Source organism: Furipterus horrens, unplaced genomic scaffold, assembly GCF_987537825.1.
Source record: "Furipterus horrens unplaced genomic scaffold, mFurHor1.1.pri manual_scaffold_11, whole genome shotgun sequence".
Lineage (NCBI taxonomy): Eukaryota > Metazoa > Chordata > Mammalia > Chiroptera > Furipteridae > Furipterus > Furipterus horrens.
The window spans coordinates 81,630,486-81,770,358 of record NW_028327181.1 but is presented as its reverse complement, the minus strand read 5'-3'; the positions used below and the strand labels follow the sequence as shown (position 1 = coordinate 81,770,358).

The 139,873-nt window shown below is 45.6% G+C and overlaps 9 protein-coding genes across 12 annotated transcripts in view; 5 read left to right on the top strand and 4 right to left on the bottom strand.

Annotated features, from left to right (window-relative positions):
• Positions 1-97, top strand: part of C1QL1 (complement C1q like 1) — a 7,116-nt gene extending 7,019 nt beyond the window's left edge. The window contains exon 2 of the mRNA XM_090292287.1: positions 1-97. This exon is cut by the window's left edge and continues 552 nt beyond it. The gene's annotated coding sequence lies outside the window, so the exon portion shown is untranslated.
• A 17,197-nt stretch (positions 98-17,294) lies between these two features.
• Positions 17,295-27,642, top strand: KIF18B (kinesin family member 18B). Its single transcript, XM_090291709.1, has 15 exons — positions 17,295-17,616; positions 18,280-18,437; positions 18,768-18,872; positions 19,061-19,171; positions 19,252-19,449; positions 19,607-19,783; positions 20,457-20,531; positions 20,715-20,815; positions 21,194-21,380; positions 21,740-21,867; positions 24,626-24,831; positions 25,081-25,585; positions 26,548-26,637; positions 27,108-27,190; positions 27,414-27,642. Exons 1-15 carry the CDS (start codon positions 17,298-17,300, stop codon positions 27,518-27,520), a joined length of 2,550 nt encoding a protein of 849 aa, XP_090147835.1. The 5' UTR covers positions 17,295-17,297; the 3' UTR covers positions 27,521-27,642.
• An 8,311-nt stretch (positions 27,643-35,953) lies between these two features.
• GFAP (glial fibrillary acidic protein) lies at positions 35,954-44,462 on the top strand. 3 transcript variants are annotated; one of them, XM_090292058.1, is made up of 10 exons: positions 35,954-36,432; positions 37,313-37,373; positions 37,566-37,661; positions 38,393-38,554; positions 39,266-39,391; positions 39,604-39,824; positions 40,342-40,385; positions 40,741-40,860; positions 42,146-42,231; positions 42,879-44,462. In XM_090292058.1, exons 1-10 carry the CDS (start codon positions 35,975-35,977, stop codon positions 42,918-42,920), a joined length of 1,416 nt encoding a protein of 471 aa, XP_090148184.1. In that variant the 5' UTR covers positions 35,954-35,974; the 3' UTR covers positions 42,921-44,462. The 3 variants fall into 3 exon arrangements, with proteins under 3 accessions (XP_090148184.1, XP_090148185.1, XP_090148186.1); XM_090292059.1 differs by lacking the exon at positions 40,741-40,860; XM_090292060.1 differs by lacking the exons at positions 42,146-42,231; positions 42,879-44,462 and having other exon boundaries at positions 40,741-40,865.
• A 596-nt stretch (positions 44,463-45,058) lies between these two features.
• Positions 45,059-46,525, bottom strand: FAM187A (family with sequence similarity 187 member A). Its single transcript, XM_090292075.1, has one exon. It carries the CDS (start codon positions 46,523-46,525, stop codon positions 45,281-45,283), a length of 1,245 nt encoding a protein of 414 aa, XP_090148201.1. The 3' UTR covers positions 45,059-45,280.
• A 101-nt stretch (positions 46,526-46,626) lies between these two features.
• On the bottom strand, positions 46,627-49,298 carry DNAAF19 (dynein axonemal assembly factor 19). Its single transcript, XM_090291658.1, has 3 exons — positions 49,153-49,298; positions 48,635-48,767; positions 46,627-48,000 (listed from the first exon to the last, which is right to left on the bottom strand). The coding sequence occupies exons 1-3, from the start codon at positions 49,293-49,295 to the stop codon at positions 47,548-47,550; spliced, it is 729 nt and encodes a 242-aa protein (XP_090147784.1). The 5' UTR covers positions 49,296-49,298; the 3' UTR covers positions 46,627-47,547.
• A 1,272-nt stretch (positions 49,299-50,570) lies between these two features.
• On the top strand, positions 50,571-84,429 carry EFTUD2 (elongation factor Tu GTP binding domain containing 2). The gene is made up of 28 exons (XM_090290721.1): positions 50,571-50,682; positions 53,108-53,216; positions 58,296-58,461; positions 59,009-59,087; positions 60,668-60,743; positions 61,221-61,286; positions 62,050-62,085; positions 63,398-63,488; positions 64,273-64,355; positions 66,909-67,075; positions 68,738-68,862; positions 72,583-72,646; positions 73,027-73,117; positions 74,188-74,323; positions 75,474-75,601; positions 76,366-76,559; positions 77,492-77,603; positions 78,017-78,157; positions 79,181-79,282; positions 80,251-80,333; positions 81,052-81,138; positions 81,357-81,483; positions 81,691-81,778; positions 82,411-82,529; positions 82,617-82,711; positions 83,189-83,342; positions 83,523-83,630; positions 83,992-84,429. The coding sequence occupies exons 2-28, from the start codon at positions 53,112-53,114 to the stop codon at positions 84,085-84,087; spliced, it is 2,919 nt and encodes a 972-aa protein (XP_090146847.1). The 5' UTR covers positions 50,571-50,682; positions 53,108-53,111; the 3' UTR covers positions 84,088-84,429.
• Positions 84,430-84,905: 476 nt separating this feature from the next.
• Positions 84,906-86,850, bottom strand: HIGD1B (HIG1 hypoxia inducible domain family member 1B). Its single transcript, XM_090291501.1, has 4 exons — positions 86,669-86,850; positions 86,427-86,577; positions 85,676-85,810; positions 84,906-85,034 (listed from the first exon to the last, which is right to left on the bottom strand). The coding sequence occupies exons 2-4, from the start codon at positions 86,524-86,526 to the stop codon at positions 84,970-84,972; spliced, it is 300 nt and encodes a 99-aa protein (XP_090147627.1). The 5' UTR covers positions 86,527-86,577; positions 86,669-86,850; the 3' UTR covers positions 84,906-84,969.
• An 8,809-nt stretch (positions 86,851-95,659) lies between these two features.
• GJC1 (gap junction protein gamma 1) lies at positions 95,660-123,924 on the top strand. Of its 2 annotated transcripts, none has more exons than XM_090292139.1 (3): positions 95,660-95,837; positions 120,239-120,314; positions 122,152-123,924. In XM_090292139.1, exon 3 carries the CDS (start codon positions 122,172-122,174, stop codon positions 123,360-123,362), a length of 1,191 nt encoding a protein of 396 aa, XP_090148265.1. In that variant the 5' UTR covers positions 95,660-95,837; positions 120,239-120,314; positions 122,152-122,171; the 3' UTR covers positions 123,363-123,924. The 2 variants fall into 2 exon arrangements, with proteins under 2 accessions (XP_090148265.1, XP_090148263.1); XM_090292137.1 differs by lacking the exon at positions 95,660-95,837 and adding an exon at positions 96,191-96,392.
• A 15,699-nt stretch (positions 123,925-139,623) lies between these two features.
• ADAM11 (ADAM metallopeptidase domain 11) overlaps positions 139,624-139,873 on the bottom strand; it is an 18,228-nt gene continuing 17,978 nt past the window's right edge. Inside the window, exon 26 of the mRNA XM_090257678.1 lies at positions 139,624-139,873. This exon is cut by the window's right edge and continues 754 nt beyond it. The gene's annotated coding sequence lies outside the window, so the exon portion shown is untranslated.

Below are 139,873 nucleotides of genomic sequence, written 5' to 3'. Positions count from 1 at the left end.
TGAGATGGGGGTCTGGATAGCTCCCCAGCACCCCATAAAACCGGCCCCCAGTCGCGTCCTGTCTGACCAAAGCTATAATAAAAACACTTCCATCCTGCTGGATTTTGGTTTGTGCCCTGGGAAGGAGTTGCTGAAGGAGAACATGACCCTGCCCTCCTCCAGACTGTGGGAAAGGGGACTGCTGGAAGCTACCTATGGATCTGGGGGAAGCCAGGTGCCAGAGTCAGAGCTGCTCCAGGAGGATGTGGGTCAAGGGTCCCAGTGCCCACCAACAGCCCAAACGGGCCTGGGGTGCTGGAATGGGAAGCCACCCAGTTACATCATCATCCTCTCCATGGATCGATAAGTTCCATTTTCTCATCCTTGAAAGTGGCATCAGCACTCCAAAGGCACAACAAAGTTTAAACTGAGAGATCCAGGTTCTCATCCAGTGCTGCCATATGTGATTCTGGGCAAGTCACTCCTCTCTGACTCAGTTCTGGGTTAGTGACAACCTTTCACTAAAAGTTGGTTGACCTTGGCCCAAGCACTTCAGCTCTGGGCCTCAGTTTTCTCATCTATAAAATGTAGGTGACCCACCTCACTTGACAGAGGAATAAAGAGATAACAATGTATGTGCTCAATAAACATAACATTATTTATACATCACTTTAAAGTTTGAAAAAATGCTTTCAGGTATGTCATCTCAAGTCTCCCAAGAGCCCTGGGAGGCTGAATAAGTAGATTTAATTCTTCCAATGCAGTTCCATAGCTTGCTTATTGTGACAGTCACTGAGTCCTATGACTGCACTTGAATCCAAGAAGCCCTGCTCCTTGGAGACAACACACTAAGTCTCTTCACCCTTCCACTTTCTGTAACTGGGGCCATGACAGTCACACAGGGCATTTCTAAATACTAATAGCTAATATTTAGAGAGCACCCACTCTGTATCAGACACCATACAGGAACTGTATAAAAGTCTCATGGATATGTGGGGTGACAGGGTGGAGGGATGGTCAGGAAATGCTCTCATGCCCTTTAATGGATACTGTTATTTTACCTGAAATGATGAGGAAACTAAGGCTCAGAGAGGTTAAATACTTAGCCAAGGTTGCAAAGCTAGGAAGAGGCAAATGCCAGCACTTGAACCAAAGACCATGCTCTTACCTGGTACACTGTATTTCATAAAGATTTGGGATCTCCCAAGTAAAACTGAGGAAGGATGGCATTGAGGCAGCTCAGGCTCCCTCCCCATTACATTAGCCCTTCCACTCCCACACCTGCCCTGTAGAGGCTTGGTGTATTTACAAGCATTTGCCCTGGGCGGCAGCCATGGGGTAAGTCTTTTGGAGAATCCCAAGGCTCTACATTAAGGGAATGGTCCCATCTGGCCTCCCCCACCCCTCATCCCACAGGCTCAGCTGGAGAAACAGGAAGGAGGGGTGACCTCCTTTCCAGTCCAGTCCCATGTATGGACCCTTGTCATGGCTGGTAGACTTGAATGACTTTCTTTATCCTCCCTTCTCTCCCCTGTTTCCCCCTACTGCCAGCTGTGGCCATTTAATAAAGTTAGCTTAATACTTGTTCCTTCCCTGTGGGGTCTGGAGATTGAAATCTGCAGGTCCCCACAAACCCAATAAAACCCCTGGCAGATCTGGCTGGAATGAGAGTTTCCTTAGGAAGGGTGATTCGATTAGACAGCACTCTCCCCACTCCCAGCTCCCCAGTGCTGCCCACACCCCCCTGTGACTTTTTAATGGCCACATTAGCCCAGAATTACCCAGCCACCACACCTGGGGGCCCCCCAACCCTCCTCAGAGACCACAGAGGTCTAGGACCTCTGCTACAATAAAAGCCTGTTAACCATTTCTGTAGGGAGTACCTACCTGGCTGGCTGGCTGGCTCTCTTTTCTTTCTGGTGACTGGACAATCCTCATGTCATTTTGAGAGATGGGCCTGAAGTTTCCATTTTGCAGATGAGGAAATCATAGTCTGAAGAAAAGTCATGACTTGCCCATGGTCGTGCAGCAAGTTTGTGGCACAGCTGGGACTGGACTGAAGCCAAGGACTGTTCTTTGCAAGGCACCAGGAGTGTCTGGCAGTGCCAGTTGTCAGCTGTTTGTCACTTGGGCAACATCCCAGCTGCAAGGGAACCTGTTGGGGAAATGTCTTCTCCCTCAGACGGGGGCTCCGCAAGGGCAAAGTCTGTATTCTCCCCACCAGACTTGGGATACAGAATGTCAAGGACTATTTCCACCATCAGAATGGAAAGCTTCTGGAAGGCAAGATCTGTGTCTCCTCCATCAGACCAGGGGTCCTCAAAGACAGTGTTTTGGGTAAGTTGAGGGCAATGTGAGTATCCCCACTGAGAATGGGGATGAGAGGGTTTCCTGGGTGCAGACATTGTAGCTTTTCTCTCAGCAACTCTGAGGGTAGACACTGTACTGTTTCTACTAAACTAGGGCTTTCTGCGACCAGACCCTGGGACTGGGGGTTCCCCAAAGGACAGACTCTGTCTCCTAATCCAACTAGGGGCTCTCTGAGCACAGGAGCTGTCTTCTTCTCAGACTGGAAGTTTCCTGAAAGCAGGAAATGTGTCCCCCCTCCTCCTCAGGGACTTTTCTGGCACAGGAACATTCCAGAGCACAGGGCTGGCTGGGTAGTAGAAAGGAGTTTGGACAGGCAGAATGGTGGTCCCACTCTGGAGGAAGAAAAGAAGAAGTCTCCCCAGGCTGCCTCGGGTTTAGGAAGGTGTGTGATTAATTAATGAATAATGTTCCTGTCAGTGGGGAGTGAGGATGGAGGTACCCCTGGAGCTTATCCTGTGCCCAGGTAGTTGCCAGCCTAGGCGCTAATGCTGCCCTGGTTTCTGGAGTCATGGGGACCAGGGGGGTGTAAGAGCCCACCGCTGGGGACTGCCCTAATTGGATGACTTTGCAGGAAAGCCAGGCAGGTGCGCTCGGCTCTCCCTGCTTCAGCTTGCTACAAACATATATACCATGGTGAGGTCTAGGGGTTAATTGCCTCCTGCCTCACTCCTGGTAACCAATATTTCATTTACTGCTCGGAGGGGGAGCTGCCCAGAGAATCAATCCTGGACAAGCATCCAGGAGACAGGGGAGCTACAGAGGCACCGGAGCCGTTTCCAGGTGGATCTCTGAGCACCAGAGGAGGAGGCAGGAGGCGAGCACCTAGAGAAGGCAGCCAATTGCTCAAGGCTACTCTGGGCCTCGCTCATGTTCTACTGACCCTGACAACAGTTTCAGGATCGCCAAGGGCTGGGAGAAAATCACAGGGGTCCAGAGGCTGCATTATCCCAGCTAGCAGTGCTGTTTCTGCTGCTCTGGTTCCTTCTGCACTTATTTATCTAGGTACCCCATAAGCTGTAGCAGGTTAGATGCTGTTAATAAGGTTATTTGCACAAGCAATGAAGGTATATTTGAAAATCAGAACTGGAAGTGTGAGCGCCTCACTCCCTTCCAGGTTAACATACTACAAATGAGGTGATAAATAAGGTGAACGTGAAAAGTCTACACATGTTTAGAACTGGGAGGGGTGGTGGCGGGATTACAGAGAGGTGGCAGCTGGGACCTGGGCGAAAAAGGGCCAGAAGGCTACCTGCCCCTACCCCATACTTTCCACATGCTACCCATTTGCCCCATCCACCAAAACTGAGAACTAAAGCCACAGAATGGGAACTCCCATCACACAGCTGGATAAACCAAAACCCAGGGAAGTTTCAGGGCAGCTAGAACCAGAGTCAGCAGGACCCAACAGGCATGCAACAAGCAGAGACAGAGCGCTGGACTTAGGCTCAGTCATGCTCAGTGGTTCTGAAAAAGACACCTCTCTGAGCCCCATTTTCTCTGTTTATAAAATAGAGCTAGATAATAAAAATGTATTTATTTGGAGGCTCTTGTGAGGCAGTGGGTGAAGACCTGTTTGTAAATTATAAAGCAAAATGCAAATGCATTTTTATTATTACAACCCAAGTCTCTTGAGCCCCATGAATTTAAAATTCTTTTGGCTGCACTTCAATGCCTGGAATGGTGATAATGATCATCACAGAAGATGAAGATACCGGTTGTTCTCCCAAAGTGAATGTAGGGCACTAGGGGAGGGGTTGGTTTGGGGTATACGGGATGTGGAGCTAAGTGTTAAGAATGGAGTACCCTGAGCCCAGTCTCCAGTGTGGATTCCCCCACCATTCTGCCCTGAGGCCTCCAGTTTGGAGTGAGCACAGGGATCCCCCGAGGCCCTGGCCCACCTATCTGTTCCTGTTCCTACTTGCTCTGCTTCACTTCAATGTTACTAAACTCCTCCAACACACCACCAGCCTCTAGCTTGGCATGGAGGATCCAGATGGATAAGAAACCACCCAGAGCTTCAAGATACCCACAGGGATCTTAGAGATACAGCCAGGACCTGGTACTATTAGAGGGGCAGGGAAGGCTTCCCAAAGTGTGAAGAGGGGTTATTTCTGAGGGAGCCTGGACTAAGTGGAGGCTTACATTTTTTTACTTCTAGAATGCTTAGAAAGATTTTACAACAAACATATATCCCACCAAAACCTGAGACCCCCCCCCCCCCCGGTTGTTGCTGAAATTGTCCCTTTGGGGATATGGTGGGTGGTAAAACCCTGGCAGCTGAGGGTTTTCTCTTCTCTTGCCCAAGGGTTTGGGGAATGCTGGAGCTGGAGGAACAACATGCACTCTGATCTCTGTGTCAACAGCTAAGTTATAATATCATAGTAGCTTATGTACCATGTACTATTCCTTTTAAACCTCACAATGATCCCACAAGGTAGTTGCTGTTATCACAATGAGATACAGAGAGGTGAATTAACTTACCCAAGATCGCATGGCTTACTCTTACTGGGAACAGCTCTTCTGACCGGCCCTTCCCTAGAGTAGGGGAAGTTGTCAAGTCTCACTCCCTCCCACCCCTGAATCACCAGACACACCCCTTCCTACAAGGTCTGCTGCCTGGGCAGGTGGTGCAAGGATGGGACTCATGTCTTTTGCCAGATGGTGAAGAGTAAATTCAAGGGTTCCTTCCCAGGCTCCCAGTGCACAGGCTCTTTTGTTTTCTGAGTGAGGAGCCCCAGCCTGGACTAGGACAACTGCCTAGGCTGGGAGAGTTGCAGACCTCTCCCTGCCTGCCCAGAGCCAGGGATGGGTCTGCTAGGCCCTAGGCTACTTCAGCTGCCTGCAGAGCATCTGCTCACTATTCAAAGCTCACATCCCTTGCCTGCTCTTCCTTGAAGCCTTCCTGGACTCCCCTAGCAGTCCTCTACTTGCCTGTCTCCAAGGCCAAACTGAGAGCTTCCTCCAAGTAGGACAATGGCTTACTCAATACCTAATGTGCCTGTCACACAATAATCATTCCACTAGCATAATAGCAGCCATTTCAAACTTCTCTCACTCTCCATAAACTTCCACCTCCTGTGATGGATGCTGTGATGCACTGCCCAGGTCTCGTCCAGGAGCGAGGATCTATTCTCCCAGCTGCTGGGAGTGCTGCCAGCAGATGGCTCTCGGCTACCGGCCCCCTCCAGGGATTGCCTCGGCTGATGTGAGCTGCGTGCCCAACATCCTGCCCTTTTCTCAGGCAGCCTGTTCCCAATGACTGATCAACATAGGGTTTAATTCAGGACAACTCTGAAAAATCTTCCCAGCTTCAGAGCTCCCAGGTATGCCCAATCCTGCTTCCTTTCCCTCTCTTCCACAGGTGTTAATTCTAAGAGCATTCTCCAATAAACTTCCTGCACACTTATCTCCATCTCAGAGTCTGCACCTAAGAATACCCCAAACCTGCAACATCTATCCCTAGTCCCATTCATTTATTGATTCCTTCAGCCAATTTTATTGAGTACCTATTATGTCTTGACCCAGCAGCAAAGGCAGCAGATGGAGTGTGAAGCTAACTGTTCAATAGGTGATCATATCTCCTACCTGCTAGAGAAGTTAGAAACTACAAAAAGAAGACTCCATCAACTTCCCTGCTTTCGTGCCCCTCCTCTCCTCTTCCATTTTGCCTCCTTGGAGGAGCTGGTCCCCCTTCCAGAGAGGGAGAAGGCAAGTGAGAGGACAGAGAGGGAGAAGGCAAGTGAGAAGAATATCGGTGTGAGAGAGAAACATCAATTGGTTGCCTCTCATCTGTACCCCAACCCCGATCAGGGACTTAGTACACAACCTAGGCAGGTGCTCTAACTGGGAATAAAACCAGTGACCTTTCACTTTGTGGGACGATGCCCAACTAACTGAGCCACACTGGTCAGGGCAAATCTCTACTATTCTTAAATATCCTCCCTGACTCCACATCCCCTTCCAACTACACCTCCTTTTTCTTCTCCCTTTGACAGGCAGATGACTTAAAAGAGTTACTATTTGCTCACCTCCTACTCTGATCGGGCTGCTGCCACTCCCTGAAATTGCTCCTGCCAAGGCCACCTGTGACCTCCTTGTTGGCAAACTAAGTGAAAACTTTTCCATCTTCATAGTGCTTAGCTTCTGTGCTAGGCCAGATCTTGAAGTCTGGCTCACATTTAATGATGACAAGAATGATGTCTTGAATTTGGTTCAAGGACCTTTTAAAATTAGTCTATATCTGAAGTAGCTAATGCCATACCTAGGTGCAAAGTATGTATAGTGATAAGGGTGCTGGTGAAAGGATGTGCCTCCCCTCTGTCTCCTTTAAGTACCTAGGGTTGGTGGTCTTGTCTGTTACAAATAGTGAGATATCCACACAGCTCACAAGCACATAGAACCTGTTGGCTTTCACACCCCAACTCCTGTTAGCCCAGAAATATCTTTTGCCACCATACAAGGCAAAATTCTGCACCTGGCCCTCATGTCTGGGTTTTAAACCTTGAAATTTTTGTTGGGCCAGTGCTAGATCAATCTCCTCATCAGCATCTGAAGTGTAGAGCTCAGAGGTTTTCCATTTGTGTCTACTAAAGTGGGCCCAGCCAGGCCCTCCCGAGGCCTCTTAGCATCATGGGCTCAGTGGACTCACCTGCAAAATTCTTTTACCTTGGCTTCTGAGAGCCAAGGAACAGCTCCCTTTGCCAAACTATCTCCACTCCCCCTTCAGACCTCAACTTGCATGTCACTTCCCCCTGAGAGCAGAGTCAGCCTCTGGTCGTCACCGCACCTGACTCACCTTACCTTCTCCAGCTAATTTAACCAAGACTGGACCAAAGCAAGACCTGGCTTACAGGAGGACACAAGAAGCACCTGTTCCTCTGTAGGTTCCTGGGGACCCCAAGCCCTCCCCCACACTCCCAAACCTCTGGAAGCTCTTCTTTAACAGTTTCATTTCCCTTGAGTAATGGAGATGGCAAAAACACCTTGGTTTTCTTGTAGCTTTATAATAATAGGCCTTTGCATAGTTTTCTCATTTTATTGTCACCAAAGTTGCAGTGTTATCTCATTGTACAGAGAGGGCAATTGAGGTCCAGGTAGGTAAATGAAGAGTTTGGGGCAAATCAACCAGGTAGTAAATAGTGACTCTACTATCTTGATGGCAGGTCCTCTGACGGAATTTTGCCTTCTGCTTTCTTGCATGCCTCAGACCTGCTTGTGTGTAGGGATAGATCAATTTATTGAAAGTGGTGAGCAACTAGCTGCTGGCAGCCATCACCTACTTCATCCTAATCGGATTCATAGAAAGCTACCCCCTTACATATGCAGGGGGTTTGGAGGAATTTCTCATCCATGCTCTTCTAGGTGAGTAGGAAGGGCAGGATATTAGCCCCATTTTATAGATGAGTAAACTGAACACTCAGAGCAGAAGTGACACCCACACAATCTTGGCACTAATTAGTGACTCCACCACTAGTGATTGGAATCCGGCCTCAGAATTCCAGTGCAAGACTCTCTTTGATCCCCACAACCTAGGTGTTGGAAATCAGCATGAGGTTGGCCCACCAGAATCCAAGCGAGGAGCGGCTACCAGCACCCTCCAGGGATTGCCTCTGCTGATGCTGAGGATGGAGACAGGACTGCCCAGCGATGCCCTAAGGGGCCAACCCTCAGGTTCAACAGTCCGTCCCTGATACTCCGGACACTGTCAAAGCCAAGCGGGTGGAATCGTCATTCTCTGCCTCTGCTGGCTTTTCCACAAGGCTGCTCTCGAAATTCATTTTTGGGATGGTCCCATGACGAGATGAGACCCTGGACGGGATGCCCACGGAAAAAGGAGGTTTGAAAACGGGTTTGACGTCTGCTGCAACTGGTGATGAATCCAGTCCCAGGGACGACAGAGACGGGCCGTGGCACCCCCGGACTCCAATCCTGTACTGGTTTCTGTCGATCAGTGTGGTCCGCCCAGCCTCGGAGGCTGCTTCAAAACTGCCACACAGCAGTTAAAGGAAGTGCGCAAGTGCACTGTTGCCAGCGCTGAGGCCGTACTTTGTTACTTAAGAAACAGCCAATAAGCGATCCAGGCGGTGGCCAATGGGAAACGCGGATGAGTCGACCTGGCTGATTTGAAAGCGCTGCGCGGGCGGAGGCTGGCGTGGTTGAAGGGAGGGTGTTGGGCACACTCTCCCGAGTCCCGGGGCTCCTGTCTGCGGCGGAGGGACCCGGCAGCGAGCGGCGACACCAGCGGCTGGGAACCGACGAAGGGTAAGTGCTTCCCGCGGGCTCCTGCGCTCAGATCTGGGACGCCCAGCCCCAGCTGCTCAAGGTGGCAGCTCCAGCCCGAACTCTTTAGTGCGAGACACTAAGGTACAGACGTGGAGACCATCCAGGTTCTGCGTGGTCTTCTTGGAACAGAACAGGGGCAGCGCGGGGATCAGGGCGCTTCCTAACACATCTGAGCTGGAGATCGTGACCCCTCTGCTCATTTGTACCAGACCTAGAGTAAGTACGCACATCTGCACTGGACCCGGCCCTCTGCACGTTTGTTCTGTGAAAGATCCTCCTGCTTGTGTGTAAGGAAGAATTGGGTCTTCCTGGGCCCTAGAGCTGGAGACCTGTGACCCCATGTGCATCTGTGTAGAGTAGCTAAGACCCTCTCCACATTCTATGCAGAAGAACTGATTGCAGAGCTATCCCGGTGGCCGTAACTTAGTGGCTGGGCACTCAGTTAATAGTTGATTGAATAAATGAAGGAATGAAAGAATACCTGTATGGCAGAAAACCATGCTTTCTGCTACTGCTCCTAGGATGCCTCCTCTTAGCTTTGACCATTTAAAGTAGTGAGTAACTTGGAAAAGATAATGCCTGGTCTCTGACACAGGAGACATAGGGGATGTTACTGAAGACATTAGTTCTTCTGGCATCATGGGAAAATGTTGTTTGTCATGTTAATCCTAATAATAATGACTAACATTTTTTTTGAGCACCTACCCTGTTTGAATGAACTTTAATCCTCACAGCAACCCTATGGAATAGATACTGTACTAGTATTATTTACATTTTACAGATGGGGAATCACTAGCTAAAAGAAGAAAGTCTACAAAATTTTTCTGGATGAACTTCTCAGCATTACTCTGCTTTCTTCAATCTTGTCCCTATTCTGTTTCCTCTCTCTCAACACATGCCATGCTTCAACTGCCAACACATCCAGTCCTTCTCTGCTTCTTTCGTTATTAAATTACCCCACTCTCAGATATTTTAAAGTGTCTCAATTTGTTGGTCTCTATATTATCCAACCCACCTCCACTTATACATTTTTAAAAAGATTTTTTTAATTTATTTATTTTAGAGAGAGGGGGAAAGAGGGAGAGAAACATTGATGTGTGAGAGAAACATATATTGGTTGCCTCTCACATGCCCCCAACCAGGTACCCGGCCCGCAACCTAGGCATGTGTCCTGACCAGGAATTGAACAGGTGACCTTTCAGTTTGCAGGATGACACCTAACCCACTGAACCACACCAGCCAAGGCTACCTTTTTTTTTGGTAGGTACACAAGTAGCCCTAGCCAGGCGGCTTAGTTTGTTGGAGCATCAGCCGATACACCGAAAGGTGATGGGTTTGACTCCCAGTCCATGTTTCTCTCACATGGATGTTTCTCTCTCCTCCACTCTCTCTAAAATCAGTAAACATATCCTTGGTTGAAGTTTTTTTGTTTGTTTGTTTGTTTTTTTAATATACAAGTAGCATATTTTTGGAGGTATTTATAAAATTTTTCTCTATCAGACCACAAAGCAGATGTAAACAATTATCAGAGCTCAAACTATATTCTCTTTCCACAAGCAATTAAGGGAAAAATACAAAAGAAAAAAATTAGAACAGACCCATATTTTATATCTTTTTTTAAAAATGGAATCTATTGGGGTGACATTGGCTTACAAAATCATACAGGTTTCCAGTGTACAACTCAACAAAACATGATCTGCACATGGCATCATGTGCCTATCACCCCAAGCAAAGTCTCCTTCTGTTCCCATTTTCCCCCACTTTGTCCAGCTCTACCTGCCCCCATCTCCCTTTCCCTCTAGCTATCACCATACTGTTGTGTATGTCTATGCGTTATATATATTTACACACATATATATTTTTTGCTTAATATCTTTTCTTTCTTTCTTCCAGCCATCTGAACCCCCTCCCTTCTGACAGCATCAGTCTATTCCATGTATCCACGCCTCTGTTTCTATTTTGTTCATCAGTTTATTTTATTCATTAGATTCCATATACAAGTGAGATCATGTGGTATTTGTCTTTCTCTGACCGGCTTAGATCTTTTTAAAACACCCACTTAACTCAGTTAAATAGGATATCATAATTGTAATTAAAAGACAATTAGCTTGGAACAGTGATAATACCACTTATAAAACTTGTAAGTTGCAGTTAAAGTAATATTTTGAGGGAAATTTATAGTCTTAAGTGCTTACACTTTAACTTTTTAAAAAAGCTGAAAGTTAGTAAGGCAAATATACTACTTTAATAAGATAGAACAACAGGATAAATATGTAGGAAATAAAAAAGAGTTAAGAGCAGAAATTAATGAAGTAGAATTTTACTACATAATAGGATTAACTTAGCCAAAATCTATAACTTTAAAAAGACTAATAAAAAAGCTAAATCTCTAGCAATAAAGAAACATAAAAAATGCTCTTAAACATGAAAATGGAGATATAACTTTAGTTACTGAGAAATTAAAAGAGAGAGAGAGAAAGACTTCAGTGGAACACCCTTTTTATCAATGCTTTTGGACAGTTTTCTAGGAAAAAAACAACTTACCAAAACTGATTTAAGAAGTTCTGGAAATTTTTAACAGCCCTAGCTAGGGCCATTGAGGAAATTGAATTAGTTTAAAATGTACTGTCACATCTATCAAAAAGCTCCATTGAACTCCACCAGAAATATATAAGCAATTGAATAAAATTATTCTAATTTTATACAAATTCTCCCTTAAAAAAGAAAAAATGTCCTGTCTATTCTGTGATACCAAAAGTGAGACAAAGAAAATTATAAGTCCATCTCTTTTATAAATGTAGTTGTAAAAGTCTTAAATATAATGTAAATAATCAGAAGCCAGCAATGTATATTTAAAGAATATTATTATGACCAAATTGGGTTTATTCCAGGAATATGAGAATGGTTTAACATTAGAAGAGCTACTAATACAATTAACATAATAACAGATTAAAGGAAAAAGCATATCCCATTAGGCACAGAAATAGATTTCAATAAAATTCAATACCCATTCACGATTTTTTTTTAATTTGGTAAACTAGAAATAAAGGCAAATTTTCTTAAACCAACAAAAAGTGAAGTAATAGGAGGATTCCTTATAAAATAAGTAAAGAGACAAGATTGCTCACTATTGCTGCCTTTATTCAATATTGTACCAGAGATCCTAGCCATAACTATAAGACTAGAGAAATAAATAAAAATAAAATTAGTAATAAGTACAACTGTCATCAGTTATGGCCTTATGATTGTCTATTTAAAAAACAAAAGGACACAACCCTTTTCTCTGCACAACCAACCATAGAAAGAACTGGTGGTCTTTGGACATTGCCCTGTATGTACTAGGGGAGGTAGGAGCCACAAAATCCTAGCTCCAAGGCAGAATGGCCTAATACAAAGAGTAATGCCTCTGCTTACAGTCTGAACAAGGTCAAGTTCTGACCTTGCTACTTACCATCCAAGTGACAAATTTTCCTTCCTGAGCTTCAGTTTTCTTTGTAGAGTTGGGATGTAACTACAGAATGAGGTTGTTGTGAAAGTTAAATGACACCATTTGTAAGGCACTTAGCATAGGGCCTGGTACCTAGAAAACACTCAATAAATGTTAGCTGTAATAGTAATTACTTTTAGACTTTTGGGTTCAGACTCTGCTCTTCTCTGGCCTTTATTCATCCATAGGACAAATGCTATATATAGCCTGTACTGCATGCTGGGTCTGGTGCCTAGGCATCCGGGTGCACAGACTATATCAGAAGAGGGTCCTGCTCTCTTGGAGCTTAAGGACGAGAAACACAAGTGTGTGAGACAAGAAACACAAATGTGAGGGAGCTGTGAAGGAGCAATGAAGGGGACTACAACAATCCCTATAAAAATAGAACATCCAAAGTCTAGGTACCGCCTGCCTTCCCAGCTCCCAGTGTCTGTAGGTGGATCCCTTCAAGTTCTCAGAAACTCTTCTCCAGGGGTTTCTGAAGAGCTTGGTCTTGTTCCACCTGTCCCTTGGAGGATGGGCAGGGGAAGCAATCCTGAAAACAACTGAATCTTGTCTTCCCAACCCCAGCTCAGCAGTGAACTAGCCTCTGGGTTTTAATGAGCTGCCCTGGGTTAGAAACAGGACGTGACTGTGGCTGGCTCAGAACCCTGAAGATCTTATTAAAGAATCATCTCCCTTGTACTTTGGGCTAAAATGCTCTTTCCAACTGAGGATCAAAGCAAACTTGACAAATGTTCTCTCATTAATCTCCCCATCCCCCTGAGGCAGGAGCAGATCTGTAGCTGTTCACTCTGGCTCTCAAAGCAGGGAGGCTGGTGCATTGATGTGATGTGACTGGTGGAAAGACCTCCTACCAGTGAGATGCAGAGCAGAGACCAGGACCCAGGCATTCTAGCTGCAGCCATGCCAAGTGTCACCCCTACCCTACCCCACACCCCAAGTGCTGTTTCAGGAAGAAGGAAAACATCTCATTAGGCAAACGGTTTGCCTCACTGGCCCTCAGGAAGCGGGGAGGAGAGAACCGTAAAGGTTATACACACTCTGCTGCCAGTGCCCTTTTTAATTTCCTGCTTCGAATGTTAGGCTGCTCTGTTGCTCCTCCTCAGCTGAAACCTTCCCTGTGGGGAGCTGGGACTGCCATTAAGTCAGCCAATGTAGACCCAGACTGTGGGGCCAAGCACCCTCTGCCTTCACCCAGAGGGTGCTTGGCCCCACAAGTCTGGTTCCCTGGGGACGGGAATGCGAGAATGGGAGTCAGGAACTCTCTCTTGAGTGTTGAAAATTAGGTACCGTCCACATATCTGAAAGTGTTTGCAGAATACATTATGCTAGTTACATAAAAGAGATTATAATTATTAAAAAACATAAGGGACTGTTACAACAGTGTGGTCATGAAAGCATAATATATAATATAATTCATTACACGGCAGTACATGAGCTCTGCAGTCAGACTGCCTGGGTTGTAACCAGACTTCATCACTAGCATTGGGATCTTGGGCAAGTTGCTTAACCCTCTCTGTCTCAATTTTCTCATTGAAAAATGAGTGTAATTATAGTATCTGTCTTGTAGGATTGTGATGGAAATAAAAGGAGATCATACTCGTAAGGTGCTTAGAACAGTCTCTCATATAGTAGGTAGGTAAGCAGTTGCCATCCAATTGCTGGAACAAAAAAATATTATACACATGTAAAAAGATTATTATTGGATGATATCTTGTTATGTGTAGGGAGAAATTGAATTTGGAAGTGGGGGATAAGAGTTTCAAATCAGCTCAATTCTACTTCATCCCCAAAAGAAAACATGAGTTGTTTGCTGGAGTATTAGGTAGAAATTCCTTTTTTTTTTCTTTTTTCTATTTTCTGCTGAATGACCTTGGTCCTGTCTGTGGGACTTGTCTTTCCTAGGAAAGCAGTCATCTATTCATACACCCCTGGAGCAGCCCCAGTTCCTTACCCCTGTTAATGTATCCCTAGAGTTGGGCCCTGGCTGGTGTGGCTCAGTGGACTGAGTGTCAGCCTGCAAACCAAAGGGTCACCAGTTCAGTTCCCATCAGGACACATGCCTGGGTTGTGGGCCAGGCCCCCCATTGCGGGGGGAACTTTCTCCCCACCTCTTTCTCTCCCCCCTTTCCTTTCTCTCTAAAAATAAATAAATAAAGCCATATATATATGAGTTGGGTTGAACTTTTCCAGGGTATCTGTGACTCCTGCTTTCCAAAAGTTCCACCTGTACCCTTGGTAGGCTAGCTTGAAGGAGAAATGAAAAACAAGGAGAGAGGTCTGAGGGGACTACAAGTGGGAATAAGCAAATAAATGTCTGGAATTATTGCCAGGTCAACATTAGGAAGTCTGTCCACTTCACCCTCTATATTAACAAATTAAAGGAGGAACAATGTGTGATTATTTCAGCCAGTGCCCAAAAAAAGCATCTGATAAAATTTAACACCCACTCCTAATGGATAGTGAAATGTGAGGAACTAAATATAGGAGAGCTAAATATAGAAAGGAACTGTCATTATTTGCAAACTATACCATCATTTAATTCAAAAACCTAAGAGAATCAATGACAGTCTATTGGAACTAATAAGGGAGTTCAGTAATGTGGCCAGATACAAGATCTGCATACAGAAATCAGTAGCTTTCCTATATTCTGGCAAAAATGAATTAGAAAATGCAATTTAAAAAACAGCCTATTTGCCCTGGCTGGTGTGGCTCTCGATTGAGTGCTGGCCTGTTAACCAAAAGGTCGCCGGTTCAATTCCCAGTTGAAGCATATGCCTGGATTGTGGGCCAGGTCCCCAGTTGTGGGTGTAAGAGAGGCAACTGATTGATGCTCTTGTACATTGATGTTTCTCTCTCTCTCTCTTTCTCCCTCCCTCTCGCTAAAAGTAGATAAATAAATAAAAGTAGTCTATTTACAATATAATAAAGACTAAAGTAGTCTATTTACAATGTAATAAAGACTATACAATAACTAGTAATAAGCCCATCAAGAAATATACAAAACTCAAGTGGAGAAAACTATAAAATTTTACTGAAGATTATAAAGTTGTGAATAATAAAAAGAGATGCTATGTTCTTAGATGGGAAGTCTTGATATTATAAAGATACCAATTCTCCCCATATTAATCTATAAATTCAAAGTACTCCCAATTAAAATCTTTACAGGGTTTTTCATAGAATTTTGTAAACTGATTCTAAAATCATATGTCAGACAAGATGCCCAAGAACAGCCAAGAAAAAGAACAATGAGCCCTGGCTGGTGTGTCTCAGTGGATTGAGCACGGCCTGTGGAATGAAAAGCTGCCAGTTCGATTCCCAGTCAGGGCACATGCCAGTGTTGCAGGCCAGGTCCCCAGTTGCAGACATGGGAGAGGCAGCCCATTGATCGATGTTTCTCTTGCACATCGATGTTTTTCTCTTCTTTCTCCCTGCCCCCTCTCTCTAAAAATAAATAAAATATTTAAAAAGAACTATGAGGTGAGATATTATAGAATCACAGTAATTACAATAGTAGTTGATACATCAGCAGAACAGAATGGAGAATCTAAAAAAATTCATGTTTATAGGAGAATTTAATTATGTTAAATGTGGCATTTGAAATTGTTGGAGAAAGAATACACTATGTAATAAGTTATCTTGAGATGATTGCTTACTATTTGGAAAGAAATTGAAAAACCTCACACCATGAACAATAAAATATATTCTATCTGTATAAAGACCTAAATTTTAAAAAGAGAGGGTATGAGACAAAAATATAATAAAAGTGTTTACTACCTTGGGAAAGGAATGTCTTCTTAAATATGACATAAAAACCATAAAAGAAAATTTGACACATTTGACCATTTAAAAATTAAAAACTTCAGTATGGTCAGGGTAGGATTTTTTCTAAGAATGCATGGTTGGTTTAATACCAGAAATAATACCAAATAATTAACCACATCAACAAAATAAAGGAGAAAAAACAGATGTCAGGAGATGCAAAAAGAGCATTAGGTAAAATTTTAGACCTTCCTAATAAAAATTCTAAGTAAAATAAGAATAGAAGAAATTAATAGTGTGATAATGACTATATATCCAAGACTAATTTCTAAATAGTGAAACACTAGACCATTTCCTTTAAAATCAGGAACAAGACAGGGATGCCCATTGTCATCATTATTATTCAAACTCATTGCGGAAGTTCTAGGGATTGCAATAGACAAGAAATTAAATATTTTATATAAATATAGAGAAAAAAGGTAAAAATTTTTATCTTTCTATTCTGATATAAATGCATACTCAGAAAACCCAATAAGCCCTAATTTAAAAAATAATTGAAATTAATAAGAGTTTGAGGGCAGTAGTCATAAGGCACATATATAAAAATCAATCGTGTTTCTCCACTAGCAGTTACCACATGGAAATGGAGATGGGGGAAGTTGTTGCATTCATAAGAGTGATTAAGTCTATAAAGTACTTGGGAATTATATTAAAAGGGCAATTATAGAACCTATTTGAAGAGAAAAACTATAAAATCTTATTGAGGGACATAAAAAAATCTGAAGAAAAAAGAAAGGCAATAGCCATGTTTTTGCATGAAAAGCTTTAATATAAAATAAATATGTAAATGTAATATAATTCCAACTATAATTCCAGTAAGGTTTTTGTGGGGGATGGAGGATGTTCTGGATTGGAGATGAAATTGATAAAAAATTTTCTTAAAGTCAAATAGAACAATAAATGTCTGAGCATAACCAAGAAAATCATAAAAAAGAAAGACTAGTGTGTGAGTGTGTGTGTGTGTGTGTGTGTGTGTGTGTGTGTGTGTGTGTGATGGGGGGGGTCTTTCCTTACTAGATAAAAAGCATACTGTAAAGAAATGGAATGGAAACAGTGTGGTGTTAGCACAGGAGTAGACAGATTAGTGGAACATGACAGAAAGCCCAGTAATAGGCCTCTGAAAAAAACATATAGTCATTTGGACATGACAAATGTGGTATTTCAAGCGAGAAAGAGATATTTATTAATAATTGGTGCTGACATCAATATTCTTATTCTCTTGAGGTTTAAAACAGAGATCAGCTGTTGGGGTGGGGGTGGGAGTAGGCCTTGAATGCTAGGCTGAGGGGCCACCTGGGCAGTCTTGGGATCAGATTGGTCCTCATTTCCATTGCGTCTCTGCCCAGGTGTTGCCATGGTGATGGCGGTGGAGGACAGCAAGGTGCAGGTTGTGGTTCGGGTGCGTCCCCCTACCCCAAGGGAGCTGGAGAGCCAGCGGCGGCCTGTGATTCAGGTGGTGGATGAGCGAGTGCTGGTGTTTGACCCTGAGGAGCCCGATGGGGGCTTCCTTGGCCTGAAATGGGGCAACATTCATGACGGCCCCAAGAAGAAAGGCAAAGACCTGACGTTTGTCTTTGACCGGGTCTTTGGTGAGGCGGCCACCCAACAGGACGTGTTTCAGCACACCACTCACAGTGTCCTGGACAGCTTCCTCCAGGGCTACAATTGCTCAGGTGAGAATCTGGGTACTGGGGAGGAAGAGCCCTTACTGGTAGCCACCTTGCCTCCCTGCTTCCTTCTCACGGTTTTATGCGTCTTCTGACAGGTGGCCACCTTCCCCCGAGGTGGGCACTTGTTGAGGAGGGCTCTGGCCCTTGCATTCTCTGTGGGTCCCCCATTCATTCTTCTTCTGAGTGGGAGGCACTCTCCTGGGCCCTGGGATACAGTAGCAGATCAGAAAGACATGGTTTCTGTCCTTTTGATACTTACAGTCTAGAGGGGGGAAGAAGACATTAGTTGAAATCACACCCACAAGTGTGTACTTATAAACTAAGGTAAGTGACATGAGGGGAAGAGCCACAGGCCTTCAACAGACCGAGCTACCTAGACTGGAAGTGGCATCCCTGAGGAAGGGAGATGCCAAACCCACCATGGAGAGCCCTTTGCCCTCCAATTCGCAGACTATAGGAAAGCCAAGACATAGACATGGAGATCTCCAGCTACAGTGCCGATGTGGGGGGTGTGAGTGGGTTGCAGCAGTGGGACTGTGCAGATGAAAGACAGAGGAAGGGGCTTGGGGAGAGAAGGGCGAGCCGGGTGGAAATGCACAGGAGGAGCCACTAGAGAAGGTGGGTCTGGTCCTGCCACCACCCTACTCCCCACTCTGTCCTCTGCAGTGTTCGCCTATGGGGCCACTGGGGCAGGAAAGACACACACCATGCTGGGGAGAGAGGGGGACCCTGGCATCATGTACCTGACCACTATGGAACTGTACAGGCGGCTGGAGGCCTGCCAGGAGGAAAAGCGGTTTGAGGTGCTCATCAGCTACCAGGAGGTAGAGCTGTCCCCTCCCTGGGACTGGGCAGCCCCATCCCTCATTCTCACCACCACCTCAATAGGGAGCGGAGTGGAATGAGCAGTGGGGGAGAGGGTGGTAGCAGGTGGGCAGATGGGGGCCCAGTAAGAGCCCAGAGGACAGAAACAGCTCAGAGAGAGACTGCATGTGAACTAACCTGCTCTTGTCACTTACCATCATCCTGCAAAGTGCCATTTGTGTCTGGTCTTGTTTTCCGTGCCCGGCCTCTCAGCCCTCCCAGTTCCTAGGGGAGAGGTTTCCTGCTGGGCTCTGTCCCTCAGATCTCTCCCTTGCTTCCTGTCTCCTCAGGTGTACAATGAGCAGATCCATGACCTCCTGGAGCCCAAGGGACCCCTGGCCATCCGTGAGGACCCTGACAAGGGGGTGGTAGTACAAGGACTTTCCTTCCACCAGGTGTGAGGTTGGGCTTGGCTGGCACAAGCAGTCTCACTGGTCCTCCAGGGTTCCCTCACCTGGCAGTTTGGGATGCCCCGTCTCCCGTGGCAGTGCTGGTGACATGGGTTCTGAAGGATAGCGCTATGGTTGGGGGAAAGTCCTGGTCGGGGGAACCACAGCTCTCTTCCCGATCATCTCCTCTGTAGCCAACCTCAGCTGAACAGCTGCTGGAGATGCTGACCAGGGGGAACCGTAACCGCACGCAGCACCCCACTGACGCCAACGCTACTTCTTCCCGCTCCCACGCCATCTTCCAGGTGAGAGGGGTCATGGGTTGGAGCCTGAAGATGGGGCTTCTGATGCCCAGTGCTGGCTCACCCGTGCGCTCTGCCCCCAGATCTTCGTGAAGCAGCAGGACCGGGTTCCAGGTCTGACCCAGGCCCTTCGGGTGGCCAAGATGAGCCTGATTGACCTGGCTGGCTCAGAGCGGGCCACCAGCACCCATGCGAAGGGGGAGCGGCTGCGGGAGGGTGCCAACATCAACCGCTCTCTGCTGGCCCTCATTAATGTCCTCAATGCCCTGGCTGACGCAAAGGTAAAGCTGCACAGACTCAGGGTCCCCCACAGGACAGTCACTGAGTGCCTGAAGCGAAGGGTCCCTCCTTTCAGCCCTGGACCAGAGGCTGCCAGGTTCCAGCCTGGGTATGTCTAGTCCGGCCACCTCACCCTAGGCCGGCTTGCTGCCTCCGCAGGGTCGCAAATCTCACGTGCCTTACCGGGACAGCAAACTGACGCGTCTGCTCAAGGACTCCATCGGGGGCAACTGCCGCACGGTGATGATTGCTGCCGTCAGCCCCTCCGGCCTGACATATGAGGACACTTACAACACCCTCAAGTATGCCGACCGGGCCAAGGAGATCAAACTTTCGGTGTGTGCCAGCCTGGTGTCGGGAGCCCCAGGCTGGGAGGAGGAAGGGACAGGACCCACAGACTTTCTCCAGTGCCTGGAGCAAGTATTCCCACAAGGCAGAGGGAAGACATTCCCTAGCCTGTGTCTTCAGGGAAACTGTGGTACAAGTGACACAGTACCTGTCCTGGGGAAGACTCCAGATGGGGTAGAGACAGGATGGTCTCCAAGACTTGGAAAGAGAGTAAAGTACGGCATTGGGTCACTGAGGCAGAATTGTCTCAAGAGGGGGGCCACAGGAAGGGGTGGCCAAGTATTGACCAGTGATCTTTTTCAGACTTGTTTTTAGCAGCAAAACAACATAAACACCAGCATATAACACAAATAAGAGCAGAGCTGCTCTGGTTTCCCCCCCTGCCTCCTGCAGGGAGCCCTGGCCCCCCTGGAGCGGCTACCGAAAAGCACCTGGCCTGGTGAGAGTGTGTTAGTCAGGCAGTCAGGGGTCTTGGATTCAAAGGCACTGTCTGCCTCTGCTGTGGTCTCAGGCAACTCACTGACCTTCCCAGGTCTGTTTCCCCAGTTGTGAGTGTGAGTCACAAGAATATGAGTGAGGCGCCTGGCGCAATGCCTGGCCTTTTGAAGTGGTTGCTTAAAGCTACTTTGAATGAAAAAACATCTCTCCCCTGTGTCCCCAGCTGAAGAGCAATGTGGTCAGCCTGGGCTGTCACATCAGCCAGTATGCCACCATCTGCCAACAGCTCCAGGCTGAGGTGAGGAGCTCACCTGGGGAGCATGGCTGGGAGGCAGGGCACCCTGGCTTGGTGGCGTGGGGAGGCAGGAGAGCAAGGGACAGAAGCACTAGGGTGTGGCCAGGGTTCTGGGCCTGGGGATGGGGCGGCCGCCTCCTCCTGTGCTCACCTGGGGCTCTAAAGGACCAGCTGATTCGGTTTCAGGTGAGCAGCCTGAGGGAGAAGCTTCGTGTATATGAGACAGGAGCCCAGGCCCCACAACAGGACCTCCCACAGCCCCCCAAGTTGGGCTCTCCACAACAACTGTGAGTTCTGTGGCCTATACCTACCCCACCCTTCAGCTCGGCAGGGGAAGTTCCCCCTCTCCAGCTTCTGGAGGGCTGGGACTCCTTGCTTCTGTTCTGACACCTGGGTTAAGGGTTCCCACCCAGTTCCCAACACACTGATTGGCACTTAGAATACTCTGTCAAATGAGCGAATGACACCCCAGCCCATATAAGCAGTATCTGTTATTCAAAAGAAGGTACGACTCCTTCTCCCACCCCCCACCCCTAACTACTGCCCACTTGTTTCCCAAGCATCCATCCTTATGGGCTCTGTACCACCTGCCCCCTCCCTGCTTTCCCCACCTGCCCCTACTTCCCGCCCCTAAAACTCCCTCACTCCCCCCCCCCCGCCCTTAGCCTTTCCAGCTCCTTCCCACCATCCCTCCTTCCCAGCCAGCCCTGTACCCCAGAGCTCCACCCAGGGCCTGCAGTCCTTCAGGAGGAGAGCCTCGGGACAGAGGTGCAGGTGGAGAGGGTCATGGAAGGGACCTCTGTGGACCAGGAGCAGCCCTCAAAGGACAAGGACAAAGGCCCGGCCAAGGAGGTAGGACTTAGAGCTGGTGACATATTAGAAGAAATACCCTTCCCAACTCACAAAGTCCCTTCAGTCCCAGGTTCTCCACCTGGAGGTCACATCTTAATCATTAGGAGGCTTTCAGATCCTGTGCAGGAAGAAGAGCTGTTCTGTCAGCACCCGAGTGTCTGGGAGGAAGCAGTGTGTGTTACCAGCAGGGGAGCAGGGAGGGAGGAGGGCGACTGGAGGAAGAAAACCCCTACCCTACAAGGACCTGGCCATTCCAGGAGCTGTCATCCCCACTCTTGGAGGAGGGAGATTTTAGAAGCTGCTTACAAAGGGAGGGAGGTCATCCTGGGCCCTTGACCTGTAACTTCCTTCCTCATTAGGTTCCAATCCAGGTGCCAGAACAGAGCCTTCAGGAGTCACTGCCGGAGTCTCCTGGCCTGATCCTGGAGCCCAAGCGAGTTGTTGGCTGCCTCTCACCACAGAACCTGGAAAGTGACCATTCTAAGCAGTAGGTCCAAGGAGGGAGGTGATGGGTTCCAACTTCCTGGGGTGGGAAATGATGCTACACCATAAAAGTTCTAGTTCCGCTCTAGTTAAGAGTTAAGTCTTTTTTACCATTGTCCATTGTCTGCTTTTTTAAAAAAATCCTCACCTGAGGATTTTTTTTTTTTTCAATTTGAGACAGAGAGGAAGGAAGAGAGAGAAAGAGAGAGAAATATCAATGTGAGAGAGAAACATTGATGGGTTGCATTCCGTACATGCCCTGACTGGGGATCAAACCTGTAACCTTTTGGTGTACGGGACAATGCCCCAACCAACTGAGCCACACAGCCAGGGCCATTATCTGCTTTTAATAACTTGATATTATCACCTACTCTATTTATTTATCATCTCTATTTATTCCTTCACATAGCTGGCAGCCCAACAGAAGGGAAGCAAAACACTAAATTCCATGGAGATAGCTGGCAAGCACCTGGTTAGGGTAGGGCTACCTGGGCTAGTGCTTTGCTTTCCAGTCTGAGGGCCAAGCTGCTCATCCTCAGCAAGGAGGGAGCAGCCAAGAGAAGTCAGGTGGCAGGCTGAGGAAGGGACAGACCTCCTGAGTCAGGTGTTTACCATGTGTCTTCATCAACAGATTGATTGTAGCTGTTTCTTCTCAGAAGTAAATACAAACCACCACTGACAGCCAGAGAGAAATGGATTTTGGACCATTTTTTCTGTGCTTTATGGAGAGGTGCTGCTAATATTTTTTTCCTGTGGCCCCCAGAACATAAATCCCCTGCCACTTAGCTCCGCTGCTGCTGACCCCACTTCTCCCTCCCCAGCATGCTTCACGCCAGGCAGTGTATTTAAAGCTTCTGGACAGAAGGGCCTGTTTAAATTTATTTTTTGTTGGGGAGTGTCTGGTCCCAACTCAGCAAAAACGCTGCAGCCTGAATAATGAGCAGCTTATTATCTGTCTCCTGCTGCCGACTCCCTGGGGCCCAGCTGTGGCAGGGATGCACTGGTGGGATGTCCCCTTGGAGCCCAAGGAAAACAACCACAGGCTCCCACTTATGACTCAGGGTCTCTCTGCCAGGTGTCCCCTGTTGCAAGGAGAGAGAACACCAGGGTTCTCATTTCTGCTATGCTACTCATTTTGTGGCCTCTGACGAGTGTTCCGTCTTGGCTATGATCTGGGGATCACAGCCCTAATTATTCTTCCTACTTCTTTGAGCTGAAGCACTAATAAAATGTGACAGAAAACCCAAGTATTAGGGGTTGAAGAACATTCTAGATCATCTGTGTACTTGGAAACACCCTAACAACCAGATAATTGAAAATACTTTCCCTTTGGCTTTAGAATCTGAGACCACCAGGGTACTGAGTCAATCTTAGATTTTCCAATTCAGTGGTTTTCAGATTTTTTTTTTTTTTTTGGCTGCAAAGTCCTTTCTTCAAATGAACTTATGCTGAAGTCTAATATGGACAACAGATAAGGCAGAGCTGCTCTATTTAAAACATCCTCGAATGGGTTTCTTCAAACCTAATTTAAAAATCCCTGATATGGACCAAGTCTCCACTTGCCAGATGGGTACCAAGGCACTTTCCCAGGGCCACACAACTGCAGAGATGGGCCCAGACCCCGTCATCTGATGTTCGGGCCAGTACATTTATCCTAAACACCCACTCTCCCCAGTAGTCTAACCTCTACGTGTGTGGCTCAGGCAGATATAGAAGGAGTTTCTGCTGTGTCCTTTTTTATTTATATCCTGTATTCTTCCAAAAAGGCCTGGAGGCTGCTTTAGAAAATGAGCTTGAGTTCCCTGAGCACACAATGAGGGCAGCAGAGGGGGCTCAGAGGTGTCTGGGCAGGTGCAGATTATGCTACCTGAGGACAAATTATTGGCCATGAATAATCCCCACTGAGATAATTGTGCTTTTTCTTTTATCATAAGTGTGCCTGACAGAAAGGAAATTTGCTTTATTAGAATCTAAATTTACAACATCAATAATCGCATTACCCTCATAATTTCCCTTAAATAGCCCTTCAGTGCCTGTGAAGTATGCACTGATTCACACAGACTCTTTCGGGATCCCAACCATTAAATAGAAAGCACAGACTGAAGACATTTTTGAGGGTGCTCTCAGAACCAAGGTCACACAGCCTATCTTATTTAATCTCTTCTTATTCTAACAAGGTGGCTGGCATTAGTTCTATTTACAGAAAACAATAGTTAGCTAACCTTATAGTGCTCACTGTGTGCCAGGTCCCCTTTAAACACTCTGTATAAAATAACTCCTTTCATCTTCCCAACAACCCGATGAGGCAGGTGCACTTGTTTTCCCCATTTGAAGGATGTGGAGACTGAGGCAGTGATTCCAGCTGAACAGTTGGGAAGTGTCGGAACAGGCCTTTGAGCCGGCAGGCTGGCAGGCTGCCTTGAGCCTGGCTCCTCATTGCTGCCTTTCATTGCCGAGATCACAGCTTAAATAGGTGGCAGAGCTGAGAGGAAGCTCAGGCCTTCTGCATCCAAGGCCACTGTCTTTGTTGGGAGGCATGTTTACTGGGTGAAGCCTCCACCATGACCTTGGACATGACCATCTCTGCCAACCTTGGTATTCAGCAAGGGTCTGGCAGAGCAGGAGCCATGTTTGGGACGGTGGGGAGGCCAGCCCACGTGTGCTCCTTACCACACATGGAGTAATGGGGCCCAGTGCCTGGCAGAGAGGCCCGTGGCCAGCCGGGTCTGAGTAGGACAGGGAACCCCTTACCTCTGTTCCAGGTTGGCGCTGAAGGTGCTGTGCCTGGCCCAGCGGCAGTACTCTCTGCTCCAAGCAGCCAATCTCCTGACCCCTGACATGGTCGCAGAATTTGAGACCCTGCAGCAGCTGGTGCAAGAGGGAAAAACTAGGTCTGGAACACAGGCCCCAGGGACTCCTGGCCCAGCCATGGGGGGACCTCTGGCTCAGAAGCTGTGTTCAGAGTCAAGTGAGTCTCACCCCTGCCCTGCCTCTGCCTGTCGGTGCAAAGCCCGGTTGGTGCCAAGGGTTAGCTGGGGCCTCAGATGCTGGAACAGGACCGCTGGGATTATGCGGCACACAGAGGGGCCCCAGGAGTTATGATAGAACTGAGGAGTTAAGGACTCCTGCATGTCTCCCGTGTCTCCCTAAATTCTAGAAACTTTCCTTTCTTCTGCTCAGTCCCTGATCTCTCAATACCCTCCTTCTCAATTCCCAGAGTCTCCGGTGTACTCGGGCCCCGTGACCCGGACTGTAGCCAGGCAACGTGGCAGCCTCACGCACAGCCTGGGGGTCTCGCCTGGGCCTGCATCCCTGAAGCCTAAGGAGAAGAAGAGGAGGAGGAGGCCAAACCCCTCAGAGCAAGACAGTCTCCCAGACCCAAAGCCGGGACCCAAACGCCAGCGCCAGTCCTTCCTGCCCTGCTTGAGAAGGGGGTCCCTGCCCGAGGCACAGCCTTCATTCGGACCCACCCCTCCCAAAGGGGGAAGGGTCTCTTCTCCCTGCCACTCCCCTCGCTTCTGCCCAGCCACAGTCGTGAAAAGCCGGGTGCCTCTGGGCTCTTCTGCTCTGCAGAACTGCTCCACCCCTCTAGCCCTGCCTGCTCGGGACCTCAACACCACCTTTGATCTCTCCGAGGAGCCCCTCTCAAAGCTGGGTTTGCATGAATGCACTGGCTGGGAAAATGTCCCCCAGAACAGGCTGGATCAGCCCTTCATCCCCAGGTGAGTCCCCCTTCCTGCCTTCCTCCCAGGCATCCCAGCAGGGAGTCCAGGCAGGGACAGTGGTGCTGCCTAGAGGAGTGGGGCACAGCCCAGCTCTTGGAGTCTAGATGTTAGCTCTCTCTTCCCTTTGGTCTGGTCAGGTCGCTTCCCAGGCCCAGGAGGGCAGAACAGGCAGTTCCACGGAGGCTTTGCTGCTCTCAGGGGCCCTGCCTTGTCATTCTACTTCAAAGCCACCAGCTCTGTGCTGGTTTGTGGCATGCCCATGAGTAGCTACAAATGGGACCCCTACTTGGGGAAGCTCAGCAGGGAGCAGTTCAAGAGGATTATTCATCCCTCCCTGTTCCTCTGCATCGCTTGGGTCCTTTGCCCAGATTCAGGTTCTGTGTCCCACTGAGAATTACTTCTGTCTGCCACTGCCGCCCCCAGATTTTACCCTCTATCCTAGCATCTGGAACAGGGAAGGGGATCCTCAGAAAACTTTATTCAGCATTTTTCAGTGAGAAGATGAAGCTCTTACCTCCCACCTTCCACCCACATTCAGGGTAGGGCAACAGCAACCATCTCGGGACAGTCCAAGGGCAAGAACAAGTGGCAGACTGACCTGGACTTGTGAGGCCAAGGGTGGCAGGCTGCCCACTGCACCCCCACTTCTCCCGTAGCCAGAGCCACCTCTCAGGAACGAGCTCCAAGCAGGCAGGTGGAAGGGTGAAATTGTTTGAACTCCAGTTCCCCGGACGCACCAGAAACTGACACCTGGATGTTCTCCCAGAACAGGCCTGTCACTCAGCTGTCAGCTCAGGCCAAGTGAGGCAGGGAGCGGAATCTATCTTAGTAGGAAGAAACCTCAGAGGTCATCTTGTCTAACCTCCCACCCCTCAAGCCGGAGCTGGAGGGAGAAGGCGCTGGCACCCTTTTCTGGTTCCCTCTTGATCTGCCTCCCTTCATCTCTCTTCCTCCCCCAGCGGACCTGTGCCCCTGTTCACCATGAAGGGCCCCAAGCCGGCATCTTCCCTCCCTGAGACCTCAGCCCGCAAGAAGAGGCGCATTGTGAGGTGAGGTCAGGGAGGGGGTGGGGAGAGAAGCTCACCAGGGAAGTGGACACCTGGGACAACTGCAGACCCCTGTATATCTCTGGACCCCTTGGAGCCAGTAGCAGGAGTCCTGTGAGAAAGGCCAGTGATCTGATGGTCTGACTGAGGTTCCCTTGGTCCTTGCTATTATAGGATTGTACTAGAGGTGATGTGTATCTCCCTTCTTTGGCTAAAGGCCAAAGGCCCCCTCTTCATGAGGGAGACATTCAGTGTTCACTGGTTAGTCCAGGGAATGGGCTACCCACCCCCTCACCTCTACTTCCCTCCCAAGCGCCACGAAGCTCTCTGCCCCCACCTCTCTCACCCTCAGATCTGGCCTTGGAAGTACTTGCTGGTACTCAAGACCTGGTGTCAGGTCCACCCACCCACTCCCACCTGTAGTCCAGGGGTGCAGCTGTGACCTTTCTACCTTCCCACCTTCCTCTCCGCAGTTCCTCAGTCCCCCGCCGCAGCCGCATCGCCCGCCTCCCCACCAGCACCTTGAAGAGGCCAGCCGAATCCCTTGCAACCCCAGGTGACGCATTGGAAACAGGGATGGTCTGGGCCACTGTGACAGATGAAAACAGGAAGTAGGAAGGGACAGGGTGGGCTGAGAACCAAGGGCCTGGAGGTACTGCCAAGCATCTCAGGAACCCTGAGAGAGATGGGAGATGGGATGGAGAACAGTGGGACAGGCCTTACTTTTCTCCTTCCCTGCCTCCCCACTGACCCCCCACCCCCATCCAACTGGCCTGCAGAGCTCCCCTTCAGTACCCACTACCCTGGCAACCTGAGGAGCCAGAGGGACCTGATGAGGGAACGCGGAGTGCTGTCAGCTGGGAGCTGCCTCGCCAAGGTGTCCTGACCGCTGTGCCCTCTTGGATCCCGAAGCAGCCTGCCTCAGCAGCCCTGACCTGCCTTCCTCAGCTTGGAGCAATTAATGCCAACACCCTCTTCCTTTATTAACACTTCTCTCCCAGACGTTCATTCCGCTACTTGCCCTCTTTATTAATCTCCTGTTACACTCAGCTTCTCAGCATGTATATATACATTTGAGAGTGTTAATGTGTTGCTATTTTAAAGGGTGCTGCCATCATTCCCCCCTAGTTTATAATACTTACCCTGAGGCAGGTGGCTGGGAGGCTTTGTTCCCTGCCCCCAGTCTAACAAAGGGCTCTGTGCCGTGATGGTAGTGGAGGAGGGATGAGGATGAGGAGACAGCCTGGTGTGGAGCCCCAGCTTGGCTCATCCTGGTTTTTGAGATAGGGACATCTTCAGCCCCATCCTCGCAGCCTGGAACAAAAGCCACAGTCTTGGTGATGATGCAGATGATGGTGGTGCCTTGATTTCCAAATGACGATAGCTTCGTTGTTTTTGCCCTACTGTAAACAGGCTACACACTCAGGGTAAAAAGAAGTGTAAAGAAGAAAGGGAAATTCAGCCTTAATACTACCACCTAGATATAAAAGCTGTGAATACTTGGGTTTATATCCTCTGATCCTTTATTTCTGCATGCATATATATGCATGTAGATATAGGTATATATTTTTATTACAATAATTGATAAACCATCTCTATCCTTGGTGTGTGTTTCTCTCTGTACACCCAGGTAGAATAGCAATACACCTTCCCTTTCTCACCTTCACACTCTTAAGACCTCAAGAAACTTCCAAGTATAGAAAACATTTCCTTCTGCCTCCTACTGCAGCCTCAGGTCTGTGAAGGAGCAATTACACCTGGAGGCCTGGTCTGTCCTACAGTGTGGGCGTGGGTTGCTAGGAGTACTGCCATCAGTTGGGGAGGGGGTCTTAGTGGTCCTCAGGTCTTAGGTGAGGTTCCAGGCTAAGCCCCAAAAGGCTTGGTCCCAGGACAACCTTCCTCCCACTTGCCCCCAAAGCCCCACTTCCCACCTTCGTTGGTGGCTTTCCTTTTGACTCATTTGGATTGTGACAGTTCAATACAAGTTTACCTCTGTCCAGGAAGATGTGGCTGTCTGAATGAATTAACAGTGTGAACAAAACTACGGAAGTCTGTGTTTAACTCGCTGCTGAAAACAAACACGCTCAAGGTCTTTTAACACATTGTGAGTGGTGTGTAAATAATGCTGCCAGCTTCAAATGAGTCCTCGCTGTTCTGGAGGAGCAGCCTCTGCTTCTACCTGGTGCGCCTCTCCCCGCTCAGTTTTGACTCCTCTCTGGAGGAGTGGAGAGGACACAAAGCAGAGCCCTCAGTTCCTACCAGCTGCAGGCATCTTCACAAAACTTCACGATCTTCTGAGGTCTAATGAGGAAACAGACTCAAAAAGTCTAACAGAACATGCCCAGAGTTAGACAGCAAGTGGCAATGTCAGAATTCCAACTGCGGTCTGGTCCTCTGCGTGACACCAACCTGCTTCCCTTTAGAAGTGAACAGACACCATTTCTTTCTGCATGCCTGGGGTTTCCTCCTCTCCAATTAGTCTTAATGAGGTTTTTTCCCCTGTGTACCATGATTCCCACAGAAGCAGTCACAGCTTCACATCTGTAGCCCCCAGCTGTCTGGTGTGATGCCGTGACCTTAGGAGGCCTTTGCTGAGTGCTGGTTGCATTCAAATGGAATAAGTTCCCATTTCCTGGGGCCCTCACATATATTATCTCATTTGATCATCACCATCACCCCTGCAAGTGCAGAGGCAGCAGGCACAGGGCAAGGCAGCTGGCAACTAGGGCCAGGAGGGCAAGCTTCAACAAGAGAGCCCATTGCACGAGGCAGAATGCACAGGCTGAGGGCACCTCACGCGAGTGGAAGGGGTCACTCTAGACAAGGATGTTCTGCAGATGGTCATTCGCTCAGCAAACATTTGTGGCTCCGTGGTGCAAAATGTGCTCTCGGGTGACCCATTAAGTGTACAAAGACTCTGCTGATGAAGTTAAGCACGTGTGGCTTCTGCCCTCAATCACAGGAGGTCGGGCTGAGAGTGCCTGCTGGCCAAAAGGCAGCCTGACTGGTCCCAGTTCACGGGGAGGTGGCCAGTGAGCTGACAGCTCTCAGCCAACCTCTGTGGGCAGGCACTAGAGTCTAAGCCTGGATTGTTCTTACATAAAGAGGGCCATGTGCAAGGCATAGCAACCAATGTTTCCCCTATCCACTGCCGGCCCAGCCTGCTCCAAGTTCCCTCTCCTTGCTTCAATTCACCCTGCCTTTTGCACCTGGGTGAGCTGTGCAGAGCCCCTAACTCCATTCCTGGGACTTTGGAAGTACTCTCTTCCCAGGTCCTTCACACCCACCTCAGGGCCCACAGCCCAGGTCTAGACCCCACTCCTGCCCAGTTCAGAGAACAGGCTCAGTGCCAGGAGTTTTGGACAGAGAACAGGACATGGTCCCATCCTGCAGGATGTCAGACTAGCACCTATCTCTGTCACCTTAGTGTAAGTCAACCCCCCTTCAGTGTTGGGACCTGTCAAGGGGAGAGAACTAGGCTCTCTCCTCTGGGCCTCCCCACCCCCAATCATCAGCTTGGCCCCCACAGGGGACCTCGTCACCACAGAGGAGCCTCCTTAGCAGCTGCTAACTCAGGAGTCCTGCCTCCCAGGCCTCTGCTTCTCTGTCCCCAGGAATGTCCTTTTGGCTCTTGGCTAAGTTTGGGGGCTCCTGGTTCCCAGACAATCTAACTCATGGGTGCCTTCCCCTCCTCCATGGTTCTTTTGTGGGGAAGGACCCAGGAGGGTTTGGGATGGAACTTTTGAGGATAGAAGGACCAAAGTTACCCAAGGGACCTGGAGACTGGCTGTGTTTTCCAGCTCACCCACAGTCCTCCCACCACTGTTCCCTGGGTCATCCTGTCCATTTGGAGGACCACTGAATTGGAAATAATAGGCTGCCTGCCAGCCCTGTCCTCCCGCCAGGGACACATCTGGTCCCCGCCTCCCACCCTCCCAGAGGGATGCAGTCAGGCAGGGAGATGGAGGAGAGCGGGGAGCAGAGCAAATCGGGGAAAGCAATTAAAAAGCAGGTCTCAGGGTTACATGCTGAGAGGTGGGGGGTGAAGGGGGGCTGGAGCAGGGCCCTGACTGGGGGGGGGGGAGGAAAGAAAGAGCCTGAGCTTATTAACCCCAACAAAGCAGCCTGGCACTGGGGTCTGTGAAGGTGACTATGTGCTGAGACGGGACAGGGAAGAGGAAGGGGAAGGAAACTAGGGGTTTAGCCAGGAGCCCTTTCGCAACCACAGGAGCTTGGCACTTCTACCCAGCAGAGGCTGGCTGGCTGGGCACAGGCTGTGGCTGGCGGAAGGAGCCTACCCTGGCCTGGGGCAGCTGTCCTCCAACTGGAAGGAGACAAGCCCTGCCCTCAAGGAACATCCAGCTGACAGTGAACCATGGGTTCTCATATCAGGGAGTTTCCACCCAAGGGGGAAGGGGGGGGTCCTGTCCTGTAGATGCCTTAATTTGAAGGCGCCAACAGACCTTATCCTCAGTCTGATGAAACACAGGTCCTAGCACTGGGAAGCCCCCATCCATGGGAGAAGACGTGGCCCCTCTCCTTAGGAAACCTCAGGCTGAGGTATAGGGGAGACGCACACCTGAGGGAGAGGGTATACCAAGAGCTTCTCAAACCAGATGGAGTTGGGGCTTCTAGTCTAGGGATAGGGAAGGGCAAGGAGGGAGGAATCAGAGAGGTGAGGAAGCAGGCTGGAAACAGCCTCCACTCTGACTTCCTCCTGGGCAGTTGGAGAGAACTTACACGGGTCCCCTAGCAAGCCCAAAGCCATAAACAGCTAGAGGTCTAGGGGCAAACGGTGCTGACTTCCACCTTCTCCTCACTGGCTGCTGCCCCCTGCATCCTGCCCACAATGCCAACTAACTGCCTACAGAACACGGCAGCCCTCCCCGCCCCCCCACGCCCCCCCCCCCGCCCCCGTGGACCCAGCTCCCACTCTGGGCCCACCCCTTCACAAACGTGCTAACACAGAGAGAGGTAAAAGCACCAGTAGGTGTTATGAAATGGGAGCTACGATTTGTCAAGCACTTGCTGCATCCGGCTTCACTGGCTTTTATCCTCACCTTGTCAGTAAGTATGGCTAGTCCCCATTTTACAGATGTGGAAATGGAGACTCAAGAGAAGGTTCCTAAAGTTGGCTAAGATCATATAGCTATTGAGCGGCCACAGCCTTACTCTTTCCCCTAGAGGGCATTGCTGTAGCCCTCGGATGCAACCCTAGAAAATAAAGGGGGCGATGCCTCTTCTGGGTGATACCAATTTGGGTTTCTAAAATCGGGCTTTCTCCCCGCCTCTAAAAGGCTGTCCCCGCCCCAGCCCCTCCCCCCCGCTCCGCACGGACGGAGCCTGGGCAGTTGAGCACCGCCATCTAGTGGCCATAATGGCCCGGCTCCCTTGCTCAGGGATGGGTCAGGGGATGCACAGAATGGTTGGGTGCACGAGGAGACAGCTGCCATGTTCTCTTCATCCCACCCACACTTGCTGCCCACTATGCTGTGCCAGGCATGGGGAAAGGAGCAAGGGCTCAAGCGGAGCCAGCGGGCAGCAGCCTAATGGCTGAATTAGAGGCTGGAAAATCTAGAAAACACTAGGCACCTCATGTACGGGTTGAGGCCAGGGGTGGTGGTGGTCTGTCCTAAGAGGCATTTGGGCCTGCAGACAGATGGGCATCCTGGCAGATTCTGATGTGGGGAAGGAGGTACAGGGGGTAGGAGTTCATCTTATCTCTACCGTGGGACACAGCTTGGCTGTAGGCCCTGTGGAGGGGCATCCAGGCAACCTCTCCCTTGGCCCACAGCTTTCTGCTGTCTAGTGAAGAAGTTGGCTTAGGGATTGGCCTGAGGCTCCAGATGTTGAGGCCCACCGTTTCGGGTAGCAGGAGAGGAAGCACCATGTAGAAGTGTCCAGAGCCAGGTCTGGAGGATGCAGATAGCATGGAGGCTGAGAGCTATGTCAGCCCAGGGCAGATGTGCATCATAGTGTGATCTAAGACAGAGAGAGCACACGCATAACTTAACAATAGGGCTTGGTTAAATCAATGCATATAGAGAAAAGTCATGTAGCTGTTAAAATGATGATGTCGTCGGCAGCCGTCCGTCTCGAGAGACGATGGTGTAGCTTCTTAAGAGTCTATCTGCACTGCCGAGAATGGCTGTGCAGTCCGACTCGGGAGTGACACGGTATCTGTCTCCTCCCGTGTTAAATCGACATCTTGCGATGACGCTGGAGTGTCCTCTCCAGTGAAGCTGAAGCTACAGAGCCTGGGCAGGGTGATATGGAGGGTCTGCTGTTGCCCATGCAGCAGACCCCCCCCTCTCTTTGCAGCTGAAGGGTCCAAGGGAAAGACGGAGTCAATACAGCTTGGCTTCAGGTGCGCCGCAGGAGTTGCCGGTGTTGACTACAACGTCAAACCGCCTTAGGGACTCCGGCTCCGGATTTTCTGTCGGGGTTTACTCCCTTAGCCTTTCCCCTGAAGAGGTATGCCGCAAGGCAGCGGAGGTTTTTTGGAGTCAGAGTTTTCCTTCTCTGATGTGCCCTGACTGGAAGATCGAACCAGCAACACTTAGCTCGCAGGCCGACACTCAATCCACTGAGCCAAACCAGCCAGGGGCAAAATGATGATGTAGATAAATATTTATTGATGTGGAAAAGATGTTCACAACATATTGCAGAGTAAAAAAAGCAAATTACAAAATAATTTGTACAGCATGAGTCCACTTGTGAAAACATGAATTTACATGTGTGGGGAAAATCTCCAGGTGGCAAAATTATGACTAATTCAAATTTTTTTGTTTTGTGTATCTTTGTTTTCTGCTTTTTCAATAATGAATATATAATAAAAATAATATAGTTGGGCAGACAACCATGACAAAGTCTGTCTCCCTTGCTGGTTCTCTGTGTGGACATCTTTAGAGAAGTAAGGCCTCAGTGCAGGGATGGTTCTGAGGATCACATGGGGGATGAAGATGGAGCAGGAAGTCTGGGTCTATGACAGGGGCCCAGGGAGATGACTGAAGTAGGTGAAGGTGGAGCAGTAGGTGCTGCTGCTAGAACACTCCTGTGTCTCACACACACAGGTACAATTCACTGAGCACCACTGACAAGCACTTCTTGCTGTTGTTAGGTCTTCTCCCTCCAGGACTGCTTAGTTCTCATTGCAACTAGATTTCACTTGAACAAGAATTGGAGATCGTACACTGTGACTTGCCTAGAAGTTGGAAAAGCAGCCTCTCCTGGCTGTAGAGAAGAGAGTTGGGACAAGGTTTTGTCCTCTGTCTTGCTCTTCTTTAAATGAGCTTTGTCCTTCCCCAGCTACCCCAGCCACAACAGGATAAAAAAAATCGCTGAGTACCCCCTCTTCATGATTCCCTCCCCATGAAACTGCTCAGGCTCTGGGGTCAGAAGTGGCTAAGACTTAGAGACTCTTACCTCCCCTCTCTGTGCTGGGACTTACAGGGGGAAACCCCAACAGGCAGCCCATACATGCCCAAATGAAAAGCGTCTTCTCCAGCACGGGGAAAGGGCATTGCCTGGACTGAAGCTTAGGGGCCTGAGCTGCCTCTGAAAACTCGGGAGGGGGAGAGCAGCTAGGCCTTGTCTGCAGAGCTGGAGACCTGGCAGTGCTGGGCTGGTCACCCCCCAGGGCCTTCCCCTCATGCCCACTGAATGACTCACCTTGGCACAGATACAATGGTTGGGGGTGGACACAGAGCCTGCTCCCCACTACACTTCAGCCCCCATCAGATGCTTTCTGAGAAGCTCTTTGAGCAGGGGGCTTGGACTATACCCCGATCAACAGTCTGACATCCCGGAATAAAAACAGCACAGCCCCCTGGGGGATGCCCCCACTGTGTGGCGCCCTCACCGGCGGTGGAGAACAAGGCTCCATTCAGCAAGTGCCCAGGAAAAGGGATCAGAGGCTGAGGCATGGGCAGTGGGCAGAGTAGGGGGGAGAGAGGAAGGGTGCCCACTTCCCAGAAGTCCAAGGACACAGATGGGTGGAGGTCCTGGTTGGGGCACTGACCCTTCGGGGCCAGAGTAAAAAGGGTAGATGGCTTTGAAGTTCAAGGGGCAACAGGGCCCAGGCCCCAGGTTCCCAGTTTAGAAGCAATGGCTCAGGGGTTCCCAAACCCACCCATCCCCCGAGGCCTTTCCCGACTTCTTAACCTAATGTGTGGGAACTCAAAGGAGATAAATCTCCAGTGTGAGAATGAGGTGAGGGGTGTCCAGAGCAACAGGGTATTGCAGGAACAAAGATGGGAGTAGGGACAGCCAGCTCATTCATAACTGCTTTGTGGAGTTGTCAAGCCCCGGGCTCTGGGAGTGGGTGCAGGAAGGCTGGGCACGGAAGGGTGAGCCCAGTGAGACTGAAGCAGGGGCTTAAGAGTGGCCCGGGGAAAGGGCCAAAGAGTGTGGCGCCTGCCCACTCTTGCCCTACCAAGTTCCTTTAGTCATCTCCCCAGTGCTAGATAGAGGCCTCAATTTATCCTCCAGACAAAGGGCTGGCGTCCATTCTAGCCCATAGCCCCAGAACTCTAGAGAATGAGGAGAAAGCAGTACTGCGGGATGCCTGTATTCAGGGGTAAGGACTCCAGCCATCTGTTGGGAATTGGGCTTGGCAGGAAACTACAATCTAGGCTGTTCCTTAAGGGTATGGAGCAGGTTTGGTTTTTGTCAAATTCCCAGCACCTAGCAGGACAAGTGCTGAGTGAGGGAATGCCTGGGTTATGGCATCTAAGAGTTAGAAGGCAGGTCAGAGGTTACCTGGTCCAGCCTTTTCTTTCTTTCTTTTTAAAAATATTTATTTATATGTTTTTAGAGAGAGGGGAAGGGAGAGGAGGGAGGGAGAAAGAAAGCGAAACGTCAATGTGATAGAGAAACATGGATCAGCTGCCTCTCACATGTGCCATGACCAGGGACTGAATCTGCAACCTAGGCATATGCCCTGACCAAGGGTCAAACCAGTGACCTTTCACTTTGCCTGATGACACCCAACCAACTGAGCCACACCAGTCAGTGTTCCAGGCCTTTCTGGATCCACCTTCCTAGAAAGAGGGTCTCCTCACCCAGTAATCAGGCCTCAGACCCAGCATCTGGCCCCAGGCACTGCCCACCAGTACCTCTGTCTGTGGCCAGACTGGAGCTGGCATGCCAAGGAGGCCCTGCCTCCGGGCACAATGACCTCAGTGGGGTGAGAGGAGCTCTCATCATGGCTGGGCTGCAGCCCGGTCCCACCCCCTCAGGCTGTGCCAGGGGGTGTTTCCAGGGACAATCTGGGCAGTGCCAGGCCAGCCACTCCTCCATAAAGCCCTCACATCCCAGGAGTGAGCAGAGCCAGGCCAGGATGGAGAGGAAAAGGGTCACCTCAGCTGCCCACCGCTCCTATGTTTCCTCCTCTGAGATGGTGGGGGGCCTGACTCCCAGCCGCCGCCTGGGTCCTGGCATTCGCCTCTCCCTGGCTCGAATGCCACCTCCACTCCCAGCCAGGGTGGACTTCTCCCTAGCTGGGGCACTCAATGCTGGCTTCAAGGAGACGCGGGCCAGTGAGAGGGCAGAGATGATGGAACTCAATGACCGCTTTGCCAGCTACATTGAGAAGGTGCGCTTCCTGGAACAGCAGAACAAGGCACTGGCTGCGGAGCTGAACCAGCTGCGGGTCAAGGAGCCTACCAAGCTGGCTGACGTCTACCAGGCTGAGCTGCACCAGCTGCGGCTGCGGCTTGACCAAGTCACCACCAACAGTGCCCGGCTCGAGGTGGAGAGGGACAATCTGGCACAGGATCTGGGCACCCTGAGGCAGAAGTAAGGGCCTGGGAGAGGGGCCTCAGGAGCAGGGAGGACTGAGCCCCCAACAGGAAGTGCCCGCAGGCCTACAGGGAATCAGGCCTGGAGACCCTGCCTCCCTGCTCACTGGTTTCCACACCTCTGGGAAGGGAGGGCTGTCACTGCTCCCCAAATGTTGGGAGGGGCTGGGAGAAGGCCCAGAGTCTTGTGATCTGTTTCCCAAAAATCTTCTGCCAAGAAAAAAAGGTACTCTCCACCCCTCCCCACTGGGAAAGTCTGTGCTAGAGCAGTCAGGGGCCGCAGCAGACAGGGTCTGTGTGTTTCACTCACTGCGGGGCCCTATGACTGTGGGTGGAGAGTTCACCTATTCTGAGCCCAGGTCTGTATAAAGGAGGAATTGGAAGGGAAGTTTGGTGTACACTCGGAGGGCTAGGGAGTGGTGGTGATGGTGGGAAATCCTGGTTTCAGAACACAGGTGATGATCCTAGTCAAGGCACTTCAACTTGTACAGCTGTGAAGCTGAAATCTTAATAAAGCACATTTCCAAAGGCCAGAGGAAACCCCAAGGGCATGGTGCTTTGCCGAGGCAGCTGTCATGTGTGTGCCCTCGAGTGCAGGAGGATGTGTGTGTGCGTGCAGCAGTGAATGTACATTGGTGGAAGTGCCTGTGTGAGCAGGAGCAGTTACAGCAACCCTGATAAGGCTCCTTAGCAATGAGTTAAAACGAAGGCCCTCATCACCCTTCTGGCCAACTCTCTCCTCCTGCCACTCCATTAGTCCTGGGGTGGGGTATGGGGAGTAGGAGGAGTCTCTCTGGCAGCCACCTCCACGGAGATGGGGCAGTGCTCCAGGAATCCTAAGAAGAGCATGGACACAGGAATATGTCCTCCTACCCCAGGCTCCAGGATGAAACCAACCTGAGGCTGGAGGCTGAGAGCAACCTAGCCGCCTATCGACAGGTCAGAGGGGTGAAGTGGGGATGCAGGAGGGGGACAAAGGGTTGATGGCAGCTCACCCAAACACAGCCCCCAAGACCAGCCCTCCCAAGCAATGCACTACTCCCCAGTGCCTGGAAGAGGGGCCCAGACAAGGCTAGAGAGTGAGGACGAAGTCCGGTGTTAGAGGGACCCTTTGCCTCCTTCCTACTGCAGGAGGCAGATGAAGCCACTCTGGCCCGTCTGGATCTGGAGAGAAAGATAGAGTCTCTGGAGGAGGAAATTCGGTTCTTGAGGAAGATCCATGAGGAGGTAAAGCCGGGGCAGAGGGGGGAATGGCCAATACAGAGGTTGGAACAGAGAGAGAGAGATTGGAAACAGAGAGAGAAAAAGAGAGATAGAGAGAAACTGAGGGAGACAGAGGTAGAGACAGATAAGAGAGCATCAGTAGCTCTGATAAAATGCACACAGACACACACTTCACTTAGTGAGAATTACAAAACCTTGTTGCCTCATTTTTTTCTTCACTATGTCCTCTGAGATAGTAATCCTTTCAGTATTACAACCTTTCACAGAGGCCACTAAAGCCCAGAGAGGTTAAAGAACTTGCTAAAATCACACAGTTAGTCTCTCTGGCCATTCCCTCTGCCATCTGTCTCCATTTAACTGAGAACCATTCACACACAAAAAAAAGATCCCACTTAGTTCTGACCTCAGATCATGGATTCAGCATACATGACCCCATGGGAGCTGGGAACCCGTGGGCACACCCACACACAGGGACTCAGACACTCTCTCATAAGGACATAGGCACACTTTCAGTACTCCTGCATATCCAAGCCTGGAAGGAAACCATGAGGCCCCCAAACTACCCTCTGCCTTCCCTAGCTTGGGCCATCCACTTCCTCCAACTAGGACTGGCTCTTTTCCCTTAGCGAACATCCGTGTCCAACAGCCAGGCAGAAGAGGGCATGATATTATGGGGAAACCCCAATTGCGACCATGGCTCTGAGCCCTGCTATCCGTTTTCACACCCTGGTCAGGAGGTGCGGGAGCTCCAGGAGCAGCTGGCCCGGCAGCAGGTCCATGTGGAGCTGGATGTGGCCAAGCCAGACCTCACAGCAGCCCTGAGACAGATCCGCACCCAATATGAGGCAGTGGCATCCAGCAACATGCACGAGGCAGAGGAGTGGTACCGGTCCAAGGTAGCCCTGTGGGCCAGCCTGCCTCCTCCAGGCAGCCCTCCTGGCTCCATACAAGAGAATCAGGAAAGGAGGGTGGAGGAAGCTGGGAGAGGATCTTCTTTGGGTGACTGAAATTCACCAGAGAAATGAGGTGACTTGCCCAGGGACACACGGGCAATATTACTTCCAATAAGAACTTATTGCTACTACTACTGTTATTAGACAACACTGTTGTGTGCCAGGCCTTGCACTCTGCATAGATTATCTTACTATGAAGTAGGTACTGTTCTTTGATAGATGAGAGAACTGAAATCCAGAAAGGTTAACTAATTTGGTCAAAGTCACACAGCTTCTAAGGGGTAGAGCTAGATTTCTAACCTTAGCCACCTCACTTGGAAGTGTGCATTCTTGATGCCTCTGCCATGTGTGTCCTGGGTTGTTGAGCATCTACTGCATGCCAGGCACTGCCCAGGCTACTCAGACATGTCTGACCAGGAAGATGTCATGTGCACCCAGATATGGTGTCTGAAGACGCAGCAGTGGCTTCTGCGTCCCCTATCCATGGGTCACAGTCGCTGGGAATAATCCTACCCAGGGCCAGTGACCTGGACCGCAACCCTGGTGTCCTGCCCAGCTCCCTGATTTCCCAGAAACCGCGCCTTCCCACACAGTTCCCCATGTGCGGCTGAAACCCGCCCCTCAGCATAGGACCCTCTCCCCGCTCATTAACAGTTTGCAGACTTGACGGATGCTGCTGCCCGCAACGCGGAGCTGCTCCGCCAGGCCAAGCACGAGGCCAACGACTACCGGCGCCAGCTGCAGGCTTTGACCTGCGACCTGGAGTCCTTGCGCGGCACGGTGAGCGTACGCAGAGCCCGAGGCGGGTGGACGGGGGCGGCGAGCTGAGGCTGGCGAGCGGGAGAAGGGGGACAGGCCACCACAGGGCCTGCTAGAGAAGAACCCGCGGCGGGACCAGGACTGGGGGTGGGGCGGGGCCTCAAAGCCCCGGGAGTAGACCTGGTCCGAGGGCTTAACGTTGCCTCGAGGGACGGACTGGCTCCACCCTACAGAACGAGTCCCTGGAGAGGCAGATGCGGGAGCAGGAGGAGCGCCACGCCCGGGAGGCAGCGAGTTATCAGGAAGCCCTGGCCCGGCTGGAGGAGGAGGGGCAGACCCTCAAGGACGAGATGGCCCGTCACCTGCAGGAGTACCAGGACCTGCTCAACATCAAGCTGGCGCTGGACATCGAGATCGCCACCTATAGGAAGCTGCTGGAGGGCGAAGAGAACCGGTGAGCCCTGACTAGAGCCCTGGGGAATCCTCTCTGGAGTCACACTTTGTTCCCCTAGGAGACTTACTCAGCCTGTGCCCAGCACAGTGCTCGCCTAACACCCAGTAAGGTAATCAATGAATGTTTGATGAATGAATGAATGGATTCAATTCAACCAATGTCGATTAGGTCCCAGGGCAAGGACTTGGGTCACCTTCCCTAAACTGAAAGCCTCATCCCTCACCATCCCAACAAAAATTGGACTTCTTTTTCCCAGACCTCTTCTCTGCCTCTTCAGAACTTGTTTTGCCATTCCTCCCTCCCCTCCGCCATCTTCCAAGCCCAGACTTCCCATCAAATGGAGATGTTCACAGGTAACACCCAAGCCCCTTGCATACTCTTGGAGCTCCAGCATGTTGGCTGCTGAGGAAAGTTAGGAAACGCACTCCTCAAGGCTGCCATGATAACCCCAGACCAGGACCTGGCCTGGGATGTCCTTGGGCAGCCTGGTCACCCCTCTCCCTCTGCTGTCTTTCAGTATCACCATTCCTGTACAGACCTTCTCCAACCTGCAGATTCGAGGTCAGTAGAGCCAGCCATGTGGCTGGGGTTTTGGATTACTGCCCCTGCCCCCAAGTCTGTGGGCTGCTGCTCTGGCCTGGGGCTGAGAACCTGGATCAAAAGGGTCCAGAGCTCCCCTTGAGGGCCTTCATGATTCACGCAGAGCTTCTGGCCAGAATGCACCATCCCCAGGGCATTTCGGGTGGGGCCTACAGCCAGTTCTGTCCTGCTCTACCCTGTGTCCCCGCTTCTATCCCTTCACCCCATTCCACTACAGATTTGGATGAGGGCCTCAACCTGTCCACAGACCCCTGAGCAAGCTCTGCTCATCTGAGTGTTTTATGTTTTTTTTTTTTTTAACTGCTTGTCACTACAGGGGGCAAAGGCACCAAAGAAGGGGAAGGTCCCAAGGTCACAAGACATCTCAAAAGCCTCACAGTACAAGTTATACCAATTCAGGCTCACCAGATTGTAAATGGAGCCCCGCCGGCTCTCGGTTAGCTGCCTCCCTCTCAGATACGGTGCTTTTCTCCACTTGGCAAGGAGGGAACTTCACCAAGTCCATGTTTCCCGTTCTGTTGGGCTCCCTCCTCCCAGGTTTCCCTAACAGGCCAGCCTGTGTCATCTTCCTAGCAACCTCAGTGCCCAGCCCAGGACCTGGCACAGGGGTAAATGTAGGTTAAACTAGCAGAGCTGACTGGTGTTCAGGGTGTAGTGTCCTTGGGTGCTCAGATGAGATGCTCTGGGGCCTCTGAGCAAATGCCAGTCTCTGCCTCACCTCGTCCCCATCACTGAGAGAGCCCCTCGGGTTTCGCTGTGCCCAGTGGCCAGGCTCTCTGCTTGATTTATCTATCCCTGAGGCTCTGCTGCTCAGCTTGATGCTGATTCAGCCCAGAGGATTATTTCCCCCTGGACTGCTGCTCTTGTAGTGAAAAAGTTTTATGTTCCTTGCTCTTAATTTTAAATATTAGTGAGGTTGACATGTTATATTTTTCTCTCTGAGAGGGGGATAAACTAAATTACTTCTTACTTGTATGTGGCCCTCAGATGATTATCAGCTATGGGAAAAAAAGTCTTCTGGCCTAGAAATTCAGGAATCCTAGAAATTCAGGAATACTAGATATGTGTGTCCCAGAGCTTAGTTCAGCATCAGATGGGTTAATCAGGGGGACTAGCCAGAGATAATACTGCCAAGTACCAAACACTAAAGGATCATTAGGGCCCAGAGAAGTGGCAGAGAGAAGTAGGAAAGGAGAAGGACAGGAAAGGGACCCACGTGTATTGAGCTAATGTCTTCACATACATTGTTTCAGTTAACTGACTCCTCACTCCCACCTAAAGAAAAGTAAGTTTCATCATCCCCATTTTGCAGATGAGGAAACTAAGCCTGGGAGAGGACAATTGACTTGCCCACAGTTATGTGACTGGTTAGTGGCTGAGCTGGGACTCTCGAGCTCTGGTCTGCCTGATTTCAAAGCCCGGGTGCTCCTTCCTAGGCATAGTGCTAGGTTGTCAGAAAGCTAGGTACCAGGTAAGGGCTTGCAGAGGGACTGAAATGCAGCCAGGCCAGGAGAGCAACAGGGCAGTGGACAGAGTAGCCAGGACTTGCCCAACAGAGTGGGGACTTGGGGGTTGCCAGCCCCTTTGGAGGAGCCTAGGCCCTCCCTGCTGGGTTGGATAAGCTTTCATACTTAGGATCTGGTGTGATAGGAAGCCAAGGGTGGCAGAGGATGTCTAGTGCCCCCAGAGCCCACAGAAGGCCTCCTGTTCTCACACCACAGAAACTAGCCTGGACACCAAGTCCATGTCAGAAGGCCACCTCAAAAGGAACATCGTGGTGAAGACTGTGGAGATGCGGGATGGAGAGGTAAGGAAAGCAGACCTGAGATTCTGGCCCCATCAGGCTCTGGCTGCCCCCAGGAGTTCTTGAGGCCAGGCTCTGGAATAAAGCCTGAACTGGCACAGAAGGTTCTCGATAGCTCTCAAAGGCTTCCCAAGGAGGCTCTGGAAGAGGGGATGTAAGTCAATCCCCCAGCTTCTTCACTGACAGTTCTAAGCGGAGCCTGATGCCCAGGCCACTGGATGGGGTCCCGACTTGGGCTTTCTCCCTTTCTATCTTGACTTAGGTAACCCCAGTGCCAGGCCTGGGGGAGAGAGAAAATTTAAAGTTAGAAGTTTTCACTTCCGACTTTCCATTTCCAGCTTGGTTAAAGGAACCTGCCAGAGGAATGGGAAAAAGGGATTTGGCGTAACCCATTCCCCATCACACCAGTAACAGTACTAGCTAATTTTACATCATCATCCCCCCATGTGCCAGGCATGGTGCTAGATGATTTACAAGTGATCTCATTTCCCCTCTGAATACTGCATGAGAGAGTTCTGGTTACTTTCATTGAAAAGAAAGACCCAGGAAGGCTGGGGACTTGTCCAAGGTCACATAGCCTGGCAGTGGTGGACCCAGGGTCTGTGTCAGCTCCTAACTGTGGCACTATGCAACTTCTCTGCCCCTTGCAGGTCATTAAGGAGTCCAAGCAGGAGCACAAGGATGTGATGTGAGGCTGGAACCACCTGATGGCCCCACAGTGGGAGGAGCCTGCAGTACCAAACAGGATACTTGCCCCTCCTCAGATAGCTGATTTCCCCAGACCTGAGTCCCCCACCACCACCACAGCTGCTCCCCTCCCTACTAAGGCTCTATGCCAGCTTTTGCCTAGGGTCCATCAACATTAGACCTACCAGAAAGCACCCACCCCACTCCCAGCAACTTCACCTAACAGGGCACTCACCCCAAAGGGGCAGCCTGGAGGGGAAGGGCCAGAGTTTGAGTTAGAATTAGGAGGGAAGAGAGAAGTTGGGGAGGGCCTGGAGACCTAAGAAATCACCCTCCATAGCCTAATCCTTGTTGTCATGGCAACTGTTGCCAGAGCTGGAGGTCTCTGGTCTATCTGGGAAGTGAGTCTTTGAGTTTACTCAGGCTGCAGAGGAAAACAGACTCTGAGACAGGAAGGGGAAGCCCCGCAGGCAAGGTAGCCCTAGCCAGAGGCTCATCTGAATCTAGATGGCCCCTGGCCAGTCTGAGAGTAGGCCGGGCATCCTGCCACCTGGAATCCTCAGCAGACAGAATTCCTGGCCTACCCAGATTCCAGAGGGGCCTCCTGAGCAGTGATTCAAGTGCCTCAGCCCCAGTGCTGTGTGGGCAGGTGGGAGCTTGCTTCTCAGCACTAGAGGATCTTAGTATAAGTGAAGAGGGAAGAGGTGTTGAGAAGGAGTAGAGGGGGCTGCCTCGCCCAGGTCAGTACAGAAAGGGCAAGCCCAGGAGGACTTCCTCCATATGAGAGTGGGGAGGGGAGGTAGAGATGGTGGAGGAGGCAGTGGGATGATGCTAGACATCAGAGTTGGGGTTGACCAGTTACACTTGGCCTCTGGGTCATGGGAATCAAGGAAGTGACTCATCCTCTTGAAGATACTGAAATAGAGAAAGGGGCTGCTGTCCACAGGGGTAGGGCACACTTTGTCCGGGTTCTAAAGGCCACTTCCTTGCTGCATAATCCCTGCCCACCCAAGCCTTCGAGCCCCTGCTGCTGCTGCCTTCCAACCCCAGCAAGTACTTTGGGTCAGGCCAGCCTAATACCTCTGCCTCTCTGCACCCCACAGTGACCTAGTGCTTTTCCCTAAACCAAGGACCCTGTGGTCCCCTCTTACTCAAATACAAAGTGTACCCCAGTATTTTAGGTAGCACTCTACAGTTCTGGAAATTGAGGCATGAGCACAGTGAAGACCCTAGTTTGAGTTCCCACAGCCTGGGGGTTGGGGAGAGCAGACACTTTCACCCAGAGCTTCAGCTCTGATTTCCGCAGGACTGTGCAGGGGGAAGGAGTGTTAATGGGATTATCTGTGCCCAGAAATGGGACTAAGAGGACTCACTCCAGGGTCTCCCTCTTCCCTCTAAGGCCAAAGGGAGGGAGGAGTGGGAATCCCTCCCTCTTTCCAAGAGTTGGTGCCCTTCCCCTGATGCCCTCCTGCCACCCACTGATGCTAACTTTCAGGGCACCACTGTGGCCTGTAGTTGCTGAGGTAAATAAAATCAACTGCTCTGCCTCCCCCAGAGTGGACTCGGATCTGTTCAGGAGAAGCTGGGGCTCGGGCAAGGGGCCAGCAAGTAGCCTTGGACAAGACCCAACCTGCTTCTTGTCACTGATCATCTCGGGAGCTCAACACTCCCACCCCCACCCACAGCAGCAGCCACATGACAAATCCCACCTCCAACCTTGCTCTACCATAGCAGTTTTGGTGCCACCACCACACCCCCACCTTTGCTCCAAGCCACTCTTCTCACCCCCAGTCCCCAGCATGGGTATACTTTCTCAGGAAAGCCCTGAATTTGACCTCCATTTTCCTCCCCATTTCTCCTGTTCTAGTCTACCTTTCTTCCCAAACCTGCCATTTCTACCAGCTGGTCCCAGGACAAGACTGGGAGGAAGACAGAGGGAACATATATGAGGCCTCCCACTTTTTCTTCCTTCTTCTCCCTACCACCCCCAATTCAACCAGCACCTACTTAGCAATCCTTGAAGGCAAGAAAATAAAGCACCTCAAGCACTGTTTAATAACCAAATAGGCCCTTTGATAAATATTAGGTTCCCTTCTTCCTTCTCTCATCTGCTGAAATCAGAAGACGTGCACCTTGGCTACTTCCATCCTAGCCTCAGTCCACCTCTCACCTGACTCAGGCTTCCCCACATCCCAGATCAGGTTCCAGATGTGCCCATGAAAATGGGGAGCAGGTTGTAACTAACAAATTTGACCATATCCCGTTGCCACATGTCCCAGCCCAAGATGCCCGCCTAGAGATACCTGGAATCATTTAACAAACACATTTGAGCACAACTGGTCTTCAGAAATGGGGAAGAGAAAGCCTAGGGAGAGAAGGTGGGAAAGCAGGAAAATAAGTAACAGCAGCAACGGTAAAGGTGAATGATGACAAAGACTGCCGTGATGAGCAGGTACCCCATTAGGGTGAGCTCCACAGCGGAGCGGACCTCAGGGTCTGAGAATGAGACCTTGTAGTACCCTCGAGATTTCATGCCCAGTCGGATCCCAGCGACCAGCACGCCTTGCCGCCAGCAATAATAGATGCCCCTGTCGTCCAGCTGGGCGAAGCGGATGTGGAGGTGGTTGCCATGGTCAATGAACACCCTCATGGACCTATTGACACCCTTCAAGTACTGTGTGCGATACAAGTGCTGGTCGTCCTTGTCCCAGGCCACAGCATGCTCCGGCCGGGCCCCAGGACAGGAGATGATGAGTCCATGACCCAGCCTCTGCTGGTAGTACTGAATGGGCACCAGGGGCACCTCGGGCCGGCTGCCCACTTTGGACACATAGTTGAAAATGGCCATCACACCCTCTTGGGTGGTTGTCGAATTCTGGCAGGGCACCATGCAACTCTGAACCAGCAGCTCAGGTGTGTGGTCCTTGATTTTGGCCTGAAGCTTCCTCGGCACAGCCCGTGAACCACAGGATACCACATCTGGCAGCGTCTTACGGTAGCGTGGGGAGAGGTCTGGGCTCTGCAGATAGCAGAGGCCAATGCGCCACTGCTCCCCACGTACCCCACAGCGGTCACAGGGGGTCCACTCCCAGAAGGTGGTGAAGACATGGAGGCTCCCACGGTACTCATCTGCAAAGGGCTCTTGGCCCAGGTCCTTGAAGGTGGCCACCATTCCCTCACTGCTCTGGATGTCCACATCGTAGGCATAGAAGTAGTCCCCCTTGCGGGTGCCACAGAAGTACAAGCCTGAGTCCTCAGGCTGGGCCCGGAAAACCAACAGGCTGAACATGCGAATGCTAAAGCGGACCAGCAGGTCACTGCCCACCCGCACCTGGGCTGCCTCTGTCAACACCCGCCCATCAAAGTCCGTCAGAACTTTGGTGTGGCTGCTACCAAGGTGCTTCTGATAGTACCAGACCACAGTAGACACCTCCTCGGGCTTACAGTGGCAGGGCAGCTCAAAGCTCATGTCGGCCAGGTAGGCTGCATTGTCAAACATCAGGAAAGCAGGGCAGGGGGTCCTTTGAAAAATGTTCTCCTTCTCCACAATTTCAAAAGCCTGGAGACTCCCCCATGCCCACAGGAGCATAAAAGTATGGACCATGTTCATGCCAGAAGGAGGGAGGGGTCAGAAGGGCCAGAGCCAAACCAAGGCACTAAAGGCCTATGGAACTTCTAGAAATCACTGCCAGAGGAGGCATCTTTATGAGGAAAGGATTAATCAGCCAAGGAAAGGAGTAAAAATCTTCAGGGAAAATGGCCAAAGACAAGCCAATTTATTCCCAGCTGATGTACAAGATGCCCTTCTACTGTGACAGATGTGCTCTCTAGGAAAAAACATTCTAGAACCTGGCCCTCACTCCGCTTTCTAGAACACTGGCACTCACCCAAGAATGGATCAGGAGAAACTGGAATGAGAAGCAAGGGCCTAGGAACTAGACAGGGAAATCTCTGCCCCCCACTCCAGGTCTTGCCCTGCCTGCCTGGTGGATAGGTCTTCCTTTTGGTTAATTCAGGAGTTGAAGAAAACCTACCACCTTCACATCTGGCCATCTGAAGAAGCCTGGGAGGCTGGCCAGACCTAAATTGATGGCTTGGGGCTTTCCCAGGCCGAACCTCCACAGGAACTCAGTCGCTGGGAGAAACTATTGGGCCTGAAATGAGGTAGCATTTGACCATTTGTTGATTAAATATCTGTTCATTGGTTTTACACTATAAATATCCTTGTTAAAAGCCATAAAGATCAGTATTTATTTTCCACAGAAGATTAATGATTTTGCTTTTTCCCTTTTTTGGGTGGAGGCTGTAACTGGTGTAGCCAGCACTTGGTTGGGCACATGCCCATCTCTCGGGGTTGTGAGCCACAGGCTTGGCAGACCCTAAGGGTGGGCAGCAAAGCTCTTTTAATTTCCTGGGCCTTTGACCATGCTGTGGATCTACACAGTTCAGAATATCAAGACACTGAGAGGGTGGAGAAGAGGGGAAAATTCGGTTCCAGCTTTTGCTCTGAAGATTCTAAGTTGAGAAGGGAAGTAGGTGTGGGCTTCTTATTACAGGTGTGGGCAGAGCTCCTGAGACAATCAAAACATGCCTCCAGTGACCAATGGGGGCCTCTAAAGATAACTGTTCCTATCAATCCACTTGGTACAGCTCTAGCAGCTCTTGTAGGAGCCTCTCCTCCTCCTGGAGCCCACTAGGCTGCTCCTCCAGACCCTGTTCCTCCTGGCTGAGACCCTCCTTCATGGGTCTGGGGGTGCCCATGGCCTGCAGCTTCTGAAACAAGCCCCTGCAGCTCTTTCGCTCTGCATGGCTCATCAGGCTCAGGTTCAGGGCAAAGCGCTTGGTGTTGGCCAGGCTGCGCAGGATCCCCAGCACTACCTGCTGGTCAGCTGGCCTCACGTGATCAGCCAGTGCCACCAGCAGCTCCCCTAGAAGTCCAAACCCCACATCCATCTTGAAGAGCTGACCCAGCTTGGGACCTCCAAGCTGCAGCAGGGCCTGGTAGCGCTCTGGCCCGCTCCGCAAGTATCGCCGCCAATCACGGTAGAACTCTGCTGACGTCTCTGACTGCCAGACTGTTTTCTCCTAGACCACAAAAGAAGAAGAGGGAATCCAGAGCTCTGCCAGTTGCTCTGTGACAGTGAGAGTGAGGGGAGCCTATGGGTTTTCATCTTAGCTCAGATGCTGCTGCTCTCTGAGCACTGGGAAGGCTCTGGTCCATGTGGGTCTCATTTTCAGATGAGAGAGGGTCCCAAAGAACCCAGGCCATGATTTGAGATTCTCAGTTGTACCAGGATTTTCCTACTGATGAATGTGAGAGTAAGTCAGGGTTTACTTTAAGCAGGGCAGAAAGGATGACTAAAAACCTCAGGAAGAGAGGAGGAACTCAAAGTGAGTGTTAAGGATCTGACAGGCTGGGTCTCCCTCCCAACACTGCCACAGGAGCATTATACTATATAACATGGAACCCAGAGCAACTCAACTCTGATCTGTGAATGCAAGTCAAAGAACTGACTGAAAGGCACCTGCCTAACACCACTTTCTGATTTGTTCTGTGCAATTTAATTCACCCTCACCATCTGACAGTTGCTTTTCTTTCTGGGATTGGAGGCAGAAACCTGCCTCTGTTGGCTTAACATGAGAAGTAAGGAAATGGTATGTGTTGTAAGAAAACAGAATTGGTGGTTTAGGGCAGAGAATCCTGCTGGGTCTCACCTACCTGGGAGATTTCAGTGGTTTCATCCTGGGAGGTTGTTCCCTGAATAGTGTGACAGTTCCAGGGCACAGTCCTCTTTCCTCCTATCTTGTCTTTCCGCTCCAGTGGCTTCAGATGTGATGCAAGGACAATATCCCTGTGGGCAAAGGACAGAGATTAAGGGATGGACCTAATGCTGTCTGTGGGTGTGAGGTGGCTGGACCTTTTGGCAGGTCATTATCACATAATAAAAATAATAACAGCAGCAACAATAGCTGACAGCTTTTAAGCACTTCCCATGTCCCAGACAATGTGCTCAGAAACCTTACATGTAATAACTTATTTAATCATAGCAATGGTTACTCTCTTTTACAAATGAGGAATAGAGGCTCAGAGAGGTTAAGTTACTTGCACAAAATCACACAGGTAGCAGAGGGAAGGACTAGGACTGAGCCCAGAATTGTCTGACTCCAAAGCACATGCGCTTATCCACTACAGTCCACCATAATAGGAGGGCCTAAGAAAAATGACATTAAGCCAACCTGAACTCCTCATAGGAAGCCACCCTCTGTTCCACTGCCCGTATCTTGGCAGCATTCTCTCGCTGGTACTTCTCATCAGCAGTGAGTGCAGCCTGCAGCTCTTCCTCCAAAGCCTTGAAGTCAATGATATCATTCCTTTCCATGGCCTGTGGCTGGGAAGGTAAAGGGAATGTACAAAAGTGAAAGGTCAATAACGGGAAGGAAAGTGCATCCAGATTCTTTGCTAGCTCACAAAATGATCTAAAACACTCTGGATATCTTGTCACTTATCTTGGGGGAGGGGGGTGTTAAAAAATCTAGTTCTCTACAGAGTTACACAGTGAGGATTTGCTTAAGATTTGTTGTCACTGAAAATAAAATAGACATTCAGTATGGAGCCATGTCTTAATTTTGTTCTCTGCCTCTAAAAATATTTTAATATCAGTGCATTAGATGAGGAAACATTTGGGTCTCAGAATTCCGCCTTGTCACTCTTCCATATAGCTAGTTGTTGTGATAGAGGAGAACCTCACACGAAAGCAGAACTGTTAGCTGCTTCTGAGCCCAGGAATAAAATTTCATTTATAATTAAATGTCTTTAATGAGAAAGGATACTTTTCACCCAAACCAGATGCAATGACTAAGCAGGACATCAAAGAGAAGTGGCAGAGGAAGGGGCTTAATGATCCCTATCCCCAAATCCGTCCAGCTCAGGGCTGGAGGACAGGTCCCTAGGTACTTGGGCGACCTCTTTAGTTATGCCACCGTACGTCTGCAGCCTCTGCATATCTGACACTGACTGGCCTGTTCTACAGGGAGATCATTTATACGGGTTCTAGTCTTGGTTCTGGCTTTTACTCGCTGTGAGACCCCCTTGAACCTCAGGTTTCTGTGCATTGAGCTAGATGTTGTGGCAGACTCATCATCAACAGCCCTGCGGCAGGTCAGCAGAATGTCTGCAACCAAGCCTAGAGCCCCACCACCCCACCCCAAAGGTAAGCTGAACACCAAGAAAGGGGCTGGACTGACCAGGAATTGAACTCAGGTGGTCTGGCTTCTGTCCAGTTCTGAATAAATAGAACTAACCCCCTTGTCCCTCGACCGTCACCCCAGGAGCCCTGCCCTTGAGTCCCTTGCTTTCTTTGGGGAATCCCAGGTAATCGGGAACAGAACCGCTCAGCGTAAACCAAGGCCAGCAGCTTTGGTTGCCTAGCAACTACGCCAACACCCTGCCCACGTGATCGGCTCGAAGGCCCCCTTTCAGTGCGGTCCCGCGGCGCCTGATCAGATTCGATCCTCTTCAGGTCTCACTCTCTTTGGAGCAGCCCACGCCTCAGTTTGGGGGCCCACAACTCCCCATCTACTGTTCTTGTGTCCGCGGTCGCCATTCCTCTGAGCTTTCCTCAGGCAGAGGGCTGTCCTCCGCGGCAGAAACGCGACCGCGGCGTCTCCAGGGTCCTTCCGGACACCGGGCTCAGGCAGTGGTGCTGCGTGGGGCGGAAGCGCGGTCTCCGTTGGCCTACCTGGAGCGTTTGGCTGAGCAGGAGGGAGGTGAGCTGAGCCGACGCGGGTCAACGGCATGGGGACGTTGCTTGGGTGGGATGGGTGGGATGGGAAATGAAATAATGTCAGATCTGGAAGAGACTGTATGCTATCTGCCTCTTTCACTTTACAAATGAGGTGTGGAGCGGGAAAGGGAACGAAAAACACCCCCCCCCCCACTCCACACACACACACCCCACGCACATTCGATTCCGGGATACCCTCCGTAAAATCTCTTCCCTGGGCAGGAGTCATTCTTTCACTGTTCTCTCACTGTTCAGTCCTCTCTCTCCGGTTCCATCTGTGCCATCTACACTGTTCTGCCGAGCTCCCTCTATCCTTATTCTGTATTCCTTTGAGAGTTTGCGTTAGAGCGGGAAGCCGCAGTGAGGTTTGGTACCTGAAGATACTAGTTCTGTGCAACTCTGGGCAAGTCAACTCTCTTTTCTGTGCCTTGTTGGAATCATTCATTCATTCAACAAGTACTTAACTGCGGCCCTGTATTGTGCCAGGCACTGTTCTAAGTGGGGGAAAAAAATAAAGTCCTTGCTTAAACTGTAGTTGGGGAGTTGACAAGTAAATACATGGATAGATATAGTTCAGCTAGTGGTAAATGTTAATGATAACAGTGAACGTGGGGGTTGGAGAGTGTGGGGGGGACTTTTTTAGAGTGAGAAGTGAAGGTTTCTCAGAAAACGTGACATTTCTGTAGAGACCTGAGTGAAATGAAAGCACAAGGTCTGGAAAGCTTGGAAGAGGTGGCATTTGAACTGTACTTTGAGTAGAATTCCAAAAATTGAAGTAGAGAAAACCCACAAAATACTAATTACAAAAATTGAAGTAGAGAAAACCCACAAAATACTAATTACAAAGGGAAAACAACTAACTTTACAACAGAAAAGCCTGACGGACACCACTGTAATTAAGGTAATGTCACCACTAATGGGAGAAGTTAAAATTATGTACCGCCCTGGCCAGTGTGGCTCGTTTGGAGCATCGACCTATAAGCAAAGGGTTGCAGGTTTTATTCCCAGTCAGGGCGCATACCTAGGTTGTGAGTTTGATCCCTGGTCTGGATGCATATGAGCATACAAGAGGCAACCAATCACTGTTTCTCACATTGATGTTTCTTTTTCTCCCTTCCTCTTTCTCTCTCTCTAAATATATATATTTATATATATAACTAAATAAAATCATGTACCGCCTGATAGGAGATGCACTAAAAAGAACAGTGGATTGAGTGCTGGCCCATGAACCGAACGAAAGGGTCTCCAGTTCGGTTCCCAGTCAGGGCACATGCCTGGTTTGCAGGCCAGGTCCCTGGTTGAGGGCATGTGAGAGGCAACCAATCGATCTTTCTCTTCCTTTCTCTCCCTCCCTTCCCCTCTCTCTCTAAAAAAAAAAACAAGTAAACAAACAGACAAAACACAGCATCTGTTCTGTGATATTTCTGCCAGAAATGCATAACATTAATCAGGAAACATCAGACAAACCCACGTTCAGGTACATTCTACAAACTCACTGGCCTGTAATCTTCAAAAGTCTCAAGTCATAAAAGTCAAAGAAAAACTGAGGAACTATTCCAGAGTGAAAGAGACTAAAGACATGACAACTAAATGCAAACGTGCAGTCCTGGATTGGATCATTTGCTGTGCAGGACATTATTAAAAGTTTGTGAAATTTGGAGTCTGTGGATTAGGTGGTAGTAATATGTCTGATTTTCTGATTTTGATGGTTGTATTGTGATTATGTAGGGGAACATTCTTGTTTGTAGGAATAACACACTAAAGCAATTGTTGGCAGATCTTTTCTGTAGTAAATATTTTAGGCTTTCTGGGCCATATGGGCTCAGTTGCAGCTACTCAACTCTGCTGTTACAGTGTGAAAGCAGCCATCGACAATGTAAATGAAGGAGCATAGCTGTGTTCCAATATAGCTGTTTTTATAGACATTACAACTTGAATTTCATATCATGTTAATATATCATGGCATAGTATTCTTTCGATTTTTCAACTATTTAAAAATGTAAAAGACATTCTTACCTTGAGGGCTATGTATAATCAGGCAGCAGGCCAGGTATTTGGCCACAGGCCCACAGTACCAACTCCTGCGCTAAGTGTTATGTGGTGATGAGGCGTTGTGTCAGCAATTTATATCCACATAATTTAGTAAAAAAAGTCATTTGTACTATTTTTGAAATCTTCTGGTATTATTTTAAATTTTTTTAGTATTAAAAAAAGAAGAATATGTAAACAGACAATGCGTAGATGAGAGAGGAGGGGAAAGGACAGGGCTTTGGGGGAGCAGTCAGTAGGCTGGTATAATTGAAGAGGCGATGTGTGAAGGGACATGGTCAACTATAAGCCTGGGCAGGTGGGGCCATATCATGGAGGCCTTGATTACCATACCAGAATCTACTCTTCTTGAATTTTAGCATCATGGATACTGACTTATATGATGAATTTGGGAATTATATTGGACCAGAGCTAGATTCTGATGAAGATGATGATGAATTGGGCAGAGAGACCAAAGATCTTGATGAGGTAAGACTTTTTTTCTTCTCTTTTTTATTTTTTTCTTTTTTAAACAATAAAGTACTGAATTCTCTGTGCTCTCATAAAACCTGTGTGCATCTCTATCATTACCCTGTTTATAATATGACTTATTGCCCTGGCCAGTATGGTTCAGTTGGTTAGAACGTCATCCTGTAGACAGAAAGGTCACTGGCTCGATTCCTGATCAGGGCACATACCCAGGTTGCAGGTTTGATCCCTGGTTGGGGTGCCTATGAGAAAGTAACCAAGTCGATGTTTCTCTCTTACAACAATGTTTCTCTCTCTCTTTCTGTGCCCTCTCACTCCCCACCCCTCACTGCCCTTCCTTTCTCTCTAGAAGGGGCAAAAACATGTCCTCAGGTGAGAATAAAAAATAAATAAAATATAATAGGACTTATTGGGGTCTTATACTGAACCTAACCTAAGAAAACTTAGCTACTGAAGTTCCAAAAAGGAAATATAAGATAGTCACCTTTTCCAAGTGCAGCTGCCCTGGGAACTTTCTCATAAGCTCAGATTTTGAAAGATGAATAAACAATAGAAAGAGAAGGTGGAGATTCCTATGACTCCCCTTCAGGAGAGCTCTGGGGATGAAGTCCAAAATGGTGTGAAGCTTGCAAAAGACACCATAGGTAACTTTTATGTTTTAGCAATATTCAGAACAAGAAGTAAATAAGCCCACTCTCATCGATGGAGGTATAACATTTATAAAACATCAGGGAAGCAGAACAAAAGTCCTGGCTGCCATCTGTCTTCTCCCTCAGGGAAAATGTCCTTCACACTAGAAAAAATAGAATAAACACCGGAAAAAGAAAACGGAAGCCGTATAGGTGAAGTGAAAAGAGAGCATTTGCAGCCTTGGATGCATTCAAATCTCCAGGCCCAGATGCATTAGGTCCTGGGTCGGGTAAAGGGGGAGACCTTGCCCAGGTAAACTGAAAGCCACTGTGGGCATCTTTAAGGAACTGGAGACTGACTGTGGTGCTAGAAAGTAACAAGCGACTCATCCTACTTTTCAAAGGTGGAGATAAGGCACTGCCTTTCAGAAACTACAGGCTAGTGTGATATGTATCTGTGGTAAAAATTAGGGAAGGAATTTTTAAAACATGATGTTGAACACTTAAGCTCGTATGAGGTTTTTAAATTTTTCCTTTTGATACAATTACTAGATTGAGATTAGGTTAGGGGTATACTGTGGATATTATGTGTCTAGATTTAGGCAAGGCATTTGATTATTTTTTTTCTTATAAACCAATTATTTTCTTTTAAAAAATATTATTTTAAAGAGGTAATTTTCATTATACAAGTAATTCATGAACACAGTCTCATTCAGACCAAACAGATAGAAAGTATTCTTTGGTTCTTATTCCATTTCCCTCCCCTCCCCAAGATAACCACTGTAACTCTTGTGGAAACAATATGGACTGGGCCATAACATGAGAAGAGGTGACAGCCATTGAATGATGGCACGGAAAGAGTTTTGATTAATGGGTCACTGCCAGAGCTCTTGTGACATGCCCCATGCATCTGTACTTCGTCCCATCCTTTTCAGCCTTTTTGTCAATGACTTAGGTGAAGATAGAGAAGTTTATAAAATTTGCACATCGCGTAAGCTAATATATTGGATAACAGAACCTAAATTCAAAATGATTCCAACAAACCTGAATTCCAGGCTAAATAAAGCCCAAGAATTTGTTCATTAAATATTTATAGAGCACTTATTATTTGCAAGGAATCATGATGCAGAGAGAGCCAAGGCATTATCCCTGCCCCCCAGGAACCTACTGCTTGCCAGGGAAGATGAAGTACATACAAAAGTGTTTGTAATATGAGACAGGGAAGGATGGGTGCCATTTAAGACATATTAACTTATATCCATGCTAATAGGATACAAAGAGGAATTACCCCTGGCTGGGGTAATCAAGAAAGATACCTGAGGAAGTCACATTCAAAGTGAACCTGAAGAATGAGTAGGCATCTGTAGAGACGGAAAATAGATAACTAGTGATGGTCTAGGTTGAGGCATGGAATTTAGGGAATGATGGCTAATGGGTACAGAGTTTCTTTTGGGGGTGATAAAAATAATTAAAATTGATTGTGATGATGGTTGCACAACTCTGAATATACTAAAAAGCATTGAATTACGCACTTAAAATTGGCAAATTGCGTGGCATGATCTCACTAAAGCTGTTAACAACAACAAAAAGGAATGGTTAGGCTATGTACGAATGCTTTCAGCTCAGTACAGAAGGCTGAGTTAATTGTACTCTAGTTCATGTTCCTCGTTATTGCTTGGGCAAGGCTCTGCTCTTGTTTAATTAACCGATTCCTTTTTATTCTCATTCTAATATGTGTTACCATAGTAACTGATTTAACGTGTATACATTTTTTGTTTGTATGAGCTGCAAAATGTATAGTTGCGTTGTGCGTGTATTAATTTAAGTAAATGGAATCATATTATCTGCATCATTCTGTTTCTTCTGTCCACTCAGCATGTGCCAAATGATGCATTTTAGGGTCCATCTCTGTTGCTGTGTGTATGTCTAATCTGTGGCATCTGATTTCCCTGGTGTGTGTTATTTAGTGATGGGCACCTAGGTATCCGGCCATCAGTCTTCCCTCAACACAAATAACACTGCAGTGAATATTCTCAGTTTTATGCACCATGTGAAAATTTCTTTGGGTCATATACCCAAAAGCAGAGTTGCTGATCATAGGATCATGTATATACACTTAATGTTTATATACTTTGTTAATGTGTCTATAGTAAGTACTGTCAGATTACTCTTCAGCATGGCTGCACTGGTTCATACTCCTGCAAGCAGAGGCAGAGTCCCTATAGCTTGTATTACACTTCGATTCAAAATACATTCAGCAGTATGGGGCGGGAGGAAGCTGGCTTGATGGCTGTTTCGGAGCCGCCACCAGCAGAATATGTATGGCTGCCACAAGAGCGAATGTAATCTTAGGCCACATTAATACAAGCAGAATGGGACGATGGTAGGAGGTAGCCAGCCGACTCACCAGTGGAGGGTTTTGTGTTCTTTTAAAGAAAAGCTGACGTGCTGGAATTTGTGTGGAGGAAAAAAGCCACTGCCACTACACCTACCTGCCTCCCTGCATCTGTGTCATGTGCCTTCCCTGCTGTTCTTGTGGATGATTGGTTCACGTTTCTGGCTCCTAGAAATTATGTAGATCCCAACCCTTCTCACCTCTCTTACTAGATCATCCCCATCAACATACAGACATTCTGTTATTTCATCTGAAAATCCTCTCAACCCCATCTGCCCCTTCACTTACCTCCCATTCCCCTGCTTCCCAGTGCAGCACATCTCAAGAGAGTTGTTGATACTTGCTGTCTCCAAACTCTCCGTCCCATTTTCTCTCCAACCCACTTGTCCTTTTGTCTCTCCTATTCCACAGAGACTGCTTCCATCAAGGTCACCAGTGACCTCTGCCATAGATCCAGTCCTCATCTTACTAGACCTTTCTGTAGCATCTTACTAGCCCAACTGATCACTCCCTCTTCCCTTGGCTTCCAGATAACCCCAGGTTTTTCTTCTCTTCGCTGGCCAGTCCTTCTCAGTCTTCGCCACTGGTCCCCCCTCATCCCCCTGACCTCTGTCAGCAGGCTCCAGGACTCCATTCCTTATATCTCTTCTCTGCCCATAGTCAGTCCCCTGGCGACCTCATCCAGTCTATCAAACAGCTCCCATTCACTGAGGACGCTCACATTTCTATCTCCAACTTGGACCTTTCTCTTGAACCTCTGGTTTGTACTTCCAACTTCCTTCTTGACATTTCTGTTTGATGTCTGATAGGGTGTCTCAGACTTATCAGATCTAAGACCTAAACACTGAGCTTCCCCGCCCCCGACCTGCTCTTACAGTCTCCTCGTTCAGTAGAGACAATGCCATTCTCCAGTTGCTCAGGTCAAACACGCCTTTCCTCCCAGCCCCCTGCCCCCACACACCTACTTTCAAGTCATTAGGATACACTTTTGACTCTACCTTCAGAACATATCCAGAATCCAAGCTCCCCTCACTACCTTCTCAGCTACCACTCTGGTCCAAGCCACCATCACTGCCATCTCTTTCCTGAATTACTTGCGGTAGCTTCCTAATTTCCCTCGCAGTATATTCTCAGTATGGGAACCAGAGTGATTCTTTTTAAAACAAGTCTGATCGTATTACTCCTGCTCAGAACCACTGGAGCCGGATTTCTGAGCCTCGGCACCATTGACATTTGAGGCCCTTGTGTCTGGTTTCTTTCAGTTAATATAATGTTTTCAAGTTTTATCAGTGTTGTAGCATGTATAGGTATTTCTTTTTATTGCTAAATAATACTCCATTGTGTGAATGTACCACATTTTATTTATCTAATCATCAGGTGATTGACATTTGGGTTTGCACTTTTGACTATTGTGAACAATGCCACTATGAGCATTTGTTGATAAGCTTTTGCATGAACATAACTTTTCATTTGTCTTGGGTATGTACCTAGGAGTGGAATTGCTGTGTCGTATGGTAACCCTGTGTTTAACATTTTTGAGGAACTGTCAAATTGTTTTACAAAGTGGCTGCACCATTTTACATTCTCACCAGCAGTATGTGAGGGTTTCAATTTCTCCACATCCTCCCCAACACCTGTTATTTTTGTCAGAAAAGTATTTTTTGAAAACAGTTCTGTAAAGCTAAGTGAAAAATTTAAGGGTATGGACTTCTTCCCAGTTTCTACCTCTGCTTCCTGGTTTCTGCCCTTGGAAGTTATCTTTTCCCTTAAAAAGATGTGCTGTGATAAGCCATTGGTTTTCTCTGATCTCGATTCACTTGTGAGCAGTGGCCCACATTTGGGAAGGGGCTAGTGTGAATGAGAAGAGCAATCTGTAGCCGTAGCTCACGGTGTTCTCTTCATGAAGGGTCACGCAGGAGCAGAGCCTGACCCACTAATTCTAGCACAGAACTCACAATTAGAAGCTATCACACACATGACATGCTCTTAACTCGTGTAATGTCAGTTATTGAGCAGAAGCGCGTGCCTCTTACAGCCTTCTTCCCTCTCTTTTAGATGGATGATGATGATGATGACGACGATGTAGGTGATCATGATGAAGATCACCCTGGGATGGAGGTGGTGTTGCATGAGGACAAGAAGTACTACCCCACGGCTGAAGAGGTGTATGGTCCTGAGGTGGAGACCATAGTTCAGGAGGAAGACACTCAGCCTCTCACAGGTATGTCAGGAGGCACTGGGTTGTGAGAGGTGACGCTGAAACTAGGACACTTCATTTCATAGCCATCAGTGATCTTGAGAGTTCAGTGAATTAATTGATTAGTTTTTCTTAACTATTTTCAGATACTGTTTCTGGTTTGAGATTCATGAACCCTGTTTTAATAGTCAGTAAAACTCATAACTTTTTTCCTAAGGAAGTAAGAGTTATTTCTTTATTTATCTAACATCTGTTTAGGTGCTTGAAGACTGTTTTTAAGTTCTCCCCCTGATCTGATATGTTTTCCATCCAAATAATCCCAACTCCTTTAACCAGTCCTCACAATGTTTATTGTCTTAAGTAGTTGCATTTTATAAATGCAAGAAGTTTTGAACTGACATTGACCTCAACCTATATTCGGTCCCTTTCCCTTTCTGAACATCTGAGTGATCCTTGAGAGTAACAAATTAGTATCACATATCATGCATTCTGAAGCTCAGCCTAATGGAATATAGCTCTATATTTTTATGTTTTCCGCCTACCTGCATATCACTAATTTTTTTCCCCCTAGAACCTATTATTAAGCCGGTGAAGACCAAGAAATTCACTCTGATGGAGCAGACATTACCTGTCACAGTGTATGAAATGGAGTAAGTTATAAGATCTCTCAGCCTTTCTTCACGAATAATGGGATTCTTTTTTTCTTTCTTTCTTTCTTTTTTTTAATGGGGGGTAGAGGAGGTGGCTTGTGGTTGAAGTAGCCAGTGAATTGCATAAGCAAAATCTCTACCTATAATTTGCCAAGATTTCCCTTCTGTTTATATGGTTGCTGGGATATTTAGTCTCAGTCTTAACTTTTCTCTTTGCTCTCATCCAGATCTCAGCTGTTTTCTCTTCTTCCAAATCTTTAGTTTGGTATTAAAAGCCAACCTTTCAGACAGAGAGTACTAAGTATTATAATTGTCAATGCTGAACTACCAGAGCCTGTTTTGACTCAAAATTGCTAAGTGTTTTGGGAACAACAATTCTTTATTGAAAAGGAGGGCACAAGCAGGCAGATATACACGGTATTTATAAGACTAGGTTTACAGTTATGAGTACACGAAACACAGAGTTTATTCTTTTATTATTATTTATTATTGTGTTTTCCATAGAAACAACTGTAAACCTCCTTTTGCCGAACCCTGTATATATAGAATAATTTAGACTCTTCAAACTGTTTTGGAAAATATTTAAACTGACAAATTGCAGTTGTAAGGCCCTCATGAGTTGAAGTGCCTGTGACTTACTAAATGGTGAAGCGTCTCTTAACCATGTTGTTAGCATGCGTGTCCAAAGGAATGGGGTCCCTTATCAAATGTTGAGCTCACCTGCCACCATTTAGACATTTTGGTGTTTTTTTGTTTGTTTTAAATACATTATTTTACTTATTGATTTTAGAGAGAGAAAGGGAGAGAAATGTCGATTTGTTGTTGGACTTATTTATGCATTCATTGGTTGCTTCTTGTATGTGCCCTGACCAGGGATCAAACCCGCAACCTGGGCGTATCAGGATGATGCTCTAACCAGCTGAGCTCCCTAGCCAGGCATTTTTGAAACAACCTTTCAGTTATCATCAGGACTTGCTTTATAGTCCTTTTTGTTCTCAGTGGTGATTTTTAAAAAATCTCCAGTCTTAGAAAGCAGACTTGATATTTTTGAAGAGCCAAAGTCATCTGAAGGCCACTTGCCATAAGTAATGTGACAGTGCTGGTTTTGATCAAGATGGAAGTCCTCTGCTCAGCATTGTTAATGAGACGGCATTTTTTTGTTAACTAGCTCTGAGGACAGTTTCAAAAGAGAAGCTCCCAAAGTTATTTTAAGTCCCCTTAACATCATTGGAATAAATGGATAACATCTAGCTTGAAGATTTTGAAAGGGACAGTACTCATGTATGTGTGTTAGTTCTGGTATTTGTTTTTATTTTTTCTTGCTTGCTTTTTAAATATTATTATTTTACTGTTGAAATCCTTGAGACATTTCACAGATTGTGTCACCGTTGTGGATAAGTCTATTCCATTCCCAAAGCCAGAACTGTATAGATGTAGAAATTGACATCTGCCTCTGAGCAGTCTCTTGTTGGTCTGAAAGTTGTTCCTGAAAAACTAAAAATACCTAAAACACTTTTACACCTCTCTCCATTTGAAAACTTTTGCCAAAGTTCCTCTTCCCTTTTTCTTTCTCCTTTCAGTTTTTTGGCAGATCTGATGGATAACTCAGAGCTCATCAGAAATGTGACCCTCTGTGGCCACCTCCATCATGGCAAGGTGAGAGAACCTTTGGCTCCTTGAAACAGGGTTTCTCTTTGTTCCTGCTCATTTTTCAGACCTCAGAGTCAGGTTGGGGTTTGAGCCTATAAGACTAGACCTTCTGACTCTGGGGGCCTCCATGCTTATTGTGAAACCTTGCTATGAAATTCTAACTTTTCCTAAGCAGTGGGTGGAGCCTGTTAGTCAGCCATTTGCATACCTGAGCCTGTGTCTACAGCTAGACAGATGAGAGAAAATTAAGCCTTACTCTGATTTTATGTTTCCATTTTCCTGGCAATGCTTGTCTAGGAAGATTGCACCTTTCATTTGAAAATAATCCTATGACTTGTGTTCATCTCTTGCTGTTGCATAACCCTCCCCGTTCTCTCCCTCCTTTCCTTATCCCTAAATGATGGGGTGGATTGGGCGCTGGGGGAAGGGTAGAATAGATTTTCCTCTGTGGTTGGCAGGTCTTAACCTTCTGTTTCCTTGCAGACGTGTTTTGTAGATTGTTTAATAGAGCAGACTCACCCGGAAATCAGAAAACGCTACGACCAAGATGTAAGTAGAAATTCTGTTGAGAGTTTAGTTAGGATGAACCATTCATAACATACAGGGGTGTGTTTCTCTTCTTCCCCTTCCTTCAGCCTTCTCAGTCATTATAAATAATGACACCTACAAAGTCCTACTTTATAATTGTAATCTTTATTAATAGCCTTTAAGAATATAATTAAAAGTTTCTCAGGGGTGTAAAGAGTATTAATCTGCAGTATTTTTGTATGATCTGTTCTGCCCTTGGGGTCCTTCCTCTGTTCTGATGTCTTGACTTTTATAGCCTATTCTTTCCTGTCATAGCATTAAAAGCTTCCTCTATAAATACAATGCAATTGACCCTTGTTGTTTCCGTGGTAAATTTAAATGCCTGTGAATGAGGCCAAGTGTGGCTGCAAGTCTCAGTGCAATAATTGTTCAGTCTGCCAGATTGACTACTTTGCCATGTGGGGATTCCGTGAAGGCTGGATATGTCTCCCTTTACCACTCTAAGAATTTGGTGTGTTTGATGTAATTTAGCTCTCCAGCCATACCTGGGTCTTCAGTGACCACCCTCACCCCCTAAAAACGCATACGTCCAGGAGCGTTTTCCATCTGGGACGGCACTGGTCTCATTGTCTGGCATTTCTGTAGGGACGCCCTGCTCTCTTCAATCTCTTCTCCTCCTGAGGCAGAAACCCTTGAATTGGGAGGTGGTGAGGGGAAGCAATTGATGGCTTATGTGGGAGAGAAGTCTGAATTCAGATGGTAACGACAGCTCATTTGTTTTCAGCTGTGCTACACTGACATCCTCTTCACAGAACAAGAGGTAAGTGTGCCTTGGGAAATCCAGCTGTTGCCCACACCAGACCCAGCAGTAGTTCTGTAGGGGGCGTAGGGAGCCTTTATGATAACACTTTGGTCCATACCGCATCCCCCCTCTCACTCCCACCTTTTTATTTCCTGCTTCTACCAGTCATCAAGAACTGTAACTTGAAAGAGAGCTAGGTAGGCAAGCTGCAGGGTAAAGAGGGGGACCCTCCATCCTTGACTGGATTTAATATGGTCTAATAGGGCAAATACTATTAAGTTATGCAGGAACTCAACATGATTTTTTTAAAGGACATCATGCTTAAAATCTATAAGATGACTTCATCTGTATGACAGTCGCTTTCCAGGAAGTAGCTTGTCTTTAAGATGAGTTCATCTGTCTTTGTGCTCCTTTTTCTGTATAAATAGTGAGCATATATCTCTGTTTTTCCCATTCCAGCTGGTGGTTCTTTCTTTGTTTCCATTTGGGGCTGTTCCTCTTACCTCTAAACCTTTCTCTTTGCCCCTCTTTCTTTCTTTCTTTTTCTTTTTTTAATTTTTTATAAAATTATATTTATTTTTAGAGAGAGGGGAAGGGAGAAAGAAATGTCAATGTGCGAAACATCCATCAGTTGCCTCTTGCATGCCCCCAACTGGGGATTGGCCCACAATCCAGGCATGTGCCCTGACTGGGAATTGAACTGGCAACCTTTCGGTTTGCGAGACAATGCTCAACCCACTGAGCCACGCCAGTAAGGGCCCCCTCTTTATTTCGGTCTCTTTTTCTTGAATGACCACATGGTCAGCTCAAGTAAATAAATATAAATACAGTTAACTAAAGAAACTTCGAATGGTGCTAGCATGTTATAAGTAATCAACAAATGTATGCTGCTGTTATTTCTTAATATATTTATTTGACTAGAGTTTAATACTCCCTGTTATAACTTTTATAGTTTTTTAATCCTAAAATGCCCCCAGATTGTTTCTTTTTTAGTTACACAATGCTTGATTATTATTTTTGTTTCCAGTGTATAAGAAGGATAAGACTTTAGGACCCTGGATTCTTCATTAAGGTTTAATACAGCTTTGCTTGCTTGTTCATTTTTATTTTTACCTTTTTGTATTTGAATCAAATCCCCCCGCCCCCCTAAAAAATGCTGTTTAAGATATTTCGTCTTCCAGATCATTCTGGTTAGAGGCCTAGATACAAATCACACCCAGACAAGGAGAGAGATCAGTGTAATTTACTAGCAACTGGCAAGCTCCAAGAGCAGTATGAACCCCTCTTGCATAGAAAGAGGCCTTGACCACTCTCTTTCTGTAACTTTCAGAGAGGCGTTGGCATCAAAAGCACTCCTGTGACAGTGGTTTTGCCAGACACCAAAGGAAAATCTTACCTCTTCAATATAATGGACACTCCAGGTAGGACCTTCCTTGACCCTGTCTCCTTTGCTTCTGACTAGTTTATTACCAAGCATTGTGCTCCAGTCCTTCTATTTTGCTCCTCTCTTTACTCTGCTCTGGAATATTTAAATTTTAGGGAATCTTTATTCATTAATTCATTTGAGCCTGTGTAGACCCCATGCTAGACGCTTGGTAACAAAAATGAGTCAGACATGGTCCCCTGTCTCAGACACTCAAATCTTTTGAAGGAGACTGTTGGAACAACACAACCAACTGCTGGTGGGCGCACAGTTTATCATGGGAGCCGCCTACCTTGCCCTGTGGCCAACTCTTTCTCCTTTGGAGAAGACCAAGTGGGGCAGAATTATAAATAGGAAAATCTGAGTTTTGACAGATTGGCCTTCCTTGCCCGATGCCCTCATATCTGTCAGCCCTGCCTCCACCAGCAGCACCCTGCCAGGTACTGTCCCCATGCTCCAGGCTCACCTTTGCCCCAAATTGTCTTCTGTCCCACAAAACTCTGCTTACTGCTGATTAGATTAAGCTAGTATGTGAATGTGAATATGTTATGCCCTCCTAGTAAAGACTTCCTTTTTATATTTGGGGACCTCCTGTATAAAAAAAGTTCAATCCAAGAATGTGACTAATGGTGGGATTTTATACACTGCTGTGAGCTGTGGGGAGAAGGGAAAGGGACACTGGGGGTTCACATGCTTTGCAGTACCCCTCAGACCACCTGCCAGTTATTGCCACCACACAGATGGCAGCTTAGTTGGTGACTTAGTTTTTATTTGCTTTACAGGACATGTGAATTTTTCTGATGAGGTCACGGCTGGCTTGCGCATTTCAGATGGGGTGGTCCTTTTCATCGATGCTGCCGAGGGTGTGAGTCTGGATTCCTCTGCTTTGTTAGGTTTGCCCCACACAGTGCCCAGAGCACTGAGCAAGCTGGGAGCCAGAGAACATGGAAGTCGGTGGGATTTAGGCCTCACATTTGCTATAAAAGTAAGATAGCAAATGAAGTTCAAAATCAGTTCTCAATATGAGTTCCTAACTTCCTGCCCAGTGAAGGTCAAAATGAATGATAGGACCCATTGCTATTCAGAAAACACAAAAATAAAATAACAGATGTAAATGAAAGGAGGAGAGTATATTCATGTAAATGGATTTGAAATGTTAATGAGTATTTCTAATCTCAAGTGAGATTGAAGTTAAAAGGCCCATGGTTTCTTTTATATTAGGTAATTTGACTAACCTCATTCAGGTTGTCATTAGTGAAATAGCCAGCAGAGGGAGCCAGAGTTGCCTTTTTTAAGCTGACTTTTGGAATAATTTCTGACTTATTGAAAAGTTGTAAATACAAAGAATTCACCCTCATTTGTTTTGTAATTCTTTCTGTACATGTACACACGTGTGTGTATTCTCCCCTTGAACAATTTGAAAGTAAAACATTTCAGAATGTATTTCCTAAAAACAGACATTCACGTACATAACCATAGTACAATTACCAAAATCAGAGACTTTAACGTTGATACAGTGTTGTTGTACAGATCTTTCTCTACAGGACTTAGTTTCGCTAATTGTCCCAATAATGTCCTTTAGATAATTCTTTTCCTAACCCAGGATGCTGCGTAGCATTTAGTCTTCGTGTCTCATTCGTTTCTTTCCATTGGTTGGAACTGTTCTTTTACCTTTCTTGGTCTTTTATGACATTGACATGAAGAGTATGCACCATTTATTTTATAGAATGTCTATTTGGGTCTGTCTGATGTTTCTTCATGATTATGTTCAGGTTATTTTGGCAGGATTACTCATAATCCTGGCTGGTTTGGCTCAGTGGATTGAGCGTCGGCCTGCGAGCTAAGTGTCGCTGGTTCGATCTTCCAGTCAGGGCACATCAGAGAAGGAAAACTCTGACTCCAAAAAACCTCCGCTGCCTTGCGGCATACCTCTTCAGGGGAAAGGCTAAGGGAGTAAACCCCGACAGAAAATCCGGAGCCGGAGTCCCTAAGGCGGTTTGACGTTGTAGTCAACACCGGCAACTCCTGCGGCGCACCTGAAGCCAAGCTGTGTTGACTCCGTCTTTCCCTTGGACCCTTCAGCTGCGAAGAGAGGGGGGGTCTGCTGCATGTGCAACAGCAGACCCTCCATATCACCCTGCCCAGGCTCTGTAGCTTCAGCTTCACTGGAGAGGACACTCCAGCGTCATCACAAGATGTCGATTCAACACGGGAGGAGACAGATACCGTGTCACTCCCGAGTCGGACTGCACAGCCATTCTCGGCGGTGCAGATAGACTCTTAAGAAGCTACACCATCGTCTCTCGAGACGGACGGCTGCCGACAACGACGACGACTCATAAGTACAGTTGTGTTCTTACTAGTCCCATCACATCAGGAGGTCCATGATGTCAACTTTGATCACTGATTAAAGCAATTCTGTTAGATTTTTCTTCAGTGTAAAATTACGATTTTCCCCTTTGTAATAAATAAGTTGCAGGGTGATACCTTGGGTCTATTATACATTTATTCCTTATCAAACTTTACCTGTAGTTTTTGTCATCTACTGATCATTCCTAGCTTATTTCTATAAGAGTTGCAAGTGGTTATTTTCTTTTATTTTTCCTTCTGTATTTATTGGTTGGAATTCTGTTGTAAGGAAGAGCTTTTCCTTCTCCTCTATATGCTTATTTATTATCAATATGGATTCATTGATTTTTATTTTACTTTACTCATTGGGTTGAATCCATTACTCTCTTTAAATATTTTTATACTCTAGTTAGCCCAGATTTGGCTAGTGAGAGCTTCAGGCTGTCTCCTTTATATTTTTGACATGTCCAACCTTTTTTTTTTTTTAAGTACCTCCTTACTTTAAGAAACAAAAAAGATGTTCTAGACTCATCTTGTACTTTCCCTGCCCCAGTCCTGGAATCAGCCATTTCTCTAAGGAACTCTGGCTCCTTATAGTAGGGACTGGTATTTAGAAACAGATCAGGATATGTTCATTGCTATTGGGGTGCACTGCTTCTAGACCCTTTCACCAAATACAGATAATATATATTCATACAAATCTATAACTATTTTTACTCATATATATTAAAAAGTCACTAATACACACACAAAAAAGGAAGAAATCATTAATTTATCTTAATTCCTGCAATTCCATTTTAGCACCAGAGGTTCTTCCTCATTCTTCTTCTGTTCCTTCTCTAGCACTAAGAAACCTGGCTCCCAGCGACATCACTGTATTTATTCATTTCTCAGTCCTACGGTGTGCCCTCCTATAGTTCCTGAATCTGCCTTTGGGCAAGATAGCCTCTGTTTCCACCCAGTAGTCTATTTCCCCAGGTCCTCTTTTCCTCATACTTCGTATAGTACCCTCTTTGACTTTGCTCTGGCTTTTTCTTCCCTCTTTGCTGCTACCACCTGTGTCTCTCAGGTGATGCTGAATACAGAGCGGCTGATCAAGCACGCGGTGCAAGAGAGGTTGGCGGTCACCGTGTGCATCAACAAGATTGACCGGCTGATCCTGGAGCTGAAGCTGCCTCCAACTGATGCTTATTACAAGCTGCGTCACATCGTAGATGAGGTCAATGGATTAATAAGGTATAAGGAACCTGGCAGTGTCCTCAGGGACTCTAGTTTTTGCATTGATGAGCTTGCTGGGCAGGGCTAGAGGCTCATGCCATGGCTCTACAGGGATGGACTCTGCAGCCTTGGCTTCATTCACCTTCTGCCTTAACCAGTTGTGCACACATCTTCAGTTGAGTATTGTGGTCAGTGCCTTGAGCTCTAGACTAAGTCTCATCTTCACCTCATAGCACCATGTAAAGATGAGCAATCATTTAAACTTGTAGAGCCTAAGTTTCTGCTCTGTAAAAAGGAGATAATAATATTTGCTAATGAGATATTACAAGAAATTAAATAGATATCTGATGTAACACACTTAGAGTGCTTAGCAGTAACTGATCAATGAATAATGCTGGTTGCTGTTATCTTATTAGCACTGAGTAAATGAGGGAACTATTGGCTGTTGCTTCTGGATACACCTTGCTTTACAAGATAGGTATACGAGGGCTTACATTAATGAGTGTGAGTGGTGGCTGTGGGAGACTTTAGAATACAGTATTAAGGTGGCTTTGAAGGATAGATTAAATATGTCTTAAAGACAGTTTTATCTGTAGGCTAAAGAATGTACTGGATGACTTCTTGAGGCCCCTCAAAGGCCCTGGGAAGAAACCATTTTACTGAGAAAACACTTGTATAGTTGGGGATTGGGGACAGCACTTATATGGCCAAGGACAGGTTTATGTCTGGGAGTTTCTCTGCTTTGCAGTGCTGATTCTCAACAGGGATTACTTCTCCCTGTCTCTGGAAGGGCTGAGAATGACCAGAGCCCAATATAATATCAGGAATCCAAAATATGAAATGATACAGTTCTTCAAAAAGGGAGATGGGGTAGGATAGGGACAAATCCTGATCTTCCAAAATAGGAAGTCATTTCTCAACCTCTAAACAATAAATGGCAACATAAACATTATTTAGAATTACGGAGCAGCTTTAAAAGAATTGAAAGCAGTTGCCTCTGAGGAGCATAACTTGCGAGTGGGGTAGAGTGAGGTGGGGGACTGTTCTTTATAAGCCAGTACTTTTATTTCTAAATTAAGAGATTCCATAAAACATCATGGGCTGTGGATTAGATCCCTATGTATAACTCGTTTTCCTATAAGTATTAGTGAACTTGGGGTGCTGATGCTTCTGCATGGCTTTTAAGATACAGTTTTAACACGAATTTGAAAAACAAGCTAAGCAAAACAATAAAGAAGAGTAAGGTGATGGGATTTGAGAGCAAAGTTACTTTTACTTGTATTCATTTATTTAATCACTTATACTGGTGTTTATGTCTATTTGTGTTTATAAAACTAAGATTTCTCCAGAATGTGTTTCTCTCCGATCACATTAGATTTATTTCCTGTGTTCTAAGACCTTTATCTCTGTCCTCCAAGCTTCCCCTTGTCTGTCCAGTGCAGTTAACTTCTCCAGGATCATGCAGGTTGCTCCCGCTCTGGGAAGTCAGCTTGTTACTGGGAGTTAGGGAACAACTTCATCATGTCACTTTCTTGGACCAGGCTGTTGGCAAAGCTGACTGTGTTATGTAAGCCCCATCCGAGGGCAAGGCCTGGAGGGAGGCTGTGATATTGAGTCCCTGCCCTTTATCCTTGGCGGAGTGTCAGCCTGGCTGTACACTCACAACTGTCTCTGTTTCAGCATGTATTCCACTGATGAGAACCTGATCCTGTCCCCACTCCTGGGCAACGTCTGCTTCTCCAGCTCCCAGTACAGCATCTGCTTCACACTGGGCTCCTTTGCCAAGATCTATGCTGACACGTTCGGTAAGCTCTGGCTGGCAGTTGGTCTCGCCAGCTTCCCCAGAGTCGTGTGCCTTTCCTGCTGAATGGTTTAGACATTGGCTTCATGCCAGAGTCTCCTGTTGGGAGGGAGCATTTTCTCAACGGTTATTTTTACATTTGGGGTTCTTTTTGGCCCCTAGACCCTTTCTTCAGGCTAAGGGGTTTCTAAAATAATAGAACAATAAAGGTGACAAAGAAGACAAAGATGAAGCAAGAGCTTATTTTAGACTAAGGCTTTCTCCTAGAGTGAGAGAAATTCTGCCAGAAAGGAATTCCCCCTGCTCACAAAGCCCCTTCAGATCTCTTCCTCAGAGATGGACTCCCCCTCGTTAGTAGTGTTCTAGCTGTCTTTTCAGCCATAGCTAGGCAGGTAGAAATTCTGTGGGCCTACTTAAGAACTCAGTGTTGGATTTGCAGTCAGTGCAATCGAGCCGCCGCTGGGATGCCCAGTTGAATGATTTCATAGGTCCTTAGAGCCTCAACATCACAACCGTGGGACAGCTTCCTGTCTCAGCAGGCTCCCGTGCTCCTCTCCACCTCTCTGCCTCCCCAATTCCTTTAGGTCCCATGGGGTTCCGTGTCCTGGATGTCGTGTGTCAGATACCGTACTTCATCAGAGGGGTGGTTATCGCCCCGTTGTTAGAGCTGATGAGACGGGCTCTGTGAGAAGGCTTGCAGCCAGTAGGCGCTGGAGCTCCAGGGCTTCTTTTCCCCCCAGTCGGCAGTCCTGCCTCGTGCTTAGTGTAGAGGCGGGTGCCCTTGTGAAAAAAATGGGTGAATAACTCTTGGTCGGTTTTTTTTTCTTTCTTTTTTTGAATCTATACATATATATTTACTGCATTCTTATTGCAAGAAAGTGGAAAATAAAGTAAAATCTAGTCAAGAAAGCGAAATTTACCCATAACCTCATTATCATAACCATTATAAACATTTTCTAAAAATTCCTCACAAGAGGATGTGTTTATTGATTTCAGAGGGGGGGCGGTGAGAGAAACATCGATGTGCCAGAGAAACATCGATTGGTTGCCACCCCATACAAGCCCTAACTGGGGATCCAACCTGCAACTTAGGTATGTGCCCTGACTGGGAATCAAGCCTGCAACATTTTGGTGCACAGGGTGATGCTCCAACCAATTGAGCCAACCGACCAAGGCACAAATATTTTGTTCCAGTTCTTTCTTTCTCTGTTTAGTGTTTTACATAAATGAGATCACGTGATATATATATAATAACACAGGATAAATATTCACACAGCATTGGAGCATAACAATTTGCCTGTTTTGTTAAAATTCATAACAGTCATTTTATGTAATTGCCCATTGGTCTACTATATACTTGTACTATAACTTAGCCATTTTCTCATCATCAGACATATATTTCATTGTTTCCAGATGATTTTTTTTAATACATTTTTTAGGACGTTATTTATTTATTTTTAGAGAGAGGGGAAGGGAGTGGGAAAGAGGGGGAGAGAAACATCAATGTGTGGCTGCCTCTCTCACACCCCCAACTGGGGACCTGGCCTGCGACCCAGGCATGTCCCCTGACTGGGAATTGAACAAGCGACCCTTTGGTTCACAGGGGCTAGTGCTCAATCCACCGAGCCACGCCAGCCAGGGCCAGATGATTCTTTTTTAAGAAATGGGTAGACAATAAGTGAATACATCTGAACAGGATTCCAGTTTATAGGTTTCTGAATGTTTTTTGTATCAGCACATAAAGCAAAATCCAAGACCTTTTCTGTAATTACAATGTATTAGTGATTCGATTTCTGATTGAAAATGGCCCTGAGCCTCAGGAGAGATTAGTACTCCACCTTGGAGCCCACTGTTACAAAGGAGACATCTGTGGGCTCCAGCACTATTATCATGAAAAGCCAGCACTGGAAGGAATATCAGAGATCATTGAGGTTTTCTCCTTCATTTTACATATGGGAAAACTGCCCAGAGGTTATTGAGGGAGTTGAAACTAGAATCTACTTTGGTACTTTTTCTGTCTATCACGCCATACTGCCAAAACTGATACCATGTTCTCTTACTAGAAATACAGTAAATCACGAATAGTCTATGACTTCTAGGAACTTCATCCAGTGGGGACACAGAATACCCAGAGTAATGGATGGCAGTGTAAGGTAGTGTGGGCTGAGCTCCATGTGGCTTCTGTAGGCAGGTAGAGCTGAGGGAATTCAGAAGGGGGAGTCAGCTCCAATGACCTTGGGGTTAGGAAAGGCTGCATGAAGGACATGGGCTGAAACAAGTGGAGAACAGGGAACCAGGAATTCTAGACTCACAGGATTGGGAGAGGAGGCACAGAAGCAGGTGGTATTAGCCTATGGCCCAGCCTGTTCAGTAACAGGACAGTTTCACCAAGGAGAAGAGTTGAAGTAAAACTGCCCGCAGGCTAGGTTGGAACCCCATTGAGGAGGGTTTGGAATGCCAGATTAAGGAATTTAGACTTTACCTGTAGGCAGTTAGGAGCTTATATTAAATGTTAAATATTGGGGTGGGTTAATATGTACAAACCTGATGGAAGATAAACCAGAGATAGGAAAGTATGCAGGAAGGGACACCTGTTTATAGACATTTATGACAATATTCAGGCCCAGGATTGTGAATATTGGACTAATGTTACTGAGATTGAGAAGGAGAAAGTGCATCAGAGAGATGGTAACTCATTATTTCAGTAAGCCTTTATTCAACTTCTGTTCTGTGTAGGCCTAGTGCTGGTGAGGACTCAAGCAGCTCAGTTCAGTGATTATAATACGACATATGTTGAGTGCAGTAATAGAGGTGTGTAAGAGACACAGTGGTTCACAGAGGAGGGAGTGTCCAAACTAATACTGTAGGGAAGAATTTGGTAATTAACAAAGTGGGAAGCAAAAGATTTTGAGCCTGGATGAAGTGCCAACGGTAGCCTTGCTGAAAGAGATATAAATGTCTCAAGGGGTGTGGGGCTTTAGGGAAAAGGTGATGAATTCCCTTTATGCCATCTTGATTGAGAGAGAACAGTCTGTCTTCTGGGTAGAAATATCCGCAAGATAGTTGGTGATATTAGTGATCTATTTGAATGTTATAGGAGTCCTTGGCTCAGAAGACCTTGAACTTTAAAAGTCACAATGACATGGTTCAGTCAGACCAGGATTAGCAGTTGCAGTCAAACTAGAAATATTAATTGGTAAAAGATGAGACAAAGGTTGGCTTTGGTGTTTTCTGTCCAGAGGGCTAGGTGTCTGCCTTCTGGAAGCTTAGGGCTAGTCAGAGCCTTAGCATGACACTGCAGTTTGGAGGTTGCCCACACTGGCAGCAGCATCGAGCTTTGGTGGATTGGGAAAGTGAGGGAACCAACTTTCAGAGGGGACGGGGTTTAGGTGCAGACAGGGGATAGCATGTAGGCAGTTGAGCCTGTTCTATCAAAGGAACAATGAAAAACTGTACCCTTGTGTGTAGCTCAAGCCTATGCTTGGTAGAGGTGAAGTGCTACTTGAGTGCTCATTTTGGCTCCAGCATAGCCTTGTCAACTTTAGGCCAGTCATGTCCTTTGTGTCTTCATATCCTTGTCCGCCTACCTGGGTAGAAGGAAATATCTGGAGCTTGGAAAGAAAGGTGCTAGAATTCCTTAGCTGCCAACCAATTGTACCACCTGAAAGAGAATTTTGAACAATAGTTTGCTAAGTAGATTATAATTGTATGGCTTCTCTTACAGGTGACATTAACTACCAGGAATTTGCTAAAAGACTCTGGGGTGACATCTACTTCAACCCTAAGACGTAAGTATGGTATGGGAAGTGACGCTAGAGGGGTGATCCATTTTCCCAGGAAGTGAGGACAGGCAGAGAAAGAGTTCTGAACGTTACAACCTACTTTTCTTTTAGACATGAGCTACCATCTTTCCTCCTCTAAGTGAGCTGGTTTCATGAACAGTCTGTCTAACAGGGTGAGAGGTTGTTTCTCTTGAGGTTTTTACAGCTCAGTGCAGGCGTCCGTGAGGATCATTACCGTATGCCCTTGCAGTCTGGAAACGTTAGGCTCTCACACGCACATTTCTTCCCCTTGGCCCTGCTTAGATACAGACTTAGGAAATCCCCCCTGGAGGTCAGTGACTGCCTTCTTCCTCCTGGTTCACCCATAACTTTTTTTCTCTCTCTAGGCGAAAGTTTACCAAAAAAGCCCCAACCAGCAGCTCCCAGAGGAGCTTTGTGGAGTTTATCTTGGAGCCCCTTTATAAGATCCTTGCTCAGGTTAGTGTGTTGGGCCACCTGGTTTGAGTCTGCCCTTTTAAGCACAAGATGAACTTGGACATTGCCCTGCCCCTAAACCAGCTCAGTTTTGTATTACTGAGTGTGAAGATGATTGATCACCAGTCCTCTCGATCTAGAACACAACAGTCCTCTAAGTAGAGTAAAGGGGAATATGTGAAAGAGTGTTCATCAGTGAGAGTCTGATTAAATGAAATATGGTACATCCCATAAAATGAAGCCGTTAAAAGAACGGCAGTATGACCTTGGATGCATCCGACAGCAATAAGGATGCTGTTAAACGTATAGGATGCTCCAAAGAAAAGAGTATAATGTTGTATTTGTAAGAATTTGTGCTCCCTAAAAGGCACAACTGAAAGTAATATTGTATAAGAATTTTCATACAGACTTTTCTCCTAAGACAATTATAAAATATGCAAGTGTTGACTAAGTACTGTGCCCAGTGAACACCCGCATATACACAAAATGTGTGTGGCTCTTCCAACTTTAAAATAGGAAACCATAGCAACAAGACAAAATAATGTGATTAAAATTTATTAGTGCTAAAAACTACTTAGTATCTTGTGTCAGACTGGAATGGATTAATAAAAGAAATTTATAGAATCTGTCTCAGTAGAGACCTTGAGTCTGCTGAGGATGATTTAGCATGGCCCTGCCCTGACAGTGGATGAACTGCAAGGTGACCTTTTTTGGTTCCTTCCAGTGCAGTGATCCTCTCTAAATCTGAGAAGTCTCTAAATAGGGAAGGGTAAGAGATTGCCTGAGTGGGATGAGATGCTGCTTTTCAGACACCAGGGGGCAGCACTGACAGCAGTCCGTGTGAGAGTGCCAGGTTTAGTGGCTGGTGTGGGCATTTTACCAAGCCTGCTTCACCCAGGGTTGGTTTGCAGGGTAGGTAACAGGTTTCCTTGAAACTAAATTGTCCTTACCGAAAGCTTTCCCCACAGACAAAAACCTAGTGCAGTGATCCTTCAGATTGCCTGTTGGCCTTCCCTTGTCCTGCTCCCTAGCTATCACTGCAGCTGCTGATGTGATGTCTGGTACTGTCACAGGTTGTGGGTGATGTGGACACCAGCCTCCCAAGGACCCTGGATGAGCTTGGCATCCACCTGACCAAGGAGGAGCTGAAGCTCAACATCCGTCCCCTGCTCAGACTGGTCTGCAAAAAGTTCTTTGGCGAATTCACAGGTAATAAAGAGCTCATGGCCCCCTTAACATCACCATCATTGCGCTCTGCCACATGTGTTGGAGGGACTTTCCTAACCCACAGTGACGGTCAGAGATCTAAGGTTCTTTTAAATAAACTACAGGTCAGGATAAAGAGCACCTGGGTTTTTTCCTAGCTGCTTTCTTTAGTGGATGGTACCAAGAATTCTGTCTTGGGAAACAAAAGCAATTAAATTTCCCTACCAGGAGCAGCATGCAAGTAAAGGAAATGGGGAAGCAGATTCTGAAGTTCTAGTATTTTTTGCTGGGAGGCAGTCAGGAAGGTGGACTCGTGGGTGATGTCAACTAGTGGGAAAAGCACCAGGCTAGACTAAGAAGACAGGTTATAGACTCAAATTTCTCTTTCCCCTGAGCTTGTCTCTCCCACATTTTAGTTACACAGAAAGCAGGTGATACAGGAGAATGGGCCCTGGACTGGTTGAGAAAAGACCTGAGTCTTGGTCCTGGCCTTTCTGTGGTCTGACCCTGAGCCAGCCACCCAGTTTTTCTGTGACTCTAATGTCTCATCTGCAAAATAAAGGAGAGGAAAAGGTGTTGGCTAAGGACTCTTCATCAGCAATTTCCTGATTCTGAGTCTAGTGGGATATAGCTGTCTGAGTCTCCAAAGTGCATAATTCTAGTATTTCATTCTGGGCTGGCCATTATTCTGACATGGCAGACACCACTTAAAAGCAGACATGCCTCTGCCAGGTGCTAATGGAGGTTTCCTCTTGTATGGTTGGTTGGCTGTTAAAAAGGGAAGAGTCCATTTCAGGACTGTTTTCAGTAGATCTAGAAAGGAGATGAGGTACTTATTTAGTTTCATGTAAGTGCTTATATTCAATAAAAGGTCATGGATTGATAGAGATACTTGACATTTTTTTGTCAGCTGAGTTCCAAGGAACCACCGAGAGGTGCTTTTTGTTCTTCCTGGCATCAGTGTGACGCCAGCCTGTAGCAGCATGCTCCCAGCAAACGCTATCACTTCCCCCTGGAACCAGAATGTCATAGCTTTTGGAGCAGGAAGTCAGCCCCCTCACTCTTAGCTTTCTGACCGTCCTGAGTGGATGAGTAAGTCACTGCCCACATCCCCTGTGAAGGTGTAGAGTAATGGCTTTCTTGTCCTCCACAGGCTTCGTGGACATGTGTGTGCAGCATATCCCTTCTCCAAAGGTGGGCGCCAAGTCCAAGATTGAGCACACTTACACCGGCGGCGTGGACTCCGACCTCGGCGAGGCCATGAGCGACTGTGACCCCGATGTAAGGGAACGTGGCTCCCCAGTTCTCCAATTGCTTCCCTCCTGTGCGGGAATACTGTTTTCTAGTCACAGGAGTAATGCCTTCCTCCCCCTTCCATGTATGCCCCTCCCCATGAGCAGTAAGACGGACCTGAGCTCAAAGCCTGATGTTATCGCCACTAGTGGTATGATCTTGGGAACGTTATTCAGTCTTTCTGAGCCTAAGGGTCTTGGTCTATGAAATGAGGATAATAATATGTGTGTGGTCATTATGAAGCTTAAATAAGATTAAGGGTTATAGTGCCTGCTAGATAGTAAAGATTCAACAAATGGTTGTGAATCTGGTCAGTCCTGGCTTTTAAAAACCTTTCCCAGCCATTTCTTCGGTAGTCTTAGCTTCTTGCATAGACATGCAGCCAAATGAGAATTGTGAGTTACATTCTTAGAGGAAATTTGGGGCAAGTCAGTCTTATAATCTTGCAAATTAACCATGTCAATCTGCTATCCTTAACCTGCTTTTCTTCCCTACTGCCCTCATCTTCCCAGAAAAAAAGGAAAAAAAAATTTTTTGATGGGGGGGTGTTTATTTTTCACTCTGCCTCAGACATGTATTTATAAGCAAGGAGGAGAGCGCGGTGAGGATTTTCCCAGGAGATCACCACATCTGCTCCTCGGTCTGGGCTGCCCCTCACAGAGGTCCTCTCATTGCTGTGAGGGGACATGAAGACAGCAGTACTTACCCAGAGCAGATGTGTGGTTGAGGCTGCACTCTCTCCCCTCTTCCAGGGTCCCCTGATGTGCCACACGACCAAGATGTACAGCACAGATGATGGAGTTCAGTTTCATGCCTTTGGCCGGGTGCTCAGTGGCACCATCCATGCTGGGCAGCCTGTGAAGGTGTTGGGGGAGAACTACACTCTGGAGGATGAGGAAGACTCCCAGATATGCACCGTGGGCCGCCTTTGGGTCTCTGTGGCCAGGTACTGCTATCCGGAGCCTTGAGGGACTTGTCCTGTATACTGGAACTGCCCCCAGCAGCTGGAAGGAGTGGTTCTCCCTGGAAACACAGCAGCTGCCTGGCTCCCTCCGTGGGGGCTGAAGTGACCCCCTCCCCCCCACAGATCTGTTGACTTCTAGTTCTCACCACTGCCAGGGCCACAGGGCAGCTGCTGTTGAGATAAGGCCCAGCGCCTTCCCTTGCATTTGAACGGCTTACGGGAACTTCTGTAGCAGCATCCCTGTTTTTACTCATCTTAATCCCCTCTTCTGCTTCTGTGTTCCTTGAGTTAGAACTGTTAGGTTTTTTCCCTGAAAGAAATTGTTTCCCAGTCTCCACTGACAATTCTTTGACCAAAAGAGAAAACTGCTGGGTCACTTGTAGCATCCCTGTCTGTGGAACAAATTCAGCTTGGGCCTCTGGGCTGCCTGTTGGCTTCTAAGTGTGGCATCTCAGCTAGGAAGCAGAACAGGCAGTCCTGTTCCTAACATGGCTGCTGCGCCTCGCCGAAGGCCACTTTTCCCTCCTCCAAATCCACCCCGTTCACTAGAAGGCAGAAGAAAATTAAAGAGCTGGGAGAGCTGCAGTATATTCTGTGATGCTTTTGGCGTCACCGTCCATTCTGTGCCTTTGAAAGCAGCTTGCTTACCACCAGCATTCAGCTGGAATTAAGTTTTCCTGTCTTGTCCTCTTTTAATCCTTTGCACTTCCTTTTCATGGCACTTATCAGTTTGTAACTACGTATATGTGTGGTTATATGATTGATTGTTTATTGCATCCCTCCCCTGCTAGAATGTATGTTTGGCTGACCCCTGCTTCTGGCTCAGGGTCTGGCACACAGTACGTGCTGAGTACATTTTTATGGAATGAATACTCTACCCAAGTGTCAATGCTGCTTATTGGATGTTGCTACAGGTACCACATTGAGGTGAACCGAGTTCCTGCTGGCAACTGGGTTCTGATTGAAGGTGTCGATCAGCCGATTGTGAAGACGGCGACCATAACTGAACCCCGAGGCAATGAGGAGGTAGAGTTTCTGAAGAGGCAGCTGAACTGGCTTAAGCTAGAGGGTCAGGGACCACGGCACACGTGAGCAATAAGCAGCAGAACTGGTAGGGGACTCACCCAGAGTCACTGCCTATTCTTGGTTCCAGACCTCAGCACAGGCTCAGCCTTCTAGATCTGACCCTGCTGGAGTCGCCCTGCTCTCTGCTCAGGTGTTAGGAATTAGGAGGAGTGCCTTTTATTCTTTCCCTTCTCTCTTTGTTCTGCCAAAATACATGGGAATAAATGGCCCTTTAGGTTGTCTCCGGGCAGCCCCATGGCCCCTGGTTGGGGAAGAATCTGCTCCTAAGCAGATCCTCAGCTTCTCTCTCACCTCTGCACTTTCTGTGCCTACTCAGGCTAGGTGTTCTCACTCCTCTGCATTTTGGATCTCAGGCTCAGATCTTCCGGCCGTTGAAATTCAACACCACATCTGTTATCAAGATTGCCGTGGAGCCAGTCAACCCCTCAGAGCTGCCCAAGATGCTGGACGGTCTGCGCAAAGTCAACAAGAGCTATCCGTCGCTCACCACCAAGGTAGGCCTGAGGCCTGCAACAGTTGCCAAGCCCTTCTTGCCCCGCTGAGTGGTCTGTGCTGCCTCCTGCTTCGTGTCCATGTGGTGGCAATGATCTGCTACTTCCAACAGCCTGTATCAGGGCTTAATCCCTGTCACTGTCATTTAAAGGCAGGATGAGATTGGGGGTGGGGGGCTCACACACGTGTGTGTGCATCTTCACAAGTGTGTACATAACAAAGAGATGTTCCTTGGAGAGTATACTTTGAATTAATTTTCCAGAAAATATAGAGGGGGAAATGAGTCATTCTGACCCTTCTATACTCTTGAGCCCACCAGCACACCTTTCTGAGCAGTTAGCCAGGGCTAAGGGTTAGCGTATGTCCACAGACATAGGCCAGGGTTTTCCGTAAATGGCTAAATGGGAATAAAATTAATGCCCTTATGCCCTGACTGGTGTGGCTCAGTTGTTGAGCCACCTCCCAAGAGGTGAAAGGTCCCTAGTTCAGTTCTTAGGGCACACACCTGGGTTGCAGGTTCGAACCCCGGTCAGGGCATATAGCAATTGATTGGTGTTTCTCTTTCGCATCAATGTTTAAATTAAAAAAATTTTTTAAGATTTTATTTATTTTTAGAGAGAAGGGGAGGGAGGAGGAGAGGGAGAGAAATATCAATGTATGGTTGCCTCTCGCACACCCCCAACTGGGGACCTGGCCCACAACCCAGGCATGTGCCCTGGTTGGGAATCAGACTGGCAACCGTTTGGTTCACAAGGCTGATACTTAATCCATTGAGCCACAGCAGCTAGGACAGAATTTTTTTTTTAATTGGTGACCTCATACCCAGTAGCACTGTGCTGAGTGATCCAGATGTCTTGAGGACTGACTCTCCACTGATCCTTATTGAAGAGGTTGGAACCCACAGTGGCTGTTCATGATAGTGGATTCAGGCACCTCCTCCTGGGTTCCAGCCTTGATCCTCTTTCTGTCTGCTGTTGTTGGCACAAGAGAATCTGGGCTGTGACCATAGGGCTGCTGTGTTTCAGGTGGAAGAGTCTGGCGAGCACGTGATCCTGGGGACTGGGGAGCTCTACCTGGACTGCGTGATGCATGATTTGCGGAAGATGTACTCAGAGATAGACATCAAGGTAAAGCAGCAGCCCTTTCTTGAGTGACTGCCTGGCCAGGGGCTCGGCTCACAGCTCCAGACTGATTTCACAAGCAACTAAACCCTAGGTTCCCCTGGAATGCCCAAGGAGAGGGGGGTGCCCTACTAGCGATCTGTTTCAGAAAAGCGTGATCAGTTGCCCCCTAAATGGGAAGGCATTTGAGATCTGGTTTGCCCCCTTCTGCAGGGTTATTCTCAATGTTACACATTTAAAGTCAAGGCTTCCAAGCCAAAGTTATTTGTGGTCATTTGTTTAAAAAGAAAAAGTTGGGCAGTAAGCCATCTGTGGTGATTAGGGCTCAGAGTGGATGGTTTCAAGGAGAGAGTGAGGCCTGGCTCTCCTGAATTCATTGTCAGGTCTTTACATAGCCCCTCAATTAAACCGCCCATATGCATGGCCTCAGTCTCCCAGTTGAGACACACATTTTCTTTGAGACCCTATGGTGGTGGGAATGAGTACCTTCGGGTACCCCTCTTAGACTCTTTTAATGTGCCTGGGACTAGTGCTATAGAAGATGCTGGGTTTCCCAGATACAGCCCATGTAGGAGCTTTAGGGAGGAGCTTTGCTACCCAGACGTCACGGGTTGAGAGCAGAATGGGTACTTGCCAGTCCGTCTCTAGTGCCACCTCTGACAGACCCACGGGGTTATTCAGTGAACAGTGGTGGGTCGGTAAAACAGGTTTTGAAAGATACCTTGGGGAACTGTATTTAGATCTGAATTTGACCCATATATACTCTAGGCTCTAGAACATAAATGCTGCACCACACTAAATTTTCTCAAGTTTTTAGTGATGGTGACTTTTAGCTTGTTATTTTGTCACTGATGCTGATAAAGAGTAGGGGTTCTCACAGAGATAATGTTAAGTTGCCCTCAGAATTCCCTTTGGCAGAAGGTTGTCCTTCCAACAAAATGAAGCCTTGCCTAATAATTTATCTTGTTTCCCAGGTTGCTGATCCCGTTGTTACCTTTTGTGAGACCGTGGTAGAAACATCCTCTCTCAAGTGCTTTGCTGAAACACCCAATAAGAAGTAAGCTTGGAGCCCTGGCCAGGTGGCTCAATTGGTTGGTGCATCATCCCGTACTCCAGAAGGTTGCGGGTTCAATTTCTGGTCAGGTCATGTACCTAGGTTGCAGGTTTGATCTCTGGTTGGGGCACAGACAGGAGGCAACTGATATTTTTCTCTCACATAGATGTTTCTCATTCTCTCTCCCTTCCTCTCTCTCTAAAATCAATAAACATCTCCTCAGATGAGGATTTAAAAAATAACTTTTTTTAAAAGGAAGTAAGCTAGGGGTCATAGTGTCCCTTGGACTGACAGAAGACACTCTCCCCTCCTCACCAACTCCACCACAATCACAAGCATTGTGGAAATAAAGACCCCAAAGTCTTGGGATGGGGGTGCTAGAGATACTTGAGTTCTAGCCCAGGCCTCTGATCCATTATGCCTTTGGACGCGATCCTGTGAAGTCCTCTGCCAAACTTTCTATGCCAGGATGACTTGCAGTTGCCCCTTCTTCTTTCTGTATAATATAGCCATCTTAAAATGTTGCCCCAAACATTACTTTTTAAAATACTGGTAGATTCTAATGAAAGAAGACAGAAGGCAAGCCCTTTTGGCTCTATCCTACTCCTGTGGCTTTCACTGATGTCATTGCCTTAGCTCCCCTTTGTCACCCTTTTCTTAGGAATGGCCCTTCTGCTAGTCCTGTTCACCCACCTCATGATTCATTTCCTTTTGTAACTAGAAACAAGATCACCATGATTGCTGAGCCTCTGGAGAAGGGCCTTGCTGAAGACATTGAGAATGAGGTGGTCCAGATCACGTGGAACAGGCGAGAACACAGCTCTGATTCTAGGTTAAGGGGAGGCAGGGCAGGGCACCATAGCTTACCTACTGGTAATAACACGCCTCCTCTGGAAAGTAATTTTGCTGTTCTGGGCGCAGTGTGGGTGGGCTGAGGTGACTGTCACCAGAAAGACAGGATGTGTGGCCCCAGGAGCCAGCAATCACAGAGCTGGCTGAGCCCTCCGTTGTCTCCTCCTTCCCCAGGAAGAAGCTGGGAGAGTTCTTCCAGACCAAGTACGATTGGGATCTTCTAGCTGCCCGTTCCATCTGGGCTTTTGGCCCTGATGCCACCGGCCCCAACATCCTGGTGGATGATACCCTGCCCTCTGAGGTACAGGAGGACTGATGGGATCCATGTGGCAGTCTCTTAGCTCAAGTGGAAGAAACTGCAAAGTGTTTTTTTTTCCTGAAAGTGTTTTGTGTCTTCTGGTGAAGGAGAATGTTCTCATAGCAGTGTACCTATCTTCTCCCTCTAAACTCTTCTGCTGTTGCCAGGGTCACTACTAAAGGACTCAAAGGACTCTTATGTTCTGTGCAGGTGGACAAGGCCCTTCTTGGCTCAGTGAAGGACAGCATTGTTCAAGGTTTCCAGTGGGGAACCAGGGAAGGACCCCTCTGTGATGAGTGTGAGTCTACCAGTTTCTCCACCTCCTCTCCCTTAGTCCTCTAGGGTCCTTGGGCCTGGGTGTAGGAGCTGGGTGGGTGGACTCATCTTTGGGACCCGGCAGGAGAAGCAGCTTGGGGCACACAGGGCCACCCCATGTCCTGGGCCAGCTTCCTCCTTCTGTTCCTCCCTATCAGGTTGCTGCCACTTAGTACATCCTGAAATGAAGTCATTTCTAGATTGACATTTGTTCCTGGTTCCTGAGAAGAAATAAGTTTGAGGAGATGTATCAAGAGGAGGATGGGATTAGAGTGATTTATAGATCAGAACTGAGCTTAATTGGAACAAATATGCAATTCCTAGAACTTATTACATCCAAAAATAATTAAATGTCTGCAAAAGAAGCACTTAAACTTCTAGAGAAGCTTTATGATGTCTGGCATGGCCTGAAACAAATGAACATATGTTTAACTGTTGTCCTCTTAGCTACAGCCTTGCATATCCTATCAGAATGCCCATCTGCAGGGTGATTTTTGTACCTTCCGTGGCCACAGGACAGCTGCAAAGCTACAAGAGGCTCCTTGCTGCTCTGGCCATGGGCCCTTGATTAGCCCCAAAACCACTCCTTAATCAGCTGCCCCATCTCCTTTTCAGTGATTCGAAACGTCAAGTTTAAGATCCTAGATGCAGTGGTTGCCCAGGAGCCCCTGCACCGGGGTGGGGGCCAGATCATCCCCACGGCCAGGAGAGTCGTCTATTCTGCCTTCCTCATGGTAAGTGAGTAGGGGTCTGCTACTTCAGGGCATTGAGTCCTCAGCCTTCCCCAAGCTGAGGAATGCTTTCTTGCTGCTCTGTTTCAGGCCACTCCTCGCCTGATGGAGCCTTACTACTTTGTAGAGGTCCAGGCCCCTGCAGATTGTGTCTCTGCTGTTTATACCGTCCTGGCCAGGCGCAGGTGAGCAGCCCCTAGCACGTTGTGGGCAGCACAGAGAAGAAGAACAGAGCAGGAAGTCATTCGACTACCGGGAAGGGATCTGCCTCCCCACGCTCTCCACTCTTGAAACCTAATGAACCGATTTTTCAGAAGGAAGTAGGAATAGGAATGAGGAGATGCGCAGCTTTCCTGCAGATTAAAATTTGAGACTTCTTATTGGGCACCCCTCCTTACAGAGCTCCTGGGGAAAGTACTGTAGTGTGTCAGTGGTGAGAATGTCTATAAAACCGTGTCCATCGATGCTCCCACTCTGGCCCAGAGGTTGCTGCCCCTTTGGAATTACACTGGGAGCCCCAGCCCTTTCTGCCTCCTATAGTGCGTTCACAGTTACACTTTCTTTGATGGTAATTCTGGTTTGGGGTGTATTTGGGGGCAGATTGCTTCTCTGCTTTTGACCTCTGTGGGACTAGGGACTCAGCCTTTGTTGTTCTGTCTCAGGGGGCATGTGACTCAGGATGCGCCTATCCCAGGCTCCCCTCTCTACACCATCAAAGCTTTCATCCCGGCTATCGACTCTTTTGGCTTTGAGACTGATCTGCGGACTCATACCCAGGGGCAGGCCTTTTCCCTATCTGTCTTTCATCATTGGCAGGTAAGAAAATGGTGCAGGCTGGCCAGCTTGGCCTCCCACCTGTACAAGTCAGTCCATTTTGACCTGTTCCCCTTGCTAGTTCTGACTGAGATCTTCCAACCTCCTTAAGAAGAGTCCTGCTTCCAGATCCAAATGCACTGGAGGTCTGCCTGGAACCTCTGAAACCCCTTTGCCTTTCAGATTGTTCCTGGTGATCCTCTGGATAAGAGCATTGTCATTCGCCCCTTGGAGCCACAGCCAGCTCCTCACCTGGCCCGAGAGTTCATGATCAAAACCCGTCGTAGGAAGGTGTGTGTCCCCTCAGACCCAGCGCCACCCTTCAACCCCCAGGGGTTTCAGCATGAGTTTTATCTCTCTTCATTTCTTCCTTTTGAACCCTTCTCCCAAAGACTAAGAGCAATCGACTGTACAATGTAGAGATGCAGTCTGTACAGGCCTCAGGCAACCAAACCTGGGACCTGGTCTGTCTGGGAAAGGAGGACCTGCTCCCCAGTGACAGTGCCCTAAAAGCAGGGCTCCTCAAACAGCTTGGCTAGCATTCCACCCCACCCTACCCCAGCCTCGTACTCAACCACAGCTCTCAGATGGCCCCCAGCTCATCCAGACACCACACAGGGCTCATTCTTGTACTTGCCCCCACCCTCTGCAGGGCCTGAGTGAAGACGTGAGCATCAGCAAGTTCTTCGATGATCCTATGTTGCTGGAGCTCGCCAAACAGGATGTTGTGCTCAATTACCCCATGTGAGTGCCAGGACCCCTAGCAGCTCCTGCTCCCTGCAGGGGCTGCATCCTGGACTGGAAGCTGGGACCTGGTGTGACTTGGACTCCGTGTTGTCAGAGAGTATCTGGGAGCTGCTGTGGCCATCTTGAACAACCTAGGGCCCAATGAGGGAGGTCGAAAGTGCCTCCGGTTCTGTCTCTGGGCTCTGCCTGGCTCCATTCCCAGGGAACAGAGAGGAGCCTGGACTCAGGGAACAAGGGGATGTGAAGTGTTTAACCCCAAAAGGCCCTGTCCTCAGAATTTACTTGGAGTTTTTTTTACAAGTTTGACCTTAGCCATGGTTTATAAGTAAACAAAACATTCTGACCTCTGCCTTTGTCTGTTCCTTTCATCCCCGCCCCTCCGCCCCCTTTCCTCCAGCACAGTCTAGTCCTGGCACTTGGGTTCTAAATCTATGCCGTCTCCCATGAGGCTTCATAGCCTCTGTTCCCAGCTGCATCCTTCTTCCTGCCTGGTTCCCCAGGGAAGCAGCTAGTGGTGGGGGAGCTCCTGCCTCTTAATTCAGTGTTCGCGTGAACATGGAGGCCTATTTACTGCCTCCCGCTCCCACTTCTGGCATCCTGTCCTCTACCATGTTTCTCTAGGTGGGACCTGGACTGGCTTGGGAATTGTTGGCTTTCTGGGACCAGAGGTCTAACTGCACTTCCCTTTCTGCCCTGAGAGTTTCTGTTGCCCTGGAGTTGGGGGCTAAAACTCATTTCCAACCCTTTGCTCTAAGTTCCCCTACCAGCCACTACCAATCCCTTACTCTGCTCTTCCCCAGATGAACAAGAGACTGTCAGTTTTCTGCAAAGCTCCTTTATTAGGAACATATCAGAGGGTCCGTCTGCCCTGGGCTGTAGGAGCCTACTTCTCTCCCACATCCTGTGCTGTTCTCTTGATGTAGTCTCTGTACATCGTGTACACAGCACCTATGTGAGGAGGGAGAAGGAAAAATGCCCCTTGGCATTGAAAGTTTCACCCATTCTCTGACTCTCCCAGGTGTCCCAGGGGGAGTTACAACAGAGCAGAGCCCCAGGGGTCTGACTGGAGCTGGTCCCCAGAGAGTCCAGCTTATCTGCTCATCTTTCTGCCTAGGGCTCAACAGCTGCTATCAGCACCCCACCACACAGCCTGGGGAAATAACTCATTTGACAGTTCACAAAGCACTTCAAGTGCATTTCTATCTGAGAAACCTCAGGGCAACCTGTGATGTAGGCAAGCCAGGGGTGGTTATTTGGTTACACACGGGAAACCAAAGATGAGGGAGGGATTTGTCCACTGTCACACAGCTAGTAAGTCGCTGTCTGCCTTTTGATCCAGAGAGGAAGAGAAATTCAAGCTATGCTCTGTTGCATGGTTTTTCTCACCACTAAGACAAACTCATGAAACACACTGCACACTGTCCCCACAGGCCTGGGACAGGAGATTAAACAGGGAACCCTGAAAATGTCTCAGTATGGGGGTTTCACCAAGAAGTTGGTATGGAGCCTTGTAGAGGGAGCAGGGACTGAAATCATGGTCCCTTAACTATCAGGACTCACAGGTCTCATTCTCCTGTGACAGCACTCACCTAGCATGATTGCACCCACAGCACAGGCCTGCGCTGCCACTCGAGTGTGAATCAGGTGTATGGACATCTTGGTGGAACCACGAGCCTTCAGCCGGTAAATCCTGTATGCTGCCACCACCAGGCAGCCTCCTAAGCCTGTAGTCAGAGAACATGACCTCTGGGCCTCATCCATGGAGCACATCACTCTTGATGAAAGATAAAACTCACTAGGCAGACTGAGCATCTGATTAAACAGCTGCTTTGGTGTAGCTTCACGGGGGTTAGGGGCGGTTATTAGACTACTGAATTGTTGGCGTTTGCAAAGTGGCTGCCCCCTCTAGTGACCCCTCCTCCATATACAAATAGCCCATCATCATGACTCCCCTACCCCCATTAGCTCTGCTCCGGGCCCTTCAACCCCACATCCTGGTACAGCTGTTTCCCTATTTTCCCAGGACCTTGACGGAAGCCCCGGGGGTCACCCAACAGCTCCTTCTCCTCCGGACATTGGTGTTGGTGCCCCCCAGTTCCCCAAACCCTGTGTACTCACTTGGCAACCCCCTCCACCCATCCAGACTTCCTCATTTCATTGTAAGGGGGTGTCCCTTTATCCCTTGGCACCTCTGCCATTGGTTCACTGCTCTTCTAGCTGTTGATTGTTCAGTGGGTGGGACCACTTGAGTTCTCTGCTTCATTCTTTGATAGGACTAGGAGAGATGTTCTCTAAGAGAAAGCTCCCTGCTCGACCCCCATGCCTTCCTTTCCCACTCACCTATAGGCACCAGTGGAGACTCCCTGGTCTTCCTCAGAAACTTCTCAGACACGCTGTCTTCACCTTCGGGTGGCACCGACCAGCCTTTGTCAGCAGACATGATCCTGCCCCCAGATGTTAGCAGCTGGGGCTCCTAGTCTTCAGCCCAGTCCTAGAAGGAGGAGGCACCCCACAATCAGAACTCCAATGTTCCTCAGTTAGGGGTGGAAAGGAGAAAGTTGCCTGCTGAGACCCTCTCTTACCATGCCCTACACAGCCGCTACTTAAAAAGATGCCCCAGGTGTCCTGTCTCAGATGGCTGGATCACTAGCGCCATTTCTCCACCTCCTCAACATCTGCCTCTTCCCCAGCTTGTTCTGAGTTCACTGTTTTCTCTGCTTCCCCCTCCCCAATCTGCATCCCTATGGGTATCATCCTTGGGCCAAAAAAAAGCAGCTGGAAAAATCTGCAGATGAGGGTGGGAGGAAAAGACTTTGAACCTTGGGACGACCCCCCCCCCCTCCACTGGCCTTGAGTCTGTGACAGTTACTCCTGAGGGATCTACAGAACAAGATCTGGCCCCAGGGAGCCAGAGCCATGCCGTGCTGTTAGACCATGGTTACCCAATCACCAGAGCCAGAGATTTAAATAATTAGACAGGGATTTGTGGATACTTTAGCATGGATTTCAGACATTAATGCTAACAGTACAAATTCTGGTCCCTGAGCCATTGTCATTTCCAGGTCCATCTCTTGCCAGGTTCTTTGCATACACCAGCCCCCTGCCTCCATCCCTGGGCTGGTGACCCCTGTCGTTCTACTTGCTAACCTCTGTAAATGTCTGCTCTGATCACAAACTAGACAGAGTCCCAGAGTTCTGGTCCTTAAACCCAGGGTTCTTGCCTGTGGGCTGCCTTCTAAATCTAACCATGAAACAAGCTCCCTGCTTGAGGCAACTTTTACACCTGGTTGCCCCTCCTTGCCTGGAGGAGGAAGAACTGTTGGCCCTAACGGTGTTCAGCATGCTGATGCTTACCGCAGGAGGAGATGCCTAGAACGTAGACTGCAAACACCAGGCCAGGGCTCAGCGTCTGTTGAACCAGCCAAAAGCTGATGATGAAGCTGCCACTATGGGGTCAGAGAAGCAGTGGCAGGCTTTATGGAGACTTTGAAGTCGGGAATGGAGAGGGGAGGAGATAGGACAGGGCATCAGTCTTAACCCCCCATCTGCTGAGTTTCAGGCTGGTCTCCAGGCACTGGAGAGTAATGAAAGACCATATGGAAAGGATCCCTTAAGTAGATTTAATCTTTTAATTCCCATGGACATTAGTGACTGGCTCAGAGATGGACCTGATATGGAGAACTGAGATGGAAATATAGAGGCAAGGATGGGTAGAGATCCAGGGTTCTCTCCTGAGTTATACCGCTTCAGAAACTCTTATGAACAATGTGAGCTGTAAATAAAATGCTCCAATTGTGGGAGGCAGGCTTTCTGGTCTTGGTCTTGTTCTTGATATCTTCAAGGGCACTTTCTGGACCAAGGAGATTTGTTCAGGAGTTTAAGTCAACTGAGACTTCCCTCACCTCTCCTGGCCTCTTTATACTGCCTGGAGGTAATGCTCACTCAGGTTACAGAGATGACAATGACCAACATTAGTGCCTATTCTGTTCTAGATATTTGCATTTCTATTCTATATGGTAAGTAGTCATTTGTTTATAGACCAGGGACCCGATTTGTCCAAGGATATACAAGTAGGAAATGGTAATGTCAGAGATCTGAACCCAGGTCTGGCTGGCTCCAATGTTTGTACTCCTGACCTGCTTTCCAGGAGGCTGGCCAAGCTGAAATCCTCTCCAGATTGATACTGAAGCTTAGGAATGCTAATCAATCAGGCCACTAAGCAAATGGAGAAAGACTGGATGCTCTGGAGAGTCCCACTCCATCCCAGGCCTTTGTTCCTTCCCTAAATTACTCTCAGCCTCATATGTCTGCCCTAAAGGGGCTTTTCAGCACTGGAAATATGTCCAGCAGTTGATGTCTCTCTCTTCTCTTCCAGTACTCACTGCTCTAGGAAAAGATCCAGGGTCACAGCAACTCCCCAAGGCCTTCACATATCCCCAGTGTCCATGGGAACTCTCCTCCCAGTCATTCACACACTCGCCCATGCTGCCTCTCCTGGTCCCAACAGTGGCCTGAATTCTCAAGAGATGGATGTTCTAGTCCAGAAGTTGGGGGTGGAAATGTCTGGATGAGACAGGGCAAGAAGCAAGATCAACTCCAAGCCCCTTAGAAAAAGAACTAAGCTCTAGAGAGTGAAGTTCAACTTCTTTCTGTTGAGATCATGCTGATGCTCCACAGCATCCCAGCCCAGAACTGAGAAAATAATAGTTGTTATAATTGACTGAGCACATAATAGCCAAAAGTGTGCTGATTGCATTAAGTAGATTATGCTATTTGTTGAATAACCCTTACAGTAACTATGAAGTAAGTACTATTACTATTATTCTTCCCATTTCACAAATGAAAAAAACCAAGGTTTGGGTTAAATGTCTTGCCCAAGGTCACAGTAAGTGACACAGAGAAAAAGGTCCAGGCTCCTCACCGTTCCTAAAAGCAAATCTCACTATTTTGGACTAACAGGACAATGACTGTAAAATGGAAGGGAAGTCCTGAAATAGAATAAAATTGCTTTTTGTTTTCAAAAACTTTTGAGAACACACAGAGATCTTTTTGAAATGAATTTCTAGAGAGTCCTGCTTTAGTAAACAGATAAAAAGTATGATAACATTTTTGTTAATATGCCAAGTCTTTAATAATTATTTTGGTTTCAGCATTTCTACGTGAGTAATTTGCCTGGTAAACTTCTTTCTTTCAGATCAGGTCACATTAATAGAAATTTTGATTTACAGGGCTATAAATGAATGATGCTGATGGACTTAGGGGATCCAGAGTGTTGGCTGGAGTTAGACACGGGGTCAGTTAGCTGCTTGACCAACCACCCTCTAAATACTTGGTCTTCTGCCACTCAGCCTCTTTGAGTCTACATCATCTGTAAAATGGAGATAGCAGGTACCCATAGGATCATCCTAAGGGTTAAGTAAGATGATTGTTAGAATTCTCAGTACACTGCCTCCTCCCGTTTCTTCAGAAAGAGCAAGTGGCAGAGAGTGGTAAGCAGGCTGGGGGAAGAGTGGAAAGTCCCTGACAACAGATTCTGGGTGGTCCACAATGCAGCACACCACTTCTAGTCCCTCTCCAACCCCTCCCTGCTGCTACCTCTTGCTGGACTTCCCTAGCCCAACTGGAAGCTTCAGGATCCCTAGTGTGTTGGGGAAGGGGGGTGGTGTGTGACTAGAACTTGAAGTTCCACATAGTCTAAGGCACAGCTGTGCTATATATAGCCTAAGGGAGTTGAAGGACCAAATGGGAAGGGAGGGACTTGCAGCTTTTGCCTTGAGCTATGGAGAGCTGTGAGTGAGGGGATAGCAAAGAATTAATTGGACAGGGACAGGAGATGCTCTGAGTTAGGGTTAGAATGGGTAAGACCCAGGCTGAAGGGCTGGGAATATCACAGAGAAGAAAACATTAGGATGTATAGTAGTGTCTCAGGACTAGAGAGGCAGAGAGTGGGGTAACAGGAACAGGCAGGGGCAGTGGAAGTTTCCAGATAATGAGCCTGGGCTGAGGCAGCCTCTAGAAGGTGCCTGAGTTGGAGAGGGTTTAACAGCCCCTCCTTCTAAAAACAGGCACTGAGTTCCAAGGACCTCACGGCAACTGTCCAAGGACAGCCCCAAGAGCCACTGGCTTGGGGCCAGAAAAATGCTTTTGGTACCCAGTAATCTTTCTGGGGAGACTGCCACATATTTGAAAAAATTCTAAGAGGGTGTAGATAATGGTAAATAGAAGGCTGAATGAGACTGTAGTGATGTTGATGTTATAGAATCATGTCTTGTGAAGGAATAGCTCTGAGCTGCAAAAAGACAGCAGTAGAAACCACTGTCTTAGATGACAAATGGGTGATGCAGAGATTTGAAATGTTTTGCTCAGGTCCTTGTATTGGACGCTTTTGAACCCAAATACCCAGCTCCCTCTAAAGCACACTATGGGAAAGGACTACTATCTTGACAGTCTCTAAGGTTTAGGCCCTTTACATATTTTATTTAATCCTCACAGTAGCCCCTACAGGTAGATCTCATTATTCTCATTTTACAAATGGGGAAAGCAATGCTCACAGGGTTTAATTAACTTAGCCAGATCACACAAGTAAATGGCTGAGCTATCCAATCAATAATGATAATCACCATACACCACTGGACAATAGAAAGTTAACAGTAACTATTCAAAATGTGATTTCATGTACATTTCATCATCTCTTCCTCACACTGTCTTAGAAATTCCAGTAAATGAGTACAAACCGCCGGGGAGAGCAAACTTCTGCCAGGGCTTCCAGTCATTTGACGACTATGCACTCACTCCATGGCCTATCACCAAGGTAGGGTGGGTCCTGGGCCAGTGCACTGTGTCTGGGCATTTTCAAAAGTCCTTGCCCGGTGCTTGTACCAGAGCAGGTCTCTTCATCTCCTTCCTATACTCTTGTTCCTGTTACCGGACAGGAGGTCTGGCCCTGAGCGGATCTGCCTAGGACCAGTTGTAGTGTGTGGCTTTTTGATTGCATGTCAGAAAGACTTTACAACACGAGTCCAGGTGACTGTGAGGCTGCGTTTATTAAAGCTGCAGGCAGTGAAACATGGAAGGGCTTAGCGTGGAAGAAGCAACAGGAGAGCCTAGGCTGGGCTGCCTTAGCTCACTGGGAAGTCAGAGAAAAGGGTGCTTTGGGGACAGGTTCAGGGGATCAGCCTGGGACAAGCTGCCAGCTGCCCATTGCCTTACAGTTTAGGAGACCCGTGCCTGTGGGGAAAGAAGTGGGAGAACAAGAAATGAAAGGAAATGGTGGGGGTCGCTCCCCGGTGGGAGAGCAGGTGCTCGGTCCTTTGTCTTGAGGCTTTTATCTCTTTTTTGCAGGCAGTACTCTTAGGGGAGGTCTCAGTGGAGGTTTTCAGTAGAAAATTCATCAGTTCTCCAGGTGTGCCCTTTCAGGGTCATGGTCTCCACTGATTGGTCAGTGACAGGGCAGGAGGTCTTTAGTTGCTGCAGTTAGTCTGGTCTCGACCACCTGGTTTTGCTGCTTTTCTGGGTGTGGAGCTGAAATACAATTGAGGCCTACATGTTTTCTCCAGGGAGGAAAGGTTACCCTGGGGGTGAGGTCCTTGTTTCCCCAGTTTTGACCCCTGCCAGGCACTAGGGGCCTTCTGCCCTGTACTTGGCTGTAAATTTCTTGGCCGTTTTATTCAGCTCTCTGTCTCAGTTTCCCTGTTCCACTTGCCAAGGAATTTTCCTGGTTTCTCACTATCCTGTCTTATTACTACCCTCAACTCCTGCACAGACTTCACCTACTCTTCATTTGCAAGGATATTAATCTTAGTTTAAAATTCAGCATTTATACACAAGAAATGCTAACCAGGCCCCGGGAAACACTGGTGGGGGCTCATCTTACAGTTCCTTCTATGCTACTTGTATTACCTGTTCAAAAAAGAAAACTGACAAAAAAATCCTCTTCAGCCAACATCCCTGTGTCCCAACGGGTTAACTGAAACTGCTGGGGATTATGGGGGAGGAGTTGTGTGACTAATACCCGCCCCCTCGCCCCCCCATTAGTGGAGTCATCAAGAGCTTTTTAAATAATTCTTATTATCAGCCAATCTGGGGCAGACAGGGCTTCTGGTGGCCAACAGGGAGGTTTCTCAAATCCTACCTCTCTGGGCCATCCCCCAGCACAGAAGAATCTGCTCTGAATTTACCACCAAGTGGAGACCCTAGAAAATGTGTAATGGAAACAGTGACACACGGCAGTCTTCAAGTTGACCTTACAGTTCCCAAACCACAGAGCCCCAGGGAGACTCTCAAAGTTCTCAAACTGGGTTCTGATCTTTTCCTGCCTGGGTCCCATGTGAATAAAGTGATGTTCTCACAGCACTGGGCTCCACTACTCCCTGCCAAAGGCTGGAAACAAGACCCATTTCCCTGTATAAAACTTGGGGCTTTTCTTTTTCCTCCCTCTACAGCAGTGGTTCTCAACCTTCCTAATGCTGTGACCCTTTAATACAGTTCCTCATGTTGTGGTGACCCCCAACCATAAAATTATTTTCGTTGCTACTTCATAACTATAATTTTGTTACCGTTATGAATCGTAATGTAAATATCTGATATGCAGGATGTATTTTCATTGTTACAAATTGAACATAATTAAAGCATAGTGTTTAATCACAAAAACAATATGTAATTATATATGTGTTTTCCGATGGTCTTAGGCGACCCCTGTGAAAGGGTCATTCGACCCCCAAGGGGGTTGCAACTCACAGGTTGAGAACCGCTGCTCTACAGACTTTCTGTGCTAGGAATGGCAAGCCTTCCTTCACTCATTCACTCTGCATATACTTTCTAAGCAGTTACTATGTGCTGGCTCTGTTCTAGAAGCCAGGTTGTATGCTGTGGCCCTGCCTTCCAGGAGCTCACATTCTAGCAGACACCCTGGTTTGCTCTGGACCCTGGTGAATGCCTGGTCTGGAAATCCTCTGGCTTAGGTTTCTGGCTTCAATTTCCCACCTGTAAACTAGATTAAAGGCTGTCAATAGCTGGCAGTGTGACAGAGGAGAGAAAGAAGAGTCCTGAGCAGGATATAAGAGCCTTTGGTTATATTTCTGGTTTTTAAACTATCAGCAGGTAAAACAATTTAACTGCCCTGGGTCTCCATCTTTAAAAGGTTGCTCTATCAGAAGAGACAGGACAGCAAGCTTGGTAGTGTGGGAGAGGAAGAAACTTTCCTCTACCCTACCAGGTTCTTTCAGCTGATCCAATAATCAAATAGACATGAGACAGATTAACAAAGTGGCCAAATTTAATTATGTACATACATATGGAAACCCCTCTAATGGGAAAGTCAGAGACCCCGCATGCAGGAGAGGTCCAAAGACCGAAAGGGAAAATGAGGTATATGTATATGGCATTCTGAGCTGAGGATGAGGTAAAGCAGGGGGAAGGTCATTCACAGGGTGATAAGAAAAGCAGATATTCAGCAATTAAAAGTTTGCCCTGCCTTATAGATAGGTCATTAAAATTCATTTCTGGTGGTAACTCTTATTATAAGCAAGGCCCTTAATTTAAATTCTACAAGGGAGAGGTGGAAGTTTCTTGAGCCCCCAAAATATTGATTGCCTTCAGCTCAAAATAATTCACATGTCAAAGTGGCACATCTCAGGGAGGCTTGTTCTGAATCCCTTCCGTAGTAAGGTGACAGATATAGAAAGTGTAATGTTTCAACCTCCATGAAGAATGATGGGAAGGCTTCCCCAGCAGATTCATCTATGAGTTTGAGAAAATATTTAATAAACTTTGATTATATATTATTTATATATGATACATAATACAGGGTGGGGCAAAAGTGGGCTTACAATTGTATGGAAAATAATACAATAATAAAAAATAACACAAAAATAAACTGTTTCACATACAACTGTAAACCTACTTTTGTCCCCAGCCTGTACATTTGTTCATATATATTCTTTGTGTACATATATGCTATATATATAATCAAATGTTTTAACACCATGTTAAAGTTTCTTTTTAATTTTTTAAATTTACTTTTAGAGAGAGGAGAAGGGAGTGAGAAAGAGAGGGAGAGAAACATGTGAGAGATCATCGATCGGCTGCTCTCTCACACTCTGCCAACTGGGGGCCTGGCCCACAACCCAGGCATGTGCCCTGGCTGGGAATCAAACCAGCAACTTTTCAATTCACAGGCTGGTGCTCAATCCACTAAGCCACATAAAATAATATGCCACATAAAAGTGTACAGCTCACATGTGGCATCTGAACACATCTGTGTATTTAGCATCCAGATTAAGAACAGAACAGGACCAGCTCCCAGGAAGGCTTCTCATCATGCTCCTTTCCAGTAACTAGTCTTCCCACAGGTTAACTACTACCCTTAGTTCTAAGAGCACAGGTTAGTTTTGCCTGTTTTTGAACTAATATAAATGGAAAGTTTTGTGAGATTCATCCGTCTTATTGTGTGTAATTGTAGATTGTTCGCTCTCATTGCTGCATTGTGTGAATATAATACAATTTACCTATGCTTTCTATGGTTGACAGGCATTTTGGTAGTTTCCAGTTTCTTTGCTCTTACAAATAGTGCTGCTATTAATACTCTAGTACAAGTATTTTGATGAACATTCATTTATACACAGTTCTGTGGAATTCCCACGGAGTAATAATGTATCCACAGTTTTAGCTTTAGTTTTCCAAAGCGATTTGTACCAATTTATAGTTGCTTTTAGCATTATGTGAAAGGTTTACTATTTCTATCAGAATGTATCATATAATGATATGTCACCTATGTTACTCTAGCTAACATGTTCTTTATTCAAATTTTCATAAATTCAGTCCTCACACTTGCCATTTTAAATACATTTGTAGAGGTAATGTGATAATTGGGGATGGGGGGAGACTGGGGCATGGCAAGAACAGGGGGAAGAGAACTTAAATACAGAGTCCAAGTAGCTGAGCGGGGACAGTGCCTGCCCTGGATAAACAGATGTTACTCAGAAGTAGCTGCCACTTGAATATAAAGGCTCAAAGTGAGCAATTTTTTTGACATTTAATGAGAAGCCAGAAATAAGGTTTTTAAAACTTGGCAATTTATTCACCTTTTTGGAAAACGCTGTACTAGCCAAACAAAACTTTGTGAGTGGGCCAGATGCCCACCCCTCAAGTTTTCAACCTCTGGACTAGCTGTTAGGACCAAACCCAGCTTTCCGGGTGGAGGTAGGGGGTTGACCTGTAGCAAGTTACCTCACGTGTTAGAGCTTAATCTCCTCTCTGGTCAAAAGGGTAAAATAAAAGCCTATATTTTTGTACAGTGATAGTCAAATGAGATAATTTAGGAGTATGAGGGTCGTCAAACACTGTACAGAGTACTTTCCCAACTCTTTAGTACGATCTGATGCTGTGCACTGACTCACACTACTTAAAGTATCTGAAGAATTTTCAGATTCCTACCAGGCAGTTTAAGACTCCTATGTATACAAACTTTTAGGAAGTCTTTTGACTGCTGGGCTGCAAGTAGTTAAGAGGAAATGGTCTAATAGTTTCATTAATCCGAGAGGTCTAGGACTTCAAATGTATCTAGAAATGTCACTAAAAGCCACTACTCAAGGGAGCTAGAATGGTTAGCCTACCAAGGGCTCGTAGGATCCTCGAATAATTTTAGAGCAGAATCTAGAAAACAACATTAGTATCCTCCGTTACACTGGACCAAGGCCTTAGCGGAGCGCACAGACAACTCCAGGATTGCTTGGACCCACCCAGAATACCCAGGTAAGGGCGTGTCCTCACTGCGCCGTTAGTCGCCCGCTCCAAATGAGGCCCTAGCGGCGGGGTAGTCCGGTCCTGGGAATCAAGCTGTTGGAATGTATTGACCCAGAGAAGTCTGCGTCCACTCCGGTGCAGACTCCGCGCGGGTGGGACCTCCATGCGCCGTGCCTCTGCCGCATCCTGGACCGTCCGGGACCATGCGCGGCCCCGACTACGTGAGTTAGGCGCTCGCGCCCCCGCCGGCGCGCTCTGGGACGCCCCCTCCCACCCGAGCGCCACGTGCCTCACGCCCCCTGCTCCCAGGCCGCGGCGGGACGCCCCCGCCCCCATCGCAGTGCGTAGTGCGCAAGCGCCTCCCCGTGAGTCCGGGCGGCGGCGGGAGCGGCTTTGGCCTCGGCAGGAGACTGAGGCGAAGGCGGCGGCGGCGGCGGCCACAGAGGAGGAGCAGAAGCGAGGGTGGCGGCGAAGGCGATGGCAGCGCGGGGCACATGAGGCGGCGGCTGGAGGGACGGGCTGAGGCCCGGCGGAGGAGGCGGCTCCGGGGGACCCCGCCGCCCGGTGAGGGTCGACCGCTGGGCCGGCTGAAGAAAAGCGGGCAAGGGGTGGGCTCGGGATGGGGTGGGGTGGGGTGGGGTGGAGTAGATGAGCGAACTTGTGGGAGGCGGCAGAAGGGCCCCAAGGGACTGGGCGCCGGGAAAGAGGAGGGCTTGTGGGAGAGACAGGGGCGCCACCGAGTGGTTCCCGCCGAGCCCGGAGGGGCATCGCCACTCGCGGCCCGCCGCCGCGCTCGGCGCGCCCTCCCGCTTTGTCCCTAGGCGCGCGGTTTCCAAATTGGGAGGGAAGCGGCTCGGGGGTGGGCCCGGGCCGTGGCAGGGAGAGGGGGGCCAGGGGGACCCTGGGCGCGCACTTCGGCCGTGCTCCCAACTCCGCCGGGCGGTTAGGGGCGCAGGACCGCGCCGGGCACTCCGCGGACTGGTCTTTGTCTCCGACGCCCGGCCCCTGACATTTCCTCTGGCGGCTTGGGTTCGTTGGACTCCTTCCTCTAACAGCTCGCCGCCAGGACTCCTGCCTCCCGCTAATGTTTCAGAGAAGATTCAGCGCAGGGGCTGGAAGGGGCGGGGGCGGGAAATGGGATAGCTGACTCTTGATTAATACGTTTTCGTAACTTCAAGTGATTTCTTCCCTTTTCGTGAAACTTTAGATTTTTGTTCTGGGTTTTTCCCCCTTGTGTCTCCAGATGCAAAATTTAAGAGAAGGCGCTAATGCTGTGATTGTGGACAGTTGTGTGGTTGGCCGCAGCGTTTGGAGCTTTGAATTGAAAACATTTACGTGAATGTGTGGTTTAGAATTTGGGGTTTTTTTTTCTTCCTTTTTTTGCGATTCTAAGATGGGGATTTCTTTTTCTTTGAGAAATGAGTGAGTGTGATTTTATCGTTTGCAGGAATTTTTGTTCATTGAGGAGTGGCAATGGTACAGACTTCTTTGTGCTCACGCTTTATTTTGTTAGCATCAAGACGATACTTTGTGTAATCGGGTAAATCAAGTTAAAGTAAGTTCTGGGTAGGCGTTGTTTTGTGTGCCTGATAAGTCTTAAAATTGTTATACCTTCGTGTTATGTATACGTTCAAGTGAATACATGGGAAAGCGCTATAAAAATCAAACTATAAATGAAAGGGATTTTAATTCCTTGATAAATGGAGAACAGCATGTCATATCTGTAGAAAAGGATTAATACTGTAATTTAGAGGTCAAATCCTTTATCCACCCCCACCCCCAGAAAGGGTTTAGGTATTACTATTCAGAATAAGAACGTAAAAAAATAAAATTAATTACAGGGCTCTTGACTTAACTATTTTGAATTGTTCTATTTGCTGGGGGTTTTTTTTGTTTTATTTTTTGGTATTTAGCATAGAGTTGTATATTGTAGTTGCTTTGGATTTCTTAAGTGGTATGTAATGGCAGAATTTAAAAAACATGAAATAACTCTTCAGGGTAAAAGGTAAAAATCTCTGGTAAGCAAATCTGTGTCTTATTGTTCACCAGATCTTTGTGAACAGTGTTGTAGGCAAAGGACATTTTGAAGAGAAGGCATGCAAATTATATTGGAGTTCTTTTATTATTTGCCCCGATTTGTAACGATTTATTATTATTTACTACTTGTCTTAAACTGTTGTGCACTTTTCCAAAGCATTGTAAGCATCCTTTCCAAAAATAGTGCTTTTAGCTTTTTAGATTGTGTGACTTTAGAATTGGTTTTCTTCTTGTGCTAGGTAGCTTCCACAGTTTTCTTTAAAAGGAGCAAAGTAGCCCTGGCTGGTGTGGTTCAGTGGATTGAGTGATGGCCTGAGAGAACAGAAGGGTCCCTGGTTGATTCCTGGTTAGGGCTCAGCCTGGGTTGTGAGCCAGGTCCCTTTTGGAGGTGTGTGAAAGGCAGCCAGTTGTCTTAGGTCCCTTTTGGAGGTGTGTGAAAGGCAGCCAGTTGTCTTGTCTGTCTGTCTGTCTCTCTGTCTGTCTCTCCTTCCTTCCTTTCCTCCCTCTCTAAAAGCAATTAAAAAATGTCCTCAAGTGAGCATTAAAAAAAAACAAAACTGAACCTGCTGAGCCTTCCATAGGGATCCAGGCTTTCTGATAGCTCTTGCTTGGAACCATGTCTCCCCATGTCAACCTGCAACCTCTCACATTGATGTTTCTCTCCCTCTCTTTCCCTCTTTCTCAAACTAAGTAAATAAAATCTCAAGAAAAAAGGAAAGTAACTTGATATTATTCAGTTTACAAAGGTAGAATTGAGTTTTAGCCTTTTAATTCAAAGGATTTAAGAAGTTACCACATCTTGAACATAACAATTCTACTTATAAATGCTGTTACCCCTTAATAATTATTTTTATTCATATTTCATATTTGTATAAATTAGCCAAAGGAAGAGATACAGAATCATATCTCTGATTAGCCTCCCCCCACCCCGCTCACCAATCATTTTAAATTGGGATCCTAAAATACAAAATATACAATTAAAATTCAGAGCATCATTTTCTTAATAAACACATAGTTTGCTCCATGCCTAAATCAGTGCAAAGAGACAAGTTCTAACGTGTTTTTTTTAAATTTGAAGTTTGTTCACATTTCAAAATAAATGAGATGCGTTCCTTTCATTATTATTATTGCTGTTGTTACTAATCTGGATAGTTAAGTGCAACTGGAGGTATAATTCTTATTTCTGAACTCATGCTTTTCTGCAGCATAGAAATGTGTGGCTTCTGTCCAAAATATCTGATAAAAAGCTAGCCAGATAAAGGATGGGATTACTTTTTTTTTTTTTTTTTGCTTTTGTGGGCCATTCTTTAGAAAACACATATGAGAAGTAAAAGTTAGCTGCTATCATTAACCTGAAATGTAGATATAGAAAACAGTTTTGAGCTGTTAATATCAGCTAAGTGCCAACAATTGTTTTTGAAACATACTGCTGCAACTGTTGAGTTTAATGAGTTTCGTTTGTGTGGAAGTAAGGGCCTATCCTGTTCAGTCTTAACATTGCTATTTTCCACAGTTCTCAAGAGTGAATGACCAGACATCCAGTACTGGCTGGCATACTGGAGTACATCATCCTTGAGTTTTGCAGATACTGCACTGGCTGACAGCACTTGGGTTTATCATTCAGACCTGTGGAATGTGTTGCCCAAAGGTTTTTCCCCCCATTAAGACAAGGATGAGATCTCTGCACATAGCATTGTTTATAAAGAAATGAAATATTCTGTGGAATGAGTAGAACCCACATTTAAAGCTTGTTCTTTGAGGCTATATTACTGTAGCACCAACACAATTTGGACAAAAGTGTTCTGGTGTCCACAGACTCATTCAGTGAACCTTTCTTTGTTCTTCTTTTTCAGTCTAGTACTTAAGTTAGGCACTGAACTAGATGCTGAAGGCTCAGAAGATGAATACTACATATTTGATTTTTGCTCTGAAAATGCTTATAGTTTAACATGCTAAAAAGGTTTAGCAACCTGGAAGTTATCTAAAATCTTTGAAATGAAAGAAATGTGTTGGATTTCAGAGTAAGTGTTGATGTTTTGTTCCTATAAAATGGAATAAAGTTCACACATCCCTGTTCTTATCCTCTAATCTATTCAAATTTCAGGTAGTTACAGAGATTTATTTTTTATCTGCATCTTTGTAGGATTTATCAGTTTCGACTGAATTTATTGTTACTTAACTGAATTATTTCTTTTGGGGATGTTCAGAGTAAAGCAGATTGCGCTCTATTTTTAGGGAATTCTCTTTGATTCATTCTTGGACCTTGGTTTCCTAATTGCCCATACAGTTGATGTTCTTTTAGTTTCTGAATTTTTTTCTTGTAGCACTGTTCTCTTGGGTTTTAATTTTCCCTGCTTGCTCTCTTGAGTGTTCTTCAGGCTTTTTCAAACCCCCTGCTCTTCTATTAGATCTTTTAATTGTTTTTTCTAAAGTCTTCGTTCTTGGTCTGCGTCTCTTTCCCACTCTGGTCTTCTCTGTTCTGTGGCTTTACTTACACATATATTTTGCATACTCCCCAGTTTTTCTCTGTAGTTCAGATCCCTTTTCTGACCCTGCCTGTCTGTTCAGCATCTCCACTTAGATGCTTAGTACATTAAATTGAGTTGCCCAGACAGAGCTTTTGATCTTGGCTCCAAACCTAGACTTCCTTCATTGTACCCTATTTTATTAAGAGGCTCTATCAACAATTTCCTGCGGCCAAAGTCTTGTCATTTCTCTGCACCTCTAGTCTCCCAATCCTGGTCTAGGTCATGTTTTCCTAAGTTTGTTATAGTAAATTCTAAATTAGTTTTCCTTGTTTGTTCTTTTTCTCTTTTTCTCGCTTTCTTTGTTTCATTTCTTTATTTGAGAGAGAGAGAGAAACATCGATTTGTTGTTTCACTTATTTATGCATTCATTGGTTGATTCTTATATGTGCCCTGCCAACAAAGAAACCCGGCCTGGGCCTGCTTGTTTAGTCTTTTAAAAAGAGAAAAAATTAATATGAAATATTTAAGACAAAGACGCGATAAAACTGCAATAAATACTTGCATACCCGCCTTGCAACTTAAGGAATAAAACACTACCAGTACAGTTGAAGTCCCCTGTGTTTCCCTACCTGACTGCATGCTTCCTGCCACCTCCATTGTCGGCTTTATTCCTCTGCATTCCTTTATACTTTTGTTATTATGTTTATACCCCAAGCCATATTCAGCAAGTCCTCCCTTAACTGTCGGTAGGTTTTTGGAAACTGCAACTTTAAGCAAAACAATGTATAATGAAACCAACTTTACTGTAGGCTAACTGATATAAACAAGAGTTAACTTCCTGCAGCATATTTCTGGTCGCAAAAACATCACCAATCTTATAAATAAAGACCCAAAACAGTTCTCATATTAAACATTGAAATAAATGTGATCTATATATACATTTAAGAAAGATTAATAAAAACAACTAAGGTAATTATTTTCATTTTCCATTGTGCTTATTCCAGTTCAAGGTCCATGGTGGCCCAAGCATATCCTGGACAGATCACCTTCCCATCACAGGGTACACACACATTCACTCAGATTGGAAAATTTAGACATGTCCATTTACTTCAGGTAAACAGCTTTAGAATGTGGGAGTACCTGGAGAAAAACCCACGCAGACTTGGGGAGAAGGTGCAAACTCCACCGACAGTGGTCCCTGCCAGGAATTGATTTTTTTCCCCCTTATCAAAACAATGTTATTCAAGGACCTGCTGTACTCATCTACTCTTCTCACAGCAGAGAATTGCCTTTATAAAACATTTAATCAAGTCACTAATCTGGAAATCTCTGTCGATTCCTTTAAAGACTTCAATCTTCACTTAGCAAGGTGTGATCTGGCCTTGCCTACTTCTCCAGCATCATTTCTTTGTACTTTTTAAAAAAAGATTTTATTAATTTTTTTAAAGAGACGGGAAGGCAGGGAGAAAGGGAGAGAAATATCAATGTGAGAGGGAAACATTGATGGATTGCTTCTTATATGTGCCCCAACCGGGGACCAAACCCATACATAACCCAGGCATGTGCCCTTACCAGGAATCCAATCAGAGACCCTTCATCTTACAGGATGACACCCAACCAACTGAGCCACACTGGTTAGGGCTGTATTTTCTTGTTATGTATAGTCTAGCCATACTGATTTTTTTTTCCTATTCCTTGAAGGTTCAGAGCTCAGCCAAGGGCCTTTGTACATGCTGTAACTAAGGCAGCTCCTCCTTCAGGGTGTGCTTCAGTAGCATGTCTGCAGAGAAACCTCTGATCCTCCTAGATTAGGTTAGGGACCCTTATAATATACTGTTATATCACTCTGTACTTCTGTTTTGTAGGGTTTATCACAATTTTAGTTAATTTTTAAAAATTTAAAAAATTTACTTTTAGTGGGCGGGGGCGGGGGGGGGCAGGGGGAAGAAACAGCCTCTTGCAAGCCCCCAGCTGGGGACCTGGCCGACAACCTAGGCATGTGCCCTGACTGGGAATCACAGGCCACCGCTCAATCTGCTGAATCATGCTGGTCAGGTCTCCAACTTTTATTTTTAAGTTTTCCCAGTTGGCTACCCATTGTAGTTCAATATCACTTATTTGAAAATTCCACCTTTTTTTCCATTGGTTTGCAACGCTACTTTTATCATACATGAAATTTCCAGATGTATTTGGATCTTCAGGACTTCCTTTGTGTTCCATTCTGTTGATCTGTAAACCTTTTTGCCAGTTCCACCTTTTATAATTTGTATAGGTTTTATGTTACATATATAGAGGAGCTTGTATACCCTCATTACTCTTTCAGAAAATTTCCGACTGTTCTTAGTATTTATTTTTTCACATTTAATTTAGAATCAGTTTGTATGGTTCCAAAGAAATCCTACTGGCATTTTTAGGAATCAAGATTGCATTACATTTTAGATTAATTTAGAGAGAACTAATATCTTATGATGGCTTTGGTATACAAGAACGTGGAATGCTTTAATTCTTTAAAGCATTTTAAGCATTTAAGTCTTTTGTGTTCTTTGGTACTGTTTTTAAGTGTTCTCTATTTAAATTTTGCACATTTTTTGTTAGTTTTATTCCTATTTCATTTATTTGTTACTACTTTTAATGAGAACTTTTCTTCAGTTGTATTTACATTGCCTGTATATCGCTATCAACTTCTTCAGTGGCTTTCTGTGTGGTCTTAAAATAAAACACTAAGCATACATAGTATAGAAAAAATATTAAGTCCTGAGTTGTGTTTTAGGCTTTACAGCTAATTAGTTGAATGCAAGTAATCATGATATTTGATATGCTCTTTAGTAAGATAAGGATGTTAGTCTTATACTCTGTTGTCAGACAATGAACCACTGCAGCAGAGTAGTTGAAAGATAACTTTTTAAAAAAAATTCATTTTTAGAAGGAGGGAAAGGGAGGGAGAAAGAGAGGGAGAGAAACATGAATGTCTGGTTGCTTCTTGCATGCCCCCAACTGGGGACCTGGCCCACAACCCAGGCACGTGCCCTGACTGGGAATTGAACCAGTGACCCTTTGGTTCGCAGGCCAGTACTCAATCCATTGAGCCACACCAACCAGGGCAAAGATAACTTTGGAATCCATGCAGGTTTTATCTGTGAACTGTAAGTAATGTCTCACTAATATGTGTGACCTTTTCAAATGTATATGTAGTTTATGATAAATAAATTATATTTATTTTAAAACTTTACCAGTTTATGGTAGAGTTTTATCTTTATGTGTTTTCTCCAAAGACAGATAATAAACATATAACTACTATTATGTAGGGCGCCAGCAAAATCTTTTGCAATTTATATAAAGGTCCTTAGACTCTAAAAGTTGGGGACTACTAGCTTAGGCAATCTCTACTGTTTCTTTTACAACTAATAGTATGTGAACCTTTGAAACTGTAAGTGTGTTTGTGGAAGATTTGGATGGTAAAGGTGTTTGGTTTTTCTTAAGGTAGGGAGTTTTAAGCTTATAATGTCAGAAATGTTACTAAGACTTGATTGACCAGCCTGTTTAAACATATATAGAAAATGTTTTAGTGAGAGTGGCAACATCGTACTTTCTGAAAGGGAATTTGTTGTTTGTATCTAAATCAAATAGCTTGCTTTGACCTCACATTCCAATACAGTAGTACATGTTCATGTTATTCATTGTGAAAGCTGTGTATTATAGTTAGAGCCGTTCAAGCAGGTGTGCTCTTCTCAGAAGATTCACTTGGAAAGGAAAGCTTTCTTTTGACTTTGGAAAAATGATTAGGAATTGGGGGGAGTGTCTGAGTTCTTTTATTGAATTGTGCTTGGAAAAGAAAAGGGGATGGAAAAGTATATTTATGATTTGAAATATGTCCTTGGAGGAAAATTTGTATGGGTAGCTTGCAAAGCATTCTACTGAATAGATTTATTTTAATTACCAGTTAATTATGGTTACTAGTTCAATGAGAAATTTAATACAACTGCATATTCTTTTCCCAACAGAAGAATTCTTGGAATAAAGGAGAAAAAATGAAGTGGAGTGATTAGGAAAGGAAGTATGAGTTTTTTAACATTTTCACATGTCAAGTAAACATTTACTGGAACTCACTTGTAGTGGAGAACAGTAAGTTTTTGGTGGTGGTTTTAAAAATCAGTTTATAAAATAAAGGTAACTCTTTCCAAAATGCTGAATATCAAACACTTGATAACCAGCAGGTAGCAATGGGAACAACTATTTCAAGGAAATATTGGGTATATTAATTTTCTGTGTTGCTTTTGGACCATTTTATGGTGAGTCTCTAAAGAAATGAGAAGAGTAGCATTATGATACTAAGCTGCTATATAAGTCATCATGTCAGAGTACTATCTTTTGATATATCCTTACAAATTAAGAATTACCCTCTAGATTCACCATCTATATTTTAATCTGGAGTGAAATTTTATATAAGTTCTGTCTCTTGGACCCCCTTATGCAAGGGGGTATAATAACTGTATCAAAGGTTCTATGAGATAGTTAACACTTTTCTGTGATGTGTCCATCACTTAATTAGGTATTTATAAATGTATGCAGGTATTATGAAATTTGTACCCTGACCTACCTTTAAACTTCTTTTGGGGATTTTGCTGCATAGTAAAGCTTTGCCAACTCCATTGTTACGTGTTTATTGTATTGTAGACTATACTGAAAATCAAATAAAAGAGAAATTGTCCATAAGCCATTGTTAATGTTGGTGTATTTCTACTCAGGCACATACTTTAAAAAAAAATTTTTTTTATTTATTTATTTTTAGAGAGAGTAGAAGGGAAGGAGAAAGGGAGAGAAACATCCATGTTTGAGAGACACATCGACTGGTTGCCTCTCTCACGCCTCCAGCTGGGGGCCTGGTCCACAACCCAGGCATGTGTCCTGACTGGGAATTGAACTGGCGACTCCCTGGTTTGCAGGCCAGCACTCAATCTACTGAGCCACACCAGCCAGGGCCAGGCACATACTTTTATTCAGTTGTTTGTTTGTTTGTCTGCTAGTTTTTATCTTTTTACTATATATGGGCATTTTCCCACATAATGAACTATTCTTTTAAAACAGGTCAGAAGTTGGCAGGCTTTATTCAGCCAGTAAGGTCTCTAGTTCAATATTATTTAAATATACTTTACTATTATATGTCAACATGAAAAATAAAGGAGACAGGTAGGAGTATAAGTTGTTACATCCTCCTTTGGAAAAGTACTAATCTGCTAAAGCTGACATAGCATACCCTATGACTAGCAATTCTCCTTCTAGGTGTGCAACAGAAATGCACACATATGTTCACCAGAAGACATATGTGGAATGTTCATAGTAGCATTATTCATAATTGCCCTGAACTGGAAACTGCTTAAATAGCAATCAGCAGTGAATAGATAAGTTGTGATGTATTCACAGAATGGCAATCCAGTAAAGCAAATTAACAGATCTGAACTAAGTGTAAAAGAATTGGTGACTCTCAATAGATGTTGAACAATAGAAGTTAGACACCAAAGAGTATATTCTTTATGATTCCAATATAAGAGAGTTTGTTCTGTATGATTCCATTTATATAAAGTTTAAATACAGGTTATATTAGTGGGTGTCAGTGTAGTGTAATATTGTTTCCCAATGGGCACTTGGCAATGTCTAGAGACATCTTTGGTTGTCACAATTGGAAGAGGCCAGGGATGCTGCAGAACATCCTACAGTACATAGGACAGTCTCCCACAACAAAGAATTGTCAAAAATGTCGGTAGTACCAAAGCTGACCCTGGGCTAAACTAATCTTTGCTATTAGAGGTGTGGATGGTGGTTTCTCTTGGGTATAAAGAGGCATGATTATGGCTCTGGATGGCTAGTAATAGTTTGTTCTTGGTTTTAGTGCTGGTTACATGGGTATGTTCAGCTTGTAAAAATTCATTGAGCTCTACACTTATATTTGTGCACATTTTTGTAGGTATTTTATTTTATTATTTTTTAAATTTTATTTTAGCCCTGGCAGGTGTGGATCAGTTGGTTGGAGCATTGTCCAGTACAGCAAAGGGTTAGGAATTCGATTTCAAGTCAGGGCTAGGTTGTGGGTTCAGTCCCCCCAATTGGGGCAGGTATAAGAGGCAAGTGATCAATGTTTCTCTCTCATACCTCTCTCTCTCTCTCTCTCTCTCTCTCCCCCTCTCCCCCCCCCTCCCCGTTCCCCCTCTCTTCCCCTCTGTCCCTCTCCCTCTAGCTCTATCTCTCTATCTCTGTCTCTGTGTCTCTCTCTCCCTCCTACCCTCCTCTCTAAAATCAGTAGACATGTCTTCTGGTGAGGATCTAAAAAGCATTCAAAAAAATTAAATATTTAAATTTTATTTTACTTATTGATTTTCGAGAGAAACATCGATCTGTTGTTCCATTTATTTACGCATTCATTAGTTGCCTCTTTTTATGTGCCCTGACCTGGGATCGAGCCTGCAACCTTGGCATATCAGGGCCATGTTCTAACCAAATAAGCTACCTGGCCAGGGCTCTGTAGACTATGATAAAAAATTTACCAAAAAAAAAAAAAAATCAGACTTCACATAAAAATCCAGGTCGAAGACTTCTTTTGAAAGATACCACAGTTTGGTAACTCCCACTGCTGTAGCCACTGAGCAGTAGACACCCCCACCCCTCTCCCTCTTTAGTTGGTGCTTGTGTTTTCCAGGCCTCGTTTTCCTGTTTCAGTTACTTGTATCACCTCACTGGTATCTAGATGTTTTTAAAAATGTCTTAAACAGCTCCATTGAGATTTAATTCATACCATACAGCTCACCTATTTAAAGAATACAATTCAGTGTTTTTAGTATATCCACAGGATTATGTAGCCATCACCACAATCTAATTGTAGAATATTTTCATTCCCCCCAAAAGAGATTTAATACTTATAGCAGTCATTCCCTATTCCCCCCCCATCCCTAGGCACTAATCTGCCTTTTGTCTACACAATTACAGACACTTGAATTTTGTTATCTTGTTCTAAAACAAGATTTATAACTGTTGTACAATATTTAATTATACAGGTTATATCATAAATTATGTAAGATTATTTTATTGGGCATTTATTTGGGATAAATTACTAGATATGGAATTACTGATCAAAGATGTAAACACCCTAAAGTTTCTGGTAACTGTCACCACAGTGCCTTCCAGAAAGATTATAACAGATCACCCTTGCCATCAGTGTATGACCATGTTTGTTGCAAATTTTGTATCATGAACCTAGTCATATTGGCATTATTATACATTTGTTTTTATATTGTCTTAGATATATTTGTTTTCCTACACTGATCATTGTTCAGTCAGTTGGTTTGACCTAAGCTTAGTTTTGGACAAGTGTGCCAATACTGTTCTTTTTTACATGAAGACAGTACTACTTACGTTGCATTGTGAATGAATGCAGCCTCCCAGGTTCCCCATGCTTCTCCAGCTGGTTTCTGGTGGTTCTTATGTTCGAACAGAATGGCTTTTTGCCAGCACAAATTGATACTTCAACCCACAATACCATATTCTGTTTCCTTTTTATTTAATAGTGCCAAGATTTCAAACTACTTTCTTCCATTAGGTTTTATAATTTATGTCACAATGAAGTATATTTTGTGTTTCTCAAATACTGTCCATAGCCAAGAGCTCTTTTGAAAACAGGTTGTTTTCATGTTTGTAATACATAAATTACTGTTTGCTAGTTAGCTGCCATAATGCTTTTGCTTAGAAATTGTCACTGGCTAGTTATTAAACATCTATTATCGCTCATGCAGAATTAACTTCCACTTAAAATGTTCCAGTTAAACAGAACTGTATTGTAAACCCTTTAATTGATTCCTTGTCCTGCACATAAAGCAGTGCTATTCAAGAGTGTGAGTCACTAGCACCACTCTGGGTGGATTGCTCAGCTCATGATCTGGGAGGCCCAGATAGTTAATACTTCAGAATCACAGTGAGTCAATATTGAGACTTTTTAGTCCAACCACTGATTTTCTGGGGTGACTGGGAAATGCCTTCTTAAAAATTTGACATCTCACTGTTGCTTAATTTCACTGCCATTACTTCGCTTATTTCCACATAATTTGTTGGTTTATTAGTTTTACTCTGTCTGAAGTGATATTCATCAAATGTTAATAGAAGGGACCTTCGATATCATCTAATCTGATATTCTCTAGTTATTTCACAAATTTAAAAAATGGGAATAACTTACTCCTGAAGTGTTTGTTTAGAATCTTTTGGCTCCTATTCAGTGCTTGCTCTGTTTATGTCACAAAACTCAAGGTTAGGAATCACTTTTTTATAGTATTAATTTTAGTTCATTTTGGATTTTGTTTTTATTTAGAAAAGATATTAAGGTTTTAAAATACGGTCTACCTATTGTAGGTTTGTTGTTTTTTAAATTAGAAGGAAATTTAAATTTGAACTTGACAGTTGCATTTGCAAAACATTTAGGATAGCCCTACTTATTTTGAAATTGTAAATTTCCTGATTATTATAGTTTAGTGAGTCTTAAAATTTGACAGGGGACAAGTTATGTTTTTTTTAGTTGTTAATCCGAAACCCTTGGGAAGTGGTTGTGTTTTTTTTAATGTGAGTCTGTTAGAGAGACTTTTCCAAATCTGTGTGAAAGCAAAATTTTTGGATTGGAAAAAATGAATTGGATAAACTGGAAAGTAAAGTATTTCCCTGTAGAGTCACTACACTATAAAATACATGTAAACTTTAACAGATGATTTCAGTAACCTTTCTCTAGTCTTCCGTTGCAGAGCATATATAAACACAGGGGAACAGTTTTTAACATAATTCCTGTTGAGTTCAATTTTTCAGCTGTTTTAGACTTAAATAGGCATGCTGGTTTCAAAACTGCAGTTTCTATCACGTCAAGTTTTTTCTGTACAGCTTATCATTTTTAAAATGTTTTATTGATTGTGCTGTTATGGTTGTCCCAGTTTCTTTTCCCTCTGCTCCCCTCCACTCAGTGACCCCCATTTCCTCTTGTTGTCCCCCCCCCTTAGTCCATGCCCATTGGTCGTGCATATAGTTCTTCTCAACATCTTCCTGTCTACTCCACTCCCTCCTACTATGCTTCTTATTTCCTGTACCATCTCCCTCCCTTTCCCCCCTTCCTCCTCCCTGCTGACCTCCCTCCAATATGTTCCCCATACCTATAACTCTTTTCCTACTCTTGTTGCCTGCTTAGTTTGCCTTCGTTTCGGTTCCCTAGCTTCTGTTGTTGTGATACAGTTTTCATTTTAATGTTCATAGTTTTGATTCTCCTTCTTCTAAACAAGTCCCTTTAACATCTCATATAACAATGGTTTGGATCTGATGTACTCCTTCAGTTTTACTTTGTCCTGGAAGCACTTTTTCTGCCCTTCTATTTTTGAATGATGGCTTTGCTGGATAGAGTAATCGTGGTTGTAGGTTTTTGATTTTCATTACTTTGAATATTTCTTGCCAGTCCCTTCTTGCCTGCAGAGTCTCCTTTGAGAAGTCAGCTGATAGTCTGATTGGGATCCCTTTGTACATAATTCTCATCTTCTTTCTTGCTGCTTTTAAGATTCTCTCTTTAGCTTTAATTTTTGACATTTTGATTATAATGTGTCTTGGTGTGGTTCTCCCTGGGTCCACGTTTTGGGGGACTTTCTATGCTTCCTCGACCTGTAAGTCTATTTCCTTCCCCAAGTTAGGGAAGTTCTGCTTCATTATTTTTTCACATAATTTTTCAATTTCTAGTTCTTCTTCACCTTCTGGCAACACTGTAATTCGGATGTTCACTCGCTTATAGCTGTCCCAGAGGTTTCTGAGCCTCTCCTCATATTCCTCACTTTTTGTTTCCTCTTTCTGCACTGGTTGACTGTTCCTTCCCTATGTGCCGATTTGTTGATTTGATCCCTGGTTTTCCTTCCCTCACCACTTGTTTCGTATGTGTTTTTGTTCATTTCAGCGTGACTAGCCTTCATTCCTTCCCTGTCTTAATTAAGTTCCTCTGTTACTGTAAGCTCTCATAACTATAGCTCTGAACTGAGCTTCAGAAAGATTATCTACCTGTTTGTCTGTTAATTCATGTATTTGCTGTCTGGTCAGCTGTGTGATTGGGATCTCTATCATGATCCTTGCCATCCTAACAGTTTTCATTTACCTTTCCTTCTTGGGCGGGGCTGTCACACCTCCTACGCTATCAGAGGCAGAGCCCTGTGCACTCCTCACTACCGGGGGGGCGACCCTTCTCACCACACTGTGGACCTTTGTGTGGGGGCGGGGGTCCAAGATGGATTCCTGCTGTTCACTCTCTGCTGAGAGACCCGGAGCCTCCTCCTCTGTCCCATGCCTTCCGGCCCTTACAGTCCGAGGCAATGGGGGCTGCCTTCCCCAGTGTTGGAATCGCAAGCTGATGGGTTTGTCTGCAGCTGGGGGTGCTCCCCAGGTGCTTCTCTCCTCCCCTTAATTACGGGTGTCTGTGCTTACCGCAGGCAGCACAGCTTGACCTCTCCGCCCCAGCTTCGCCCCTCCTACCTGTCTGGACAAGCACCACCTCTTTATAACATCATATGTTGGACTTTCATGTAGCTTTATTTTCTGGAATTTCTGGTTATTTCTGGTTTTGCAGTAGATGTATTCCTTCTTAGTTGTGGAGGGAGAAGGAGCGTGTCAATCTAGACCTCCATCATGGCTGGAAGTCTCTAAAAATTTTTTTTATTCTATTTTTAAGATTTTGTTTATTTACTTTTAGAGAGAGAGCAAGGAAGGGAGAAAGAGAGAAGAGAGAAACATCAATGTGTGAGAGACATGTCAATCTGTTCCCTCTCGCATGCCTCCAGCCAGCAACCTGGTCCTGCAGCCTAAGCATGTGTCCTGGCTGGGAATTGAACCAGCGAACTTTCAGTTCATAGGCTGGTGCTCAACCCACTAAGCCACACCAGCCAGGGCTAAAATAATTTTTTATAAATAAAATTTAAGTTATTTTAACTTTTAAAAGCTTACAAAATGATTTTCAAGAATATTCTCACTGAGGACATTCTTACTGATTTTAGAGTGGGGGAAGAGCGGGGGTGGGGCGGAGAGTGAGAGAGAGAAACATCGATATGAAAGATAAACATCAATTAGTTGCCTCTTATATGTGCCTGACCCGGGATGCAACCCGCAGCCTAGATATATGCCCTGCCCAGGAATTGAACCTGTACCTTTCAATTTATGGGACAGCGCTCCAACCAACAGTCACACTGGCCAGGGCACAGAAGGATTTTTTTTTTCTTTTAAGATTTTATTTATTTACTTATTTTTTAGAGAGGGGGACTGGAGGGAGAGAAACATCAATGTGTGAGAGAAACATAAATCAGTTTCCTCTTGCATGCCTCAAACCAGGGACCTGCCCACAACCCAGGAATCGAACCTGTGCAGTTTTGGTCTGTGGGACAATGCCTAACCCACTGAGCTACACCAGTCAGAGCACAAAAGGAGTTTTTATAAATCTCAAGCAGACTTTATGGGGCATGGAAATGACTTTAGGGATATTTTCTTTAAAAAGACAATATATTCATTTGGTTCAAAAAAACTGACAATATAAAAAGATATATATAATCAAGTCTTGATCCTATCCCATCCTCCTTAGTCTTCTTCATCACTTTCATTCATTTTTTAAATATATCCTTGTTATAGAAATATGAGCAAAACTACAGATTTTTTTCTCCTTATATAAAAGGCATATACTATATACGCTTATATACCTTGCTATTTTCACCAGTTAAATGTCTTGAATATCTTAGAATGTTCATTATTTTTTATAGCCACATGATATTCTGTTTAAGTAGACGATAGTGCATTTAACCATTCCCTTGACAGGGACATTTGAATTATTTATAGAAACTGTGCTATAGTGTAATTATTCCCAAAAGTGAGATTACTAGGTCCAAGGACAGATGCATTTGTAGTTTTGTTAGCTACTGCCAAGTTGCCATCAGAGGTTGTACCACTCCCATTAGCATTATGTGAGAATATTTGTTTCTTCACAGCCTCTCCAACTTTTAGATTTTTGCCATTGTGATTGGAGAGACTTGTATCTCAAAATAGTTTGTTTTATTATTGGCATGTAGTTCACATGCCTTAAAATTTATCCTGTGTACTATATTTTACAAGGTTGTGTAACCATCACCACCGTCTAATTCTAGAACATTTTTATTACCCCAAGAAGATAAAGTCAGGTCCCATTTCCCATAGCCCTTGACAACTACTAATATTACTTTCTGTCTCTGGATTTGTGTAGTCTGGACATTTTATATGTATAAATTGAAAAGTGTATGACTTCTTTCATTTAGGATTGTGTTTTCAAGATTCCTCCATGTTGTAAATCTTTTTAAAGGGGAATTTGTAGGGAGGTTTTCCCTGTGGATTATCTTTGTATCCCTTGCCAATTTTCTATTGCATTTTTGTTAGTTGTTGTTGTTGTTTTTTTTAACTCTATGTTAAGGAGATTATTAGCTCTTTGCCTATAAGAGAATCATCAAAAACTTTCCCTCCAGTTCATTATTTTTCAGTATTGCTTATGATACTTTTTTTTTTTTAACTGTAGAGGCACTTTTTTAAATACTCAGATTGATTTATTTCTTCCCATTTCTAAAGTTATATCAACTATATTTTATTCTAATAATTTTTATGGTTTTAGTTTATATGGGGATTATCTAGATATCTAATGTGAGGTATGAATTCTCCTATCTTTTGTTTTTATCCTCACCCAGGGACATGCTTATTGATTTTGGAGAGGAGAGAAACATCAATGTAAAAGAGAAACATCAATTGGTTATCTCTTGCACATGTGCCCCAAACGGGGATCAAACCTGCAACCTAGACTTTGCCCTGACTGGGAATTGAACCTGTGGCTTTTGTTTTATGGGACGACACTCCAACCAAATGAGCCACACTAGCCAGAGCTCCCTTTTTATCTTTTTTCCAGCTAGTTATCCTGTTGCCCCAAAACACTGTTAATTAAAAAGTCAGTTTTTGCCCCACTGCTTTGAGGGATCACCTCCCACTAGTGGCTTTCTTTCCTTCGCCACTAGAGGCAAAGGAGTAACACGGATCCATTTTAGAGAGAGAATTCTGTTGGTGGGAGATATAGGAGAAGAAAGGAGAAAGTGGTCAGTATTGGTTTAGCCTTAAGGATGTTTTTTGTTTGTTTGTTTTTTAACTTTGTTTTTCTGCTAGGGTTTTTTTAATGCATAAATTTCACTTGTTTTCACAAAATTGGGATAATTCTGTTTTGTATCCTACATTTTCAGTTACTATATCATGAACATTTTTCTAAATTTTTGAATTTATTGAACAGATACTTATTGAGAACCTACTACCATTTGCCAGGCTATGGTTTTAGATATTGGGGACACAAAATCACATCCTCAGGGGGCTTACATTCTATAAAGAAAATTATAAAATAAAAATTATATCTGTGGGAGTTAAATGTGCTATAAAGAAAATTAAAGCTGAGTGAGGGCCTAGAGAATGACATATTAATTTAGAAGGAAGAGGTCCAGGGGGAAATCTCATTAAGAAGGTGACTTTTGAGCAAGGACTTGAATAAAGAGAGTCCTGCCAATATGTGAAAGAAAAAAAAAAGTGTTCAGAGTAGTGAAAATAACAAGTGCAGGTGTACTGAGGCAAGAGCATAGCGTATTTGGTATGATTGGAAGAGTGGTGAGGATGCAGCATCCTTGAATGAGAATGAGCAAGAAGGAGAATGGAAAGAGAGATGAGACCAGATAGTGAACTCGTGGCTCTGTATAAAGGGCATTGTCGACTGTGGGAAAGATTTTAGGTTTTATTCCCAGAAACTTTTGAGCAGAAGAGGGACATGATCTACTTAACTTTCTAAAAACTTTACACTGGTTGCTTTATAGAGAATAGATTTGCAAACGATAAGAGCAAAACCTCAGGGACTGGTTAATTACTGCTTTTACATTAATCTTGGTTAGAGATGAGGGTGCCTTGGATCAGAATGGTAGCAGTGGAGGTGATAAGAAGTGGTTGGGCCCTGGCTGCTGTGGCTCAGTGGATTGAGCATTGGCCCGCAAGCCAAGTGTCACTGGTTCGATTCCCAGTCAGGGCACATTACTAGGTTACATGTCAGGTCCCCAGTTGGGGACACAAGTGAGAGGCAACCACACAGTGATGTTTCTGTCCCTCTCTTTCTCCTTTCCCCTCTCTCTAAAAATAAAATAAATGAACAGACAAACAAATAAATTATTTTTTAAAAAAATAAGTGGTTGGACTGTGGAGATATATATATATATTTTTTTAATTGATTAAAATGTTTTGTGTGATACCAATATATAGTTTTATTCAAGCTTTCTTTTGATTATTAGCATGTTACATCTTTCCTCATCATTTTGCTTTTAATCTCTTTCTGGCTCTATTTAAAATGGGTTTCTGATAGGCAGCATATAATAGTTGGATCTTGTTTATTTAATCAAATCTGAAAATCTGCCTTTTAATTGGAATGTTTAGGCCATTTACATGTAACGTGACTGTTGATATGGTTGGGTTTAAATCTTTCATCTTCCTGTTTGTTTTCTCTTTACCTCATTTATTTTTTTATGAGTCCATGTTATCTTCTTCATTAGTTTATTATAATGTTGTTTTGTTATATAAGTGGTTGATTTAGGGTTTACTGTATTCACCTTTATCAGTCTGTGTTTGAGAGGATTAAACCACTTCTCGTGTAGTGTAATACCTTACGACAGTATATTTCCATTTCCTCACCCTCAGCGTTTGTGGTTTCATACTTTTACCTCTAATCTCAAAGAAGTATACATTAAAAATGTGGTATAAATCCCCCAAATTGTTGTCTTTCTTTCTTTAAACAGCCAGTTATCTCTTAAAAAATATTTTAAAATAATGTCAGATGTCTTTTGTAGTTATGTGTTTTTTATTCATTTGTATAGATTAAAATGTCCATCTTAAGTAATTTTCTTTTGCCTGAAATACTTCAATATTTCTAGTCATACTGGCTTGCTGAGGATGACTTCTTTCAGCTTTTGTATGTCTGAAAGAAAAGTTGCAGCAGCACTGGTAGTAATGGGAATAATGGTGTTTGCCTTGAGGCCACACATAGCTCCAGCACTGCATATGCATATATACCCTCTTTGTATCTCCCCTGTAACAAGGGTTAACATCTCAGACTTGGTGTCTCCTGAACTGAGTTTACGAACTTCTCTTGCCCCTATTTTCAATGCTTAGATAAATTATCCTTAAGTCATTTTTGTTAAAGATATAATTTTTCTACTTTCATTCTTCCCTCCTGACTATCAAGAAACCTCGGAGTTCTACAATATTTGGTTTTGGTTTGGTTTTTTAATTTTCAGTTCTAGTTTTACATTATAAGGTCTTAAACTCTGAAATTTCTCTCTTTGATCTTTGTAAGCTTATTTTATTATTCAGTTTAATTTTTATACCAAAAAATGGGATAAGGTACCCTCTTCTGTGTTCATATGGAACTTATACATAGCTCCATCTCGTCGGCAGCCGTCCATCTCGAGAGACGATGGTGTAGCTTCTTAAGAGTCTATCTGCACCGCCGAGAATGGCTGTGCAGTCCGACTCAGGAGTGACACGGTATCTGTCTCCTCCCGTGTTGAATCGACATCTTGCGATGACGCTGGAGTGTCCTCTCCAGTGAAGCTGAAGCTACAGAGCCTGGGCAGGGTGATATGGAGGGTCTGCTGTTGCCCATGCAGCAGACCCCCCCTCTCTTCGCAGCTGAAGGGTCCAAGGGAAAGACGGAGTCAATACAGCTTGGCTTCAGGTGCGCCGCAGGAGTTGCCGGTGTTGACTACAACGTCAAACCGCCTTAGGGACTCCGGCTCCGGATTTTCTGTCGGGGTTTACTCCCTTAGCCTTTCCCCTGAAGAGGTATGCCGCAAGGCAGCGGAGGTTTTTTGGAGTCAGAGTTTTCCTTCTCTGATGTGCCCTGACTGGAAGATCGAACCAGCGACACTTAGCTCTCAGGCCGACGCTCAATCCACTGAGCCAAACCAGCCAGGGGCAATAGCTCCATCTATAATGTAATTTTTTCCTAGTGGTTAAAAGCATAGATTCTGGAGCAAGACTGGCTGATTTCAGATTCTGGTTTAATCAGTTAGTAACAGGATAATCTTAGGCAAGTTTTATAAGCTTCGTGGACTTCATTTCTTTAATTTTAAAATGGATCTAATTATATAATTATCTTCTGAGATAATTCAAATAATTACATTTAATCCTCAAAAAATCAGTGAGTTCTATTTTATAGAAAAATGCAGTAACTTTGACTTGATTCTGTTAGGATATAACTGATAGAAAACTCTTCAAATATAAATAATTTGGGTTGGAAATTTATTATAAAAATAAAATCTTAAGGAAGACAATAAAATGAGGTTTATAGTAAATGTCAAATGGTTAATGTCTATACTGTATTAAGAATACATTCTGCAGGTAAATGAGCAAAAGAATAGAACTAGTTCACAATGGGGGGGGTCGATATGGGGAATGTTTTTCCTATTATATTAAAAACATACCGATTGAGTCCTGAGTGGTGTGGCTCAGTGGGTTGGGCGTTGTCCCACAAACCTATTCAATTCTGGTCAGAGCATGTGCCTGGGTTATGGGCCAGGTGCCTGGTTGGGGACGTGTTGTGAGAGGCAGCTGACCCATGTTTCTCTTGCACAGTGATGTTTCTCTCCCTCTCTTTCTCCCTCCTTTCCCCTCTCTAAAAAATAAATAAAAATATATTTTTTAAAAATTACAAATTAATATAATTTTGAAATACTAGTAGCATAACAGGCTGCTGATGAGTTTGAGGTGAAATTGTAATCATTTGTTGTCAGGCATTATAAATTGCTAGGATCTTTTAATTTAAAAAAATATTTACTTTTAGAGAAGAAGAGGGAGAAAGAGAGGGAGAGAAACACTGATGTGCAAAATATACATCAATCAGTTGCCTCTCACACACCCTGAATTAGGGACTTGGCCCACAACCCAGGCATGTGCCCAGACTGGGAATCGAACCGGCAACCCCTTATCACAGGCCAGCACTCAATCCACTGAGCCACACCACCCAGGGCATGGTACTTTTTTAGAAAGTCAAATAACAGAACCAAAGCAAGAATCATGTAGATTTACATTTCTTGGACTAAATAATACCACTTACCAGAATTTTGTAGATAAATTCAATCAAAGCTTAAAGGATATATTCAAGAAGATATTAACTATAAAAGTACATATAAATGGGACTTTCCTAAAGATTTGGGTGTTTGGCATTCATTCCTCCATTTCTCAGCAGCATCTGTCACATGTTACCATGTCATTTTCTATTCATAGAGTATGGAAATGGTTTTTATTTTTTTATGAGAACCATTTACAGGTTAATTGCATATTATTCTCTCCCTGCTCTATTACCAAGTTTGTTTGGAAGGCCAAAGAGGAGTATGTCCTGAGTCATAGGCTTCCGATAGTAAAGCAAAAAAAAAAAAAAAGTTTGGTACACTAGAGGAGCAAGAACACAATGAGACCACACTTGGCAGTGACATGTTCTGCTTAGAAATGTTAATTCCAGAACCCTCACCAAACTACTCCATTTTACCCCCTCTCTCTCCCTTACACCCTCGTCCTTTCACCACCCGCTACCCCTGCCATCCTATTAGAGCAATAAACTCTGTGATATGTAAACCATTCTCTTAATGCTTGCAAGGAGAGGAAAAAAGTTTATCAAAGAAAAACCTACCGACTCCTTAGTAGATAAAAACAGTGGTGATGCTGCCACTGAGTTTAGGAAGTCCATGGTTATTTTAGAAAGAAAATTGTCCATTGCCCATTTTATGCTGGAGCTAAGTTACTAAACGCATCACTTATACTCAAAATATGGATATAGGGTGCTGTGGCTCTTATGAATGCCCATGGGAAATCAGGCTCTAAGGGTTTAGCATTTTTTTAGGCCTACCAGTATACCATGTATACTTGTGGGTGTGTTTAAATGGCTGCTTTATAACTTACATAAGCCTTGAAGGGCTTGTTACTAATTTCTCCTCCCCACAAAAATGTTAAGATTATTTATTGTATGAGATCCTGAACCATTGAGAAATTATTTCATAGCAATAATTATTTTAAAAGATATTTTAGGTATGGATGGAGGTACAGAGATGACTTTTCTAAGCAAGTGACAGTTTCACTTTCATGATCTTGGAATATTGGAACAAACAGAATTTCAGGCTCAGGGAAAATGCTTTAGATATGGTGGTTGGGGAAAATCTGAGCCTGAACTTGTGAATGTAAATAATTATGGAGTTTCGTAATGGAAACCTGATTTATGTTCACCATTTAATGATTGCATGTTATATACTTCTTGTTTTGTGGTTTTATGATGTGTGTATTCAATGAGAGGAGAAGTGGTGAGCTCAGCTGGACAACAGGGCTGGAAATGGGAGTTGTACTTGAAATCCTTTTTGAAATCCTAATACCCCTGGCTGGTTTGGCTCAGTGGATTGAGCGTCGGCCTGCGAGCTAAGTGTCGCTGGTTCGATCTTCCAGTCAGGGCACATCAGAGAAGGAAAACTCTGACTCCAAAAAACCTCCGCTGCCTTGCGGCATACCTCTTCAGGGGAAAGGCTAAGGGAGTAAACCCCGACAGAAAATCCGGAGCCGGAGTCCCTAAGGCGGTTCGACGTTGTAGTCAACACCGGCAACTCCTGCGGCGCACCTGAAGCCAAGCTGTATTGACTCCGTCTTTCCCTTGGACTCTTCAGCTGCGAAGAGAGGGGGGGTCTGCTGCATGGGCAACAGCAGACCCTCCATATCACCCTGCCCAGGCTCTGTAGCTTCAGCTTCACTGGAGAGGACACTCCAGCGTCATCACAAGATGTCGATTCAACACGGGAGGAGACAGATACCGTGTCACTCCCGAGTTGGACTGCACAGCCATTCTCGGTGGTGCAGATGGACTCTTAAGAAGCTACACCATCGTCTCTCGAGACGGACAGCTGCCGACTTGAAATCCTATGATGAAATCTTTGTGTGGTCAGATTCTGTTTGTAAATCTTAATACATGTTATGTAGGCACTGCACCTTTTTTTTTTCTTTTTCATTGGCCATTTGAAAAAAAATATTTTTTTTCCCCTTTATCTTACCCCTCCCCTCCACAGACTATTTTTACATTACAAGGCACACATCACTTTAGGAATTGTTTAAATTTTATTTATTAATAAATGAACAAAGTTGGCACCTAATGGTTGAATCTTGGCCCTAGCTATGCAAAGTTGGCAAAACTTGCTAATGAGCAATAATTTGTCTTGGACTTTTTTTTTTTAACCACAATACAGATGCAGCTGTTTTCTTTCTGTGAGTAGTTGAATATGTAAATCACCTCCTGTGGGACACGGTTGTCCCAGTGACTGAGAGCCAGCTGTTGGGTGTTTTAACTCAACAGCTTGCTCCTAGTTGGCTGCTCACACCCCATTGAGAAGTGTTGGCTGCTCCAGGAATAGAGGGGGAATCGAAGCACACGGGGTGAGGATTTTCCCAAGGCCTTTAGTGGCCCAGTTTAAATTTGTTGAGATTGTTCTGCTTTGGCTTTTTCCTATAAGTGTGTGAGTTCATCTGCTTCAGATTTTCATGAGTGACTCATCTTCCTGTCATATTGTCTTAGATTACAATGGCCTAAGACTCTTTGGGCAACTGCTGTAAAGTTTCTCCTACCACATATATTAGTAGGAGAAAACAGTAATACTCAAAACTCAAGCCTGTTTCTGTTTCATACTGGTTGTTTCCCGTGGTACATAGAAAACTTGTGTTTCTTCCTGAAAATGACATTTTAGTGACCCATTGTTTTCTGTGGGAGGAAGCTTATGATCTCTCCTTTTTTTTTTTTTCCCTTTCCAGAGGGAAGCTGGAAGAGTTGTAAGGAAGACATCATTTCTGTAAGAAAATTTTGGATAGCAGAAGTTCTGGATAACAGGTAAAGTGTAGTTAAACTTCTTTGATGATGCTGATAATCACCTATAATCTGCAGAAGTAAACTGGGAGGGAAGGAGAGAAGGAGAAAAGCTAGGTGTACTTAACATCAGGAGTAACATTAGGGATTTTATGCATATATTACCTTATTTAGATGGTTTTTACCAGGATTCTGGACATAGTTCTAAGAATCTCAGAATAAAACTATCCTTCAAAATGCTATTCTAAATGGATTTAAATGTCCTCCCAATTCAATTTGCAGATATTTTTTAACATTCACCATGAACATAATACAGAGACATTGTACAGAATCCTAGAGTCTGCTATGCTCTAGAGCAGCGGTTCTCAACCTGTGGGTTACGACCCCTTTGGGGGTTGAACGACCCTTTCACAGGGGTCACCTAAGACCATTGGAAAACACATATATAATTGCATATTGTTTTTATGATTAATCACTATGCTTTAATTATGTTCAATTTGTAACAATGAAAATACATCTTGCATATCAGATATTTACATTACGATTCATAACAGTAGCAAAATTACAGTTATGAAGTAGCAACAAAAATAATTTTGTGGTTGGGGGTCACCACAACATGAGGACCTGTATTAAAGGGTCACAGCATTAGAAAGGTTGAGAACCTCTGCTCTAGAGTCTAGCTAGGGAGTGTTTTCCTAGTTCTTTTTTGTTTAGTTCTTGATCATTGCCAATTATTTGCAGCTGTACCATCTATTTAATTATGTTTTTCAGTTGAGTGATTTTAGAGAGGAAGGCGGGGAGGGGGAGAGAGAGACATTGATATGTTCTTCCACTTATTTATGTATTTATTGATTTCTTGTATGTGCCCTGATCAAGGATCGAACCCTCAGCCTTTGCATGTTGAGATAACGCTCTAACTAAATGAGCTACCCTGCTAGGGCCTTTTTTTTTTTTTAATCCTCACTCAAGGATATGTTTTAGAGAGAAACATTGATGTGAGAGAAAAACATGGATCAGTTGCCTCCTGTACACACCCCATCTGGGGATTGAACCTGCAACCTTTTGGTGTATGGGATAATGCTCCAACCAACTGAGCCACTTGGCCAGGGCCAACCAGGGCCTTTTTTTATTATTTTTAAAGATTTTACTTATTTACTTAATTTTAAAAGAGAAGGGAGGGAGAGAAACAGTGATGTGTAAGAGAAACATCAGTTGGTTGCCTCTTGCACACCTCCAACAAGTGACCTGACCTACAACCCAGGCATGTGCCCTGACTGGGAATTGAACAGGCAACCTTTTGGTTTGCAGGACAATACCCCAACCCATTGAGCCACACCAATCAGGGCCTTTTAAATATTTTTAATACTTTGTTATCAGGTCTAAAATTTAAGTTTCCTAATAAGGTACTTCTTCACAATGGAGTCTAGCCCAGATGTCTCCATTATGTTCTCAGTGGTAGTCTTATCATTCTTGGACCAAATATTTTCTCATCTGTATCTCACAAAGTTTGGAAGGCCTTATGAAATAATAGTATGTGTAAAAAATCCAGTATACTGTGTCTGAGAAATACATCTAAAATGACAGCGACAATTTTACCTTTTAAACTAGGGGAGACATGAAAGCAAACCAGACTTTCTAATTTGGTGGCCCAAATAAGTGCCGATAGACTGAGGTGAATTGTCCTACCCAAGGGTAATAGAGTTGAGATACTGTTTGTTTTAACAATCATTCTAGTATGAGCCCCGAAGTTAGATTTCAGGTATGCCGAAAAATAGTTTCCAGAGATATCAGTAAAAAATTAAATTGTTGAAATTTTAGTATTTATTGATTTTTTCCTTTGGTTTTTTTCCATTTTTATCAGGGCAAGCCAGTTCAGTCACCATGAGTTGGAGCTTCCTGACTCGCCTGCTGGAGGAGATCCACAACCATTCCACATTTGTGGGGAAGATCTGGCTTACTGTCTTGATAGTTTTCCGGATTGTCCTCACAGCCGTAGGAGGAGAATCCATCTATTACGATGAGCAAAGCAAATTTGTGTGCAACACAGTGCAGCCAGGCTGCGAGAACGTCTGCTATGATGCCTTTGCACCCCTCTCCCATGTGCGCTTCTGGGTGTTCCAGATCGTTCTGGTGGCAACCCCCTCGGTGATGTACCTGGGCTATGCCATTCATAAAATTGCCAAAATGGAGCACGGTGAAGCAGACAAGAAGGCAGCTCGGAGCAAACCTTATGCAATGCGTTGGAAACAGCACCGGGCTCTGGAAGAAACAGAAGAGGACCATGAAGAGGATCCCATGATGTATCCAGAAATGGAATTAGAAAGTGAAAAAGAAAACAAAGAGCAGAACCAACCTAAACCCAAGCATGATGGCCGACGGCGGATTCGGGAGGATGGTCTCATGAAAATCTATGTGCTGCAGTTGCTGGCAAGGACCATGTTTGAGGTGGGTTTTCTGATAGGGCAGTATTTTCTCTATGGCTTCCAAGTCCATCCATCTTATGTGTGTAGTAGAATTCCTTGCCCTCATAAGATAGACTGCTTTATTTCTAGACCCACTGAAAAGACCATCTTCCTTCTGATAATGTATGGTGTTACAGGCCTTTGCCTGGTGCTTAACATTTGGGAGATGCTTCATTTAGGATTTGGGACAATTCGAGACTCACTAAATAGTAAAAGGAAGGAACTGGAAGACCCGGGTGTTTATAATTATCCTTTCACTTGGAATACACCATCCGCTCCCCCTGGCTATAACATTGCCGTCAAACCAGATCAGATCCAGTACACTGAACTGTCCAATGCTAAAATCGCTTACAAGCAAAACAAAGCCAACATCGCCCAGGAACAACAGTATGGCAGCCATGAGGAGCACCTCCCAGCTGACCTGGAGACTCTGCAGCGGGAGATCAGAATGGCCCAGGAACGCTTGGATCTTGCAATCCAGGCCTACAATCACCAAAACAACCCCCATATTCCCCAGGAAAAAAAAGCCAAAGTGGGGTCTAAAGCTGGGTCCAACAAAAGCAGTGCAAGTAGCAAATCAGGGAATGGGAAGACCTCCGTCTGGATTTAATCTTGGCTGGGCTTAAAACTTGTGCTTTTCATAGTTTACGGTAAGCAGCGGCTCACTGAATAATCACTTCCATTGAGTAAACATTTGGCTCTGGTTATCTTCAGGGATGCTGTTGGCTTGTGATCCAAGCTCAGGGGACTCTGAAGGCAGGGCTGGAACAGGGGAAAAAGAAGGGAAACATAGTGTTCCTGGGCACATGTTCCAGACATGTTCAGTAATAATACAGTTATAGAACTTTACATTTGTGTCTTCCAGATCTGGAAAAGAATAGATATATTTAAATCATTCTTGATGAACGGTTTTGTATGTACAGTATTATGGTACCTTTTTTTTTTTAGTATGGGAACTTTTTTTTGTACTTGTACATTGGACCACTGTAGTTATACTTTTATATTAAAGGGAAAATCCCAAGGTAATACCCATTAATCTAGTGTTATTACTTTGTTCAACAAATTCTATCCTGGCTTTCAAGTTTTAATAGATGCTACACCTAATAAAAGTGCCTCTTGTGTTGCAGGGATGATTTCAAATATGTAAAGAGGAGGAGAAATAAGTTTTAAGTCTTAGAAAGAAAGTCCAGGAGGATGAGATCTTCTCTTTTTTCTTGAGAAAACTTTAAATCTCGCATGTGTCCAGTTGTATCTAGTCTTTGAAAACCTGTTTTGTATTTTCAGAGGGGGTAAATTATTCACTGCAGGTCTCCTTTAAATATCAAGCATTTCCAGTATATGCTATGATGGTCTGTATATAATTTAAGTTCTGTAGCAGTATGGAGACCTTGGTTAGAATTATTAAGATTCCTCTGTCACAAAGCAAAGCCACGCCTGGAAAATGCACCCTAATAAGATGTTTAGTCGTGGACCTGTTTGCTTTGCCTTAAATCTATCCAGAAACCTGTTTCTCTCTAGTTTCTTAAGAAACTATTGATGAATATTTCCTTTCATGTTAACATTAGAAGTACAAAAATTCCTGTGAAAGCTAAGAATGCCCAAAGCTACTTGGGCTGCATATGGCAGAAGGTCTAAATTCAAATTCCTTATTTTTTATAATTTACCATGGAACTTTTATAATTCGCATACTTCTGCCAATAATAGGTTTCTGCCTGAAAGACCAGTCAGACTAGGGATTTTATCTGTAAATAGATCTAAAGAGAATTTCAGTATTTATTCCCTACAAATATATTAGTAGGCATATCTATTTGTCAATGACAAACATTAATGTTCATGTAATACTCATATTTTGCAGTATTTTATTGCCTTTTTTAACCTTGTATTATGTTGGAGAGCTTTGCTCTCCCATTGTGTTCGTATCATTTGTCTTAGAGTTGATGAGCTTCTGAGTAAGAGCTTAGTAAAGATTGAAAGGAAGAGGCTTTTGCTTCACCAGGAGCATTTCATTTTGGGTGTCTCTTTTCCCACAGGAACTATCACAAGCCACATCTGACTTTGAAATTCCAAAAATAGCATTTTCTTATGTCTTAATTTTAAAGATGTAAGAAAGGTTGGGGATCTGAGAGTGATGGGGAAGGAAGGAGTCAGGCAGGAATGCCAGGCAGACATTCGGGGCCAGAAGCACCGACTCAGTTTCTACACAGTGCCCCTGGTGTTTCATCTTGGCTGGTTCTGATGAGAATGTTATCTTTCATGTCTGGATAATTGTTCAGTGGAGAAAAATACCCTAAATTACTTCACATATGCACACACGTTTAAAAATCTATTTTTATTCTTTCCCTAAAGTTTTATTGTGACATGAGTTTCTCAACTCACACTGCTTTCTTAGTATATTTCTTTCAGCCTTTGAACATACGAGTTTGCCAAAGCCATTTTCCCCTAATGTCATCTATGAACCTATATTAAGAAAATGGGCCTGTCAGTGTCTAGCTTAACCCATTGATTGGGTCATTGAAAATATAAAAATATTCTGGCTTTTGTTCTGGAACTTGCAGATATTGTATAAAAAGCCTACCAGCATTTTTTTCTGTCAAAATCATATTCCTTTGAATTGTGTTGAACATGCTCTGTCATGACATTGACATTTGCTTCTCTAAATATAAGTTGAGTGTTTAGTTCTTCACATACGAGAATCAGGGTATGATCATCACATTTCTGTACCTTAGCATACTGTTGGATTTACTTAGATGTGGTGTGTTCTTTGCTCATCTTCCTTAAAATCTATTATTCAGGGAGATGTATAAAACGAACAGGCTTGTTTCTTAGTTCAAATTTGAGGGGAGCGTTTCCCCCTAAAGAAATGTTAAAAGTGCATTTTGTGGCTTGCAGTTTGCTTGATGACTTAGTTTTGCTTGTTTCGGTGTTTCATTTAAAACCACAAGTGTGTTATTTCATTTGAAGTCAGCTTTTCTGGGGATTTTCCTTGACTAAAAATGTCTAATGTCTATAGACTTATTTTGATAAAAATGAACTTTGCCATCTAAAATATTTCTGAAGATTAGGGCTTCTACGTGTCTTGTAGAAGGACTCCTGTATCTCTAAATTAAAAAAAAATCATTAGGTACTTTAATTCTGTCATTTTTTCTCGGTATGAAATTAGGCAGGTTACTTTTCCAAGTCTCAGGAGCCTCTTACCTCTCGGAAGTGTTACAAAGTAGTTAGACTGAGCCTGTGGTAAAATATTTTAAAAAACTAACTATTATTATTGGTCATTTGTCTTGAGCTTGGAGCTTCAAAAAAAAAAAAAGTTGAACTGTGATAGTAGTAAAATGTCCTTCAGTGCTCTTTATCATAGGACTCAATGATGGTTTAAAACACTCAATTACTGTAAGCAATTCAATTTATACCAAAAATGGATTAAATGCTATTCCTATTAGCTATACCTATGCTTTATCCTTAAGCTTATGAATCTCCCTCTTTGTGCTTTCTGTCTCATTTGAGGGACAGTATACGTCTAAACATAATGTGTAGTTTATGATAAATTTTTGGCCAGCCAGCATTCAATAAAAGGCAAATATGTTATACTTGAACTTCAAGAAATGCCTTTTTCTAAAGGAAAGGTCTTTCCTGACTGAAGAAAATTAACCTGAAGTCAAAGATACACAGTTGCTGATCATTTTAATAGGAAGGTTCCCAATTAGATTAATTTTATTTTTATAAGATTATGTAATCTCACAAAGAGAAACAAAATTGCAGCTCACCTATATATCATAAATCTGCACAGTCACCATCAAATGTTAGAATCATTAGCTTGAGTTGCTTACTTGTCACTCATTCTGTCCACACATCATGGAGTTTAAAAGATTTTATATGTTGTCACTAATGCAGTTGTGTTTTTGAATAATGATGTCAAATCAATTTGGGTCTTGCACAGTTCATGTTAATAATACTTTTTAAAGAAGCAATCCATAGTATTCCAAAATCCAGGAGTTCAAACAAAAGAAAGCCGTACTCCTGTGCAAAATCTCTACAGAAATAAAAGAAGTAAGTTCTGCATTTCAAGGTTGGCTTGTTGAATTAACAAAAACATTTGGCTCCATGCTTTCAAGATGGGAAATCTTTTTCTTTATTGTATTCTCAATTGTGTTTTCTTTAATAAATCTCTTACAAAAGTCTCTACCTCAGGCACTAATGTTAGATATGGTTAGGGTATTGATACTGAAGAACTTAGCTAGGACTTCCAACTTTTTAAGATAATTTAAATGTGAAATTCAACTATAAACCAGCAATCAATCTAATGTCATGTGGTACACAGTTTGGACATTGTATGAACAGCTGAAGATTACCCATTCTAGTGCCAAAGATCACCTGTTGCTAATTTTGTTCTGTACAGTTGATGTTAAACTTTGTGGTTGGAGACGGACTCTGTGCTCAGGGCTTTGTCTCTAGAAAGATTTTTCAGTTCCAAATGTTTTGTTCGTTCCAAATACAGTTTAGAAGATTCATTTGTGGTCTGTGCATCTTTTCCCAAACTTGAAAACTCAGTTGCCAGGAAATGTCATATTGAGGATATTACCCCATTCTTTGTGTAAAATAGTACCCAAGAGCTTAATGGTTTACACTGAAAACCTGAAACAAAAACCTGTTCTCAGGCATTCATTCACCTGTAAGGTGATCTCAGTGGGAATGCATGAGCAGAAAATCTCTTGAGTAGATTTTCGAGCTCAAGATGCCATTTTTCATAGCTGGGTTAGAACTCTGAGGTTAAATTGGTCAGTGTATTTGTGGCCTCATAATCTGGGGAGAGTAAGTGACTTTGTGTGGGAGGAGGGGGAGGCTGAGGTCTAAGCACAGAGACTGGAAACACACCGTCTCTGGCTCCCTTTGGTTCTCAAGGCCTTTTCTCCAAGAGGAGTGCCTTCTGAGGGGGATGCTCCCATGACATAGACCAATCTTGGCGATTCTGATCTACCTTATGAGAAGAGAAGGGCATGGGGAGAGGGTCACATTTATTGCAACAATGCCCTCTGTTCCCCCAGACACGGACGAGCTGACTGCAGGTCACGCTATGGCCAACCCTTAGCAGCACAGATTGTTAACTGGTTAGCCAACCATATTTGGTAATAAACTGAGCTGCTTGAAAGCTGTTGGAGCAGTTAAGTCACTGCTCGTTTTAAATGTGCATTTTTGGTCAGATTTACCATCAGAACAGGGATTAATACCTGGAATAGGTGTTGGTGTCAAAGATAAAATGTTTTCTTTGCTACGTAGAATTTAAAACAATATTCCTAAGTTTTAATGGCTTATGTTAATACCCAGCACTTTCAGGGTTTGCCTCCTTGAGTTAGATTGGAAGCATGTTGCACAAAAGCATGAAGAATAGGGAGGTTGAAGCATAGCTGAGAACAGAGTCCACATCTGCACAGTGATTGCCCAATGGCTCAATCCAGCATCCTTTGCTCTCTTCCTAGATGAATGTGCAGAAGCAACTGTTAGTGGGGCTTTCTCATGGAGGGTGAGGTGGGTTTTTCTGGGTGGACCTTGCTGTGCATACAGCGTTTTCTCTGAATGTGACCGTTGGACCACCTGTGTAAGAAATAACAGGGAATGCCAATTAAAATGTAGGTTCCTTGGACCCATCTCAGGCCTACATAGAGCTAACAAGTTCTCTAGTGATTTTTAATTTTTTTTAATCGTAATTTACATGCAGTAAAATTCACCCACCCACCCCATTTTTTTAAAAAATTTACCCTTTGTAGTCTATAGTTGAGTAACCATCACCAGAAGGTAATAATTATATCTCCCAAAAATTCTCTCTAGGTAGTTCTTCTGTACATTGTTTGCAGATCACACGAAGTGTGAGCCAGAGTAAAAGGTAGAGAGGTGTTGTTTTGAATGATGTCCTTTGTTTCAAGGAGGTTTAGAACTGACTTAGCTTAGAATGACTGATGGCTGCCTGGAGTCACAAGGACTTTTAGAAGACCAAGGACTTCCGGTTTATGATTGTGACTTAGCCCACATGAAAAGAACTGTCACACCCTGTATTGTACATAAGTTCATGTCATTTCTTAGAAATTTCTTTTTTGAGGAATTGTAAGTGGGAAGTGACTCAAAATTGGGAACAGAAATGATGGCAAGGTGACATTTGCTGTCAGCTGGTTTCTCTTGCGCCCTCAGCATTTCCTTGCCCTGCCCTTCACGTGCTGTGCCTACTTGACACTAGATTCCGAGGATTGTGAAAGCAGACCTAAGGAAGCCTGCTGCTGGTGCCTCAAGGAAAAGCTGCCCGGATTTCTTCACCCTCGGCCGGCCGAACCTGCCACAAGTGTCCTGTCTGCCCTGCTCCTGGGGCTGTCACAATGCGGGGCACGGGCTGCCTGACAGCCTTCTACTCCAGGCAGAGCAGAACCAAGCAACTGTTCATAACCGATTGCCGTGCATAACCAGTGACCTGAATGGGACCTGGCCCTGGGGAAAACTGATACAGAACTGGATGGGTTTTTAAATTTTTATTTTTAGTTTGTGTAGTCCTGTGGAAGTGAATATTTATCTTTGCGCTGGGAACATTGAAGAACACTGACAGGGAGCTCCTTCGGCCTGGTCCCTTTTTTACATTTTTTTGAAAACATGTTGCAGCTGTGGTTTCTGCCCAGGAGGCAGAGACGTGTTAGATCCTGTACCTAGGTGCAGCCTCTGACTGCAGAGTGGTCTGCGCAGGGATTTGGGCTCCTTAAGATGCTTTTAATGGCAAAAAGCCCTGGGGACAGGTTAAGTGCAAATTGTCAATGGATTGTTTAGTTCACGTTCAGATAGGGAAATGATCATGGACAAGGATCTGCAGTGTTGGAACCAGTCATGATTACAGACCCTTGTGATTATGCTGTTTAGTTCCAGTGGTTTGCTTCTGGGGGCTTGTTGACTTAAAATGTGGGGTGGATACTTTTACTTACTGCCCTTAGGCAGTGAGTGGCCATTCCAGCCAGCATTTCTGAGTAGTGGGCTAAGATCCTGGGAAATTGCTAGGAGGAAGAAGGGTAAATACAGGCCAAGGGTGTGCACCTGGCCAGGGTGAGTGCAGTATTCCTGTGTGGTAAGAAGGAATGTGAAATGCTATAGCACAACTAGGCACTGCTGGAGGAAGTTGTGGATAGTTCCACATAGATTGGCCTGCAATAGATGTCCTGGGCTGGAGCCCATTACCCTTGATTTGGGGTTGCCAGATAAAATACAGGATGCCTGATTAAATTTGAATCTCAGATCAACAGTGAATAACTTTTATACATTGCATGGAACATACCGATATTTAAAAAATTTGTTTATCCCAAATTCAAATTCAACTCTTGAGTGTCCTTTATTTTTATTTGCTAAAACTGGCAACATTACTTGATTGTTTATTTTAGCAAATATTTTTATTTTAGCAAATTAACAGTTGATTAAGCTCCAGTGTGTTCGGAGGCCTGGCCACAGAGGATGGAATTAGAAAAACTATGTGCTGAGTAGGAGTCACTTCATGCAGAAAGAGTAGGAAATCAAGGAGGAATGCCTTTTGGTCTTCCCCGTTTATAGCAGTTCTCTGGTTCTATAATTTAATGCCCATGTCAACTCAAACTCAGGCGAGCAGCCAGCTTGCTTTTTAAGAAAACTTATTAATCTATCAATCCCACTTCTGGGTATATATTCAAAATGATCAAAAGCGGAATCTCAAAGGGATGTTTACACACCCATGTTTATTACAGCATTATTCACCATAGCCAAGAGGTAGAAGCAACTCATGTGTCCATGGGCAGGTGAATGGATAAAGAAAATAGGATACATACATATAAGGGACTGGTATTCAGCCTTAAGAAGAAAGGCCTGTCACATGGATGAGTCTTGAGGACATTACACTAAATGAAACATTCCAGTCACAAAAGGACAAAGACTATAATTCCACTTTTATGAGATATTTAAATTAGTCAAAAATCATAGAACAGAAAGTACAATGGTGATAGCCGGGAGCTAGGAAAATGAGTTGATGGATGTAGAGTTTTGGTTTTGCAAGATGAAAAAGCTCCAGAAATCTGTTACATAACAATGTGAAGATAGTTAACACTATTGAAGTGAGCACTTAAAAATCATTAAAAGGGTAACCCCCCCCAATTAAAAAAAATGAACTTACTAAAAAAATAATGAAAGAATTTTTGTCAATACCAAAGAATATTAAAAGGTAAAAGTCCTCATATTCCTATTTCTGTTCCTCACAGGTAATCAGTGTTTAACATTACTTGCCATAAGTATATGCACATACAAGCATATATATTATATGTCTGGTTTTGCTCACCAAGGCATTTATTTAATAGAATTACAATTATCTTTAGTAATAGCAGGCTGCAGGACCCCAGATTCACAATTAGAGGAACCAAAAGTAGAGAACTTTAATTTTTTGAACAGGAACAAATTTGGTAGGAACATCTGCTAGTGTACATGAAATAACTTCCCATAAACATAGCTTATGCACTATAACACAGACTACATAAAAAGAAATGTAAGAACTCTAAAGCTTTTTCTACGTTCTTAAAATTAACTTTATAGGGCATAATTTGGAGGCAACAAGTGTGCCCTTTTTCAGGGTGCAATTAAGTGATTTCGGTATCTTTGTAAACACTACCACTGCCTGCTGTTTTTTGGCTATTTTATTTTAATGACTTTCTGGTTATAAAGGTATTATTACATGCCCCTTATAAAAAACTTGGATAACTCAGAAAATAAAGAGAAAACAAAATACATCAACAATTGTCCAATCCCTAGAAAGCCATTATTACCATTGTCTCTATTTTTTTTTTTTAAAGAATATTTTATTGATTATGCTTACAGTTGTCCCCATTTTTCCCCCTTTGCCCCCCTCCACCCGGGACCCACCTTCCCTCCAGCAATCCCCATTGCTTAGTTCATATCCATGAGTCTTATGTGTAAGTTCTTTGACTTTTTCCTTTCCTATACTATTCTTAACATCCCCCTGTTTTGTTCCTAACAATTATGTTTCTTAATTCATGCATCGATTCACCCATTCTCCCCCTTCCCCCTCCCAGCTGATAACCCTCCAAATGATCTCCATACCTATGATTCTGTTCCTATTCTGGTTGTTCGCTTAGTTTGTTTTTGTTTTTCAGATTCAGTTGTTAATATTTTGTTGTTATTTTAATGTTTATAGTTTTGATCTTTTTCTTAAATAAGCCCCTTTAACATTTCATGTAATAACGGCTTAGTGATGATGAACTCCTTTAGCTTTATTTTGGGAAGCACTTTATCGCCTTTCCATTCTAAATGATAGCTTTGCCGGATAGAGTAATCTTGGTTGCAGGTTCTTGCTTTTCATCACTTTGAATACTTATTGCCAGCCCCTTCTTGCCTGCAATGTTTCTTTTGAGAAATCAGTTGATAATCCTATGCAAACTCCTTTGTAGGTAATTCTCTGCTTTTCTCTTGCTGCTTTTCAGATTCTCTTTATCTTTAACCTTTGGCATTTTAATTATGATGTGTCTTGGTGTGATCCTCTTTGGGTCCAGCTTATTTGGGATTCTGCTTCCTGGACTTAATGTCTATTTCCTTCACCAAATTGGGGACGTTTACTTTCACTGTTTTTTCAAATAAGTTGTCAATTTCTTGCTCTTCCTCTTCTCTTTCTGGCACCTCTTTGATTCAGATGTTGGTACGATTAAAGTTGTCCAAGAGATTGTTAAGCCTCTCCTCATTTTTTTGCATTCTTGCTTCTTTGTGTTCTGGTCGAATGTTTTATTTCTTCCTTTTGTTCCAAATCATTGATTTGAATCCTGGCTTCCTTCTCTTCACTGTTGATTGCCTGTATCTTTTTCTTTATTTCACTTTGTATAACCTTTATTTCTTCCTTTATTTTTCTGCCGTACTCTGAGTTCTCCAAGCATCCTTATCACCAGTGTTTTGAACTGCATCTGATAGATTGGCTATCTCTGTTTTATTTAGTTCTTTTTCTGGGGTTCTGTTCTGTTCTTACCATTGGGCCATACTTCTTTGCCTTCTCAATTTGATAGCCTCCCTGTGTTTGTTTCTGTGTGTTAGGTAGAGCTGCTTTGACTCCCTGTCTTAGTAGCGTGGTCTGTGTAGCAAACCTGTAAAGTGTGTGGGGCAGAGCCTTAGTACTTGCCAGGGTGGGGCAACCCACTTCACTGCTCTGTGGCTCTGTGTGTGGTGAGGGGGCTCGGAGAGGGGACAGTGCTGCTGCCTGGCTTCTGGAGGTTTGCCTGGCATTCACCCTGTTCCCTGTCCCTTCACCCACTTCCCGTATGCAACTGGACAGCCAGTCTGGATTTTCAGGTCTTTATGTTTCCTTTTTTTCCTCCTAGCCCAACACATAACCAGTCGACCTGCTTTAGTCGTCGGATGGCACTGCATCATGAATGTTGCCGGCACCATATGACTTGCTGGGTATCTGCCACTGAAAGGCAGCCTCAGCCCCACCCTTTATGGTTCTGGTGTTGCCTCTGGGGGTACAGAGGCTCCCACGATGCAGTGTGCTGAGTGCTCCAGGCTGGCTCTCTGGAGCAAGTGACAGAAATTAAAACCTAGAGGACGTTAGCCAGAAAAAGTGGGGGTGAAGTTGTAAATGGAAAGAAGGTCCCAGGGCAAGGACCTATAAGGAACTGAAAGACTTTCCCAAGATTGAAACCAAAAGGGGAAGACTGGCCCGAAGTGAACTGGAGAGGCAAGTAGGAGTCAGACAGGTGAGCCAGAGCCCAGGGTTGAGAGAGGGACTGGAAAGGAACAGCCAGAGGAGTGGAGCTGACCGTTGCCAGGATCCAGATGATGGGATGGAAAAGCAGATGAGTTTGGAGGTGGCAATCTCAAGCATTTGCTCCAAGAACTGGATGAGTGATGAGGAAATGTGATGGTGGGAGAAGGCAGTTCTAGCAAGAGATGCAGCTATAGAGATGTGTGGGCTGGTGGCCAGAGGGTGGCTTTTGTTTTTATTTTTAAGGTTGGAAAGGTCTTGGGTTATGGGAAGGAGTCGATAGCAGGGGAGAGGACCGGTAGATAAGTGGCAGGATGATGTCCTTAGAAGGCATGAGGGGTTGGGGTTCAGTGTAAAGGGGAGGGATTGACCCTTGGGGGAAGGACCCAAGAGCATTGGTAAGAATGAAACGGGGGCTCTGGCATGGCCTTAAGAATGGAGTTTCAGACTGAGTGTGATGTAGGAGGAGAGAGGGTGCCTGGGTGAGGAGGGGTGGGATGGGCTGAGTTTTGTAGAGTGCAAAGGAGGCGGGCTTAAATGGCAGGAGAGGGAGGCATAGCCATCAGGTAAATGCAGGTGCACCTGCACCTTTGCTGTGAGCACCCAGTTAAGGTTGGAGACGACAATTTTGTAATGACGCAGTCTGAGTGACCCTGGGAGTCTCTCTCCCTAAGATGAGCCCTGCCTCCCACCACCCCACTCCTGTGCTTAAATCCTCAACCCAGGAATGACCCTCAGGTTACAGAAGTGACAGGTGCCTCATGGCAAAACGAAATTTCCTAGGATGAACTTCATACACATGTCCTCAGTGGAGATGCTGGAATATATTCCTTACAGGGGCCTCGGAAGTGACGGTGGCATCTTATTTTCAGAGGCAGCCAGGATCAGGCTCAACTTGGAGGAAGTTACTGGGGTCAGGCTGGAGAAAGGCAGACAGTGAGTTTATTTTTAAACCCAAGTGGGCACTACAGCTGCCCGGAGAAGCAGACGGTTCCTGAGGAGAATAGAGATTGGCAGCTGGTCAGATACTTGTCAGGGATCCGTAGGCTGCCAAGTGGGCAGGCGTTCAGGTGGCTGAAGGCCAGGACTGTGCACGAGGGGCCGGGGTGGGGGGTGAGGCAGTTAAGACTTCAAAGCCCAACTAAAGCATTGCCCAAGAAGTCAGCGGGGCCCTGGCCAGGTGGCTCAGTTGTTTATAGTGTCATCTCAAGACACCAAGGATGTGGTTCTATCCCCAGTCAGGGTGCATACAGAAAACAATAAATGCATAAATGAGTGGAACAAGAAATCAATGTCTCTCTTTCTCTCTCAAGTTAATTAGAAAAACAATAATAAAGGAAGGCAGTGGGGACTCCAGGATGGAGCCCAGTGGCCAGGGCTGCCCCTGAGGCAGCACTGAGCCAGTGAGTATACTGGACAATGCTGTCCGTGTTCCTTCACCCAGGGGGTGGGTCTCCATTCATGGTCAGATGGACCATATGAAGAGCTTTGTGCAAAGAGCAAAGGGCAGTCAGGCATTAGGGGTGATATGTCAGCATACTGGGGGTGGACTGAGTGGCACCTTGTCCACTTATAATAGCTGACCTGTAATGCAGCGTATGACCGGGTGTAAAGCTCTCGCCAATGCTTTACCTGGTGGGTGTGATTTTCCATGGCTTCACGGGCTCACCAACCTCGTGAAGCAGGGAGACACTTCTCGCCCAAAGGTTCAGGTGACCGTGGGCCCTCCTGAGCACTTTGCCCTTTGCAAGGACTGCCAATGCATGTTTCTGGAGTTGTCTCCAAGAATGATCTCCAGGTTGTAATGTCTTAGGACCCTTAAAGGACATGATAGCAATAGCTTGAGTCATGACACTAACCAACGTTATTTCCTGCCTTTGCTTTCAACACCAGAAGGCCTAAAGAGACCCGGGGCGCGGAGGGTTTCTGGGTTTGGTGGGAGGTCCTCAGGGATCTGCATGAGATGGTATGCAGATCTTACTCCCTTAAATGTACCTGTGATTTCTCCAGAACTGAGAATGAATCTCCAGCTTCAAAGGCCAAAAGTGGAAACTCAAGCTCTTACTGACTTGTCTGCAAAGTCCTTTTGGCAGGAAGAAGCTTCCTCAGCACCAAGCCTCAGGGCTGGGGCTTCCTCTCTCTCCTGTTTTTCTTCTGAAAAGGTTGATAGGAATCTTACTTTATCCAGAGCAAGTTCCAGAGGGGCCAGAGTCGCGTTCAGGGCAGGGCACATCTAAGTCTCTCACTAAGTCAAGTTACAATTCCTCAGTCCAGCCAGTCATCCTAGCTCCTCGTTTGCCTTGTGGAAAGGTACACACAGATTCCCTCTGCCTTTAATGGGTTTGTCCACTGCAGTTGGTCCAAGTATTTCTTGCTATAGTTTGTTTCCTTTTTTCTGTCCTGCCTTATTTCCGTTTCCTGGGTTTACATATTGCTACTTAATAGCATCAGTTATTGACTAGACCTACTCTATCCGATGTGGTAGCCGCCAGCCACATGTGGCTATGAAGCACTTGAAATGTGGTTCTGACTGTGGGGAATGTGGCTATGAGCCTGGAGCTTCCAGCTGCTCATTCTCCCCACCACCTTGCCCACTGCTGCTATTTCTTGCTCCCAGTATCTCCTCTCTGTCCTTCCGTTCCTTACTCCCTGTCCCCACCTCTCTCACTTATCTTTCCCGTGAACTAGCAGGACTCCCAGGGCCACATTGACCCAGGCCCAAAGTGGTCTGGAGGAGAAGATAAGAATATTACATATCTGTCTGTTCTGGGCAGCGCCACCGCCCTGGCCCCTCTGTGACCCTACTCTGTCGAGCAGGGGGTGGCCACACTGGCGGAGAGAGTGCGCACCAAGGGGGGCAGGTCGCCCCTATGGAAGGGTCTCCCTGTTTGCGCCCAGCAGACACCTGGGGGGATGGGAGGGAGAGAAGGGACATGGAGAGGGCTTTGCTGCCCTCTGCATGAGAGGGCTCAGGTTGGACCAGGTGCCCTTTTGGAGGGGACTTTTTACCCTTGTGTGTGTCAGGTGCCAGGTTGTGCAGCATTCCTGAGATGGTCTTCTGAATGGTGCCGAGCTGAGGGCAGGTGTGGACTGAAGCCTCCAGGACCAACCTCTGGGAACTTAAGGAAGATAGTGACAGATTTGGCTGTGTATTTTTGCCACTTCAGCAAGGCCACTAAGGGAGTGAGGGTGGCAAAGCCCCATTTGTGGTGCCCAGCTACACACTCCTCCAAGAGGTGGGCGCACCTGGTGCAGTCCCTGGCCTGACCACGGGGTCTGCCTTCTCTGCTGGGTACTCTCAAGTCCACCATGAAAACCTGCTGAGTGTGGAGTGTGCCCAGAGCAACCTCCAGGCCTGCAGGTGCCAGGGTTCCCGCAGCAGGCCCTGTCTCCTCTCCGGGCAGTGGGGGTTGATGGCTTGAGCTGGGTTTGCTGTTGTCTGAGAGGCCTGAGGGACTTGCATGATTTGGAATTCCCTTTGGAAGGACCCTGTCCTGATGGTCACTGTGGTATCACACCAGCAGTCTTGGTAGGGCCAGGTTTTGCAAGTGACAGGGAGGCTGTGGTGGCCTTGGGGGTGAGAACCAGTGGAACTGATTTACTGCCACTGGGCAGTGACTTTCTGTGGATGACCCTCACCGAACTCGGGTATTCTCAGCCAGCCCTAGCGGGCACTTCTGTACCAAGGGTGGAAAGGAATCCTGAGGCCAGTAGGGGCTCCAGTGCTGTTCCCCAACACAGCCTGGCCCTGAAGGGCAACAGTGACCAGTGATGATGGCTGCCCATCATCACACCAGGCAGGGTCTTGCCTACTGGGGGGCCAGCCTGGCCTGGCTTGGCCCTGCCCTGCCATGAGCTGGACGTCTGCTGGGAGGTGGGCATTTCCTCACCTCAGCACAGCTCATATCATTGTTTTAACATACAATGTGAAACTCAAAAGTAAACTGGTCAGCCACTCAAAAAAAAAAAAAAAGAACCGTACCTATCTGCCTCAAACTGCACTCCAGTGGGTCGGGGGAGCCAGGTGCAGCAGAAGGAAGCAGAGGTGGGACAAGAACAAGTTTGCTGGGGGTCCAAGAGCACTGTGCCCTTTGGACCAGATTAGCGGTTTTAGGTGAGGGCAGGCCTCTCTGGCTTCAACCATAAAAGGGAAGTTGAGTGTCCTTCCTTTTAGTAAGATGCTTTCCAATTCACTTCCCCTCTGCTCTACTTTGAAACTAGAGGACAATTTTATCTTTGTTGGGAGAGTGGAGGAAGCGCAAGGGCCAGACCCTTCGCCCAGTGTCTACTCCCTGGCTGCGAACGGAAAACTACGCCCTGTCTCCTAGCCTCCCAGTGCTCAGTCCTAGGTGCTCACTTCCTGCCTTCAGTGGCCATCCTCCCCCCACTGGTCATCATCCATCATCATGCTCCTTCCAGGGCCAGAAAAGACCAGCAAGGGTCCCCCTGTCACAGTGTCGTCATTTACACAAAGGAGAGAGACAGGTTGGTGTGAGCCCCCAGACATGATCTTTAATTGATGTTTCTATCCCTGCCTCCCCACCCCGAGCCCCAGATGACATATATACAGGATGCAAATATCGAGCCAGTTCCAGGCCCAGGCCAATGCAGCCTCCAGTTGTCCCTGGGCACGGCCAGGGTCAGGGCAGGAGAATGCAGACAGCTAGGAGCTACATGGACTGGTCACATGAAGTCTTAAATTCTCCACACCCCACACTCCCACCCCCACGTGTGCACACACAGCCATGTCCATGTGTGCAGAGGTATTCACACTTGTGCGGAGATGTGGATCGAAATGCTTGTGCCAGATGCATCACCACCTGTGCGCACATGTGCACCATCAGAGGGCGCCTTAAGGTATCACAGCAATAGTGCAAAACCCAACCCTTGCCCTCCTGCTCCAGCTTGGAAGTGCTGGTGGAGCAGGTTGGGCCAGAGGGGTACTCCACCCATCACCTCACTTGGGCAGTGCCAGCTGAAGCTCAGTATTGAGGACCCCACTGTAGCCGTATCCAGTCACCCAAAAGAGGGTGTCAATGGGCCTCAGTCCCCAGTTTGCCCTGAGGGGTGGTGTAGATAAACAGGGAGCCATCTCCTCCATGATTCCTCCTCAAAGATGCCCCAGAAGCAGAGGGACTAAAATAGGCAACTCAAAGGCCCCTGGGGTATTCAGAAATCCCTGCTGAGTCCAGGTGGGTATCCCTGGGGAGTGGGGCTCTATTCTTTTGTGGCTTTCATCTATAGGTAGCTTGACCCCCATCTTGCCCCTGCCACCTGATCAACAAAGAGTCAAGGAGCCAGCACTCCTATTGCAAGGGAGGGTCAGGAGGGAAGGCCATGGGCAGGACTGTGTTTGTGAGAGGACAGGGATTCTGCCTGGCCTCCACCCGTCTCTCAGGCTCCACTGCAGTGGCAATCAGAGGACAAAGGGGGAAAACGACTGTAAACTTACTACTAGGCCCTGGGATGGGGGTAAGGAGAGGAATGGGTTCGACGGGCCCTTGAGGACTTTTCTAGAAGCTGAAGATCATACATGAGACCTGCCTTTTCCTACCTCCTCATTCACATCACAGGCAGAACCCCTAACCCTCCAGGCGCTGGGCCACCTCTGGCCTTCCCTACTTGGGAAAGTCCTCCCAGGAAAAGACAGCCCAGCCTGGGACCTCTAGGCCATGCCAGGGGGCACCTAAACCCTGAGTCAGCCCCGGAATCACTCTTCTTGAAAGGGGGGAGGTGCCATTTTATTTAAGGGGCTGTAGTTTCTAGACCCCCAAATACATGCATCCTGGCAAGGACAGCAGGATGGTCATTTTAGAAGTGAAGACAATCTGGGACATGTGGTCGCCATACCCATAATCTAGGCTTGGGCACGGAACAGGCAGCTTTGGTTTGAATCAGCACTCAAACTTCTCTCCAACCTCAGCAGGGCTGAGAGGAGGGAGCAAGCAAGGATGCCCGGCCCCTGCCTGGCTTGGGGACGTCAGTGTTCAGTGAGAAGATTTCAGGTGTAGTCCTCCCGGGGGAGGGCCGTGCCTCAGTCCTCCAGTCCCTCCCACAAATGGCAAAACATCCCACAACTGCCATGGCCCCAGCACCCCCAGAGTTACATTCATAGATTAAGGTTCAGTAAAAACAAATAATAATAATTGATTTCAGCCCCCTCTCCCTAAGTCCCAGGGAGCTAAAACCCTGTCCCGGCTGCCTGGTTTTGAGGAAGGGCCACCCCAGGCATGCCCACTGGGGCATCCCTCCTGCCCTCCCCCCGGCCACTTGAGCTGTGGCACCTGTGATGATGGAAGCTACATTCACATAGGGAGAGTTGGTGCGCAAGGCCAAAGCCGCATGAGGTGGGGTGGAGCGTCATGAGGGAAACACCC

Coding starts and splice junctions, on each gene's coding strand:
- KIF18B (XM_090291709.1), top strand. CDS start 17,298: ATGGTGATGGCGGTGGAGGACAGCAAGGTGCAGGTTGTGGTTCGGGTG. Junction 21,868..24,625: donor GAAAGTGACCATTCTAAGCA/GTAGGTCCAAGG, acceptor CCTCTGTTCCAG/GTTGGCGCTGAAGGTGCTGT. Junction 26,638..27,107: donor AAGAAGAGGCGCATTGTGAG/GTGAGGTCAGGG, acceptor TCCTCTCCGCAG/TTCCTCAGTCCCCCGCCGCA.
- GFAP (XM_090292058.1), top strand. CDS start 35,975: ATGGAGAGGAAAAGGGTCACCTCAGCTGCCCACCGCTCCTATGTTTCC. Junction 39,392..39,603: donor TGGAGTCCTTGCGCGGCACG/GTGAGCGTACGC, acceptor TCCACCCTACAG/AACGAGTCCCTGGAGAGGCA. Junction 39,825..40,341: donor CTGGAGGGCGAAGAGAACCG/GTGAGCCCTGAC, acceptor GCTGTCTTTCAG/TATCACCATTCCTGTACAGA.
- FAM187A (XM_090292075.1), bottom strand. CDS start 46,525: ATGAACATGGTCCATACTTTTATGCTCCTGTGGGCATGGGGGAGTCTC.
- DNAAF19 (XM_090291658.1), bottom strand. CDS start 49,295: ATGGAAAGGAATGATATCATTGACTTCAAGGCTTTGGAGGAAGAGCTG. Junction 48,768..49,152: donor GCTTCCTATGAGGAGTTCAG/GTTGGCTTAATG, acceptor CTTTGCCCACAG/GGATATTGTCCTTGCATCAC. Junction 48,001..48,634: donor AAACCACTGAAATCTCCCAG/GTAGGTGAGACC, acceptor TTTGTGGTCTAG/GAGAAAACAGTCTGGCAGTC.
- EFTUD2 (XM_090290721.1), top strand. CDS start 53,112: ATGGATACTGACTTATATGATGAATTTGGGAATTATATTGGACCAGAG. Junction 58,462..59,008: donor AGACACTCAGCCTCTCACAG/GTATGTCAGGAG, acceptor TTTTCCCCCTAG/AACCTATTATTAAGCCGGTG. Junction 75,602..76,365: donor TGAGCGACTGTGACCCCGAT/GTAAGGGAACGT, acceptor CCCCTCTTCCAG/GGTCCCCTGATGTGCCACAC.
- HIGD1B (XM_090291501.1), bottom strand. CDS start 86,526: ATGTCTGCTGACAAAGGCTGGTCGGTGCCACCCGAAGGTGAAGACAGC. Junction 85,811..86,426: donor GTCTCCACTGGTGCCTATAG/GTGAGTGGGAAA, acceptor CTCTGACTACAG/GCTTAGGAGGCTGCCTGGTG. Junction 85,035..85,675: donor TGTGGGTGCAATCATGCTAG/GTGAGTGCTGTC, acceptor CTCCTCACATAG/GTGCTGTGTACACGATGTAC.
- GJC1 (XM_090292139.1), top strand. CDS start 122,172: ATGAGTTGGAGCTTCCTGACTCGCCTGCTGGAGGAGATCCACAACCAT.